The sequence below is a fragment of the Athene noctua genome, chromosome 16 (genome assembly GCF_965140245.1).
Source record: "Athene noctua chromosome 16, bAthNoc1.hap1.1, whole genome shotgun sequence".
NCBI lineage: Eukaryota > Metazoa > Chordata > Aves > Strigiformes > Strigidae > Athene > Athene noctua.
This window is the reverse complement of record NC_134052.1, coordinates 14039172-14176956: the sequence shown is the minus strand read 5'-3', so window position 1 is coordinate 14176956 and position 137785 is coordinate 14039172. Positions and strand designations below refer to the sequence as shown.

The window sequence follows — 137785 nt, the reverse complement described above, 5'->3', positions numbered from 1 at the left end:
TTTAAAAATAATTCATAATAATTACAAATTCATGATAACAGACTAATAGAGGAGCTTCAAAGACTTCACAGATAAGAACATCCCAGTCTTTCACAAATGAACTAATAGAAGAAAACCCATAACTACCTTTTTTAGTACCACACTAAATATCCAATTGGGGCAGGATACAGGTATTCCCACAACTCCAATTTCATTATCTCTCCTCCATTCCTCTGCTTCTGTTTCAGTTACAAAGCCCTCCTAGACACTGATTTTGCATCCTCTGTTCCTATAACAAACTACACACGAGTGTTCCTGTGAATCAGACGGACACACAGCACAAACAATTTAGGATACAGAGGGAAATGACAAAGTGCTGTGTGTGTTTGTGAGAATAACAGGCCTTCAAGAGAGCAGCTTTGCACTGGAATTGACTTCCTAGGCAAATCCGAATCCCTGGCATGGCAACAGCCGTTCTGCCTTTGCTTTACCATGGCTGGCTGGTACTGAGTGTCATCAGCAGCATTGATATAGTAGCTAGATTTACAGCACACATGGGGATAATCATAAGATTGGTCAGGTGAGACACTGAAATTTATAAATAGGCTTTGTTCTCCATAACATAGAAAATAACTAGAATGTCCTGGACCATAAAAACGATGTATAGATTTGTGTTGAGGATGAATTATTTGACAGCTTGACGAAGTGACTATTCGTTTACTTAACTTAGCAATGAAACTAACTTTTGAGTGTCCTGAAAGTGAACTACCTTCATTATAATCCTAAAAACCACACCCACAGGTCAAGAAGGCCCCTGCCCGGGTTAAGACCCTTCCCCTGAGCATAGGTTGTAGTAGAAGTATTAGGTAAGCTGTATTATAATTGTATGTTAATCACTAACCAATCAGTATCTAATAGGTGTGCTATGGAAAAGTACTAATCTCTGATTTTTGTGTATAAAAGGAGCATGAAAACCTGCTGTTGGTGTGCTTGATTTGTGGAAAAAGTCCACCAAGCACCCAGGCCTGAATAAATACAATATTTTAGGATTAGTTTATTGCACGCTGGGCATGAATCTGCTTTTTGGGTAACAACACGAGTGCCATGAGATGGCACACAGTGATGGCATGGTGGCATCAGTGACAGCAGCTCTGTGATGCCTGTGGTGTGTTTGTGATCCTGCTGGGCAGCAAGAAGGGGAACAGGGGAAATATTTCTAGTTTAGATACCTGGAGATGAAAACAAGAAGACTTTGCTCAGGTCTGGCACCTGAGCTGTGATAGTAACAATTGAAATCATCAAATCCAAATATACTTCATTATTCCCTTAATCGGGAAGGTAAGTACCACTCATCAGGTTTAATGGGCAGTAGGCATCACTTGTTTTTATTGTGTAGTCTGAGACTGCTGGTTGTTATCTGCATTTACTCTGCCCTCAGGGCTGGTGCAGAAGTGCTGGTGATGCTTTGTGACCATGGGTATGAGCTCAACATGCCAAGTTCCAGAAGGAGCCACATCCAAGCTTGGGATGTAGTGAAGTTGATGAGGACTTTCCATAGGCGTTTGTAGACTGTTGATCGGGCTACTTAGAAGGAACGTGTCTGCAGATGAGGTGATTTCATTTCCAGCCAGAGGGCATTAGGTGTTTTTGCATATCTTTCTGTAAAGCAGGCCCAGAATGATCCCTGCTAAGTCATCAACCAGAGAGCCACAAATAACAGGGGGCATTACTTGGTAAGTGACAAAGCAAAGGGAGAAGGGGAATTTGAGCTTTGGAGCCTCCCACCTGAGCAAAAAAATGGACCCCTTCTCCGTTCCATCAATGGCCTGGGTGTTTCCCTCCAGAAAATCCTGCTAGTTCTGTCCCTGAGGGTTCCTGTGATGGGTGGGAGATGTGGCACCGAGCAGGAGAAACCCAAACAAATCTAGGCAGTGGGCAGGGGAATTTGATTCTTGGTCATTTCCTTCTTTTTTCAGGCCCTGTAGATAGAGGGAAAACCTATGTTTTGTGGATATTTTCAGTACACAGCTCCCTTGAGGCCAGATGGTTTCAAAATAAACCAAAAGTTATCTATTACCTGGCTGGTACTTCACTGAGCAGGCCAGGGGCCTGCAGACAGAAAACATTAGATGGGAAGACTTTCTGTTTTTCAAAAGAAAATCAAAGCCTGTAAACATGGCAGTAATCTCCATTATGTATTCTGGGGTTGTATTAAATAATTTATCCTTCAAGTCCAGATGTTTTGCAAAGCAACTGTTTATTAGGGTATTAGAGGCATAGGTGTGTAATTTTTTAGGTAGTAAAACTTGGCTAGAACTTTAATTTCAAAAGAAAAAATCCAAGCAAAAGTTGTCAATCACTGTTCCATTCTGCCTCTACAGTGAGTCTAATCTTGTGTTTCATTACATATTCATATGGGTGCTTGAATCATTGTATAGAGTATCTGAACAAGAATTTAATCACACTGCCAATTAATTTGCAAATAAAGTTATTGAAAAATGCTGCTAAGTGCAAGAAGTTTTGGAAATGTAGTATAGAAGCTCACCGAGTGTTCATTTTTTATAATCTGAAGGACTCTAATGTAATCTGATAAATTGACTCTGTAACGGTGCCGTGCTGAATTTCAAGGCCTTCGGCAATGAAGAAAGCTATAATCTTTGGTTTCATTAGACCACTGAGGTAGGATATATTTGCAAAACTGAATTAAACAGACTGAAAAGCTCTAGTCAAATGCTCTGGCAGGAACTAGAAAATTGGGTATTAGGATACATATATATATATCTATAGCTCTGCTTCCCCAACAGCAGTATGGTGACTCACATCTGCCTTGCACACAGCAGACAGGGCTTCCTGAGTGGATTTAACACTGTCAGCTCTCCTAAAGCTTGCCTTATTGCTATTTGTCCTGGGTCCTTCTAACTGTGCTCAACTACCTTGCAAGCTGTGGTTCTGGGATTCTGCTCTGGATTACCAGCATCGTTTTCCCACCTGGTGTCATAACCCTGGAAATACTTGTTCTGTCTGCTAGTGACGAGATTTATCCTGCCCTGAGTCCCAGCAAATGCAGTCAGCTTTAGGAAACAACATTTCTATTCAATAAATCCCTTTAGATCAAGCAATATTAAATGAAGAAGAAATAGTAGCATCTAAAATAAAAAATAAAACCGCCATCAAAGCTGAGGTTTTACTCCAACGTGCAAGAAATGCAAAGAATTAACCGAAGTTTACATTTACTCTCAGTTTTTACGTGGGAAGTGTTCAGATACTCTGCTGCTGAGGGGTGACACAAAACGGTTATATAATATCAGAGAGCTTAAAGAAAAGAGTGTACAAAGCCAGTACAAAGATTCATGACTTTTGAGGGAATTTAGAGTTATAATCTATCTAGGTAACACTGCAGAAGGATCTTGTATGAAGTCTAGTCGCTAGGAATTGAGACTTTCAGCAAAACTTTTCTTTCTCTTCAAAAAACACCTTTGAGAAGACCATGATCTTAAATACTGTGAGCATCCACACAGTTAACTTTTGTAGGGATGATCACCGAGGAGGAAGAAAATTAGAAAAATACTCTAATTGCATTTGCTATTTAACTTCAGTAGTTTATCAGGATAGACAGATGAAAATTTCTGTGTTTCTGGGCAGGCGATAAACCTTTGTCCTTGTCCTTTCTGTTGCTGAGAGAGCTGCTAAATGTTGTTTTAAGTAGAAAGTTGTGTGAGACAAGAACTGAGATGTCTCTGAGTGAGGAGCAGCTGATGCAACTGATCTGAAGCTGTCATTCAGTGGAAAACTCAGGAACCCTGTATTTTTGCTGAAGGAGTGAAATAACTCCTAGAAACATTCTAACAGTCATGGAAAACACATTTATATTAGGGCAGAAAACCAGTTGGAAGGCTAGGAAAAGGCAGATAAGGCAGATGAGGGCGTTGCCCAGGCCTCCCAGATCTGAGGCCGTTTCCCAGCTTGCAGTACTCAAGGGATTTTTTTTACTTTCTTCTCAAACATCTGGTGGTGCCACCGTCAGAGGCATCCAGTGGAGTAAACAGACCTTGGGGGTGATCCAACCTGGCAATTTCCACCTTGCTGAGAGATACAACTACAAAGTCAGTGCTCAGGTGTCAGGGAAAGGGCTGTGTTGCTGTATCCATGTCTTTAACATGGACACACACTTGGCAGGGTTTCCTACATCCAGAAGGCCAGGCTGGGTACCACACAGGACCAACAAAACTGCAGATGATGTGTGGTGTGAACTCCATGGAAACCTGTCATCCTTGGGAAAAAACGACAGCTGCATCCTCTATGTCACTGTCATCTCCAGCTTTTGAGGCTTTAGACTATGTCCCTCTACTTCCCCCTCCTCTACAGGAGACAGAAAAGATGCTGCTTTTGCATTTATTGCCTCACTGTGCCAAGATCCTAAAGTGTCTGGTGTGCTAAAAACACTTAATAGCACAGAGCGGAGCCGGCTGCTTTCCATTCTTTCAATGTGCTGACAGCTCACTTCTGAAAGTCTTATCTGTAGAGAGGAAGCAATTTGTCTGCAATTTCTGATTTTTATTTTTCTTATTTGGCCTTAAAGGGGGATTCATGGTAAAATGAGGTTTCGATTTAGAGGCTCAGGAGGAAGCAGGTATTTTCTGTGAATGTATAAAAGCATGTATGTCTGTTGAGTTGATATCATCGCTCTGTTGAGCCCACTTGGATGGTCGCAGGGGACAGTGTGATGGTACGACAGCAGTCTGCTGGTACTCCTTGCCACAGGGCCAGCAATGAATTCACAGTCAGCAGCGATAACACTGGGCAAATTGCAAACAGCACATACCAGGGCAGAGAGAAATTGCAGGCAGAGACTCCCAGGTCCCCTCTGTTGAATCAGAGACACCCAAGATGCTGCTTGGCAGCATCTTCTCTTTCTCAGAAGCTGCATCTCCCTGTTTTCACCTGAGATTCCAGCAACACATTTAAATTTGAATTTGCAAAAGAGAACACTCTGGTGGATAAACTACCCTTGAAAATGGCCAGTACGCATGGTGCTGCCAACCAGCGTGAAACAAGTATGGGTTTAAATCTGGGGATTTTTTTTTTCAGATTGGTAGCTGCCCATTTTGCTATGGTGATGTGGGTTGAAATATCTGCCACCTCTCCTTCCCAGAGTCCCTCCTGCAGGACTATGAAGACACATTATGTTACGATTCACTAGGAAAGATTCGGAGATCAGTGTGGAAGGTTTAGCTTTAGGTTTAGGGAGCATGGGACTAGGGAGAATGGGGTAATCTGGGCACGGTCTTCAGTGAATGTCTTGTCCTTCCCAGTCTGGGGAGAACCGTGGCCTGGTCAGAGATGACCCTATAGATAAACTCTTGTTGCCTTCTAATTCAGACCTGGAGCTCCTAATTACTGCAGAACATTTGAATATCAAGTCTCCAAGAGCAGATGGATTGGTGCTGTAGCATCGTTCGGGATGTGCAGAGGGAGGTTGCTATTCCAGAGCTCTTCCCACAGCAGCTGCTGCAGGCTGGAGTACAGAAAGATGGATTTTTTTGGGTGCTTTGAGCCACCTATCCCTCCTGCTCCCACCCACCTTCCCACACAGTTGTCAAATGGTTAATTTGTACATAGAGAAGTTTTTGTTCCTGCAGTTCAATTTGTCACAACAGTCCTGTCAGGAGGAGATTGTTTGCTTTTTTTCCTTTTTTTTTTTTTAATTTTTTTTTTTTTTCCCTTTAACCAGACACATTTCAAGTGTAATTTTCAGGGAATCAGCCCAGGGAATAGCATCTGCAAAATGAATGATGTTCAGATGACTGGGAGCCCTTCCTGTGGTGGTGGTAGCCTCTGAGTGTTTTGCTCCTAATCAGAGTCTATGAGCCATCTGACTCTTGGATACAAATTCGGGTGCTACAGAGTTTGTTTGTGAACTGGCCCAAGCCCCTGTCTGTCTGTAAACGGACCCATCTTTGGTCTTTACTTTGTTATTTCATGTGATTTGCAGCCTAGCGATAATCTGCCCCTCTCTTTGCTATGTATCCTAGCAAAACCACAGGGCAGTCCGCAGCAGCAGTAACTCAGAGTATCGCGGAGCGGTGTGGGTGATGCTCACCCAGCTGGAGTAGCAGTTACGAGAGGGGATGGAAACACTTGGGAGGGGAAGTGTGGTGGCTGCCCCATCCCCTGAGAGCTCAGGTTAAGATAAAATAACCTGGCACACCTCTACGTGGTTCAGTAGAGGCTGAACAGCCCCCTATGGGGGCTGACCCTTGGCAACAACCCTTTCTCATAGTAAGAGCCTGTAAAATGACAAGATTAGCAAAAAACCATGGCTAAACCCATGACTTTGAACTCACCTCATGGATTTCCGCATGAGCTTGGGGACTGTGCTCATGGCTGGAGCTGAATCACAACTTGAGCTAACCTGTCAGTGCATTCCTGGTTTCTCAGGTCCTTTCTCAGGGTCTGGACCCTCCTTTGTGTGATTTAAACTACTAAAAACTACAGATTTCGTGGTTTTCTTTTCCTGGGGAGACAAAAGATTCTCCTTTAGCTCAGTGTCTGATCCCTGGGCTTGTGTGAGACCTTTCATACTGTGTGACAAATTGGATCAATATGATGTTCTTTCCACCTACTGCATTTCTGTTTTCCCTACCTCTGCTGTAGTGCCATTGATATTTGGGGCAGATTTTGCGGAGAGCTGAAAATACCCTCTTTCCCATATATTTGTCATCCTTCTGCTTTCACCAACCCCACAAAATACCCTGATGATGTTGCTGCCTTCTCTTTTGCCATTAACAACTATGTTTTGTGACAAGAGCTATAGTTGCAGTCAGCATGCAAAATTTGCTGTTATTTTAAATAACCATCTGCTCTCCCCACAGTCTGCTACCTCATCCTTAATTTCTTTATTTTTTGGATGTTTATTTTGATTAGCCTTGTCACATGGTGCTATAAGGAAATCTTGCTTCACTTCACACGCTGCTGCCATGTTGATACAGAAAACTGGCTTACAACCAAAAAGATGTTAATTTTTTCCATTTCTCCCTCCTTTTTTTTTTTTTTTCTTTTTTTTTTTTTTCTCCCCAGAAAAAGTTTTATGTAACAAAGTGTTGTGTAAGGAGGAGAACAGCAGGGAGTGCATCAGGACTCATGGATTTTCTTTTCAACTCTGTCACAAATCCACTATGACACATTCAGCAAATCAGTACAGTCCAGCTCTTCTTATTGGGATCAATGCGATAGCTGCTGAAGTCGCTTAAATAGACCCATAGTCACACCTGTGTAATGAAGATTAAACTCTAACCTAGAGCAAAAAGAAAGTCTTGGAAGAACCATCTATATCAGGGAAGAGCTGGTGCTCTGAAGTAGGACACCTTTGTTTGTTTATATTAAAATTACTGGTACACAGATCCTGAATTTCAGACTGACATTCATATTTGCATGCCAGGTTTGCAGGTTTAATATTGATATTATATATATTGTTTCTGCATTATGTGAGTAACTGGCCTGTGTGCACAAGGTTGTAACTAAATGGTCACAGTTCTGGGTGGGGAATATGATGGAAAAGTGACATACCATAAAAAAAATCTCTCTTTGAGGAGCAAAAAATCATGAAGAAATCGGTACTCATTTTGCACATGCAAATTTAACTAGTTTGGGTTGAATAAAGAAATGTAATTTGGCTTCCTTTGAGAAACATTTTCAGAGGAAATATGGTCCCACTGAGTGCTTTGCATAAATTACAATTCTTGCATATCCGTGGGGAACAAACTGAAGTGTGGTGGTATTAAAACTACTGCTGTGCTGCATTTCAGTTATACTGTACTTTTCCTTAGGGCTGATCTTAATTTTGGCTTTGGGTGTATAAAACAAACTCAGCTGACCCTGGCTATGCTGGTGTAGAGGCAAGGAGGTGAGACTGGAATCAGGCCTCTGTGAACAAGCCACAATTAGCTTAATGAGTCTTTGGAAAGTGTTAGTACACAACCTGGGTTTATTTGTTCTCATCTCCTTTATCAGTATAAACTGTGAGTAATTCTACTAGTAAAAATAAAAGGAGGATAAGGACTTTTGTTTCCATCAGGGATTTCAGTAGTTCACTGAAGGTGTAATTTTTATGTTACAAAACACAAGGGATTTCTCCTGAAGCTTTAAAAAGATATCTTGGACTGTTTTAACACCACACATGGCTTTCAGTGGTGTGTGACAAGAGCAACTCTGCTGAAAAAAACCCCCAGTTCTTAAGTTTCTTCCTGAATTAATGATACACCGATCTCTTGTAGTAGTTTGTAGATAAATTTGAATACATTTATCTTGCCTTTTCTGGGGCTAGGCTAACTCATATTATTATATAATTTCTGGAAACTGAATACCAGCATGGGTAGTTAGCAAGTCTATTCCGTGTGTGTCTGAGCCCAAAATTGTTTTGTGAGCAGTGAAAATGGGAGCAGGAGTGTCCTCAGGACAGATTTTCCTTTATCCTTCCCTTTACTTGTCCTAAACTCCATTCCATATTGGCTTCTGCCAGTATTTATTCTACCTGCCCACTCTGTTAACAAACAAACCCAACCAACAACAAACCTCAAAAAAACCCCAAACCAGAAAAAAACCCAAACCAGAGTTGCTGCAGTGATGCGCTAACACTTACTGATATTGGCCTGCAGAAAAGAAAATCTTCGTTACTCTTGACAGCTAAATGAGCAAAACTTACGCTATCTACGCAGTACAGCCATGGATCCAACACAAGAAAAGTCCTTTTCCATACTTTAGCCCTTTCTCTAGGCTGCTGTTGGCTACCCTTGAGTCCCTATGGGAATTTGTTGAGTTTATCTGGTGAATTAGGATCCTGAAGGACTAGAAAGCACATTATTTCTTACAGCACAAGGATACACACTGCTGCTGGTCATGTTACTCAATGAAAAGCAGTGATGGATAATCAAAGGAGATTCCCCTGTTCAACACAAGGGAAAGCCACATAAATCTTGTTAATGCAGGGCCGCAGAGAGGGAAGCTGAAAACACTGGTCTGCAAAGGGTGGATTGAGAGATGTCCTGGGGAAAGTTTCCTGAGCTCATTTGCAGAATGCTCTGTTCTGATTATTGTCAACCTGAGGCGATACCAGGCAATTCTCAAACAACCAGAAAAAAGATAAACTTTCCAAAATCTTTAAGTGCTTCCTTACTTCATTTTTTTTTTTTTTAAGGGGGAGCAGCTAAGAAAGTGGTTATTAATTTAAAAAATAAAAAGGTCATAAATACTAATTCTGTTTTGCCCCAGCTACACTCAGAATGATCTTTTGCCTTAGGCTGTGACTGAAAAGACATGGATTTTTGTTCAATGTCCAGGTGTTTTTCTTCTTCATATGACTGTGATGCTAGCTTGAAAATCCAGGAAGAATCCCTTTGCATCAGGCATTTGTAGATGTGTCTTACAGAAACAGACTCTGTTCCCAAGTCCTTATAGTCTATAACTACTGAAAGAGAAAGGGTAGATAAAGCCAGGTATTACAGCAAGCCACGGCTGCCCGACTAGACTGCAAATCCTTAGGTCTCCCAAAAAGTAAGAAAGAAAGGCTGACTTGCAGTGGATCAGAGATATTTCATATCTTTCAGCTTTTAACTCCTTTTCCATAGACATTCTTGTGTAAACAGACTCTGAGATTGTGTTCCAAATGGTCGGTTTGGGTTTCATTTCGTATCATAGGAAGAGTTCCCGAAGAAATAAATGTTTGAAAAGCCTCCTAGCAGAATGTAGCCTGGCAAGAAGAATGGGCTTTGTTAGTGTTCTTATTGAGGGAATGGTTGCACAGCCCGAAGTAGATTCCAGAGAAGACACACAAGAAAGAGTCATTATGAATATTGCAAGCTTTGGGGAAGAATTTAGACAAAAAAAGCGCTGCCTTTGCTCACAGAACAGTGTGCTTATGAATATCCTGGGAGCATCCAGTTTTCTTCTCCCCAGCTGTTATCCCATGCTTTGTCCAGTCAGTGCTTTGATTTTACAAATGAGTTCCTCAGGGCAGAGACATCAGAAGCAGAAAGCGGGCACAGTTAGACAAGCTTTCTGTCCAAATACAGGCTTCCCAGCTGACCTTGGAAGGCAAACAGTGCCCTTCTGCTTCTTTATAGACTGCTATAAAATCCACTGTGAAATATTTGTTGCTGTGAAAATCTTTTGTTATGAAGCAGGTGAACATGGGAACACAGCACATCTTAGTCATCTGCGTCCTGCTGGCTGTGATTATTCTGCCTGATGAAGAGCAAAAGAAACTTCCCTTTTCTCCCTGCTCCTCTAGGATCTGCCGCAGGGCTCTGGAACCTGGGAACGTCCCCCAGCTATAATCCATGGCCCTGGTTTCAAATCTTTTCCCAAGAACTGACATATTTCAGGCTTGGGATGGCTGGGCAGAGCCACGTTACGAACCTCTCAGCATTGCTCCCGAGTCAGCCAAGGGCAAGGCTGTTAAATGAGGTGAATTAACTCCTTTATTTAGGTCTGGGCACGTGTCCCTGAATCTCCTACCCCAGAGAGCAGAGCACAAGAGCCATCAATCAGGGCAAAGCACAAGAGCAGTGCTGGCAACTCTTCAAAGACAGTGCATGGCAATTACAAGAAGGCTACAGCAAATTGCAAAGGTTGGGGCAATGCTGGTTAGTTTAGTGCTTCATCTTCTTTTCTATGCTGAGACGGCACCTACCAACCAGGATTCATCTCCAGGACAGGAATACACTAAGCACAGCCCCAAGAACCTGTGAATTTAGTTAGCTAAACTACAACTGGCAAGACTTGAAAGGTAAACACTGGATGAACTGGAGTATGAGATTTCAGCGCACTGCAGAAATTAATGTGGAACAGAGAGCAAACAGCAACTGTGGAGAGATTGGAGAGCTGACTGATACGAACTGCCCTCTTATACAGAATGGGTTTAACTGATACCTGTGTTTAAATCATATCTACCAGCTGGCATCTTTTCCTAATTATGCCTAATTATATTTAGACTACAAAAATTGTCAGGTCACACAGTTCTACCCAGATTACTTTTTAACTAGCTAAATCAGGAGTAATTGGAGGCATTGCCCAATATATAATTTACTTGACAGCTGCAATGTGTGCTTAATTTCCACAGGGGGTTTCCCAGCCCCCATTGAGTTCTATAATGCTCATGGTACTTGAGTGGTTTAAAGCCACATCAAGCCTATTTACAGTCACAGCCACAAATGGGACCTATCCTTAGCGATCCGTCCATCCATCCATCCATCCATCCATCCATCCGCAGAGTGATCCGCCTCTTCTCCGTCTCCTGTGTTTGAAGACTGTCAGTCAGAATATTGCTTGGGGAACAAGGGATTCTGATTGAGAAATCCTGTAATTCTGATTAACGCGAATACCTGCAGGTGACTGAGTGCTACTTGGGGCTGCAGCGAGATTTTTGGTGGTAGTGCTCATCACTTCCACTGACAGTTTAATCAAACTCCTACCAAGCTTACAACATCCTAACACCTTCAGAACATTGGCAGCACTAGATTTTGCTAGAACAATAGCATGCAATTCGTACAGTGTCTAATCAGTGATTGTATTTGCTTATTCATGAGGTTTCAATGTAGGCACCTGTGATACAAGGGAATCTGAGAAATCTTTTTAGAGGCAAAAAGGCGTTTCCATGGGAAATCCCCCGCCCACTGAGATACTGGTAAAGGGTCGTCGAACCTTCTGCTCTAGTGATCACACAGCAAAAGGTGCAAGGGGCTGAGTCATGAGACGGATGTGACATGTCTCTGAGAACCAAGACCCCTAGCCCTGGTTTGCAGTCACAGGGTGATGACAGCTCTGGAGGGCCCCTGTTCCCTTCTGTGATGAGCTTGGTTGCGTTGTCTGTGTTGCTGACAGACATCCTCCTACAGCCCACGGACCTGGGACTGTATGTCACCCACCAGCACCTAGTAGTGGGTTACTCACGGACAGAAAGATGAGCGAGTTTCTAGCTAGAATTGCAATCCATATGGGCAATAAAAGCTGCTAAAAGCTCTTTGGGAGATCTGCTGGTCTGGCTGAGCTACTGTCCACACAGGGTCCGGGGCTGGAGAAGGGTAGGCAGCCTTAATGCTGCTGGAAAATGTTTCCAGAGGTTGCTTTGCCCATGGCCTTACAGATGTTCTGGCACTGGGTGTCATTGGGTGTCACGGAGTCGTCCCTGGCTCTGGGTGAATAGTCTCACATACAGAAGATGAGACACATTTGCTGGTGTTTTACTCCGTGCAGAGCAGCATTCTGCTAAGTCATACTTGAAGATTCAGTCTATGATTTTTTATTAGCAGCTTCAATTTTTGGTTGTTGTTCTCCTATTCAAAGATGTTTCAGTTCTCTTTGGAGAATATTTAAAATAAAAGCCCATCTGATTTAGCTGGAACAGCCCTGTTTCCTTAACAACTCAATAAACTGTTTCCGTCACTTCTGATTACATAATTTTAGCATTTCATAACCTTAATCCTGAACTGGGACTGAACTTGATCACAACATAAGAAGTTTATATGCACTCTGGTTTGAGATCTGCCTCAAATCTGCGCTGGTTTCCAGTCGCATGCTTCTCTGGGGTAACTGAAATTTTTTGAGGTAAAAATTTCACTCAGCACAGAATTTGTTCCCAGGTTTAAAAGACTTTTGATTTCTGCTGAAACAGTAATGATTTTTTGTACAAGTAAAGAACGAGGCTGTAAGGTCCAATAGAATAAATTATTACCACCGTTTTTATGTTTCAACCATTTTCCATTTCATCTATAATTTGCTCTTCTTTTGCAGTAACAGATCCACACTTCTCAGTGCTTGGTTATCCCATATGGCTACTGTTCTTCATGATAAAGAATGGAATAATATTTTCAAATAATTAAATGCAAGAGTGAAAATGTATAACTGAAGTCTATGGAAACCAACACCTGATGCTTCTGAAAATTTTTCCTAATACTTTATCCTTACATGTATATAAAGTGTGTGTATATATATATATATAAAAATATATACTTTATTATTTCTTCAAATAATATTTTCCCAGTAACATTCAGGAAAACAGCAGCACATTAATAATTTAATAAGGCAGTGCCACTCTGATGGCAGCATTATGTCTCTTCATCTGCATGTCAGTCCTTGATGCTGCTGAAGGAGATCAGAAACCCGGGCGATGTGGCCTGAGCACAGCGTGGGCAGGATGACTGTGCTTTGCCTTTTACAGGCTGCGGATACTGGGGATACAGTCACTTCAGGCATCTGCAAACAGCTCTTCAGTTAGAAGGTGAAACTTATGTCTCCGTATACTCAGCTGAGAGAAATGGAGAGGTTTATCCGTAGGGTAACTTAGGTTAGACTTCTCCTTTGACTTGTCCTCTGGAGAGGATTACTTCTTCACTCGTGGGCCGTCAGCCCTACCCCATCTCCACATCTTCGGAGTGGGTAGTACACTGCAGTGATGGAGTCTCTACAGAGTTGTTACAGTATATTGCACACAAGGAACATAAATTACAGTACTTCAGGGAATATTATTTAGAGCAAAATTTTGAGCTCATTTCCTGATGGTCTTTAATGACCTATTTTAAAAAAATGCAACCCTAAACAGGCTTTGCACGCTAGGAATGTGAAGGTACACGGCAAAATTAAAGAAGACTCAGAGCTCTTGCCCTGTATTACCTACCGGTGAACTATTTTGTTGTTACCTCATTTGTTTTGTGCTGTTTAGAGGGATGCTGACCAAGCTGCACAGGGAAACTGTCATTAATTATTAAGAAATTGTCTAATCCATCAGGACATCAGTACTGCTGTAATGTTTCCCCTGAGGAGGCAAAGAGAGCCTTGAGTAAGGAGTTGGAGGTCTTCCAGTGAGAACACACAGCCCTAAAAAACAGTCTTATTTCTTAAGTTTGTTAAATGTTATTTCCAGATGTTTCCTTCCTTTGCAGCATTGCACACCAAAAAGCTACAGCAGTTAGTTTTTAGAATATGAAATTTGTTTTCCAGAAAGGAAATATTGCTGAAGGGACTAAAAGGCAGGATCCTGAGGGACTGAAGTCCTCTGTCAAGACAAATTCCTCATGTCCTTTGGGCACCACCATGATACTACATGAAATAATATAAAATCTCTGACCAAGGACTACTTTATTACTGCAGTACAACCCTACTGAGCTTAAAGCCAGAAGGGACGTCAAACCCTATAGTTTTACTTCAAACATGTCACAGACACGAAATTTCACCCATTTTCCTTGCATTTGACCTACTTATGTTTGACTGATAGGTGGCTAGGAAGACACCCAGTGATGATATCTGAAGATAACAAGATCTTATTTACCCTACTGCAGTGTCTGGCTTCAGCTTTTAGGTGCTGAGTCTTGTGGCTCTGGGACAGCAACCCAGAACCAAGTATGCATCAGGTACCAGAGATGGCTCAGATGGCCCATCATGGTCCCCTCAAAGAGGGTTTTGGGCAATTCCACTTTTCCTGTGCCACTAATTCCCTATTGTGCGGTAAAAGAAGACAAAAGAAGTGCAGCACAGGGGTTCTGTAGCCAGATATGAACAAGTACTAAGTCTGTGTATCCCAGTTCTCAGCCCTTACACTGGGAGAAAGAAACTATCTTCTGTCTGATGCTACCCACTGGCATTTTACTTGACAGGTGGAAGCAGGAAATTCCTCAATAGAATGTGATCTATTAATCACTTGAATTTAAGAAAGGATTTTCTTTTTATCTCCCGTTTCCAACCCTTCTTCTCCCCTCTTCTATTAAAGTTCTGAATTAGGAGTGAAAGGCTCATGAGCTTCTCTCTGGAGTAATAAACTCATCTTCTGGCAGCTGATAAAAAGGTTTCTCTTCTAACCACGAGAGCAAGGATGCAAGCCTGAGGCAGGGCTCTTCATGCTTAAATCTGGTAGTTTCACTCTCCCTCTTTGCCAGCTGCAGGTGGCCATGATTCATCTTTAAACTCTTGAATAGCAAGGGGCATTTCAGGGTGCTCTGCATCTGCCCGGCACATACAGCTGCAGATGTCTCTTTGTCTTGTGGCCAATACTTTACAACCCCTCCCTTCTTTAAATATGTTTGGGACATGACTGAAAGCAGGAGCTGATCAGAACATTTTTAGTGGAAAAAACAGGTTCTTTGGAAAGCAATCCTTGCACAGGAGCAGAAATAAACAGTTTGTATAAAGCTTTTCTTAGAGATTGGTTCTAGTGTTCTGAAAAATTAAATTTCTGGGTGAAATCAAAGAGCATCTAAATAAGCCTCACTGTCCCTTCATGATCTTCAGAACAGCCTGGAATGATATTAGGGTCCCTCAGGGTTTATTTTATATCCCAGACTTTCAGAAAAATACTGCTTCTATTCATCATGGCATCAGCACTCGTTGAATATGTTTGCAAATAATGCAGTAATCCTTGTCTACATTAAAGACTCTACTAATCCAGGGTGAGAAGTTTGAACATGGCAAATATTATCCTGCCACAAGAAAAGAGCTTTCCAAGGGAAAAAAGATTTCTGAAGGGGTTTTGACTGCTCTGTGCTACAGTTTCTGGTAAGTTTACCAATAATTAAATACACTGCAATTTAACTAATTGTTTGATTAGGGACAATTCTTTAGACATTATGTCAGTTTTTCAATGACAGGGCTGACAGATTAGTCTCATATTTTTCTTTTTGATACAAATCACAGAGTATAACTTGCTAGCAAGCCAGAAGTATGGAAATGAGACACAATGAAATGCACAACCGTGCAGGGACTGTGGTGTTTACATTTTATTCTAAGCAGTAAAGCAAAGGAAAATAGCTATGGCACAGAGAGTCTTCCCTAGCAAATGGATCCCTTACAAGCAAAATCAAGCCTCGAACAATTATGTTGAGGCACAATTATGTGGAATAAACATAGAAATTTACTTTTTTTGGTATATGTTCAGCCAAAACACAGTTTACTTCATCAAGAGTTCATAGTGAGGAAGTGAGAGCAAAAGGAATGAAGGTAAAAGGGGTTATTATGAGGGTGAAGGAAATGGATGTGAACAGAACAGCTATAACATACCAGAGGGAATGGGCCTGAATTTCATGTATTCCTAGCATGAGAATGTCCTCAAGGATCTCTCATGCAGAAAAGAGGTTCATACAAACAGAAGTGGCTACTACTATTTTATTAAGTCATTTATTATCGAGCCATAAGCCGTGTCAGTGGAAACTGATGGTCACCATGTTATTTTCTATGGTACCATTCAACTTCGCTCGAGTCTGAGACACAGCCTGGGAATTGTTTGGTTTTTTTTTTTTTTTTTAAACTAGCAAAAAATATTTTCAAAAATGTTAATCTGAACTTTTCCATCAAAGGAATCAATAGCCAATGGAGACAACCCCAGCCTGCCTCTGTGAGATCTTCAGAGAGGATATGAGTGATTTCTTGGCAGAGTTTTAAGCAAATCCTTCCATGCCACATGCATGGGCTGAAGCACAGCCCTCCTGCCAGATCTCAGCAGAGCCCTGCCATCTGATTAATGCCTGCCTGATGCACGAAGCTGGGCTTATTTAACTAACTGTGTGATTTAAACATGCCTTGGTGAAAGTGGAGCATGCATGGACATCCATACAAACCTTTCTGTGGGTGTTGTTCGTGCCTCTAATTTTCTGGGGAGAGCAAAAATCACTACAAACTAGATTAAAGATGGTATATGGGCATCTGCATTCTGAACTTGTGTAGTGAAACTATTTTTGATAGTGACTGAGATCAGTTCAGCTCTACTTCTGTGCATGGACGGGCCCCATTGCACATACGGTCCCCATACTCCAGGCCATGCCATCACAGCCTGTAATCAGATTTTGCTCTTGGCTTCCACCCTGAAATGTTGGCTGTGGAGGATGGATGGCTCTTGGGTAAAGAAAACAACACTTGCTCAGTGCTCCTTGCTCCCTCCTTAGCAAACCCTAAAGCAACACAGAGCCTTCAGCAAGGGGCACGAGAAAGGTGGTGGGGGAATTCATTGCTCACCCATGTCAGGGTAAGGGTGATCGACTGTGGATATAAAGGACATAAGGGAGTTCCCTATTAGGAGACAGGAAAGAAGGGTTGTGTCTTTCAGTCCTTTTGTCAGGAGATTGCTCCGTGGTAAGATTTTGGGTCTTCTGTTTCGGGAGTCTCTTGTCTCTGCTTTTCTGAGCAGTGCTATATAATCTGGTTTAAAAAATGCAAAGGTCTTTGCTAGTAAAAAAAAAAAAGTTTCTTTCAGGAACTGTTCCCATTTTCTACAGGAAATCTGACACTGTCTTTGTCTAAGACCCTGGCCTTTTTTTTTTTTTTTTTTTGTGTTTCCATCAATCAGCCCTCTTTCTCCATGAAAGCCTGCCCTGTAGCTCCAGATCCATTTCTTTTCATGGATGTCAATGCATTTGCCAGTGTCTTGATGGCTTTCAGTTCCTGGAATTTCACTGTTTCCTTTGTCCTTGCATCTGAAGCAGTTTAGATGCAGATCTGCTCTTGAAAGAGAACTGAAGCATCAGTCAAGTGGATTACAGCAAAGCTGGCAGGTTCCAAAAGCTGTGTGAAAAATACACTCCTTTTTGGCAGGCAAATTGTCCCTTGAAAAAGGAGTTCCATCAAAGCCAAACTTGTCTGGATCTGAGTTTCAGATAATTTGTGGAAAACATACATGTTTCATTTTGCCCGCAACATGGATACCTGTGATGAAAAGAAATTATTTCTCTTTACCATTCTTCTAATGTCCTGTAAATTAGGAAAAAGCACCAAATAAAACAAGAGTCCATTATCACTTATTATTCCATAACCTTTCCACTCAGACACAGTCTTTGAAAAACTAATTAAGGAACTAGCGGTGGCTAATGCACACACTCAAAATAATGCACATTCATACTCTATTTTCAGCAAGAGCAGCCGAGGTTCATTAACATTATACACTAACAAATGAATTCAGTTTGGGATAATGCCATTCGATTAAACTTTCCACAGCCCACTTAACTGGAGCTTTGGTGTGTGTTTGACAGACACTTTAAACTCCCTAGAGATCCTCTGCGTTCCCATTTTCATTCCATCCCCTTCTAAAGGCCAGATTCTGTCTGCTCTCGGGTTGATTAGTGACTTGCTCTTTCCATAGAGTTCCCGGGTTTAAGTGAGACGAATTGCAGAGCTAAATGTTGTCCCGTGTAGGGAAAGGTAACAGAACGGGATCCACAGTGATGAAGTTAACAAAAAGGTAGTTTTACAGTTAGCCCTTCACAACCACAGCTCAGAAAATGGGTTTCGGGTAAGACCCTGGGCTAGGATTCAAGGAATGGGCTGGCATTAAGCTGAATTCCTAAACTTGAGTGATATCGTAGACCCTGTTTCCCTACCTCGGTTGTCCACTCACAAAATTAAGATAATGGTTCTTTCCAGCTACCACCTCCCTTAGCTTGCAGTGTGTTTTCAGCAGGTCCTGCCTCTCAGCAGAAGTTTGTGCAGTGACTGTTACTATGGGACTCACATGGGGAACGCAAGAAAGATGCAGATTGACAGAGTTGCACAAATTTGTGCTGTGAGAAGCAGAAGAATGGACAGCCGAGTCTTGGAGCCTCAGACAGATGGGATAGCAGGATGGGACCATCCTCATCTCACAGGGATGACAAGTTACAAAAACCCAGTCAAACAGCCAGCCAAGAATCCTGCAGATGAAGCTGTTGCAATCACCAGCAGGTGTTCAGAAGTGGAACCAGCTTCAGTGGCTGCCAGACACCCGCATTCAGCAAGATGGGTGTCCCTCTGCACATCGTGTGGGTTTTATGGAAATGAGATTCCAACATGGACTTTATTTCTTATAGGTGGTGACTCCATGCAAATGAAAAAGTGTCAATACACTCTTGGGGATTGCCTTTATCATGCATTTTGATTTTGTGCAAAGCATTTGACATTGTCCCGCATGACATCCTTGTTTCTAAATTGGGCAGATGGACCACTGATGGATGGACCAACTGATGGATGCACCCCTTGGTGGGTAAGGAGTTGGCCGGGTGGTTGTTCTCAAAGAGTTGTGGACAATGTCTCGATGTCCCAGTGGAGAGCAGCGACAAGTGACGTTCCTCAGGGGTCGGGGTTGGGACCGGCGCTGGTTAACATCTTTGTTGGTGACGTGGACAGTGGGATCGAGGCACCCTCAGCAAGTTCACTGATGACACCGAGCTGTGTGGGGCGGTGACACGCTGAGGGAAGGGATGGGCCATCCAGAGGGACCTGGACAGGCTGGAGAGGTGGGACAGGCAAACCTCATGGAGTTCAGCAAGGCCAAGGGCAAGGTCCTGCCCATGGGTCGGAGCAATCCCCAGCACAAACCCAGGCTGGGCGAGGAGTGGATGGAGAGCAGCCCTGAGGAGAAGGACTTGGGGGTGTCAGTGGATGGAAAACTGCCTGTGAGCCAGCAACGTGTGCTTGCAGCCCAGAAAGCCGACTATATCCAGGTTGAGGGGGGGAATTCTCCCCCTCTACTCCACTCTCTTGAGACCCCCCTTGCAGTGCTGTGTCCACCTCTGGGGTCCCCAATGTAAGAAGGACACGGACCTGCTTGAGTGGATCCAGAAGAGGCCACGAAGATGCTCAGGGGGCTGGAGCACCCCCCTGTGAGGACAGGCTGAGAGAGTTGGGGGGTTCAGCTGGAGAAGAGAAAAGCTCTGGGGAGACCTTAGAGCGGCCCCCCAGGGCTGAAAGGGGCTGCAGGAAAGGGGGGAGGGACTCGTCATCAGGGAATGTAGGGATAGGATGAGGGGTAATGGTTTTAAACTGGAAGAGGGGAGATTTAGATTAGGTATAAGGAAGAAATTCCTCCCTGCGACAGGGGTGAGGCCCTGGCACAGGCTGCCCAGAGAAGTTGTGGCTGCCCCCTCCTTGGAAGGGTTCAAGGCAGGTTTGACGGGGCTTTGGGCAACCTGGGCTAGTGGAAGGTGGCCCTGCCCGGGCTAGGGGGGTGGCAACTAGGTAATCTTTAAGGTTCCTTCCAACCCAAAGCAATCTGTGATTCTATTATTTTTATCTTAGTGTTTTGCTGCATTTCCTTAGAAAAGTGAAGAAACAAACAGTGTGTTAATAATTAATGGATTGGCTAATTGAATTGTTGCCCTTTTCACTTGTGTGATTAGCCAATATTCACAGCTTTTTAAAGCTCTTTCCATTAGGATGAGAAGTGGTTGACATCTGACTTGTATCTTCTTTGACATGAATTGATGAAGAATATACACAAATTTCTAGTGAACAATGCAGAAGCACAGCAGGCAGTTCCCTTGATGAGAAAATCCTTGTCTGGACCTCCTGTGTGTGCTCCCTCTGGTGAGATCTGCCTTTCTGCCTACGATTGAGGAATCGCAGAAACCCAAGGAGTCTGAGGATTCATACAATGACCCTGTGCAATATGGAAATGAGGTGTGAAGTGGCAGTAACAAGAGGTTTTTGGAGATACACTTTGTTAAACTGTGCTTCACAACAAGGACAGGGTGCTACTTCTGGCAAAAGATTATCATGTTTAAAAGTAGAGGAAGTCCTTAAGCCCCTCAGACTCTCTGAATTGCCATTACCCTTGGTAACTGGTTTGTTATCTGTAGCCATCTGAGGTATCTGAAAGGTCTTGGTTGCACCGTTTATGAAGGTCCATGGTACAGGAGCACAGAGTCCATCCGTAGTCTTCATTGTCATGCAGAAAATCATTAGCCATCATCAACAATTCCAAATATAATATAAAAGAGTCTTTTGAATAAAGGGAAAGGAGTTTGGGGAGGTGGGATCTGTTGGGCAAACGCTTTCGATTATTTTTTTTTTTTTCTTTCAGATGCATGTGCTGTCAAGTGTTTCCTTATAAACCAATCCTCTTTCATGTAGAGCTCTGTCTTTTGCTTAGGGGGTTTGGATGGATGTACTCCAACACGCACACACACAAACACACACACACACAAACACACACACAAGCACCTGTATGTGTGCACGTGTGTGCTGGAGTGTAATTTTACACGGATGCGTATGTGCATAACCAAAATTGAATAAAATTCTTTAATTTTTCACTCCCCACAGCTGGACAGGACTGGAACCACACTGTGACTCTGGAGGTGTGTAACAGGGTCACCTTGGTTCTGAGATGTCCTCTTTTACCCATCAGTTAGCATGTGCTTCCTGGCACCGAGATAATGTGCCCAGTGTCCTAAGCTGGGCATGCATGTATGTGGCAGTGAATTAATTTGTCCTGAGACAGCTCAGATGGCAAAAATCCTTGACTTATGTGCCAAGAAGACTGAAAATGTGCTTCAGCTGATCTGTCAACATGAGAGGAGCAGAGGGTTGCCCAGTCAGCCAGAAGATGAATTTGTGCTTGGTCTGTAAACTACTGGAGATTGGAATGTCAATACAGAGCCTAATAAACTTCTCGTTTCTAAAGCATTAGCTGCTCTGGGATCATGTTTAATAACAATCTGGTCTACCTGAGGTCATGCAGCCATCTGCAGCATTGTGTCCAGGCTGGTAGTGTTGCCAATACACTGGCTTATCAGGTCTGTTTAGGTGCGTGATCTACCCAAATTAAATTCTGGCCCCTGGCGGCTTAGCTTCTCAAGCCTTCTATGTGTAACGCAGAAGAAGATAATTAAAAATAGAAACTAAGGAGTAGAGACTGAGAGGTTGATGTATTTCATTCCATTGCTTCAGAGAAACTGAGGCAGAGACAGGGTGCACAAGCAAGTATCATGAGAAGGGAACAGCACCCCAAATTCCATGGAGGTTGGCCATGATAAAATTTTTGTGACTAATCAGGCTCTCAAAAGACTAGAGCCTAAAAGTGTGAGATCCCTGAAAGGGCACGAATACACCTTTTTTTGGTGCAGACAACTGTTTCCCATCTCAGCCTAGCTTGCAGGGCAGTTGGAAGGGAAGTGCAGGGAGTGCAGATGGATGTCTGGGTACAGAAATGCCCTATTACGCTGCCTTCCCCGAAGTTTATTTTTGTGGGACATACAAAGTGCAAAGAAAATATTGAATGCAAGGATTTCTTTCCTTTGTTTTTGTCTTGGCTGGATTAATTAAAGATGTCATTGATTCTGACAGGACTGCCTTGGGGTAATATGGCTGATGCTGTGCTTGCTACAGATAACTGGTGATAAGGGTAGGCGCAGTGATCTTTTTGTGCTCTATTATTCCATTCAAGTCCACTTGAGATCATTTTGAACAACATTCCTCTCTAGAATTATTACATTCTCCCTCTATTTGTTGATAATGTATGGTAACCTATTCCATGACACTGGAAATGAAATTGGTTGTTGCTGACTGAATGGTTTTCATTTGAATATTCTTTAAATGCAAAGCAATAATTTAGACAGAGTTAAAGGCAAGATGGGAGACACTTCCCACCCTGCTACACTGATAATCTGAGCACTGCTGAATTAGAATTAGTGCTCGTCTTGCAGCTATCACAAAGCAGTTCCCTAAATATTTCTCATCAAAGCTGAGATTCAGTTGTCAAATGCTGGCAGGTGGGAGCTTGCGAAGATGGGGAAGGATGGAGTAAATGCATTTGTGGGCAGAGGGCAGGTGATGGGGTCAGCAGCGCATGACAGATCCATTTCTCCCACAGCCCTGCAATTTGTCGTGTGACTGTCACTTCCATTTATAGGATATGGATTGACTTCGTGACCCCAGGTGAGTGATGGGCCAAAGCATGAAGCATCTGTCTTGGTTCTAATAAGGCTGTAGTCGTGGCGTTGCTCGGGTGCCTTAGAGGCACGAATGCATTTATCACTGTAGTACCCTTCAGCGATTGGGCAGCAATATTAAGATTTTTCTTATTTTATTTATTCTGGAGGCAGCAGAAGAATAAATGAGATGTTAAAGGTCACAGGGAGCATTTCTTGCAGAGCCAGGAACCAAAGCATATGCTTCTAACTCACAGTCTAATATTTTGACCGCAAGACTCACTTGTCAGGTAGCATCCTAAAAACCTGTTCTGTTTAACCTGTTTCTTCAGGGTCTTCTGAGTATATATGTTGAAAATATATCTACAGAAGATAGAGTTTAACAAGTTTTTCACTGTTTGTCCAAGAGTGAGATCCTTTTAAAATCAGCTGTGTCCTGTTTTTGGTATTCTAAATTATTATCTCTGACAGAAAAATATCAGTTGTACGTTGGCTTTTACTCCGTGTCCATTTATGCTTGATGTCTCTCTAAATCAGTGATGGCTAAATTACAGGCAACTTATAGACAGTGATCCAGTGCTAAATCAAGCTTTATTCCTTTGATGAGAAGCCTGGAAGACAGAAATAAGGTGGCTGAAATTTTAGATCTTACCCAAGAAACACCTTGTTCTTCCAATAAACCCAATAAATGCTTGTCTGTTATCAGGGACAGAACTTCTAAATGAGGCTATTTCTGAAAAGCGTCTCCATGAATAGGTATTTGCTCGGTGGCATGTAGTTTCAGACGAAAATGTAGGATCCTTCCTAATTTAAAAAGAAGAGGAATTGTTCATCCGGCCTCAACTTCTGTGAGAATACTTTTTTCCCCCATTCTGAATTCCTTTAATTGCTTCTTTCCTGCCATGTTCAGGCTGTGCATGCCACTCCCTGAGCCCCAGTAGACCTCTAACAAGAACTAGGAAATGTAATTATTCCCACTCTCTCTGTTTTCATTATGTCTGTATTAATAGTCTTCCTTTTTCCAACAACCTTGGCTGACAGCAAACCATTATCATATGATGCACATACACTGAGTACAAATTCAGGTTAATACACCACGATGCTGTGTAATACACTGTCCTGCTCCTGAGCTTAATCTAATACAACGTGATGTAGGAGGCACCATGACACAACTCAGTATTTTATACCAGGTTACATTATCTTGCAAAATTTTGCAGCAGGCTTACTTAAAAGCTTTCATTCTCCACCAAAATCTCCTGAGCCAATGTATAGAGGCAGTTTGCTGCCTGCAGATCTGATAGAGGCACCTGCTGGTATCAGCTGGGGGGCTGCTTGCTTCTGGGCCACCCTGTCCTCTCCTGACCAGCTATGAGAAGATCAGCAAGGGAAGACGGGCTGTCAGAGGGGAAGCTTCAAAATGCAGCCCCTTACCAGTGAGCTCGATCACCTTTACTCTTTACAGAGTGAAATATTTTACATATGAAAATGGGCTGGCTGGGTCAGAGGGAGTGGAGGGCACGGAGGATGTCAGCAGAGGATCAGAAGAAAGGGAGATCCTGTGGTCATATGCAACCACCCAAAAAAGATTAAATTAGAGGTGCGAACACAGTGCCTTCATGGATCCTACCAAGAAGTTTAATTAAAGTCACTTGCTGTAGCAGAGTGACCCACTTTCACTCCCAGCTATCACATCAGATGTGATGTTTTATGAGATGGGCTATGACAGCAGAACAGCACTTCTATCTTTCTGTCTTTTTTTTTTTTTTTTTTCCTAAGCAGAGGAAATGACAAACTCACATTGCAGGCAAGGAGAGGAAGATGAACTTTTTATGTTGCGGTTGTGGTAGAAAACACTGACACGCTGCATGTCTCTTCTGGATCTAAGACCTGTCAATAGCTCTTTCAATTCCATATTCCCTTTTCCTCTAGAGATAAAGTTTAAGGTGGAGATACAACTCTACCTGGAAAATTTGAGTGCTTTGACCCTGCCTCTGTCTTCTGTCCTCACATGTCCCACTGAATTTAGAATTGCAAAGTCTGGAGTGCTCATCAGTGCACATTCCCCACAGCATATCTCTGTCTGGGACAGACTCTGCATTACCCCGGTCTCCCCAGGGTGCTCACAGTAAAATATTCCTAAGTTTTGGCCACTTTCTGCTCCCTATCTTGCAGGTCACTTCGATACTGCAATAGCATCATTACATCCCTCTATGATGGGGGAATTTCCCCCATCTGCCTTGGATCTACTGAGAGAGAAACCAATGCAAAATGATGCGCTATGTCTGGGAAATGGTTCCAAACATTCTCCGAGACTCATAGAGACTGTTGTCTTTCATCCTGTTATTTTTCCTAGGAATAAGGCCATACCATGAGCCAGAAGAAACAGCAAGGTGGAAATAATTTGAGGCTGGTTATTTTATCTTTTTTTAAAAATTGTAATAGAGGATTTTTATCCTCTCGCCAATGCAGTTACAGCTGTTTCATTTATTGGACCTCAGTGTAACTCCGTCTGGCATACTGTACACTGGTCTGAGACCCAGATCTACCATCTGAAAATCAGCAGCAAACTTCACTTTTCTTTCCACGGAGAGACAGATTTATGACAGCTGCTGCCATCTCTTCATTTTTATAGCAGACTGTTAATTTAGGCTTTTCATTCAATTCAAATCCAGAGAAAATACCAGTCCACAGCAGCACTGACAATCATTCCTCTTCTAGAAACAATAACACCGACTAAACAATAGAGTCTTTATTGTGAAGTTATGCTGATACATGAGGGAAAAAAAAAATGACTTGTCTTCAAACCATTGAATGAGTAAACTCAGCAGCCTGTCACAGTAATGAGTCCAAAAATGGAACTTTTGATCCAGTGCTCCTGGATCTCTACATCTTGGGGACAATGAAAACCAAATGTAGGCAAGGGACTGTCCAAGTTAGAGCAACATCAAACCCAGAGGTACTCTGGCTTTGCTGTTGTCTCTAGGTGCTATAATAAATAAATAACACTTGTGAAGAATAGCTTCTACCAGCAGGCGCATGTCTATAGCATCAATATATTTCCAGCTTTTCTATTAACTGGGTGTGCCAGAGTAGAATCATCATATGTCCATGGCTCACACACATTTCATGTCTCTGCTCCCCAAAGGCACCAGTAGTGCTTCCACCCCCAAGGCCAACACCAGTTTTACACTGAACAGAGCCAATACAAACCCCAGAAAACAGCCCACTACTAGAGGAAACACCCTCTCCAGGAGCAGGGAAAGAGAAACGGTGCCAGGAGACGTGGCCATTTAGCTAAAAGATTCAAGAAAAGAAAGATGCTGAGAAAACATACGACTCGGAGAGATTTCATTTCTTCCAAAAAATGCTTTGGCTCGACCTCCTTTCCCATTTATATCATTTCACACATTTCTACCCTTGCTGCACATCGTGCATCCTGTCATCAGTGAAGAGAGAGGCTGATGAAACAGAACAACAAAAAACCCCCAGAAATATCCCAATTCGCCCTTACAGTCCAGTCCTCCTCCCACAAGAGAGCACTAAGGAGCCTCATTTCAGAAAATGCCCCTTCCAGCTGCCTCCAGCAGCTGCTTGAGATTAAATGGTTTCATCCTTGCAGTGGGTTGATTGCTAATTGCTTCCCTGCCCTCCCCCAGGATTGCCCAACACATCCAACTCACGTCAGAAGAAGCAAGTGAACGGCAGAAAGCTCAAGGGTTCAGCAGCTCTTGCCGTGGATGTCACTGCAAATCCGGGAGAGACGAGAACGTGGGGAGACAAGCCCATTGCCAAGAGCAGCCCGTTGCCCTAACACAGTCTGGGCACTACGGACCAACCTGCATCGTTGTGATTACGTCTAGGGAACTTAGGGAGATGAAGGAAGAGCCTTGCGCTGTGCTCAGAGATCGATTAACTCCTTTTGCTTTGCACCTGTGTTGTTTAATCAATATAATTAAAGCTGAGGTAGTTAGGGTGTCTTTGATATAATAATAGTTGTTAATCATACACCTAACATTAGTATATATAATTTGCAGTGAGTCCTTATGCATATTAACATGAACTTGATGTTTTGCTCTTGTGTTTGAAGCCTCATCTGTGTAACAGGGGAATTGTTTTCAAAGACTCCCGAAACAGGCTTTGGTAAGTCTGAGGGCTCTGCTCACATGGTTCCGCATGAGAGATTAATAACACTAAGAGAGGTTTTATCACAGTCAGATTATCAACAAGACACGACAGAAACTATTTGGGTTATTGAGAATGAAGAGGCTGTGAAAGCCAAAGATATGCATGAAACGGAATAAATATTAGGGACTACCTTTTCTAACTAGGATCCAGAGAATTTAACACATGAAATTCCTTGCACGATATTCTTGGCCAAAGCAGATCCTCTACGTATTGAGTGCCAGGGGGTTTACACATACATTTATTTCTATGCATGATCATTCCAGTATAAAAAAGTGTAAATGCAGATTAGTGATACACAAACTAAGATGAGAGCCTCTTGGCAGTAGGGGGCTTGATCCCTCCCGTACCAAAGCTGGGCTTTATTATTCCTACTAAAACAGGAGTAGTTGAGGAACTGTTTGACTGTCCAATGTGCAGAAGAACCGAAATAACCGACCCCTGAAGCTGGCATGGCATGATGGAAGAGCAGTGTCAGGAGGGTCTTGTCAAGATCCTTTCAACATGTAGGAGTGTCTGATTACCAAGTCAGCCAAGACCACGTATAGTGCAGCACAGCTGACAACCTTCTCTGCCAAGACGGACATCTCATCTGTGCCAGTCAGGTCATGCAAATGCTTGGTCAGTTTTCCAAGGGTTGAGCACAAACCAGATTTCAACTGAACAAACAAATCTCTGACAGGACACTTCTGTAAATAAAACAAGGGCTAGTTTGATGCTGTGGTGATCTGTTCCCACCTACCTGAACTCGCTTTAGGACAGGTTTTATCTCTTCCTTCACCGGATAATTACTCTAACATACTACAAGTTTATGTAATTTTCTGTTATGTCCTGCTTCTTTTTCCTTAAATAAGTGAACTTATTTTGTCCTTTTCATTTAAAAATAAGGCTTTTGATATATATATAAATCAATACACTTAACAGAAAATATGCTTCCTGAAGGAGTTAAAAGGAGTAGAAAGACCCATCATGAAACATGCACAGAGTATCTATAATAGAATTACATCATGTGAGTCTATTTGAAAACAATTTGTCATCTTGGGACAAAGCTATAACCAGAAAGGAATATTACATGAGAGCTTTTCTTTGCACAACATATTGCTGTTAGCCTGTCTGGAAACCCACAAACTAAGAAAACTTTTAGTTTATTTAAGTGCCAGATGCCTGATTTAAGGCAAATTGGGCCTGATCCCAAAGCCTATCAGAGATGATAGGAAATCATCCGCTGAATTCAGTTGGCTCTGTCCCAAAATTACAAGCTGGTCTCTTACAGTAACGTTCATACCACATTCAGTGTCACTGACCAAGAGTATTTATGTATTACAAATGCTCTCTTTACATTCTGGATTCGAGGTTTAGGCTGTGCTTACTAACACTTACTGGAAGTCGTAAGTAAAGACTCCTTGTGTATTTGACCTCAGTTGTCAGTACAAACGTGTGGCAGCAGTACTATTTTGAGGCTTCCACTTCTGAATTAATATGCTTGAAATGGTGAAGGAAAAGGAGCTCGTTATGAAATCTTGTGTTACAAAATCACATTGTCAGTATTGTTTGGTCCCAGTCTGTGATTGGAAATTCAGAAGGAGGGTCATAAGGGCACAGAGAGAGGAAAACCCCCAAACAATTGGATAGTGCATAGGCAGCAAGACTAAGGAAATACATAATGGAGCTGAGTGAAAGATAAGCAAAGAAAAAGCAGATCTGTAGGCAAAACTGGGTGAACAAAATAGATGATAATTTCCCCGGGCTGACTTTTCAGTAACAGATCCTTTCCTCATGTTTTTAAGTCCTCACTGTACTACACCCTGGTGTTAGGACACGCTCTTCGTCCAGCCACATCAACATTTATTTAATGTGGCTATAACGTGGCAGTTTTTTAACCGGCTAGATGTTTTGGCCCAGCTTCATTTAAGCTGCCCTCTGGCATCCCAGGAGCCACTGATGCTGCCCTGAAAGCTGGTGCTTCAGTATTTCAGGGACAGCTGAAATAGCAGTGGAAAACTAATGTGTGTTCTTACGTGTGCATCTGGAGTCTGATGAAGAGAATGAACAGAGCTGATAAAGGATGCTCACAATTAAATCCAGGCCACATAATAAAATCGGGTGAAGAACAGACCTTTGCCCTGAAGCTTTAATTCTTGTTGGCAAAGAAAAGAGAGCATTAATGCAATTTCATGTACTGCTACCTTGACTCACTTCTCTTCATCAACTGCTACACTTGTGTATTTGTGTGCATCAGAGTTAAGATTCTGGCAAAATTAATTCAGAATACCTGTTCCCTTTCTGCATAAATTCTAACTTTGGAAGCCTGGCTTTACATCTGTGCTCACTGAGGGTCACTTCAGCTGGTTGTTCTGGTAGATCTGCATCACAAAGATATTCTAGCAAAACTGAGAGAAGGGAGAAACAGGCAAGATCCCATCAAAGTTCATTTTTCAAAGAGTGAGAGCTGGGAGGGGGGCAGACATCTGTTCTGCTGTGGATGCAAAATAAAGCCGCACAGGTTTTGTTGCCACCAGTTCATTAGACAGTATATTACTGTCTATCTTCAAGGTCACCATCATCCAACAGTCCTGGTTGCACATTGGGCTGCTTCTAGGGGTATAATAATAGACACTGGGATATGCTTGCTAACCAGTATTTGCCTGTGATGGTAGAAGTTAACGTGTCCTTGACTGCATAGCACGCATCATCGCATCAGCCTCCTTCCTGGAGCTTGTTCACCCAAACCCCTCGACTGGTGAGTGCTCGTTGGATTATTCCTCCTCTGGTCCTTCTGCTACCAATAGTTTCTGCATCAGTTTGTGGATGTGGTATATTCATATTCGTGTTAATGCCATCGCTTCTTCTGTTTCTGTTCCTGCTTCTGCCAAGGTATCTTTCTGTCTGGTGAAAGACATCACGTCACAGCTGAAAAATGAGAATAGTAATCACTCCAGCACAGGAATATGAACTTCTACTAATCCAAACAAGGATGCGGTGCCCAAGCAGTTGGATTAACACAGATCCACTGCGTAGGGGATTTAGCTGAAAATTAATCAGACATATTCTCTATCCAAAGGTGTGGACTTTGATGTACTTATGTTACTTTAATGGAAGGCCACTGACATCCACTCCCCTCGATCTCAAAATGCTGCCAAGGAGGTAGGATTTGCACAGATCTAAGCTAGGCTGCAGCCCTGCTTCATACAGTGCAGCCAGGGGTCATTTTAGCTGTTTGGGGTCTACAGGGGGATGCAGAAAGAGTCTGTGTCTGGTGACTGCCACTAGAAATGCATATTGTAGCACAGAAAGGTTTTTTTCCTGTACAAATTGCCTCAGTTCCAGTTCCCTAGGTAAACAACCAGCTACAGAATTAGCTCCAGTGCTAACTGAAAAAAAGAAGTTGAAAGAGAATAGTGTGGGATAATTGAATGGGAAGAAAGGAAATACGCGTGTAGCAGACCTGAAAAAGAGACAGAGAGCTAATTAAATGTAGTACAATTAATTTCACACAATGTCCTTCACATGCAGCATCATAAAATGTTTTGCTGAATGAGTGCACGTAGAATGAGCTGTGCTTTCAGGAACTTTTCACACCTCTTTTGTTCTGGCTTATTGTTGTCAACCTGATGAGGAGAGCTGTCATGAGGAGAAAAAATCATAGCTCACCGGTCCCTTCTGAGATCAAGGTGAAATTCCACCGTGGTAAGCAAAGAACGGTAAAGTGGGAAGTGCAAGGAGAGCGAAGCTCTGGCGTGGGTGACAAGTCAGAAAGCCAAGCTACCACATGCCTTAGCAAGAATCCATGCGTATTTTTTGAAGTGTGCATGTCACCCTTACCATGATCTCACACAGTGTATGCCTGTACAACCTGGGGCATGTTCCAGCGTGTACACATATGGAGATGTCTGATGATCTTTTTGGAGCTTGGTGTCACAGGTTGTAGGGGTGATTTTTCTGTTCCCTTTTCCAAATGTAATCCTTCTGTTGTTACATTTGGGCTGTGCTAAGCCAAGGAGTGGATCTGAGGGCTGGCTGTAGGCCCCTGATTCATTTCTTGTTTTGAAATGATAGCAGCGCACTCCCTGTATGAGTTTTCAGGAGTGCTATTTAGTATGTGCAGCAAATCGAAGGATAATGAAAATAGCATAAATTTCATTATTGTTGGAGGAAAAATATTACAAGTGGAGCAAACTTGAGAGTCACTAGAGAATAATGGGGCTGAAAGAAAGAAATGAAGTATGTGAGCATTCTTTTAGGATACCAATATCTCTGCACCAGTGGTTTTGTGCTAAAAGCAGAACTCAGGAGTAATACTGCTCCCTGCTCTTGCTCTAATCTTCACCAAACTGCCTGATTTTCTTCTTCTAAAAAAAAAAAAATGTGCAGCCATTCTTTTCTGTGCTTGTAGCATGAATTGCAGACACTCCTGGAAGTCACTGTGCAGCCAAGTGCCTGAGCAACACATGCAACTGGACACACAGCTCAAGCACACGGGGAGCTGGTTCCTCTGCTCTCAAGCCTTCCATGTTCCAACCCGTTACACCTCCCGTCCTTTTGATACGTGGTAAGTGATGCCCATCTCAGAGAGGTGGATGTTGCAGGCAGAAGTCTTCTCTTTGGCCTTGGATAATTTTTCAGCAACTGATTCCTTAGAGTCTCACAAATGAAGGCAGACTTTTTCTTGGCCATGGGAGAAGACTCCTTTGTTGGCCTTATCCAATAGTTAACTGCCCATCTCCAGGAATAAAATAGAATAACAAGGTAAAGCAAGCCATTTCATTAATTCCTTCTCTTAGCAGGTTGTCCTTCAGAAGGGAGATGCACTCCGGTGTGTTTCTATTCCTATCTTAATTTCTCCTTTGTTGTTCATAAGGGGACTCACTGAATCATAAGATGCTCTGGACATCAGTGCTAACCTCCTGGGTCATCTTCTTTATGTGGGATATAATGAAAGTAAGTAGAGATCAAGCTGCTTACATTATAGCCTGCTACTTAGGAAGGCATCACTTTTCTCATCAGTGAGCTTGAGGTTGCTATGTTATATAGTTTTCATGATGGAAAAAAAAAAAGCAAGTATTGTAAGGCACTGGTATCTCCTGTTACATTCAATAAAATCAGTTTGGCTCTCTGAAAGTCCTATGAGGAAGGCAACGGGATGAAAATTCATGATGCAGACTGAGAGACATTGGTGAATAGGACCTTCTGTCAGTCGTTACTCACAAGATCCTTTTTTAGGAAGGGAATGAGTAAGCTAGGGTTAGGGGACCTGGCTCTGTGATTTGCCAAGCGTTTCAAAATGTCAACCCTACATGTAACGACCAGTGATGAATGCAAGTTGTATTAATGAGCTTTGCTCTGCACCAAGTTGGGTTACAACAACAACACAGCTCTGTCTGATGATGAATGTTGACTGATCACCAGACCACAATGGCTCCTTGCAAAGAAGTGGCTCATTAAGAGAGAAACCTTTTGAAAGGTTTCACAGCGTAAGGATCTCTCATGGATTCACGTGTGAGCGAGGATGCGTGGGCAGCATCCTCAGGGGTGAGCATCCTTGAACAAGCACTAACTAAAAAAGGGCTTCTGAAAAGGCCATTGGGTGGATAGAAAGGGCCTCCTTCGCTTTGTTGTGACTTCTTCACTGAGGTGAGATCTCTCTTGTGGGCCAAGGAAAGCCTCTTTTGTTGCTATTAGCAGGGTCTCCACAGCTAATATTAATATTTTCCTAAGGAGGAGCAACTCAAAATGTTGCTGCTGCCACACCCAGAAGAACTATTGTCCTTCTTGTCCTAAAGTTAAGAGAAATTAAAACGGTGACTTGATTTCTCCTGACATCAAAGGATTTCAGTCCATCATTTTAAGTACTGAGAAACCAAGCCTTTTGTCCTCACTGTGGCCAGCTGGCCGTGTTTGCTGATGTTACCCAGCTGTTTGTTATCAAACTGTTTGTGAGAAAACTCCCTGGGAAAGGGGTGAACGGTTGTTGCATTTCAGTGCGTAGCCTGTCTTGGGGGCAGCTTGGAAATGCAGCATAAGCAGAGAGTCAGAGGTGACACATTGCCTCAAGCTGCAGAGGAGCCCATCCTCTTGCTGTCTGATCTGTACAGGGAACATTAAACCCAGACTGCTTCTACCTGGACCTGCAGGGTTCAGATCTCATGGTTTTTGTTTTATTTTTTTTTTGAAATGCAAGTGACAAAGAGGAAGTTTTTTTCTGGAAAGCTTTCCTGTCCCAGAAAACGCTTTATGCTACAAAGCCTCGGCAGCTCGCCACCCTTACTGACTTCAGGGTGCAGGGGGAAACTTGCTTAGTATCTTGCGGAGCAGAGCTCATCAGGGAATTTTAAAACATGAAGGTGCCTGTAATTCATAGATGCTGCAGCAGTAATTTAATGCAGATTTATTTTGCATGGGGATTTTGTAAATACAGCTGAATAATACAACAAATAAAAATAAATATATATAAATAATAAAATAACATTGTTTGCCCATCTTGCTCTTTCTGTTATAAGCTGCTTAGGATCTTTGATGCAGATTCCCAGGAATATGTGTGTTTAAATTCAAACTTGACCTTGGGAGGGGAAGAATTTGTGCTTCTGCTTTTGTGTCAGGCCTGTCTGATGATGAATTGGCAGGACCTGCCTTTCTGACACAGATATTTTCACTTAGATCTTTTTTAGTATGTGACAGAAAATGAAAATTTGAAGCCAAATGACCCACCTTAATGGGCTAGTCCTTGCCCTTGCTTTGCTAAGCATCAAACTGAAATAGCTGCTGTCTTTCTGAGATGTTTCATTAACATCTCATGGGAAAATGGGAGCAAAAGACCGCAACCAACCTTTCTGCAGCGTTGTTGCACGCAGGGTGGTCAGCAGAGTTGATGCATGGTCCCACCAAGAGTGCAGGCAGAGGGACTGTGGCTGCGTTGCCCTGTTCTCTCTACCCAGACCTCAGCACAGTCCCTGTTTAAGCCGGAGGGCTGTGACACCAGAGAGGCAGGGCTGCTTTGTCTCAGTCGCCCTGTGTCAGCACCCAGAAGTTACTACAAAGGGGTGGGGAGAACTGAGGAACTTTTCCAAAGAAACTGGGCACCTGTGAGTAGGATTTTTTTTTTTTTTTAATTGGTTTCCACCTGTCAGACTTGTCAGTGGTGAAATTGGATGTTTGCAAAGAGAAAGAAATCCTTCCCCCTCATCCGCCCCCACGCCTCCTCCCTTCCCACTGGCCTGTCTCCAGGCTCCAATGTGACATCTGAGCAAGTTTATTTCAGCATCCGCTGTCAGCAGGAGTGGAGGAGTTTGTGAGAAGAGACATCCCACGGCTCTGGTTCCTAGCGGATATTTTGTGTCTGATCTGTGTTTGGGAATCATTTCCTTCGGATGCTGTTGAGAATCTGTTGTGATCCATGCCCTAGACTTCAGGCTCAAGTAGTTTCTGAGATGTGCCAGTGCTTTAACAACAGCTTTGGAGGTCTGCACAGGCAGGGTGAGAGGATCAGGATCATCTGTCCATCTTCAGAAAGCCCCAGGTACCACGATACTGGTCTGTGGGGGATAGTCATCAGCAGGAAAAGAGAATCACCCAAGGTGCTTACCACAATAACGAATACCCACTGCATGTGTATGGATTTTTTGCTTTTTATTCATTTCTTCCAGTGACACAATAATGACTTCAGATGGGGGCAACAAGGGGAAATGGGGAACCTGATGTAATAACCAAAGGTGTTCCCAGCAGTGAAGATCATGAGGCAACAGCCATAGCACACAGAGGTTTTGCCCTTTCCTTGATAACTTCAGAAGCAAGTGTACACTCATCTCAGCTGGTGAGGAGGATTACCAAGAAAAGGTTTCAAGACAGAGGTCTGAAAGTAGAGTCTCTCTTCCCTGTTTTCCTTCATTTAAAAAAATACTTATTTAAATAAAGGCTCCTAGTGCTAAATGGAGCGATTGAGCCCAAGAAGAAAAAGATGATACTGAGATGAATAAGGCAAAGGACTTGTTTTCTGAAGACACCCAGCAACTGATAACACCCAACATTTGTTACCTCCAGCCTCCTCTCAGAGACCCATCACAGCTTGTATGTGGCCCCTGCAGCAGTTCTGTGTTTCTGGAGGAGGTTGAAGACGCATATCTCAGCGCGTTCAGCACTGCATCCTGCAGCAGCTGTGCTAACAATCATCTCTCTTCACTGCGGGTCTCTCTGGTGGAAGGATATAGCAGACAACTGGGAAACTTCTCATGGAAGGGTAAAATCATATCAAATCACAGGAGGACACAGGAAAGGAAGAGCTGAACCTCCCTCTCCCCGAGGGATCATATCTTCAAGGTCATGAAAGCTTGGAGTCTTGCTCAGGCTCCTGGAAAATTCATTTGGTTTCTGGACCACAGAAACACGGAGCACAGGTGGCTGTGGCTGTGGCTGGACGTCACCTTATGTACAAGGGGACCTCCTGACAGGGGCTGTGTGGGAGTATTTGGGAACTTCGGCTGAGACTGCTCGAAGAGGAGAGTCCCTGCTTCTTCTCAGGGGAAGGCGCAAATGGAAAACATGTGTGAGTGGGGATTTTGCCATTTGAGTGTCAGGGATAATTGGGGGAGAAAGGAAACCATTCCCTTCTGCTGACAGTAGAAGGCAGAGGAGTGAACAACCCAGCCACAGCCATGTTGCTAACTGTACTCCAAAGTCTGCTCTCCCTGCTCATATCTCTGCCTTTACTGGAGCTGTAATAGAGCAAAGGCTTGGGTGGTGAAACCAAAGTGAAAGAAGACCACAACTTTAAGTTATGGGGAAAATGATTTTGTTAAAAAAAAAAAAGAAAAAAGTGGGGGGGGCGAGAAGGAGAGAAATTCCCCTTGTATGCAGTTGTCACCCGAGAGATCTCCGCTTTCACAAAATTCACAGAGTTGCCTGAACTAGTGAGACAGAACGGATCAGTCCAGCTTTGTGCCAACAGACAACTGAGATGACAACATTATTAGTGTTCTCAGGTCAAACCTGTCATGTTGAATCAACAGTTCATAGGCACGAGAAGTACTGTTCCTCCATGTGAATCAGAACGAGACATCACCTGCACAAATAATTGCATTAGTTTTGAATCAACAATGAAAACAAAGGATAAACAATTATCTACTTAAGTTCTTCATCCTTTTTGGTAACATCATTGTGCAGAGTAATTGAATTACCTTTGTCTTCCCATTTGTCGTGGGGTTTATAAGACACCCTTTCTTCCTTTCCCCCATCCCTGTGCAGTTGTGTGCACGAACACTCGTAGCAGATAGTCTAATGTGCCTCTGTCTCTGCATCTAAGGATGGGAGTGTTGGTTCAAGATGTCTCAGTCCCCAACTACCTGCTTCCTGGGGATGTCAAACTGCAAACTCCTGGTGTGGTCTGAGAGGGATGGAGACCTGCCAGCCAAGGGGATGGGAGCAGAGAGGAGAAAATATAAGGTTTGTGCACCAGGATCCTAGATCACTTACTGAAGTTTGACAGGACTGAGATACCAAGCTAGATGTGGCCTTTTCTAGTTATTTTTCCATCACTTGGGCTCCACACAGACAGGGTTTGCTCTCCTGCTTGGCCCCACATCTCCCCACAGTCAGAGAGCATGAAGAGAGCAAAGCACCTCTGGGCTGCTCACATACCCGTGTGTGAACATTAATTTTCAACTTCTCTTCTGTTTATCAGAAATCTCTGGTGCATCTACCCCGGTTTTCTATGACCATTGTATTCTCTCGTAAAGCTACTTTGGAGGAGGAGGTTGTGACACTTGTGAAACTGAAGAGTGTCTGCCAGAGTCAGGTCTTGGATGGGAACCCAGGATTAGAGGCTGTTAGAGAAGGCAACCTTTTCACCTGAAAAGTGAGCTCCTTGTCCAAAATAATGCTTAAAATGAAGTTGATCTCTGCTTACAGGAGTGCTATCCTTCAGATTATGATCCCCACGATGGGGCTGGAATATCTGTCTACGCTATCTCAGTGTTTTCACCTAATCCTGGTTGTGCAATCCCAGTTCTGCATGTCTCAGATTTGCTTTCTAGGTGTCTGTGCAAATTTCATGCATTAACTCTCAGTATATAGCATTGCTCCCACCACAGTTCACGCTTTATTTGAGATGAAATCCACTTTTCTGCATCACATTTTTTCTGGGTACATCTGGTTATGATGAGGTCGCAGTGTTTTGACTTTTGAAACATTCAATTTTCTGGTAGCACAGAACAGTTTAAGGGAAAGTAAGGGAAATGAATATTTATGGCTAGAACTGAATTGTATTTTAGATTGCAATTCATTATTGCTGGTAGAACAGTAGATAGAAGCTAACATTCAATTTAATTGCAATATTTTCTATTTTGTGCATTGACCAGTGAACAAATTTATCTGAAATCTGTACACTGTGAGTCTCAGTATTTAAATCTTATTCAAGTTACAGTCTTATTAAAGAAAACAAAGCTAGGAATAAATCTGTCCACAATGCCAATAAGCAGAAGTATTTCTGCTGACAAACAGTAAAAATGTAGAATTGACTCAAGCCATTTTATAGAGCAGATACTTTGATATGAACAGAAACACAAATTATCCTTAATTTAAACATTCATGAGGCATAACCACAGCTGCTCAAGTGAAACTTCTACTTGTTAATCTTAAATAAAAGGAACTGGTTGGAAAGACGGGAATATTTGCAGTGGAGATGAAATCAATCAAACCAAACACACACTCATTTTAAGGGTCTGGGGCTGACCATTTTTTTCCAGATTTAACTTTTGGAGAATATGGATGACTGTGAAAACATCTGGGATTGAAAAGATGGATGTGGGAAGGGCGTACTGGTAAAGACGCAACTTGACATGCTCTGGAACTGTATTTGGCAGCAGATAATTCTAAAAATTTCACCCAAATCTGAGTTTTTAGCTGCTTCCTTGCTATCCCACTTGTCTCTTTCTCCTGTAAGTCAGGTGTCTCCCATTCCTCAGCCTCTGCAGCGTTAGCTCAGATCTTTCTCCCCTTCTGCTTTCTTCTCCCATTGACTTTCCAAATGTCTCAGCAGCTCTCCCTGTAGCTGGGTATGAACAGATTAGAAACAAAAGAAACGTGATGCTTTTACGTGGTCCACGGAGCTGCCACCAAACTGAATAGAAGCAAATTTTATCTGAGCAGAAGGGAAAATGTCCTCAGTTGCACTTTGTAATAATTGCTCTAAGAGAGAGTTAAGAACAGTTAAAAAATACAGAACTCTGGCCAAAAAGAGACAGCAATTGTGGGAACAGGCATTTGCTGGGAGACGTGAGCAAACTTAACTCTTTGTTTCTCTGCTTTGCTGTGATGCTCGGTGAGGGGGTGTTTACTGGGCAGGTTAATGCAATTGTACCCGTGCCCGCCCTTCATCCCACTGCCTCGGGTGCATTGTCTGACCATCCATTGTCTTTCCTCGCCAGTTCATTTTGATCACGGTCCTATTCTGTATTTCTCTCTCTGTGCACAATTAAACAGCTTCTTGAGAAACTCCATTTTGTGCCTTACAAGAAGTAGACTCAACTTCAAATAAACCTGCACTATCCTCAGCTTTATCGATTGTTGCCCCAATAAAACATCTTTCCCATCCTATCATCTGATTCAGTATTTCCTTTCAGTCCTACAGCTCCTAATTCTCCAGTAGTCTGGAGCCAACAGCTAAGGAGGTCTATTGGGTTCATCAAAGTCTTGCTGCGACTCACAACCCCTTCTTACATAAAACAGCCTTTTTGTGTTGATCAGGACAACCAATCTTCAAACCCTATGGTGCTTTCTGGAGAGATGGATATAAAAAATAGGCAGACCCTGAGCCCCGGAGGCAATCTGCAAGGAAAATGAATAGCACAGGGGGATGAATTGTCATAAACAAGTGGAAGTGAGATTTTGGTTGAAGAGAAAAGCTTTTGACTGATCTGTGAAGATGTGAAAACCAGACAGGAGCAGATTTTTTTTATTTTTTATTTTTTCTTTTCCATTTTCCGGTGTTTTTTGTTACATGCTGGTGTTGCCAACACAACTATCTCCTCTCTGGAAAAAGTCTGCAAAGCCTTTTGATGACATGATGTATATAGAAGCAGAGAAAGCAAATAGAATTATCATCGTGCACTTATTTTTCCCACACTTTCTGAAGACATTTGGAGTCCTTTGTACCTTTTATCCTACATCTTAAGCTGATATGGCACAATCTTCCTCAAAACTGAGCGTTGAAAAGTCAGTAGCTTTTGCGTTGGCATGCATTTCAATGGGGGGCCAAACAAAGTGAGGTCTTCTCTCTGCAGAAACCTTTTCTACTTCTGTCTCCCTGTAAGAGGTTCATTGATATTGCATTTGCCTTCCAGACTGATGAGTGGAGCAGAGATAGCCCTCCACAATTTCTATTTTAGCGCTTGTCTATGGGTGGCTTTGACTTTCCTGTTCACCACAGGTATGAAGCTGCCCCTCACACTTACACCTATTCTTTCCCAAGCTTACTGATGAAATGTTCACCCAGCAGAAGACAACAAACACTTCTGCCCCAGGAATCAGCATATAACGACGTGGCTGATCTCACAGAGATCATATCACCCTAGGGCAAGGGGGAGAGGGAGTTCTATCAGTTAGCTACACTAAGCCGAGGATGTTGCTCTTTGATGAGATGCTGGTTTTAATGGTGTATAAATGGAGTGAGACCGTCAACATGGGAGCATGTGTTTTTCTGTCTCGCAAAGTCCATGAAAACTTATTAAGATACAAAGTGAAGTCTGCAAGGGTGTTCGGTGAATGCCAGTGAGCTCTATATGATAAACAGTATATTAAAAAGCACCGAGGCATGCTGTGATAAACACTCTCCCTCCTCACTGTTGTAATATATACAATAAGCAAGAGATATTGTCCTGTATTCAATCAAAATCAGGACTGGAGTCTTTGTTCCTTCCAGACACGAGCCACGAACTGTGATTTCTGTTTTAATCTGATCAGCGCCTCTGGCATTTAAGATTGGCTGTGGAGCTGCGAACATAATGAACTGCTTCATTTTTCCCCTGCTAAATGATACTTCTAAAAAAAAAAAAAAAAAAGCCTCAGAAAAGAGAAACAAACAAAGCTAGACTAGGTCACTTCAAAACACAAACTGGGTTTCTCTGCGGATGCAAACTGATTTATACCAGCTGTGCTTGTGGGCCTTCATCTAGGCTCACAAATGCCCCCAAAATTTGTATTTTCTTTCATTTCTAAAGCCTATGGGCTTCTGTTTACATGTCTTGCTAGATCAGCCTCCTCAGAAGGGAAGCTCACTTCTGTGGGCAAGAAAATTAACGAGTCAGGCTGCCATGGTGTCGTGTCAGTGGTGACCAGTTTTAAAATCCCTGTACCTTTTGCTCGCCCCAAGCCCAGAGGCAGGAGGGGGGTAAGTCTCAAGTTCTGAGTCAGGAAACACCATTGGCTACAGAAGGCATTTTTCTAGGATGGTCACGAAAAATGTAATTTCATGCTTGTGATGATGGTAAAGAGAAATTAATCTTATCTCGATTGCCAGTCAGAAGGAAGACAAAAAAATGATTTATTGCAGTAATGTGGAACGTTGTAAGAGTGCATGCTTTGTGTGGGAGCTGTACTAAAAATGCTGTTGACAGTCGTAGCTGCTTTTCAAGCGGACAGAAGAACTAGAACATTGAAAATGTCAGGTGTCACAGATTTCATTATAGTTCTCCACGGCACCACTAAGGTCATTCCCATTTAATGGAGTTTGTTCCTGTTTGGGTATTCTTTAAATTCAGAACACAATGCTTTACCTCCTGCAATCTGTATGTTTTCTATACGGAAGCAGGCAAGGATAACAGCACCATCAAGAACACTTTGAAAGCTGCCGAGTGCTGTGCCAAGGTTGTTGTTGTTGTTGACAACCAGAGAGAAGTTGCTTTGAAATGGTTGAACATTGGCATGTTTTGCTAATATGTGTCCTGGAAGGGAGGCTTAAAATAGCTCATGGACTACCTGTTTATGCTGAATGAAGGGGAAGATGAATGAGTCCACTGTCAGAAATAATTGGGGTTGAATCTCCAGTCTACAAGCAGATTTCATTAGTCCTTGAGTGAATCCCTTAAGTTCTCTGTGTGTGAAATTCATATCACAAAACCAGAGCCCCCTTGCAGCCATGAAGGTACGGTGTCTGCTGGGTTGTTAGCAGTGTGCCGGCACTATTAAATCTTGATAACGATTGCAATTACATCTTGATGATGTTCATGAGATGTTGGGGTGCTGGAGAGTCCAGGAGTGTCTGTATACAGCATGGAGGTACAGGATGGCAGAAGTGGCCAAGTGTTTGCTCTCCAGATGAGCCCAGAGGGTCTATTCCACAGCAAATGTGATTTCAGAAGAGTGAGTATCACGTTGTACAACCCACACTCCAGTTATTCAGAGCTCTGGCCCTGGGACTCTTCCCTTGCATGTTGGTCTTTGTTAGGGAGATGAACCACAGACCTATGTGACCCAGTGTTGGTATCTGCTCAGCCCTGAGACATTTATAAAGAAAAAAATGATATGCGAATATTTTCATTGGAGATAGTTAAGGAGTAGTGGTGAGATACAGAGCAATCAGACATCCTGATTAATTATGATGTGTTTTAGTGGTGCCTGAGGCTGAAAGCTGTATGGCAGAAGTGTTGAACGTACCTACTGAACAGCTTCCAAGGATGGGCGAAAAGAGAAGCAGAAGAAAGGAACAAAGAAATCCCAGGCTGACTGGTTCAGCCCTTAATGCGACTGAAGCTAATGCAGTGGCAAAATATGGGGTGTCTGTCCTTTCATCTTCATGCTGCAGTTCACCAAGATGAAGGATGATGAAATGGTCCATCCAAGATACGAATGTTACTTGCAAGAGAGGAGTTCTTTTTTCTCTCTGTACCTTTGCAGATCTTGAAGCAGATCTTCGAGGCTATGCATTCAGAGTAATTCCTTTATGTAATTTCAATTTACAACAAAGTTGAGGCATCTCAGCAGTGCACAGCGGAGCCGCAGCAGTGTGAAAGCAGAGTGGACTCTTCCTGCTCTACAAGATGGTTTTACACTTTTTGCATTAAATTGGTGAAGGATATTGCTTCTCATTCCTTCAGGATTTCATAGAGAAACAGCCAAGTGTAATTAAAGGTCATGTCACTGGTGATACAAACCAGCCAAGCCCACCAGTACTTTCAAGCAAGAGGAAAAGGTCCCGTCTGGAAAGAGCAAAAATTTATAGGGAGTGTATGCACAGGTGAGTGTGTGGCTGTTGCACTCACACAGGTGACGATACTCTGGCAACCTCTGAGATGTTTAAGTGTCAGTTAAGATTTTTTGACTCTTCCCACTTATTCTGCTTTCAGTAAGTCTTTCTTCAAGAATAAAACAACTATGTTTTCTCTCTCTTTAGTAGCTACAGTCCCTGGTAGGCTCAGCTGGCTTGTACTAAGCTTTCTGCCACCGTCCTTTCCCCCCGTAATTTGGCTGAGTGAGCCCAGGACTGGTCAGATTGCCGTGGAACCAACCCCAGCACTCTGGTTCAGCCACCCCGCAGCACTCGGGGTTCTTCTGGAGGGGTTTTGCACTTGAGTGCCCAAAGTCACGTCACGCTCTGCTCCACACTGCACAGCCCACAGGAGACCTGTAACAATAACCAGGATGCACTGCCTTATTGCTTAAATACCCTCCTGAATATACTCCAACCTGATCTACAGTTCAAACAAATTCAATAAGGCAGAGGAGGATTTAAAGACATTTTAAATAAATTAACTTCTGGATGGATGTTTATTAAGTTTTATGAAGCCATTTACTAAAATGTAACATTTGTTTCAAAAGGCGCCTGAAATTTTCCTCTTGTGAACTATGGAAATTACTTTTATAATTGAAATGAGAAATACGGGGCAAATTGAAAGCATTCCTCATTGCATGAGGCACAGTCCTTATGCCTTTCTAACAGAAAAAAAAATAAAAATTCACCGATTCTCTGCAGCCTTTTGTCTTCCTTCGCATTGATGGGGCGTGATGTGATGCCCAGTTGCATGACATCGGGTGGGAGGGTTGCATGGGAGGAGCGAGGAGCTCTGGTTCCGGGGAATTTTGCTTTTTCAAGGAGTCAACCCTTGACATAGAGAAGTCACAAGCAAGAGGGCAACATTTTTCACTCCAGCTTGAAACGTGGTCTGGATTTCTGCATAATCAATGGAGGTTCCACCGGGAGCATTCAAAAAAAAAATCTCCTGCAGCCAGAAAACAAGGACTTTGGCGTGTGTTGTGGATTTTCACTGCTGAAGACACGAACTGCAGGTCGTTAGGCAGCAGACTGAAAATACACCTTTTAATAGAGCATGGATGAATACCAAATAAAAGTATCCATAAAATAAAGGATTTGATTCGTTAATAATAAATAGTGTAGGGACAATAGAAGCTCCTGCTCTTCTCATCTGGAAGCAGCACCAAAATGCTTTCGCAGAGGTGGTGCATTTCAGCTAGGTTTTGGAAGATGAATTTTCCAGGCACAAATGATTCCAAATATTTATATTTTCTTTGGTTGCTGCTTTCCAAGCAACCTTTCTCTTTGCCAGAAATCAAAACAACACAGTTGAATGGCTAAAAACTGTGAAGATTTTGTGGATTTTCCTAGTGCTCAGCTGTGCTATTTCGCAACAGGACCTTAACTGGGAGCTGCAGGGAGCACAGTGGTGACTGATTTTTGCTCATTAAATGTAAAGACACTTTAATATTGTGGGAGATACCTAAGTATTCTGTTCCCACAAAATTATATGTGTTAGAAAAATGAATGCCAGGGAGGATGTGGGTCAGGCAAAGAGGGGAAGATAGGAAGGGAAATCTCACCGTTAAGGCACCGTAAACCTGCTTTATTTTTCAGCAACAAATTCTCTGGGGTGAGACCTGTCTCCTTCACTGTGTACCTACAGGTCCTAGTGCAATAAAGCCCTGATCTGATCAGTTTTCTGAGCAGAGCTGCTGCAGAAATAATGATCAAGATACAACGTCATTAACATTTGCCCTGCAACAGGGGAAAGCAAGCAGGCAAGACAAGCAAGGCAGGAGTTCAGCAAACGGACTCCTGCAGTGCCACCACCAAGAGCAGATGCCCTTGAAAAAGGCTCCTCCTTGAAGCACAGGTCTTTCTTGAAGCCCAGAAGATCTCCACTTCCATACTTCAGGCTTGTGCATGCCACATGCTCAAAGCCCAGGGATTCAACCGAAGGGAGCACTCGGGGCCCTTCTGCAGAGAAGATGCAAAGGTCAGTTCAAGGTCGATGGGATTTCACTGGTTTAGACCACAGCCACACAGCCTATGCTGGAAAGCAGGCTGCATGATAAAGGCACAGCTGCCATTTCAAGCATAACCAGCCCAAGCCTTGAATTTGGATATTTATTTCTTAGGATCAATAAATGACAAAATAAAATAAAATAAAATACCGTACAGTACAAAGGCTATATCAGGACATAACCATTTCATTACAGTTTGATCAGTAAATACAGTATCAATAATAGCACGTTACATGGAAAGAGTGCTTCCCATTGCTACACAAAAGGATTTCACACCCTCTTCCTTCCCTTTGTCACAGAAAATATTACAAAGGAGATGCTGACACACTGGTAACATTCATTTATTTTTTTTTCCCATTGCGCAACAGGCCACAGAAAGTAAAGCACATCAACGTTTTGTATTTCAGAAAAAAAACAAAGGTGCGCTTTAAAAAATATTTGCCATAAATACAATATGTGCAGGACTATCAGGTGGCACGGCTGGGGAAGGACTCTTGATCACAAAGCCAGGACACAGCATCATGAATTTTTTGGATTAGCACTTTCTGGTTTTGTACTAAACGACTCCAGACTGAGAACAGAAGAACTTGTTGAGCTGTAATGGTAAGAACCAGGCAGAGCTCTAGCAGATACAGCTTTGTTTAAACAGCTACCAGACAACACAACCGGGAAGATATCAGACTGACACTCAAGGCGTCGTGTGGGAAACCTCTGCGCTCTCACGCTGAGTGGACGCCTGTCCCCCCGCCCCGAGGGCAGGTGCTGATGGCAGCTGCACAGACGATGGATTCAAACCTGCAACACGAGCCGTCTGCAGCAACAGAACACCTTGTTTTTCATTTCAATAAATGTTTGATGCTATAAACGCAAAGGTCCCGCTATCATCGTGTTTAGAGCACGTGTCCTGCTGACCCTCCTCACCGACTTTTCCATTTAGTTTTTCTCCTTTACGGACGCTGTCGCCGAAGCGAGGTCTCATGTACTTTATAAAAAGACAAGCTCAGCCGAGTATTCAAACACTCATGTGTACTGGGCCTTTGGTGAGAAAGTCCTGTCTGGGGGAAATTCCAATGACTTTGTAAATTTGATTTCACACGCTGCCAAATGGATGGCCCTGTCAAGAACACTGTGAAGAGGAACGAAACCTCAAAATAGTATTTGAAGAGGTCACTCGATAGACTTTCTTCAGATGGGAATTTCTCAGAATCCATCTGGCAGCACTTCACATCTGTGGGTTCAACAGATTTTTTTTTTTTTTTTTTTTTCAGTCGAAACAAACCATTCAAAACACTTGTAGGAAATTTGCATAGATTAACAGCATGCTGCACCAACGCTCACCTCTCTGCCTCAGCGGAGAGTTCAGACAAGACAGGAATACCGAGGATGGGACTAGGTGTTTTTGTCTAATGGCAAAAGATACTGATACTCGATTAGGTTTAAAGTTAAACCTTGTTGGGTTAGTAGTTCAACCTTTATTAAAAGGTATGGAAAGAACCATTTTTCTGGTATATACTGGGCAGTTTGTACCTTTTTCTTCTCTACGCTATCATGCTTTCATTTACAAAACTGTGAGGTCTTGCAGTGAGTTATCCTCACTTCTTTGAGCTCAAGGGAACTAAATCTCTAGGTTGAATATAGTAAAACTACATGAGGAGGGGAGAGAGGATGAAATCAGCTGTAATTTACACTTCTCAGCTCAAGATAGTCAGATTTGGCCAGTGGTAGAGGTAGCTTTGAGCCGCAATCTCAGATTAAGGCCATAGACTCAGGTTGTCTCCCATGTTAAACTGCAGGGACAGACCTGTAGAAGCCAGCAAACCACTTGGATAAATCTTCTCAAACAGCCAGATCTTCAGGACTCCAGTGGCCCAACAAACATTGCAGAAAGAGTTTATGATAAATTCATTTTTACTCCAGCTTGTTCCCGTTTTCATGTCAAACCAAAAATAAACCTACCAGGTTTTCTGAGCTGTGATCAAATATTCTGTAAACTGCCAGTGTATCTCAGTAATGAAAATCTAAGCCAAGCGTTTTATGTGAAACAACAATTTTTTTTGTACAGTGTTTCTAAGGTAATTAAGCACATTTCAGCAGGTTGGTGTTGAACAAGTGTATTAATAATGTTTAACATTTCAAAAGCAACTGAGACACGCAGGATGAAAGTCAAAGCATGGCACAGTTACAGCTTCTGTGGGAGAAACCACCTCCCAGCTGTTGACTCTATTTAGAGGTGAAGTTAAAAAATTTAGATCCTCTCCAGAAACATTTAAAGTGTCTTGCTTGGAATGTTGTGTGACATTAAGACTCCTCTTCTTCTGCTCATCATACCTGGACTTTCCTACAAGGCATTATTACAAGTCGTCTTCTTCCAACATGCCCAAGCCATTTCTATCACACAGAGATAACTTTTGCTGGTTTCTCACCACTTTCCTTCCAAAGAGACCAGTCTCTCTTATCGTGTGTGTGTGTGTGTGTGTGTGTGTGCGTGCCATTACCTGTTTTGCTTGCCAAAGAGAATCAAGAGTCAACTGTGCATGAACAACAGAAGCGCTTTGGCAAATATATCTCTGCCCTCTGGTACAACCAGGGCAAGAAATTAAAAGGTGTGTCAGAACAAAACTTGCAGTTTGTCTGGATCAGGGGAAACTAAAGCCCCACTGATTTCTATTTTGAGCCCTTTCTTTCGCAGTGGTTCTGTATTACACATTAAAATAAACCCTGGTAGGTGTGGTTGGAGGTCATGGCTGATGGTAGCCAGGTCTACCGTGGTAGTTAGCTCTGTACAACAGCCAGGTTACAAACGCCTTGGAAGGAGTTACCATCACCCACAACTCGCAGTAAATGCCCCACAGGTGTTTTCTCTGTGTCCTGAGCCCAACAGGACCTAACGCATGGGTTGCCACATCTGTAGCAGGAGAAGTCACTGGTACCCAGTGGATCAGTAACTGGTCTCCATCGCTGTATGGCAGTTCACTGGGGCCAGATCCACATCTCCAGCATCGAGACTTCTGTTACGTACCAAGGGTGCCCGTTAGTTGAAGAGTGACAGGGTATGGGCAAAGCCCAGAAAGCTGAATTGAGACAAGTGAGTCTTCTAGTTTGTCATCATAAACAGGCAACTTCTGCTCTCTTAATGAAGTGTGGTGTGAAAGGGGACGCAAGGTCACCACCACCAAAATCACAGCAGAGGCTGCACAGGATACTCGGTTGGTTCCAGGTTCATGCAGGTCACCATATGGGGACGTGACAGCAGGGGAAGTCCTTTAGATTGTCCCAGAGGCCTGTGATTTCTGGTGCTGAAGGCTCTGAAGCAATTTACTGCATCACATAGTGGGCTGTTAAAGGTGGAACCACATGGGAGAAAAGCTCACGCTACCTATCATGGCCAGCTGAGAAACTTTAAAGAGACTTTTCAGGTCTTGTTTCTGTTCCTCTGGCTTGTTAAAAGAAAGTTGTTTTAGAGCTACGACTCCCCAGTTTAGAGCTTCCTGTGTTCTTCATTTGCACTGTCTGAAGATTTGTGTGTGCAGATCAGTGTGCCAAAAGGTCTGGTAACAAAAAGAAATAAAAGAAAATGTAGAGCTAGAGGCCCTGCTGCCTACAACTGATATAACCTATGTCAGCCTCGTGAAAATGGTGAGGAAAAACTGAAACTGGAATAAGAATTGGGAAAATCTGAAGGTCCCACAGAATTGGGGCAGGTTGTTCTTATCTCAGCAGCCTGGAGCCCTCATGAGCCTGGAGTTTTCTCACCTCTTAATGCAGGCCAGATAACTGTTCTCCTCAGTAAAAAATAGGATTTGGCTGTATGGCAACAGTAAGGTCTTCCACTTATGTTTGCTTTCAGCACTCCAGCTGGGCACAGTTTCTGCATTTTTGACTTTGCCAGAGACTTTGTTATCTATGGGTGTGGCAGTACCAAACCAGCGAGAGAGGGGGTTCACTGTGCCAGGCACTATATATGCCCTAAAGTGAAAGATGTCCCCCCACCCCACCCCCAGGCACAGCCACCCCAATCTAGGTAAGGCATCATCTATCATTTAATTTCAAGAAGCCAGAGTGGCTCTCTTGAGCACCTAGGTCATATTAATCATAATTTAGATATATTTCTAAGATGACCACCTGGCTCCCTGAGTTTTCACTCTTCGTTCATAGAACATCCCATAGATGAGCATGTCCATTCTCCAGAAAACATCCCTTTCTGTTCAAAAATTATTTCTCTTCATCAGACTCTCTGCTTGGTGCTACTAAGAGACGTAATCTCAGACCCTTGGATGTGGACACGGCATCTCTGCATTGAGAAAAGGATGAAATGCAGTATGATTTTGCCTAAGTTTAACATATTTTGGCTTCCCAATTAACACTGCAACTGGATTTATGCCAGATTGAAGTTACAAAACGTGTAGACATTACTCACAAGAGGCAAAGCCACTGCTTTAAAATAACCTCAAAGTTACCAGCAGAATGAAGCCTATTTTTCCAACAAAAACGACTTTGCTAAACACATTTGTGTTATGTGAATTTGGAGACCATGCATGAAAGTCACAGAGGCCTCTCCCAAGATTTGACTCCACGATGAAATGCATTTCCCTTCCTCCTTTGGCTTCAGTATGTAGTTTCCCTTGTGACCTGGCTGGAAAATGTGTGGTTGCTGGAGATGCTGTTGGATTTCCTGGTGAAGGCCAGTCGTTTCTTCTTCTTCCTCCACGGCAGGCACAGGAGTGTGAGTGTAGAGAGGAAGATCTGTCGGAAGTTTGCAGACACCAGGTTGTAGAGGATGGGGTTGATTGCCGAACTGACGTAGAAGAGGACGTTTGTCAACATGTAGAAGTAGTGGTAGAAGTTGAAAAGGAAACTGGAAGAACGGATGAAAGAAAAAAAAAATCTAAGTAGAGTGTGGAGAACTGATAGAATTCAAAGTCACAAGGGGGTAAGAAAATATGAGCTGTTTTTTCAGCTAACCTTTCTTGGCTGGGGATGTGAACTTACTCTTGGGAGTCAGAGCATGAGCCACCACAGAAACATCTACGTTTTCAACTGAGACTGGCCAAACATAGGTCGAATACCTCGACAAAGGTCTTGCCCCAACCACTAGCAGTTAGAAATGTATGTATGCCCCGGGTCTGGACGTGATATTTACCATGTGCATTCATTTCGTCTTCAAAAATAGACATGCGTGAAACTGAGAAGCCAGATGGAAATTTGTTTCTGTGTCATGCATATACATTAGCTTGGCTTTCTGGCTGCAGTTCTGGTCTACAGAGCCTGCAAAAGAGCCAAGATCCAGTAACAGATGCAGCTCTCTCCTCCCCACGGCAGTGAGAGCTGCATCAGCTCGTTCAATGTGTCCCTGGGTTGGGATTTGTCTGTAATCTGGGATAGCAGTCTCTATTCTGGGGGCAAGGTGATGCTTTTGAAACATATCCTGACCATCGCAATATAATATTTTCAACTAGAATTGGTTGAAAATACTTAGGTTGTTATTTATATTTTTTTTTTTCTTTTGGAAATATGTTTCCTTTGGACAACTGAGATCAACAGTTCTGGTCTGGTAAAGGGTTTATAAACAATGTAGGTCGCATTTTCAGGAAGATGTTCCTCAGGATCATTTATCTCAGTGGAAATTGCAGACCTTTTTGTTAGTCTGAGCACTGTCTAACAAAAGATAAATAGACGTGCTCTGGAGTACATCACCAGTCCCTCCACACCCCCTCAGCACTGCCAAGGACTGCACGGCCCATCCAGCTCTTGCAAGCAGAATTTCTCTATATAGTTGTGAAGAATTAATATAGCAAAAAAATTTCTCTTCTTCAGGGGCAGGCACACGCATTAATAAATGAACTCATCAAGCTGCTGCAAGCTCTTGATTAGCTACCATACTGATAGTTCACCATTCATAATATGCCTGTAAATTCAACGTTTTCCTAAAATCCCTCATGGCTTTTAAAAGAAGAAAAAAATATGTGAATGCAACCACAATGCATAAATTCACACTAACTGCAGACAGACTTCTCTACCCCTCTTGCTCAAAGCAAATGCAGTCGTTACATAACTGATTGCTGCTTTAAGTGCTTTTCATATAGGAAAGCAAACAAGAAACAACAGTTTGTCCCAGTGTGTGCCTACAGCTCTGTTTTTATGACTGAAGATAGGTTTTGGTTTTTACTATGGGTGGATGTACAGTTCCATTCAGTAGACTGCTATATTGTAAATGACAATTTTTTTGTGCTTGCGAATGAAATTTTAATGTCTCATAGTTGCTCTGCGTTTTGGTATTGTAGATATTTTTTTTTTTTTCCTGTTCATCGCAGGAAACAGACCTGATCCCAGAGAGAAGAGGGATGTAACACTGTGGGAGAATAGACACATTTTCACTGAGCGCATCTCATGGTGTCTTGGGCTACCTGCGTGTATATCCTGAGATGGCATTAATGCTTAATTGTGTATTTAAAATGGATGATCAGTTAGTTCTGTGGCTGCTTTGCTGAGGAACCTGCCCTGACATGACAGAAAAGCTGCATGGAGCTGTCTGTGTGCCCTTGCACATCTGTGAACCACAAGCATTCTGTGTAGGGGTACAATTATCCCTAATTTCTCCGAGAAGCTGGACATTTTCTAATCAGTGGCAACTGCTAGTATTTAATTTTGATCCGCTCCCTGCAAAACCCAGTAATTACCCTGCCCCAGACTCAATGAGCAGCACAGTTATTTCCCTACCTGTGCAATCTCTCCTGTCATTAAGGAAACGTGGCATCGTGGAGCTAAATGGTGTGTTAACAGGAGCTGCTCCATCTTGGAGAGGGTGATCGATATCTCTGCCACAGAGACAGCAAATGTCTACGGATGTGTAAAACCCCCCTGTCCAAATCTCATTTCATCAGGGGCTGTCAGAGGTGGATATCCATCGCTGTTGTTAACGGGGGCGATTCTGTGGCCACAGCCAGAGAAGGAGGAAGGGCACGATGATGCATTTTGGTTCAAGCTAATGCTTCCTTCACCCACGCCCGGGGGATTTAGATGATAAAACTAGGGCTCTCAATTTTGCTGGCAAACTCAGTAAGAAATACAAAAGAAAAAAACCCAAACAAGTAGGAGGTTGAGGCTTTAGTTCCCTGCGTGGAGAATGCCTTTTCTCCCAGATCCCCACCTCCACCCCGCAGTGTGCTGGTGCCCCAGCAGCCCCAGCTCCAGCCTGACCCCACACCCCGTCCTGGCATGGGGGAGAGTTTGTCCCCCGTGTCGTGACTCACTCTGTCCAGTGACTGGAGGGAACATAGCAAAACATGAGACGCCGTATGTGATAAGGGAGCCAACAGACCACGAACGCAATCACCACAGCACCTGCAAGGGATGAAAAAAGCCCATTACTTTTGTGAGCGATTCTTCATTGGGGGTGAAAAAGAGACCTGCCTGTGTCGGGTTTATCGCTGTAAACTGTTTTCCTACATCCCCGCTTTGTTCCTCTGTTGCTGTCATGCAAAGAATTAATAACTCTGAGGGACAACTAGCCTGCAAATGTCTGTAAAAACAAGCATAACAGAAATAATAGAAAATAGCATGGGGGCAGTGACATGAGCAAAAGGTGTGATACAGATAAAGGACTGCTGATGCCTAGTTCAGACACTGGCTTAAATTAAATTGTATTTGCATCCGTCCTTGTGTTTCGTGCCCTTGTGGCACTGGGTATGTTGTCCAAAGTACTCACAGAGACAGTCAGTGTATGTTTTTCATCCAGGTACACAGGGAACCAGGGACACTATAATGCCGTTCGTTTGTTTGCGGAGCCGCTGCCCGCAGTCCCCGTGGTGCTGGGGATTGTTAAACAGCCTCAGGAGCTGCTTTCTGGTGCCAGGGCTCGTGCTTTTGCTCGACATTTGTGCAATACCTGTGACAGCCATTACAAGACGTTTGGGTCTGGATATTAGCATAATAAAAATGATTAATTAAAGGCTAAGCAGAGAAAGACAATGTTTTTTCCTTTCCAGATTCCTACCGAGGGAGATCAAACAATGGAAAATAAAATGCAACAACTCCGAAGGATAAAAGTGCCGTTGGTACAGTGGGTTTGTCAATCTAGATTAAAAAGTAGATATATCAGGCAATCAAGGGAAAAATTTGTTTCCTTTTGTAATATGCATTTCAACCTCTGTATGAAATGACAGGATTCTGGCAGAATCCTAGCAGGAAATAAAGAAATCTCAGTTAAAACATAACACAATAAAAGACAAGAAGAAAATCGAGGCTAAATAAAATAATTATGTTAATTTTTTATCCCAAATTTGTTCTACAGAGAATAAGGGCTGCATCACTCTTGTCCTTTATGTGACCTGTAAAGGGCTAGGAAGCAGCAAAGCTCTCCTAGAGCTACGCACCACCTGTGAAATGCAGATTTGGCACGTGGAGGCAAAGGCTGCTTTTCCTTCTGCCTTGGGATTGAAAATATTTCTGTGGATATGTCCCAAACCCAGATGCTGTCATCCCGCAGAGACCATGCCATAGCTCATAGAGGAGAGATGCGGAAGATGTGTTTCCCTGGAAAAACGTGGTCCAGGAGGAGCAAGTCTGGCTGCGGTGGCATCTCCCTGTCACTGTTACTCAGCCAAGAGGCACGGAGGAGACTTCAGTGACATCATGGGGAGGGAAGTGTCTGTGCCCTGTTTTTGTAGATGTCATCACTAGCAGAGTCACTGCCTAATTTGTACAGATATTAAATAATTCCTGGTGCCCAGTTCTGTACTCACGGCCTTACTTCAACTCCATGGGTTATCTCTTTTATTGAACACACAACTAACAATGGAGATGGTTATATTCTTTTAGCATCAGCCTGCATGGTGTATGAGAGCATCTTCCAGGAATGCTGAAAAAAACATTTATTCAATAAAGTTTGAGGCAACTGAAGGGACATGTTTTTGGAAAGAAGGCTAGAGAGTCTGTTTTTATTCTCTTGTCCAAGTGAATTCACTATTTCAATCTGGATATTTTTGGCTGCTACCTGGTCATTGTGATCACAGATGTAACTCGTCACTAGACGGCCTGCAGCTCTTCAGACACCATCAAGTGAATGAATTTGACCTGTGGCTGACCCCGTTCCGAGGAGCTTTGATGAAACTTTGATGGGGACAGCCCCTACGTGACACATGGCACAGGAGAAGTGGGGAGGTCCCCCAGGAAGCTCGGAGGAGGTGCTGGAGGCCTGCCTTGCTCTTTCACATTTCGGAACACCTGCTTTTGGCCACCTCCGGGAATGAATTTCTGTTGGATGGACCTTTGGTTTGCCCTGGAGGAAGCCATCCACCCGTGACTCTGCAGGAGATCCCTCCCAGGGGCCACAGGAGAAGCGATGCTCTCCAGCCTCTCCCCCTCCATCCATCAGCATTGGGCCAACAGGAATGAGCCAACATCACAGTCCATCTGCTTTCCCAGTGCCTGTACAGGATTAGCTGGATTTTCTGGCTGTGAAAGCAGCTTCCCAAATGGCTCCCAACACAAGTTCATTTGTGAACATCATCATTTTTGCAGAAACCTTCATGCATTGGCACTTCCCAGCTGCTTACCCCTGCATGCAGCTCTTTGAGAATGGCAGGATCTGGATTATTTTTACAGCCAATTTTAAGAGTCTCACACATACGGCTCTTAAATTTAGCAACAGGTTAAATGAAAGTGGTTTTCTCCTGGTAAAGAATATCTGCTTCTGTGGCTCAGACAGTGCTGTGTCAAATAATATGGAGGCAAGGATCTATAGCAGCAAAAACTCATATTGAGAGAAATATGTGCTTAACCTCAGCAAACGAATAGTCAATTAAGTAATCTGTGGTAATTCTGTAATATCACATGCAATCACTCTGCAATTAAAACTCTATTAAACACATAGCTAAGTGCATTGGAGACACTTATGGTCTGATTTGGAAAACCCAGCTGGGTAGCACGCTGTGCAGCTCTGTGCTGCCAGCCTCTGCCACGCAGATTAGGAGACCCCGACCTGTATTTGTCACCCTTAATCCGTATGTTCCAATTTTATCATACAAGAGATCAAGCAGATTTAGGGTGGCAATCCCGTCCCATTGGGTCATGGACAAAATTTAACATAATCCTGCATTCCAGGGATGAATACGAAATGCAGGAATATGTTAAATTTTGTCTAATACAGAATACAAGTGTTCTTTTTTCCCAGATACCTGGTGTCTTTTGCTGCTGTCTTGTGCCTCTGTGAGCAGATGCTTATCAGAATGGATAAATTATAAAATAAATGCTGGTCAAAGTGGCTGACAAAATTAAATTTTGTTGTTATTATTATCAGCATCGAGGACATGTTCTACATCATCAAAGGCTTCACACAGGGGTTTCTTTGGGGTGGGAAGATAGAACAGGTCAGCCCGGAGCTGAGCACTGCAGGGGAAGGATTTGACCCAACCCGTGATGGGGGTGACTGTCCAGGATGGTGTTTGTGAGGTTGGAGATTTCCTGCCTCCATTTGTTGAACTAAAAATAAACCAGACCCATCCCTCACTTCTAATTAATTCAATGCAGATTTAATAGGAGCGGAGCTGCTCCATGAATTTCTGATATTTCCCACATTTGAACAGATTGAAACCTGCAGATCATCCCAGGGCTGAGGAGAGGGGACGCGAGCAAGCCCACCCCGGTGTGCCAGGGATGCCGGGGAATGATCCTTCCACGAAGCCGTGTCTCCATTTCCCTTCTAAATCAAACTCTTAATTTAAACATGTATTAAAACCTGAATTCTTACACCCTGTGCCTTTCTATTTTGTCTTACAAGGGCTGCATTCTCTGCCTGTTTGAGCTGCATCCCAAGGAAGAAGGGGAGAGAGGGAGGAGGAGTGGCAGAGGACGAGCACTTGTTTGTTTATCGCGCAGGAAGTCCTGCAGAGGGAAACATAAATTTTGAGTGACATCTTTTTCATTGTGCAAAAGAAGATTTAAAGTGTGCCAGTCTTGATTTTCAGACTAAACTGGATGTGGAAGCAATCCTGGAAGTTAAATTATATTAGATGTCACTGAGTATTTTATTTTACCTTGTGTGTATCCTGTGCCTGAGGCTGGGAGACAGCCCTTCTCCAGGGCCAACGTCTCGAAAAACTCACGTTGGGTTAGCATGGGCACGAAGCAATATATCATGTGTAAAAAGACCACAGCGAGTGCTCAGTGGCTGGTTTCACTGAGCACAAGAACCATGCTCGGGAGGGATTTACAGCCCCCCCTGTCCCTCTTCTGAGGCTTGGAGTGACTCAGGGCACTGGGACAGTGATGGGTAACGTGCCACTGCTGCCAGCTCAGAGGGGACCCCAGGGATCTGCTGCAGTACAAGCATTTTCCTCCTCATTTTATCTTTTCTATCCTCTCTGGGGTCACACTAAGTCACAGTCCTGTGGCTCTGGGGTGGCCCTTGGCGAGGGTATCCCTCCATCCTTTCCTTTCTCTTCAGGAGAGGGAGAAAAGAATCACAGAATCATCTAGGTTGGAAAGGACCCTGGAGATCATCTAGTCCAACCGTTCTCCTAGCGCAGTTCCCACCTACAGCATATCCTTAAGCTCCAAATCGATCCGACTCTTGAACACCCCCAGGGATGGGGACTCCACCACCTCCCTGGGCAGCCCATTCCAACGCCCAACAACCCGTTCTGGAAAGAAATGCTTCCTAATATCTAGTCTAAACTTTCCCTGGCACAACTTGAGGCCATTCCCTCTTGTCCTGTCGCTTTCTACCAGGCTAGAGAGGCTCAAACCCAGCTCTCTGCACCCTCCTGTCAGGGAGCTGTAGAGGGTGGTAAGGTCTCCCCTCAGCCTCCTCTTCCCCAGACTAAACACCCCCAGTTCCCTCAGCCGCTCCTCACAGGACATGTGTTCCAGACCCTGCACCAGCTTCGTAGCCCTTCTCTGGACATGCTCGAGTAACTCTACGTCCTTTTTGTAGTGAGGGGCCAAAACTGAACACAGTAATCAAGGTGCAGCCTCACCAGCGCCAAGTACAGGGGCAAGATCCCTTCCCTGTCCCTGCTGGCCACGCTATTGCTGACACAAGCCAGGATGCCATTGGCCTTCGTGGCCACCTGAGCACACTGCTGGCTCATATTCAGCCGGCTGTCAATCAACACCCCCAGGTTCCTCTCTGACTCCCTCTTCAAACCACCTTGGCTGCTGCTCACACTTCCAGAGAAGCTCGGATCCATCCTTCCTTGACAGTTTTGTTCAGATTATTTTGGCCAATTTATTTCTTTTCCTCTGCATTTCAAGGGAAACTGAAACACAGCTGGGGAGCAACATGTTATAATTTCTGAGCAAAGGCAAGAGCCGTTTGGGTATGTACTGACCCATCTGAACAACATCTCTCAGCCTTTTCTGTTTCAGCTCATCAGCAGCCAGGTGTCTCCAATGATGCCCAAGGAACGCACCCTCCAGTTGCTAACAATAACATATATGACAGTGTTATGGGGCTTACGTCAGGGATTTGCATTAATGCCGATTTCTGGAGAAACAGTTTTTGTGTATTCAAAGCTCCTGGGTTTTATACACTTATTTGGTTGATGCCATTTACAAGAGATTCTCTCACAAAGGGGAGCAAGTGTCACCATGCCATTATTTGATATGAGAGATGGTAAAAGCTGGGCCAAGTGTAGCTGTAGCTGGCACTCATTAAACCTCGAGGCACTGTTTCTATTAACATGATGCACTACCTGACAGGTTGTAGGCAATATTTATACCAGCGGGTCCCAAACTAGGGTTTACGGGAGCTGCAAGGGTGCGTATGAGCCTAGTAAAATTAAAACTGCTTCTGCTGGTATTTGGGTCACAAGGCTGCAGGATTTCCATAAAAGTCAATAACAGCCAGTGGAGATTGGGGACCACCACTATGCACCAGTAGCACTCAGGAGAGCAAAGGAAGAGAAACTGGGAATAGCAATGGACTTAGGGAGCCCCGAGCTCCTTTAGACTGAAAACACACAGGGGTTGGGATACAATCCCCATGTGCTCTTGCACATATTACTGAGCAGTGTAAACATTAGATTTGATTCCTTAATTTCCATTCCTAGCAGCCAGAAATCTGCTTTTTATCTTTCTGTATAATTTTCCTTCTTTTTTTTACTACTGTGGGAGGATTGTCTCTTTTTTTGGATTAAGGGGTAGGAGATGATATCTTGCTTGAAAGGAGCCATGTTCTCCTAAATACTTCTTTGTTAATGGCAGTGAGACAGTAGAGTGAATAGAAAAACCTTTTGGCATGCAAAACCAATGTATTTTTACTCAGACTATATTCTCCAGTTCTGATTTTCAATGGCTTCAGCTGACAGATATGAAAATGGATGTGAATTCCTGCCCCTACTCATGCTGGTGATTAAATCACCCATTGGCATTGGTTTCATCCAGAAGGAGCAAGGCAGAAAATGAGGGTTGAAGCTAGCCCGTGAACAGGCTCCAACAAGCAGCACGTCACTGCTGACTCAGTGCAAACGGGGGTTTCTTCCCCAGTTTCCTTCTAAGGTAATTATTTTTTTGAAAATTAAAGAAAAAGTTGCTTGATTCCATTTAAACTTCATTCGTGCCATTCCCTCTAGGGAGTCCAGGTGTTTGGAGGAGGAGGAAGAAAGAAAGAAAATTTTCCCTTTAAAGGATAAATAAAGGCTCCCATCTTCTCGTCACCAGGTTCAAGGCTTTTTCTATTTGGTAAAATCAGGTATCACCCAAACTGGCATCCTCTGCAGCCCCTTTCTTTCCCCTCCAACTTTGAATTTCACGTGTCCTTTGTTCCTCCTGGAACAGTTTCTGCTTGCCTGGGCCTGTATTTACCACATGCTTCTGCAGTGACTAAATCCCTGGCCAGACTTTATGTTTGAAAACCCATCAGTTAGCTTTTTTAAACACTCACACTGACAGGGTTTAACACCTGGAAAATCTGCTTGCTGGGCATGACCAACCCTTGAGTTGTCTTCAGAGATGCAGTCATGAGCCTGAATCCCAGCAGAAAGGCTTCGCCAGCCCGAGCTGCAGTGACAGCAGAGTGACAGCATCTTGAGAGACAAGAAAAAAGAGTCTCCCTGTCCCAAGAGGTGCAGCCATCATCCCTTTCTGCTCCTCTGAGGGTGTTTATAGAGCGCTCTGATACTGCTCTCTTTATGTCACTTGGCAGGCTGTAAAGTAAACCTACACGTATAAACAACTCTGGGAAATATATACAACTGTTATATAGCTAATTTATCCTCCTGAATTTCAGTGTGACACTTCAGCTGTTAAACTCGGCTTCCACTCACACTTAATGTCACGGGGGTTTTGCTGAACTCCACTTGGAGCTGCTCAGACTTTTTATTAGGAATACCAACTGCCATGGATTTAGTCCCTTTCTTGCAAAAGAAACGATTCACAGACAAATCTGATTTCCTTAGAATACAGGAATTATGAAATGTGACTGTTTAAGGAGCAGATTTTCAGACTGGTGATCTACTGTGTATTGTGGTTGCAAAGTATTATCTTATTAGCTATTTGTTATTCCTGTTTGTGGGGTGGTTACACTAAATCTCATAGCAATATTCTCCTCCTGAAACGGAAAGCTCAGACTTGGAACACTGATGGGGAGAAATGAATGAACTCTTCAGAAGTTATTAGTGCACAAATTAATGAAATGCAGGCCACGTGGATACTTCATTAATACTTGGCCTTTGTCTAGTATTACTTGAAGAAATGCAGAGATCCCAAAATAATAATTTAAAAATTCTTAGATGTTCAGTAAAAAACATAGGAGACTTCATCTCCTAAAGAGCAACTTCTCAAGGCATCATCCAGGCAGCTGTGGGACACTGGAGGATATTCTTTTAATTAGTTAAACCTCTCTAAGTGCTTTATAATTGCTTTCACTAAGAAACTTCTGTAACGGAGCAAATGCTACCTGGAACTGATTATGTTTTAACAGGCTTAGCCAAAGTCCACCCAGGGACACAAAAGGCCTCCCCTTGATGTTCATCGATTTGTCTCAACATTGTTATCAGAGCTCAGATGTGTCATTCAATAACTCCTTACTCCCATCCATGGTGGGAACTCATCCTGACAGGCAGTCGGGGACGTGTTGAGGGCTGCTCAGAGGGCTGGTGTCACAAAACTGTCCCCTTTCTAGAAGACATTTTGGCCAAACAGTGCTTTCAGCCTGAGCCAAGCTCAAATATCCCCTGATTTTTGAGCAGCTGTTTGGAAACGTGAGACTGAGGTGGAGGAGATTTCTCCTGCCTATGTCTGGATACAGTATGTAATGGTCTGGGTGCTGTATGTGAGGTTTTACCTGCTGAAGGCTGCTTATTCTGAAGGGGGGGTGTGTGTATGTGCATGTTTAAGATCTATTTAGGATGTTATCAAATGATTGGCATATCAGGCTATGCATTCGGAGAAGCTTCACCCTTCTGTGAAGCATCACACAGCGCCCAAGAGACTCAGCTTCCAGAATAGCGCCCAAGAGATTCAGCCAAAGAATAATAACAAAAAAAAAAAAAAAAAAGAGGTGGCTTATAACTGGGGAAATGGATGGAATATTGGATGGATGAAGGAGGGTATGAAATCTCTTGGCAGGAGGTATTTTTAACAGCAGCACTGATGCAGATGTGGCCCTGTTATCCTCGCAAAAAAGCTGGGAAGATGCCAGTGCCTCGAGCACTCTGAATTTGGATCCTCACACCTGGTGAACGCTGGCAGCAGAGAGGGAATTACAATCAGAAATCACATGCTTAATGAATTAATAAGGTGACTCCCAGGCAGCAGGGCTGACACATTCCTTGATCCCGATCTCCCTGATTATTTTGTACATGACCGAAGTCAGACAGAGCCAAGAAAAATACATAAATGCTACCAAAGAGGAGGAAAATGATGTGGATTTTTTGAATGAAGCTGTTAGCCTGACCACTTTTAGCTCCTATTTCAGTGTAAATAAATACATAAGCTCAGTAGATCTGCGGGAAGGAAGGGAGGTGTTGGCTGCTCTGATCTCATCCAGCAGCTCTGCACACCATGAACTGCAAAAATTTATTTTCTGAGCATTAGCTTTACAAGTTCTGAAACATTTCACTGTTAAACCAAAATCAAGCTCTCTGTACTTCAGGCCAAAGTTCACTTTTGGAAATGGAAAATACTCTGACCCCCACGAAGCTCTGATTTTTTGCCAACAGTTTTATTAGTGTGGGCAAGTATCATTTTTGTTTTCCCATCCTCTTCCATAAACCAGCCTAGACTGTGTACATGGTTTTGGCTGCCATGGATCCCAGGAAAAAATCATGTGCATCCTTGCTTATTTTTTGATACTTTTCAGACAGCTCAGAGGCCTGGTTTATTTAAAAAAAAAAAAAAAAAAAAAAAAAAAAAAGTTGTGAGGAACAGGTGACAAAAGTAAATGTGAATCAAGCACCTCCAGTAATCAAGTGCATCCGAAAAATGAAACGAAGCAGATTTCACTCAGACTTGCTAGATAAAAAAGCCTTTCTGCACGATGTGGTGAATCACAGACAAAACTGATGATGGATTTCTTATTTCCTGGATCTTCCCCAGTCCAGAAAAGGAGCAAGCGGCTGCTCTCTCATTGCCTTCCCAGCAGGGCAAGGAGCTCAGTCCTGCTGTGGGGTGGTGCTGCAGAGCTACACGTAGTATCTGTGCGCTGCTGCCCATTCTGTGCCATTTCTGACCCACTTTTGCACCGTTTCGGGCTCCCTCACTTTTGTTAACTTTTCTCAGCTTTTGCAGTGCATTGCAAAAGCAAAAAAAACAAAAAAAAACAAAAAAAAAATTGCCTGTAGAAGAAGAAAATTAAGCTTATTGTTCAGAGAAAGAAGGGCTGTTTTTTAGTGCCTCCGAGCAGATGTCGGTGCGGGGTGCTCTTCCACCACCACCAAGCAATGCCCGGGGAATGGCAAGTGTAAATTTAGGTCTCTCTCTTATTATTCATGAAGAACTCTTCTCTTCCTGATGTTACTAAAGAGTATACAATACTAAAAGGAGAGAGAGAGGTGTGAGATGTTGTAGTGCAAGTGAGAAAAGGCGGCTTCTCACTTAATGGCAGTGGGCAGAAGCGTTAGGAAACAGAAAAAGATAGCAGGGAACCAAGGGACATGCATGGCCCCATCCTTGCAGGCTCAGTGCTGAAGCAAGGCTCACTCCTTACCCCCCCGTGGAGTCCCAACAAGGTGATTATGGGGAATTTAATATCTTCCAGATTTTTCTCTCCTTTTTCTCAGCTGGGATTTCCCCGCGTGGTGTTTGAAGCTGGGATGCAGGTGGTGGCTTGCCTAGGGCATGGGCACGCTGAGGGACACATCCCTGGCTAAAAAAACAGCTGGAAAAATCCCATGTAGGTTCTTGGTGCCTCCTCTAGGGATTTCTTGTTGAAAATGGGGCCTTGGCCAAAGCACTTCAGCGACCAAAAGCTTTGCCATGAAAAGTCAGAAAGCTTGCTGCTAACAAACTCTCCCTAACGTGCAGGAGGACTCTCACAGTTTAAAACCAGTATCGCCATATTTGTTAGATTTTTTTTTAGGTACTGTTTTTGAACAGCTTTTGCTTTATCATCTGTCAGTTTAAGCTACCAGATTCTTTAGTCTTTTCCTCAGTTTATTTAATTAAGCCATCCAGTATTTTGCAGTACGGCTCAATTGCTGGGTGCAGTATCTTTTATTTAACCTTTGCCTGAACCAAAGCTCTGCAGAAAAAGAAAAGGAATAGAGCGATATACACAAGGCTTAAGTTGTTGTTGAAACATCATTAAGATGCTGGGCTAGTTTTGCTTTTTCAGAGAGTCTCTGTGTGTGAGCAGGTCTGTTCTTTAGCTTTACATATCAACAAGCAAAGGAAAAAAAAAAAAAAAAAAAAGGATTATTTGCGATTACCCTAAATGTGGTAGTTTGGGACAATAAAACCGGAATTGAATCTCTTTCTGTCTTCATCCATGGAGATCACAGTTCTGTCTTGTTTCTCTGTGAAGGTATGAATACCCCCCTGAGCAGGTCATAAATAGCCACTTGTCCTCCCAGCTACCAGTATTGTTTGAGACATGCAAACGTAAACCCTTTATTGAGTGTGAAATATAGACAAAGATATTTTCCATAACAGGGCTTGAGAATTTGTCTGAAATATGCTTAGATACGCAGCCCTCAAAGGGCCGCAAAATTTAGTTGTTGGGTTTTGGTGGTTGTTTTTTTTTTGTTTTTTTTTTTTTTAAATTTCTGCTACATACTAAATTGTCTTGGGGAAAAAAATGTCTTTTTTTAAAATATTGTGATTAGCTGGGTCAAAACAAGCAGGGAAGCTTGATGTTATCGAGTTGTTTCTGTTTTGCTGAATAGGAAATATATTTAAATGTGAATTTTTTTTTCCTCAACTTCTCTCCCATTGTGCACAATTAATTAAATAATACTTAAATCTCTCTCTAGTTTCCTTTCCCTATAAGATTTTTTAAAAAAAAAATCCCTTAAGGGAAGCTTAGGACTCAGAAAAGTGGGAGAAAAAGATGATGGTGGGAAATAGAGGATAAAATTCCCTACAAAACTGTTAGTGACTCAGCAAGAAATAGATCAAGAAGAAGAGAGACCAAGAGAACAAACAAATTTATTTTCCAAAGTCTGGAGCTTTGAGACAAGAACTGGACAATTTTGGCAAATGTCAAAGTGTTTGAAGTCAATTTGCATTTCGAAAAAAGAGATAATTTTAATTTAAAGTATGTTTTGAGTGAAAAACGTTTACCAATTTCAACCTATTACTCTTCAGATTGTATTTACTTAGACACCTCTAGGCAGTTCCATGCCAAAACACGGGAATACTTACGTAGGACCCTCACGCCGTGCTTCAGGGCTTGCACGCGGCTGGGCTCCATGGACATGCTGAGCATCGTCTGCTGCCCGCCGATGGTGCAGACCTGGTTTTCCTGGGCAGCCTGCCTGAACATGACCATGAGCTGGTTGGCGATGATGGTGTTGAGCACAGAAATGACGACCATGGGGAACACGAAGGAGATGAAAGTGTTGACCTGCGGAGGGGAGAGATGTGTCACGGTCAAGGGATGAGATGGATCGGCGGAGCAGGAGATTGTGTTTTATTTCTCAAAGCAACAGAGAAACAGCCTGCAGTGGAAATCTTTTCCCTCTTTTTACAGTGCTGGCTTGGGCTTTTGAAGGCTTATTGCACGGAGGGAAAACTCAACCACCACTGACATACATTCATTCACATGGGTCAACACTCAAAAAAGGCAAATTCATTCGCATCCAATTATGTTGTTTTCAGTGCAGTTCATTGCCAGAAATGTCTTGACCGAAACATACCATTGATCTTTTCATCTCGTGAACAGCAGGATGCTTCTTACCTTTCATTGTCCGTAGCGTGACTTCTAAATACCAGTATGTTATTGTATTTTTTCTTTATTATGAGCACTCCTTGAGATCTTTTTAACTTTATTTTTTGTGTTCTGCCCTTTCCTTGTCGATTTAATGACAGCATTTTGTTATCTCATAACCAAATTATCCAATAAACCTTGTGCCTTAAAGGATTAAAATTGATCAGAATAAACAAGTGGAAGTTGTAATGGTTTTAGTACAAATTATTTGATTACTACAGTTTTGATAAAATTAAATGGAGGATCAAATTAAGCAGTGATTGAATCAAGTGGAAGTCACTGTTTGTGTCAAATAAATGCAGGAAGGCTTTGTGAGGGCCTTGTGGGCTGTCTAGAAACCCCGCTGGAGCTGAGCTTACCAAAGAGCAGCCTAGGGAAATAGAGGCATGCGTAGGATTTGCTTGCATGTCTTGGCCATGGTGGGGTGGCAAGCTGCCATGAGAGCAGCATGGAGGGGCTGGGTGCCCCTGGGGCTTGTCCTCTCCACTGTACAGCTCAGGAGGAGGGTCAGCACATCACCGAGATGAATGTGGGACAAACCAGAAGCCCCTTAAATTTTAAAAATTTCAAAACTTTAACAAGAATTTAATTGTGTGCTGCAAATCACCGTGGAAGCAATTTTATTAAAAGTGCTAAAACAACAAAAAGATAAAACTACTAAAACCAGTAGGGATCTTTGCCCTGTGGTAGAGTTACAAGACATGCTAACTTTGTCCTCAGATAGCCACATATCTTACACCCCAGTGCCCTAAAACGCAGAAGTAACCCAGCAGCCCAATCCAACCTCACATCCCTCTGCAGACTGCCAAACCAGGGAAGCCTCATCTCCAAAGGGGTGCTGGGATGGAGACCTCCCCTCCCACCCACCCACCCACCCGGGACCATCACCTCAGCGTACAAGTATTTGCTGTACACCCAGTATCTAGCGCAGATGTGTGGCCTCTTTGCTCTGGCGGGATTCAGAGCTGCCAGAGATGAATGGAAAGATGGAGACAGAATCCAACCACACCCACAAGATGCTACAGAGGATCCATAAAAGAAAGAAAGAAGAAGCTCATAAAGCATATGGGGAACAGGTGCACTGGCAATCAGAAGCACTTAAGTTTCTTTGTTCAATAAATCTGAGAAAGATGCAACTCCTCTTTTGGTGAAGACAGGCAGCGTTGTTGTTGCCAAAGTTTTCTTTAGATGGATCAAGTCTCTGTACAGCTTTGCGCTCCAGAGCTCAATGTGTTTAGCAAAAGTACCAGCTGGGTTTCGTCTCTCGCAACCCACATGGTGAGAACATCTCTCGTTTATGCTGGTAATAATAATAGAGCTCCTCTGCGGACTGAAAAAAATTCCTAGATATACCCCACCGTTGCAAGCTGTTAATGGCCTCTTTTGTTAAATCTATAGCAGTTTTCTAAGCTTCTAAAAGATCCCACCGGCTACTGCATATAAAGAAGAGTTATCTTTTGGAGACGTCTTGAGATGCTAAGAAAGATCATTAAGCAGTAGGGTCCAAGTTCTCAGCTGGTGCAGAACAACACAGTTTCACTGAGAGAGTAATTTGTGCCTGTAATGAACCTACTTCATTTATTTAACCTTCATGATGCAGCTGGCACATACAGGGGTGAAACGACCTGCTCAGATTTACTGGGTCAGATTAAGAAATGAGCCCCGTTGTTCCCCCACTCTCATTTCCATGGCTTTAGCTGCTGAATGCCCTTGTTGCCTGCTGCTGAACAACGTTTGCACATCAGCAAAAGGAAACACTTGACTCTGGAACTGCTTCACTCTGTCACCTGAGCTTCAGAGTTTATTGGCTTTCATTCAAAAACTTCACTCTAGCTATAAATTAGTCTTGCCTAATATAATTGCGCAGAACTCAAAAAGTCTTCTCTGAGCTTTCTTTAAAGCCTCGATTCATTCCATAATTGTATTGCAAAGTCTTTAAAGAACTTGGGAAATTGTCTAGAATAGCACTGACTTTCCCTTTTATGAATTGTTATGGTAAAAGTGTGAAAATTGCATGCTTTCTATGAAAGGCTATATTTAAAGATTTATTTTTTTTTTCCCCCGTGTCTTGATTTATCCCAGAATTCTCATATACTTAAAAAATATAAAGTCAATATTTTCCCCAGAAGCAGAAGGTTTTAATTTGTGGAAAGAATTATTTGCAAACACGAACTCTCGAGGACCGTCGAGGCTAGGAAAGCTAATCCCCCTCCCGCAAACTCTCTGTATTCGGTGTTCTTTCTGGCCAGCTGCTTTCTGGGTTGTGCGAGTCCAGACCCCAGCACACTGTGCATGTCGGTGCAGTGGCACTTTATTTACAGGTGACTTCGCACACTGCTGGAGCTGGTGCCACAAACACCTCTTCAAAGCCAGTGGAAAGTTTCCCACCTGCTTCAAGAGGAGCTGGTCTGGGCTCCCAGGTCTATATATTCAAAGATCTTAGAGAGCAGGAAGACTGGTAGAGGTGTTTAATGGGATTTTTTACAGCCCTGAAACTCCTAATATCACCGGGTCTAAAGTGGCTACGGCTGTCAGGGCACACCTATGGGAGCCTTTAGGTCCTTAGATATCTTTACAGATCGCTCTGTCCTGGGGAAGGAGGATTTAGACAGTCTCCATGTTAATTTTTGACATGAAGTCTTGGGCTTTATTTTGGCTTAGCGTGGAAAGGACAGCTTGTGTGATACTGGATCTAAACTAATTCAGGGTTGTTTGGATGCACAAGCAAAGAGGTCTGGCCTCATCTCTGCTATCACCAAGCATGGTTCAGTCTGATCCTCCTCTTGTTAAAACTGATGTGTTTTTATCAGTGTAAACCCATCACGATGGACATTGACGTGCAGCATGAGCCGGGTGCGGAAGCACAAAGCTGTGCATGGAAAGGCTTAGCCCTGGCTGCTCTCTAGTGTAAAAAAACCCCAGCACCATAGACCCTGTGACTGCATCTTAAATCCTCATGAAGAAAAGAAAAGAAAAGAAAAGAAAAGAAAAGAAAAGAAAAGAAAAGAAAAGAAAAGAAAAGAAAAGAAAAGAAAAGAAAAGAAAAGAAAAGAAAAGAAAAGAAAAGAAAAGAAAAGAAAAGAAAAGAAAAGAAAAGAAAAGAAAAGAAAAGAAAAGAAAAGAAAAGAAAAGAAAAGAAAAGAAAAGACCACAATGTTTGCCACTGGCAGGAGAGAATGAAACACTAACCCACTTCCACGCTGCTGATGCTCCTGTAATCAGTGCTGTCCTAAAAGCCATTCAAGCACCAGACTGGCAGCATCTGTGGGATGGGATTAGTCCTCAGGGCCAAATCATCTCTTGTACAGAATAACAACCTTCCCGTCCAGTACCACCTGAGCAGTAACACTCAGAGACCCGAATCGCTCTTCTCTGGCTGTGCTGCGCAGGACGGTGACAATGTGGGTGCTGTCTGAGGGTGAGCTCCCAGCAGAAATCTCTGCCTGGACCCCATCGCCATGAGGGCATCCCTGAGATATCTCTCATCGGATGGATGGGAAGATGGGGCAGAGACTCCCGCTCTGAGTCACCCAGTCCTCAGAGGTACCACACCTTCACAGTCCCCCAAGGGGGTGACGCTGACCTTCCCAGCCCCATCTTGGTGGCTATGGGGGTCCTGCCCTGCCCAGGCACCAAACCTTCCTGGCTCGCTAATGATGATGCACTTTTCACCCCAGCTTTCTCTTATCCCTCTATTGCCAAAGGTGATTTTAATTCCAGCCAGAACATGAAGCATTAAAAATCACACAGGGTTTTTGCAGGACACAGAAGACACAGCAAATGCAGGGACGGGGCTTCACAAGCTCATGAGAGACAAATGGAAATTTATGTAAATGAAGTCACACTTCTGGAAGGGAAAAAAAAAGCAGCTATCAGCCTCTCTCAGTCAGCTCAACAGAAATCAGACTTTGCGTGAGACTAGAGAATTCAGCATGATGTGAGTTTTCTTCTTCCTTCCAAACAGGAGCGTGGGAGAGACATGGGGGGGAGGGACCAGAAAAATCAAGTGACACAAAAGCAGAAGCCAGTTCTTGGGCTTGCGACGCTTCCTAAATCTTCTGTATGGAAAACTGCTCCCCCAGCTCTGCTGAGCTTCATGATGATGTGATTTGCTTTTGCCAGTTCGTGCCTCCAATTATTGGGCTGCCGTGGTTTCCCTGGGTTACCACTAAAAGCAGACATCAGCTCGCTCGCAACGGTGATGGAGAAGATGAGCATAAAACTTCACCTTGGGTTTCCCCAGAGGGCTTAAATGTGTCCTGTAAATCAGAAGTTTGAGAAGGTTTATTCTTTTGTGCTCCAAGGTGACTTCTGGACGAACAGACTCAAAGGCCACTTTGGAAGAAGATGGTTTTTCAATCCCTCCTACAAGCCCAGACTTTTATCTTCTATGTATCTGAAGGGGAGGAGGGGAAATACTGCATCTGTTACAGGCGTTTTCAGGTCACCTTTGCTGCCAGCAAAACCTACAGCTGACTGTTCCCATGGTCAGTGCGTGGCTTTGAAGGGGTACAGAGCTGTTATTGAGTGTTTGAGGATGCTTTATGAGGTCTTGAAGCACTCAAGGGGTTAAAAGTAAAAAATTAGGCTAAAGGCTCTTCCTGGAGGTACAGTAGCAAGTTGAACACCTCCACTGGAAGTATTTATAATAAAAAAAAAAAAAGCAACCAAGAACCAGAACTACTCATAATATTTTCATTGAAAGAGTTTTGATGAGAAAATGTTCCTTTACTGCGATTGTAAAAGATTTCTGAACATGCTGATTCTGTTTTTCCTCAGGCCGTTTTTTTCTAAATAAGTAGAAAAATCCCACAAAGCAAATGAAGCATGAGACGCCGGTCACAGTCTCACGGCGTGTGCTGCATCACACCGGCGTGTCCCACAAAGTGGCAGCTGGAATCCCCTGGCAGCAGGAATAAGACCCTCAGAGTGGATGTGGGGAGCAGCTAAGATATAGGGATAATTTTAGCCCTGGGTTATGACACACTGTGGAGATGTTCCCTGATAATTGAGGTGACAGCAGAGTCAAACTCCTGGTGTCTGTCAGTGCCACGTCTCCAGAGACACAGCCCCTTCCAGCAGTGAGCTGGGATGCTCGAGAGTAATTTTTCCACCTTCCTCTTCAGGATTGTGAGAAGGATGGTTAAAGCAGAGAGAAGTGTGGACGATGGTGAGCTGGCAAAACCTCACCTGGACCAACTAAGCTTTTCTTGTACTTCATTTCTCCGTGGCAGGCCTGTCTGCGGGCTGGGAAATGCGATGAAATGGCTGTCAGCCTTTTAGTTTTCTGCTGCACGGAGGATTCTCAGTGCAGAGACTCTCCTCCAGTCCAGCCACCCCTTGAGGACACGCCTGGGGAAATGGTTGAGAGACTCAAAAACTATCTCAGGAGGAGATTAGTCTTTGCTGGTTTCCTGGAAGTGATGACGGAAAGGACTGAGGATGCAGGGTATCGTTTGATTTGTGGTTTTGAACAAATCAATTAAACCACATAGCTGGGATTTAACAATCTACCACATTCTGGTTCACCTCATTTCCAATGGAAATGAAAAGTAAATTATCCTCCCCCTGACTGTGGAGGCAGTATTGTTAGCATATGTCAATCAGAAAAGCACATTCTGCTACATCAACATTCGGCTGCCAAAAAATCTTATTTGACTAAATGTACTTTACAAAATTACCAGTTATCTCGCTCAGTAGCTGGAATTAGCATTTTTTTTAACCACCCAGTGGATAATTTCAGCCTTTAATAAGCATGATGCTGCATTCCTGGGTATGGCAACCTGTGGAAGACAAAGCAGGACAGGGCAAGGCACATGTCAGCGGCAGGCCAAAAGGAGCACTTGGCAATGGCACTCATGTTTGATGTTCACAGGATGTATCTGATGAAAATCCAAAGGTTTTTTTCCCCCCAGAAAATAAATTAGCATCTAATTAAACCTCGTTTTGCATAGCTTTCTAAATTTCCGTGCTAAGTATCTCGTGGTTATCAGCTAAATGCCATTCCTTAGATACAACAGGGCAGGAGAGAGGTCTGTGTTTGTGAGTGATGGAAGAAGGCAACAACTGGTTTTGTTAGCCAGTACCTGGTACAGTGAGGAATGTGGAAACTGAAAAACTGAAGCCTAGGAAGGGAATTCTGGATATTTTTTAGGACTTCTATTAATTTATTAATAATTTAATTTAATTATTAATCTAAGAGTGTATTGGCATTAGATTTTAATAGTAAAACTTTCCTCCCTCAGATTAATTTAATAAATATTTAGATTAAATATGCAGGAGGAAATTTAAAAGTGTACGGAAGTGGGAGAATAAACTAGAATCTGAAATGCTCGCGTGGGTATCCAGCACTAGTGGGGGCCTGGTCTGCAGGATATGGATGCTTGTTCTTTTTCAGGTAAGGGCATCCTGGTGTGGGAACACAAATCCTGGATAAATAGGAACAGGGCCAAGTGCGTAAGCCTGTGTGTGAATTTGGGGCTGTAACGGTGTACTTGAGCCGGAGCTCAAACTTTACACATTGCCAGTTTTAACTCGGGCAGCTTTGCCTGTTATGTTTTATTTCTGGTGGCTGCTATCTTAGGCAGGCCTGACAGCGTGACGTGGTGTGACACAGCCGTCACCCTCGGACGAAGGCTGCAGTGACGTGGATGGGCAGCACTCACTGCGCAGCTGCATGCGGGTATGGTGGGATCCTGCATCCCCGCAGGGTCCCCTTGCACCACCACACAGCACGACACAAAACATGCTGCCTTGGGACTCCACCCAGCTGATGGACCCAAACGACCCTCGCCTTGCCTTGTAACCAGGAACAGTATCACAGAATCACAGAATCATCTAGGTTGGAAAGGACCCTGGAGATCATCTAATCCAACCGTTCTCCTAGCACTGACAGTTCCCACCTACAGCATATCCTTAAGCTTTAAATAGACCCAACTCTTAAACCCCTTCAGGGATGGGGACTCCACCACCCCCCTGGGCAGCCCATTCCAACACCCAACAACCCGTTCTGGAAAGAAATGCTTCCTGACATCTAGTCTAAACTTTCCCTGGCGCAACTTGAGGCCATTCCCTCTTGTCCTGTCGCTTTCTACCAGGCTAAAGAGGCTCAAACCCAGGGAGCTGTAGAGGGTGGTAAGGTCTCCCCTCAGCCTCCTCTTCCCCAGACTAAACACCCCCAGTTCCCTCAGCTGCTCCCCGTATACGACATGTGTGTAAATATCTGATGGAGAACCAGGTGATGGGACATTGTATCTCATAATTAACTAGATGAATAACCAGAGAAAAGATACCAAAACCCAACTAGTGTTTTTTGCTTTAAAGTATTCTGAGAAATAACCACAAAACCCTCTGGTTGTTATCACACTATAAGCCCTGTACCTCTTCCATCCAGCTACAGGTGAGTACGGATTCCATACATCTTATCCAAGGTAACAGAGTGTGGTGGTGGGAATTGCTCTCTCCCAAACAGCCTCCCCGTTCCCCTCTAGGAGCCATAAGGGTAGACCAGAGAGTCTGAGAAGCCCCTTCACTCTGCCCAGCGAGGCCTTTTCAGTCTTAAATATCAAACCCAGACATTTCAATTAAAGGTTACAGTGATGTGAAACATTGCTCACAGGCACAGGTATCTGATGTCAAAATGTTGCGATCAGTTAGGAATTAGAGAGGCAAACTGTGAACCTGCGTGGGGCCGGGGAGGATGGACGGCAGTCACAACAGCTAAACCTCTGCGAATCAGGGCAGTGATGTGGGTGTGAGACTCATCTAAACACGGAGACAAGCAGGACATCAAATGTGTGTCATTCAGGGGAAAAGAAAACAAAGAAAAGCCTCAAACGCCGGCGCATCCTGCCCAATCCATCTCTGATTAAATAACTCAGCAGGTTTTGCTGATCTCAGCTGGCATTAGTCACAGGAGCTCGAATTGGCCAAACCTGTGTCTTTTAGACCTCTGCAGGGGTCCTAGTTTTCTTGTTTTGGACAGGGTCTGGGAATAGGGGACTGCAGGTATTGTTGCTTAGGTGAAGAAAGAGAGCACACAGGTCTGAAGACAAACTATCAGATGGAGATGATGAATGCTCCCAAGTGACCGGACTAGGTGCTGTCCCCATGATGCTACTGCCCTGCAGCCATTAATGCCAGTGAGACTGGAACTCAATTAATTGCACGGCATGTGAGCAGCTGTTACTGACACATCCATTTACTGGCCTTATTCACTGAAGGAAAACCCCTCAAAAGGCAACTCAGAGGACAATTGAAAAGACTTGTGCATGAGCTCCGGCTGCTTGCTGCCATTACAGTGTTTGTATTGGTAGATATTTCTGTCAGAAGAAAACGCGTGTTGCTACAGGGCTACATGTCTACGCTGTACTTGGACATCCGCAAGGTGCAAGCACCTGCAACCTACAGCAAACCTGGACTGGTTCAGTACAGCCTGGTAATGCACGGGGACCACTCACGGGCTAGTGGTCCTCCCCTCTCTCTGTGCTGGCTGGGTGCCTCCAATGTCGTTTCCAACTGGCTAACACCAGACATGAACTCTTCCAAAAGGCTTAATTTAGCTCCAGCACTGAGATCAGAAGGAAGATCTGCTTAAACTCTGTTTTCATTAGCATTTTGTGTTTGCTCCAATGTAGTGATGCTTTCCTGGTAACTTGCTTCTCTCTTTAGCTCCGTGACCATCATGAAAGAACGAGTGGTCAGTGTGGATTAGTGTATTAAGAATAACCAATGTGTAACATTTTCAAGCCTGTGTGTGGTCCCACATTGATGAACTATAACGCAGAGGAGCTAATGATCTTGAGAAGTTAAGTTAATCACATACTCTGCAGGACTTAATCAGATACAGAACAGATGGAAATAAATCGCATAGTGACAAAAAAATCCATCATATCTCTATAACAAAAACATTCCACCAGCCTTCCCATTCATAAATCTCCCTCCACGGAGAAAACATTTGTTCATAAAAAACAACATCTGATGCAGAACAACTGAAATAGGTCCCTTGCTCATGATGGGTTGGCAAAGATGTCAGAGCACTGAATAATGGTGGCTTGACTGGGTACTTGAAGAGATCATTTAACCTCATTTCTATGCATAATTACAATCCTGTGGCCTGACGTATTTTCAGATTTATCATAAGTAATAGCAAAAAGGTATGATTCATACATAAGAGTTTGATATAAAGCTTATGATTCGTAACTGTACGTAAGGGTAACACCTATGTATCAAACCCCCTGGGGACCTCAGAGCTCTTCATTACCCTGCTAAATGCCAGAGAACCTTCTTCATTATAAGTATTCGTAAGAAAAAATTTCCTCCTTTCCTGATCTTTGGACACCAGTCTCAAACCTGAATGGTTCACCTGATTCCAAATCCCAAAGAGAGAGAAAAGCTGTGAAATTCAGGAAATCCTGGAAATAATGGACTGAAGAATGGGCAAATGGGAATATTTTAAGGTTTGCCACCTTAAACTGTGTTGCAGAATGCCTTGTTGTACATCATGGATATTCAGCTTTATCACTCAATAAAACTGAAGGATAAAAGAATGTTTATTTAGAAAAATGAATGAGTAAACCTGTTACCAAAAACCCCCTAACTCCAAACAAAAAAACACCCAAATCCTCATGGGGATAACACTTGATGATGATGGATTTTGGGGTCTTGTACATCTCACTTCACTTAATCTAGAGCCTCCTGCTACTGATTTAAGAAGGAAATATGGAAGCTAAAATGGAAGGGTTTTGGCCCTGGATGGTTGTTGCCTCCCTGTACCTGGTGAGGGAGGAAGGAAGAAGTCACAGAGAAACAGTGGTGATCCTCCATCATGTCATCATTAAACCAAAGCATCAAATCTTACCCCATTTTTCCTTCAGGAAATCTTCCATCTTAGTTTTCTGCAATTGGGTACACTGAGCTACAAGGTAAATTAGTTAAATTTACCCGGTTTTGCTTGCAAACGAGAATAAAGTCAATTTGTATGCTGCCACTTTACTGGCCTCAGCTTTGCTCCTCAGATCTAGTTATCATAGCACTATTTAGGGCAATATTTTTGGTTGAACAAGAACTCAGTGAATAATGTTTTGATTTTCCCTTTGAACGTGCAGGTTTTTGTTACTATTTCCCCCTCACCCTCTCCAGCAGCTATATTCTACTGAAGGGGAAATAATACTTCAGCTTCAAATGACAGGTTGGAAATATGCGTTAAATAATTCACCAGTGCAGATAGTTCTCACTATCTACTGGTATTTTGGTTCATACATGTTTTTGCCAAAGGGATATTGCCCATTGCCTATCACAATATATTTAGTTTTCTCCAGTTCTGCTGCTTGTCAGCTCTCTAAATAATTTAATAAATGTTTATACAGTGCCTAATGCTCCTGACATTTGAGTAACCCTAATCCAGATTTTGATGGTTTTTTGTGTCTCTCCTCTCGCCTATCTTCTCTTCCATGGGCATTGAACAAGCTGTGGGGGCTCACGTGGTGGACATTCATCCAAAGAAAGTGCCTTTATGGCTTGGTGCTTTCCCTGGCACAGCCTGATGCTCTCCGCTGAGGATACATAATGACATCCTTGTCAAAACCAAGAAAATCAACCTCTTTCCTATGCTGTTATCCACGACTGCAAGCACTCAGCATATCCTATGCTCCTGCTCCCGCTGTGTGGGTTTTGCAGCCTGGAACAAGTGCAGGAGTGGCAGCTATCACAGCCTTAATGAGAGCACAGACTACACGCGTATCTTAGGGGTGTATCGCCATGCAAATAAATCACAGCAGCTGATTTTGTGAGCCAGTACCCAGATCCTTGCTTCTCTAACATCTGCTTGTTATTCCATACATGTTTGGGTCATGCTTGGGATAGTTGTCATGAATGAGAGTGTTATACTTGGATATTCTCTCACAGATGATGTCAAAAAAAAGAATCAAACCATGGTGACAGTCAATTATCCCCCAACTTTTCTTGTTCTGGTGATATGGAATCGTTTCATCCCTGATAATCGCAATGGATGGCTTTTGCCTACTTGGGTATGAAGTCACCTGCAGGGAGCACACCAGCGTGAGGATTTCTAGTCAGTGTTTTAGGAGTAAAATAAAGCAAAAAGCACAAGCATGGGAGTATAATAATCAAAGATTTCTAACTGCGAAGAGCAGTAAACAGTTAAACAAGTGGCACTTGCTTTCTTTCTTCCCACACTCTCTTGGTAGATGGATCATGACAGAGAAAAATGTGGGCCTGCTCTGCTCACGTGGTGATCATCAAACTGCAGTTTTACCCTCGGCACGTGGCCACACGGCAGCCAAGCCCGGCTGTGCGGGAGTGGGGTGCTGGGCTCCCCTCTGCTGCCGGCGTCCTGCCTGGGTCTGGGCAGGGGGACTCCCACGCTGGGGCCAGAGCGTGGCTGTGCAAAGCTGCAGTGACCCCCCTCTCCTGCTCCTCGTGGGGAAAAAAATGGGGATGCAACCACCAGCTGGATGACAGATGAGCACACACTCATTAGAGTGCAGGGTAATTAATAGATCAGCTCCATCCCCCAGGACAATACTGAAGATTTAAGATAGAGACTTTGCTATAAACCAAGCCGGCTACTAAAGCCTTCAGCCTGATGCATGAGGCATGAACGCTACAGAAGGATTCAAAGGAGAGTTAATTTAAAAAAAAACAAAAAACAAAAAACAAACAAAACAACAAATGGAAAGAACAAGTCATTCTCCTGTTGAAAACCACATTCTGGTTTCGCACGTTCTGGCGGGTGAAGTGGAGGTAAATGAGGGTAAGAGGTGCTATAGGTGTCCGAGAGACACGTGAGATCATGCAAAGAATGATTTGTCCATTGAATTATGTTTCACAATCAGATTTTTCTGAAGCTATTTGTAATATCTCACATATGCTGAAAAGTCACATTAATACAGCCTGTAAAATAACAGCTTGTCTGCTTAAAATAATTAGTAGTTGACAAATGGATTGAATTTTAAATCTATGAGGAGCTTTGGTTAGCACTAATAAATGTTGATTAAGGTAGCAATTAAAATCTAACAATCTCTCTGGGGGTCTGAACTTTAAAGCTGAAGTTTGGAACATTCCTTAATTTACAGAGAAAATGCTACAGTTCCTCCCCAAGTTGCATTATGAAGCAGTGGCAGTGAGGATCTTCTGTCCTTAATTTTTCCCCATTTACACAAATTAATTGCAGCCTAAAGCAGTGCCCCACAGCCAGGGGCAGCAACCAGCACCTATCGTAGACTGACATAAAAACCTTGGGACAGCAGTGGTATTTAGCAGTGCGAGGTTTTAGCTTTCTCTCGAGTAAGTTAATGCTCTAAGACCCTCTTGAAGTCCTTATTTCCATGGCAGTCCTGCCCAGGAGGCAGTACCTGTCCCTCTTCTCATCAGGCTTTGAAGTGGGCTGGAGAGATCTCCATCTCTTCTTCAAGATGTTCTGCTTCGGAAATGTAGCTGACCCCTTGAAAACAAGCCAGGTCAAGTAGCCCTGAGTGTGCGCTCATCTCCCCTGAATCTCTCTCCTGCTGCTCTGAGAGACCTGACTACACATCTCTTAATCAGGGTGATTGGATGAGCCACCAAGAAAACATGTTGACTAGGTAGTGTCTTAAGGAAGACTAAAATTATCTCACTCTGCTGTGCTTGAGCAGTGGGACCAAGGCAAATCATGAAGCGTATTTTTGTTTATAGACTTGCTTTACTGATTTATCATCACGCGACTATTCATGAAGGTCTCAGGTTCTCTATGATCTTACTAAACCTGAGAAAATTTCAGTCGCTTCCCCGCAGTTTTCGATTTTTGAAGGAGGAAAGCGCATTTCTATTTCAAAGAGCACCTCTCTCATGCTGGCCAAATCCTGTTGTTTTTTTCACTCTTGCTGTGGGCAAGACATAAATCGAACGCAAAACCAGATTTGTCTTTCTTCCTTTATCACACGCTAACTGTGTGCCCCCCATTAATTACATTTCATTGCCCAGTTCATAAGCTGAATGCCAGCAGGACAAAAATAGGAATGCAGTGTGAATTGGAAGCACCTTGGTCCTCTCACATTCCCAGTGTGGATGGGAGTGCATTTTGTACATCCACCCTTCTGGGGTAGCTTTAATTACTAGATGTGTCATTATATCGTTATATTACAGTCTATTTTTCTTCAGGTCTGTACCCGCTGACTTTGGGAGCAGCTGAAATAAGGTCTTTTTTCCTGTAGGCTACTTGCAGTGGCTGTTACTAAATAAATAGACCAGCAGAAAATTTGTTTGTGCACATCGTAGTCACTGTGTTCAAATCCAAGGGGCTGGTCCTGGGAAAAATCAGGGAGTTCAGGAGGAAGCTGTGTCCTCTTCACCTCCCAGACCTCCTGCTCAGGAAGGTGGCTGATTCTTGGTCCTCCCCCCTGCCTCAGCATCCTCTGCTGCGAAGGAGATCTTGGACAGCTTCTCATTCTGGGAGGGACCTTTAACAATCTGCACAGTTTTTAGGTGTTGTCTCAGCCCAGGCTGTGCAATCTGAGCGTAGCTGTGGGTTTCTCTGCAGCACTCTCTGTTCCTCAGTACATATGCAGAGACCATGCATTGCTAAGGATATTTACAGCAAGAAGGGAAGAAATCTGTCCAGAGGGTGGGAAAAAAAAGCCCATTCACTCTCAGTCAATGTGTGTATCACTTTTTTTTTTTTTTTTTTTCTGTGTTGTAAGGATGAAATACAAATGGCTCAGATAAACGCAGAAAGGGACAAAAAAGAAAGCATGATAGCTGGGGATGCTTGGAGCTATTTTTTTTCAAAGAAGCCTTGAGAACTGGATGCAATTGTGCATTTACGTTTGAGTGAGCCATTTCAATGCCTGAAGCTTTGAGCCAGGTCACTCTCCACGCAAGATGGACACAGGGGTTGAACCAGGCAGGAGCTGGAGCCACAGTGGGCACAAGACCTGCAACGAGCATTGTCTTGGCTAGTTTGGCACTGCAGTTGTGGGGCTTTCAGGGAAAAGAGCAGCTGCTGCGAGAGGTTCTGAGGTGGACACAGTCATTCTGGACATCTCCATCCACAGCCAATACCACCTTCCACAAGCAGGGGTATTAAAGCTGGCTGAGATGGGTCTACCTCTGCTGCAAGAGGCACTCAGGGCTGCTGTGCAGACATCACCTACAGTCTCAAAACATTATTGGATGGGAAACCATGAGCTCCCTAAGAGAAACTGGGGTGATTATTCATGCACAGACTTCCAGACTACTTAAAAGGGCCTATTTAATATTTTTTACAGTAATACTATGCACTCTGCTGCTCTTACTGTAGAATTACAGGTGTCAACCTGAGGAGGGAGGGCGTGTTTTCGGAGAAAAGCCATTTTGCCAGGGAGATGAGACCAACAGAGGGGCTTGGCAGAGAATTTGCATCTCCAAGGAGCTCGGAGGATATACTGGTTTCAGGCTGCTGACCTGCTGCCTCACAAAACCCTCAAGGTAAACCAGCATGTCAATACACCTAGAGTAGGGACAGTATGAAAGTACAATTTGTCGGAAGTGATGAGCAAGGGAAGGTGACAGCAGAGAGAGAAGTCCCAAATTCAGTCTAGATAGAGCGGGAAGCAGCTATGAGAGCCATCCTTCCCTGGTGACAGTGTCTCTGTTGGCTAATTAAAAGCCACTGCACTGAACAGGTCAGGTCTCAGTGAGCTGCAGGTCCAAAGCTGAACTGAACAGCTGGAAAGTCACTATAACCCCAAATCTGCAGTCCTTCAGAAAATGATCCCAAGGCAAAACATATCAAGAAGGTCACGGCTCTCTACTGCAAACCATAGCAAAGGCAAGTCGTGATCTCATTTCCATTTCTCAAAATTGATTTTTTTTTTTATTTAAACTAAAGTGCAAAGTGAACATGTAGGACCAAACACTATCGGATAAGACTGCAAATGAGACTAAGAGGCCAAATGTCAGGCCAAATTGTTCCTGGTGTAGCTGCTGAGGAGACATTACAGAATACAATCATTATGTAACCTACTTTGCTTTAAGGCACAGTCCAGCTACCAGATGACTGGCATGAGGAAGATGTTTTGTCTGTGGGGTGGTTTCTTTCCTCTTATAAATTTCTTTGGACCTTACCCCAAAGCATCTGGCTGTAGCCAGCATTTGAGATTGGCTAAAAGTTTGATGGATGAGGCAAGTCTGAGGTGCTGGGTTAATTAACTCCCTGGATTCTGTATGGAGCTGTGGCTGCCCGCAAAGATATAAATTGCTATTCCTTAAATTAAGATTCTGATTGCAGGTTTAGAAAAATCTCCATTTCCCCATGGCACTTCAAACTCCTGCATAGCAATTTGCAGCCTGTTAAGAGTAGGGTTGTTTTTCAGATTTACCTTTCTCAAAACCACAAGCGTCCATGGAGGAATGGCTGAAAACTTGGACCAAGAAGCTGAAGCAGAAATCATCTTCCAATGCCCTGACTTCTGCAACGCAAGAATCAGGAGCTAATCCCTGCAGGTCCCCAGTAATTCATGGTCCTGTTCAAGGGCCTGAGTGGGGCTGCTGGTAACATCCCCCTCTGCTCACAGAGACATTGCAGCTGATGTTGCTGGTGCTTGCTTATGCTGGCCTTTGCTATGTCTTAAACTAAAATAATTTCCTTCTTTAAGCACAAGAATTTCAGTGCAAAAATTGCTGCTTTTATCCCTCAGGCAGGCTTCCCAGACAAAAGACTGAGTCTCAGGTAAAAACCATTCCTCTCCAAACAGTAATGGAGGCAGAGTCCTTACAGAAGAGGAGGTGATTTAGCAAGATTAAATAATCACAGTGTCATGAGTGCAACCAGGATTTCCCTGTTAATTACCTAACTGGTTAATTAAGGGGCTATTTTTTTATTAAAATTAATTCTCATCTTTGTAAAATACATGACTTAAAAAGGGGATGTACAGGAATGTTTATCACTGATGCCCTAAGATGCTAATTCCCAATGTTATGACTTGTAATCAAGATTAATTTTCTCTGACTTATCCTCCAAAGGAAAGACTTTACACCAGTTTTGACATTTAAATTACCTTAGATTTGCAAGTCCAATATTGTCATAAATATTCATAGCCAAGAATTGAGTATTTAGTCTTTACTTTTTTTTTTTTAAATTTTTAGTTCACTTCTAAAAACTGGTTCCAGAACAAGCACAGAGGAATTAAGCCCCTTTTATGTGGAGCACAGAGAGCATCTGGCTTTGCTACCCCAACAGGGAACTGACACATAACGTTTCTGTTTGGTGCTGCTCTGGATCAAAATTTGTTGGCGAAATCATTCTCTGATTCTTTTCCTTACATCTATGTGCAAAAAGCTACTTTTACGTAGAAGTTATTGGACGGCACTGCCATTGTTTTAGCATGTGTCGTGTCCTTTACTGCATGAAATGAGTAAAGGTCAGCACAAGCCATGAAAGCAGCTCTCCAGGCAGCTGGCACAAACCGCTGCTCTGTGCCATAGCGGCACCGTTGTGTCTGCTCTCTCCTCTCGGGCAGGCAGAGCATTTAGGCTTTCCCAGTTTTACAAACAGAAGATGCTTGACTCCCCCTGAATGCCGTCCCTGTGAGCGCAGACCCCAGCTTGGCACGGGTGAGATCCCTGCTAAAAAGAGAAGCCCGAGGATTTGCAAAAAAGCATCTTTTTGGTACATCCTGGCCTTTACCCTGTGAGTTCACTTGTATGTATTGACCCTTCCCTGGCTCCAAGCTTGTGCCCAGGGTGATGGTGTGTCTGCCTAAGCAAATACCACGATTTGCTGCCCACAAATTCCCCAGTTAAACCCAGCAGGCTCCGGGTGAAGGAAGGATCCCCGTGCCTTCTGGCAGTCACAGCAAGGTGTGCGCTTGTTGCTCTTCTTCAGCCACCCCATTCATTCAGTCTCTTTGGCACCATTTCAGTGACGAAGGAGAAAGCTGCGTTGCTTCATGTGGGGACTGGCAGCCTCTCAAGGGTGATGTGCCAAACCCCGTTCATCTTCCCTGTGCAGAGGTTCAGCCGCTGGCAGAAACCCAGGTGAGAAACAGGAGAGGTGAGATGCTCCAGCCCCTGCTGTTGCTGGTGTGGGTCTTTCTGGTGGCCAATTTCTGTCTCAAAATGTTGCAGAGATACTCCATTTTTCTCTGAGGAATTTCCTGAGAATATGAGTCAGCGTGGGATGGGAAGAGGGACAGGCTCAGCCCATACATCGAGGAGAGGGCTGGCTCTGCTCAGAGCCTCACAGCCAAAAGCTGACAGGTACTGCCAGGCAAGTCCCTGCACATGTCAGTCTCAATAAAGGGCAAATTGACTTCCTAATGAAACATTCTCCTCAACTCAGTGACTGATGACTTCTTCAGGTTTTTTTTTTTTATATCTGATACCTTTAAAATGCAATTAATTCCTCTAGTCTTTTTTGTTCCTCCAACAATAAGGCAGGGATGGAGAACCAGCACTATTACTATTCACTTCTCAAAAACATTTCTGTTTGCAAAAAGGCTAATAAAACCCAAGATTCACAGTGACCCCTCCTACCCTCAAACCAAGGAATTAATGTTAAGCATAAACACCTGCTTCTGAGACAAGCCACTGCTAGTGCTTTAACTAACACAAGATGGAACATGACACATTCTGCTTTTATGGCACACCAGGGTACCCCCCAGATGTGCCTCTGCTGCCAGGCACCCACGGGTGTTAGTGTCCTTACCTTGTGTCAGCACCTTAGCACCACAGGGACCAAACTGCCTCCCATTTGCTGGCCTCTTAACAGGCAAGTTACACTCTGATTTTCTGATATGTAACTGAGGTGTCTGCTCCTGAGATCAAAAAAGGATCTGCTTGCCCTGGAACTCACCAAGATCTTTTGTTTGCTTTCTTGTTTTTCAGTTCAGTTCAGTTCAGTTCAATTTTAATAAAAGATATTTTCTCTGCCTCCAAAATCATGCCTCACAATGGATGACAGACTCACTTCTAATATTATTTACCTCTTGCAGTTGAAATGAAACTCCTTGCAGTGAAGCCCCAAAGTGTTAGAGGAGTGACCTATTCAGCTGGGATCTGATTGTGACCTTAGAAAATGAGCCCTCCCAATGCTGAAGATGTGAGGAGGGGCATAAAGGATCTGGGATGCCAAGTTAATGTCTCTCTCTGCCAAAAATACTGAAAAATGTAATCATTTGGTGGGGTGACGTTCCCTATGGTCAACAACTAAGACTAAATTGAATGCAAGGACAATGAATTAAAGTCCTTCCAGATTCACTTTCCACGAAGGACCAGTCATGAAAAGGATAAGCATCAAAACTGGTGATGATTAAGCTCTTCAGCTCTGAGTTGTTTTGAGAAACTCCACTTGAACCACAGTGTTTAGAGAAGACATGTAAGAAATCTTGGACTCTGTTCTCCCAAATAACTCACTGCAACGTAGCAAAAGATGTTCCTGTGTCACTCCGGTAGAAAAAAAAAATTATGACAACAGCCTGAAACATCTTGATTTCTGATTCAGTAAAAACTGAGAGTCTTTTAAGTGACAAGTTCTCATATTAAATAATTCCATCTAATGGAAGATACTTCGGTAATTGCGATATTTTAGTTTCAGCCCTTTAAGTGCAGAGAATTCTCATTAGCGCTCAGTATCAGGTAGTGCAATGAATTTTTGTGGAGAGACAATAGCAGACATGCGCTGAAACGGTGGAAGTACATTTAATATATTCTGTGTTTTATGGACAAAGACATTAAGTGATTCATGAAGCAAAATTGTCCATTCCCTTCTGGTCACAAGAAAGTTTTTATTATTCTTGCTTTTCAGGTAAATAAATGGAGGAAGAAAATAACTAGATCTGATCTAAACCTCTTCTTCACAAGAATTTTCACAATGACTTTTTCTGTTTTCTAGCAAGGTTTATTTTAAATGAAGCATTCATGTGACCCCGGGAAGTCTGACTTTCCATACCTCAATCTAACTCCTGTGTGATACTGCTTTGACTAAAGGCAATAAAAACATCCACAGGGGAGCTGAAATGTCAGGCTGGCAGACTGAGTCCACAGATATTATAAATGAATAAAGCAAAATTGAGATTTCAGGAAAAAAAGCATGCCTCTTCACCAACGCAGACAGAATTTGGCCCACTGACAATGCTCATGGTTGTTTAAAGGAATTTGTGGTACCTTGGAGAAGTGGCTTTTCTAATTGCTGTACGTTGCTAACTCTGAAACCAAGTCATGGAAATTAAAACAACCGTGCCCTCAACCATTCCACTGGTACTCAAAGTGCTGAGTAGGGAGTAGGGATATCAAAACAGGGTGTGCAAGAACAAGAGTGCTTGTTTTACACCGAACTCTGATCTCTTTTGTGAAGCAACGGGTCGTAATGTCTTGGGCAAGCGAGGCCCAGCAAGGGTGAAATCCTGGGCAAAGCAAGATGAGTGGTAGCACATTTTCCTTCTGATTGCCTCCTATTTTTTAAGGGGTTTCAAAAATAGGTGTAAGCAAGGATGCAAATGCTCCTTCCTCCATGTCTGATGGAGTTAAATGGAGCTGGTAAAGGTAAAGTTGGTGGGAATGGGAAGCACCAATGTGAGTCATTCCCTCCATTTAGCTTGTATTGAATTACCAGCTCAGGGAGGCATCACTTGATTTTGTTTAAGCTAGAAATTAAATGTTCTCAAGCTTCAACTCCCTGCCGGGCTGTTGTTTACAATCAACATGTGAGTGACAGAGAAGAGGCCAATCGCCAAAGCCAGATCTCAGCCAGCCCCGAGGATTTGCTGCGCATCGCTTTGTCTCTGCTGCAGACGTTTTCCTTTGGGGATGTTTTAGACATGCTGTTTCTCCTTGCTTACACAGACAAGGCGCCGCAGCTGGGTTGCCCAGATCCGGATATCTCCAACACCAAAACACATTTCTCCTGCCTTGTCTCATTGTCTTCCTTGACCACCTGAATCTTACAGGGTTTGCTGCTCGTGACCTTCACTTCTCTTTCACCAGATCCAGCTCTATTTGATATTGTCTTTTTTATTTGTTCGTATAGCAACTTTCCAACCCCAGCCCAAATCACACTGCAATCCCCCTCTGAGGGTATCCAGCCTGTTTTCGAAAATACCTCTCTTCTCCATTCCTTACAGCTCTTATCCATTTTACCTTTATTTCCTGCACTGCTTAATTTGGAAAAACATAGCTACAATGACAGGGCTATGCCGACTTTGACCACTTTATCAGGTCCACAGCTTATACGAGGGAGCTAAGAAGTGTAGGTCACTCCTCACCCACCCCAGACCTGTGGGCAGTAAATCCAGGTCTCTGTAGCTGGAGCTGCTACAAGCACCAAGGCTGTTGGCTGTGCGAAAGCTCTTGCAGGGTAACTGTGAAACCACCTTCTCTGATCTTTTCTCCTTTTGCATGAAGAAATGGCTTTTTGTATAAACGTGTGCATGTGATATCAGGACCAGCTTTAATTCTAAAGCTAGAGTTCAAACCTAATTCGAGTGCATCAAAATGTTTCACAGGTGACGACCTGTCTGGGGTTTGTCAAAAAGGCATTCAGAAGTTCTGCTCTGCTGCACAGCTGTTGGTAAAGCAGAGATCATATAGATGAAAAAAAGAGATTTGTCTGATCTTTAATGATACAGTCAGTCTCATAACCTGAGAACAAAAATTAAAAGCCTGAACCAAACATAAAGAGGGAGAGGCACCAGCCATTTGAGTGCTATTTGGATTATTATATTTAGAGCCTATTAGAGACCTTATTAAACACTCTTCCTCCAGGATCTCCCTGGCATATACCTGGCACAGAGAAGGAAAAAACATTTGATCTTTAGCAGTGAAGGAGCAAGAGCAAAGTAAAGAAAAAAGACACGCTGTAAGACAGAGAATTTAACCAAAGTGAATCAAGAGAGAATGCCAAGAAAACTGTGCCTAACTTTTAGGGGACAATTTATGCATTAATTAAAATGCTTAGAAGAAGTGGAACCTGGCTCAGGGCTTGACGAAGCCAAATCAGACATGCTTTGACTCATCGCAGTGAGACGGTGAAAATTGTACAAAAAAAAAAAAAATTTTTAAAAAAATCCAATCCAGAAAGATCTATTTGGCAGATTTAAAAGCTATGTTTGTTTAAGGATACATTACATGCCGTCGCCAGGTAATGAAAAGCACAGGGATTGAGTAGATGCAAGAATACAAGTTATATAAACAACTGAAAAATGTCTTTATCCTGGAAGGAGTTTCTAATAATTGAAGCAGTCCTGACTGACATGATTAAGTGAAAGAGCAAATCTTGTGCCCCTTGAAGCCTGTTGTTACACCTGTGTTGTCACCTGTGAGTAGCTGCTATATGCACCCTTGCTACGAAAGCTGACTTTTAGGACCCCCTCCTACAAAATGAAGCCTCTAAAGCAAGTGATAACTGCTGGAGGTCACTGGTTCAAGCTTCAGAAACTCTGGTAGGTCACCCAGGTGAAGACTGCTGCAAAGGGATGGGGGGTTAAAGCCTGCAGGTAACAGGATTCTGCCCTTGCTTCAGTATACAGCAGTTATAGGCAAGTAATCTTCTTCTGAGCATGGTGAGTTTGATGAAAAATGAATTTTTGGAAGGAAACCAAAAGTTACTTGAGGATTTATGTTATAATTCAATAAACTATTGACAAAAAAAAAAAGGAGGGGGGGAAATGTTGAGCTATTTCAGTATTTTCAAATAAACACTTGTTTTCTCTCTGAAAACACTAACGTGTTTCATTACAAAATATTAAGTAAAAAAAAAACAAACAACATGCTGAACTTCTGTTTTATTTCAAAAAAGAAAGAAGAAAACGATGGGTTATAAGCCAAATATGAAGCAAGGTGATTCACCTCAGTTCAAACTAGATGTTTTATTTGCACAGTGCTGTAGGTCAAACCCAAATTAATTGCTTTGTTTATCTCATCCCTGATACATTTCTCAATTCATTCTACTTGGTTTGACTCAAACATATTTTTTCCTTTGAAAATGAATTATTTCACTACGAAACCACAAACCCCATTGTCCTCCCAAATGCAGGAGGAACGTCTCCAGCGGAGAGGATGAAGGAGAAATAGTGTCTCCAGCCCATGAGTGCTGGAAGCAGGAACGCGGCTCTTGCCAAGGGAAGATGCATCTCTGCGATCTTCGACTCCAGTTTTCCTGTGACAAGCACCGAGGAATGAGTAAGAACAGTAGGGAGGATCAGTTTCTCCTGTGGCTGCAGCCTGGAGAGACCACACCAGCATCTGGGAAAAGCCAGGGCAGAGATGTATCGCCCTCCTCTGCGCCCCAGGGCTATCTCTGCATTCTGCAGCAAAGCTCTGCTGGGCAATTTCTTTAGAATTAGGCAGAAACATCTCCAGAAGCACATCTATGCAAGTGACAGCTGACTCCTTGGTAATGACAGCTTTAGAGACAATTATGACAGGCTATTGTTTAATAAGAACTGGCATTTTTCATGAAAATTATTATATTGATGAAGCACAAGGACATTTTAGCTTAGAGTCTCCAGCTTTTCAGCCAAGTCTGTCTTGATGGTTGACAGTCCGAACTACCGTACTCTGACTAATCTGCTCTGGACTCTGCATACTCATGGCAAGAGCATTGTCTGATGTACCATCAAAATCTAATCAATGAAATCAGGCTGGACACAACTAGTGCCCACTTCAGGCAGGAAACCCACCACCAGACTTCAGAACTCCATCAGACATTGCGGATGAATGTCACAGGTCTTCACGGCCTTCTTTCTATGCAACAAGCCATTGAGGGTCCTCCACTGCTCTGATCTCATTCTGAAGCCTGTTTATCCAACACCTCTCCAGGCTCCTAACATCATACAGAAGGTCAAGATTTCTCCCAAACCATCAGTGCTTTTATGAGGCTCAGCACAGGTTGTGACAAGAAAACAACCTCGTTTTCAAATGTGAACCAACGGTGTCTTCAGAATATTTTGGCCACCGAAAAAAGAATAAGAATCTTGTATTGGAAGGAAGAAAGTTCCTCTGGACTGAAACAAAAGAGGAGGAAACTGTCTGTCTTAGTGAAGGGCCCTGAGGAGCCTGGACTATATTTTAGCCTCATGGTTTATACAGAATAAAACTGAGGATCATTATGCTGCCACGTAATTTGTGTGCTACTTTAAAAGATCTCATATCATGTTACTTTAGCATTTTATGGTGACTTATTAACAGTTTATGCTCATTACAAAGTGTTTTCTACATTATAATTTATTGGGGAATTTCACCTAATGGTGCACATGAGAAATGGGTGGGTGAGAGCGGGACACCTACACCCAACTAGGTTCAAACCAGCTTTGGGGACTGGTCAGTGCCGTAGCTGGATGGGGAGTCCCTGTAGCTCCAAACATGCTCGTTCACTGCCCTTTCCACTTAGTCCCTTCATCTAACACAAAGTGTTCATAAATCGTAATTAATGACAAAACCAGGCTGTTCTGTTTGCAGGCTCTGTCAGTCAATGAATGATAGAAGCACAGAGAACCCTCAAATTCTAAGCGAAGTAGATCATGAAATAAAGAGCAGACAGACCTATTTAAGCGAGGACACAGTAAGTTCATCAAACCAGAGGTGATTACGTCTCATCTTTATGTCAGAAAGCAGCAACAGAGCTTCACTCAAGTATTTTTATTTTTTCTTGAGTTACTGACGCTCACTAGCAGACCAAAAAAAATAAAGGCTCTTGGAAGATTGGTGTGCAAATGGGATATCTTTCTATCCAGCTGCTGGAAATGCACCAGTTACCTCTGGCAGACAACTGCTTGACTTCCAGAGTTCAGAAAATAGCCTCAGTGTGTTTAAAATGCAGCGGATGAACAAGAAAAGCTGTCATAAGGAAAGCCACAAGACAAGTCACAAGCCTGTGGTACATGGAAAGGGTGGGCTGGTCTGGGCTCGCGCTGCCATGAGCAAGGAACAGCCTCAAGCAAATGCCTCCAACTATGTGGACCAGCTCCGTGCCTGTAAGGCAGGGAAGGATGTGATACATGCCTGAAGGATTCATTATTTCTGAGCTGAGGAGCGTTTCGAATAGATCCCCAACATGTACAAACTGTGCGGCACCACAGGCATATGAACTGACCTCAGCAGAGAAATACTATTTTTTCCAGGCTGATAATCCATCTTGCAGTGAGCCTCGAGGACGTTAAACACTGTACCAGCCACTTGCAGGACTGGGACCAGGCCACGGTGCCTAAAATTTCAACACACTTGTAATGCTTAGAGATGGGAAGAGGCACCAACCCAACCTTCTGCTTCAGTCCTCTTTTCTTAGCATCTCTCCAGCCACAGCCACTTGCCACCCAGCTCAGGGAAGACTTCTTAGGAAATTAATAACGTTATTAGAAATAGTTTATGAAGGCTTGGTCACTAGAATCTCTGATGCTTATTGTTTTATGACCTCACTCTCCTGCAGAGATTAGAGTGTCCTCCCTCTGGGGGAAGGCAAGGCTCACATCAGCCATGGCACAGAGTCTCTGATTTACATCATGCAACAACCAACCCTTCTGGCTGCTGAAGATGTGTGGATATTGGCCTGAAGAGTATTGGAGGGATATTGGTCTTGTCTTGAAAAAAACCTCTGATAGCCAAAACTCATCAAGGATGGCCAGGAGAAAAGGTAAAAATTAGGAGGGGGTATGGGACTCAAAGAGATCCTGGGGAATCCTCATTCCCTGACTATGCAAGGGCACACTGAGGTCTAGTCAGACTTAGGAACTGCTCAGGGCAGAGCTTAGCACCAGGCAGGAGTCACCCAGTCCCAGCGGTTGCAGCCTGCAGCAGCAGCACGTGCCTACGCAGGGACAGGTAGGCACAGCACGGGCAGCCCTCATTTCTGCTCTCCTTAGCTTGTTTTTCAGCCTCCCCTCCCTATTGCTTCAGATTTTCCATCCTTGGCCACACAAGCTCTGTTTTGGGCCTGAAATCAAATATTTGGAGCTGCTACAATCACAGCTCCAGGGAAGGTCCTGTGGGGTTGGAGGATGCAGGTGGGAGCTTGTGATGCGCCCAGGGCAGCCTGGCCAGGGACACTTCTCCTCGTGTCCCCTCCCAGATGTCTCCCAGTAGCATCAACACATAATGACATAAATAAGCCAGACAGTGCTGACACATCTTGTACTCTCCCTCTTCATGCTTGTTGAGCAAGTCCTGCCATCTTGATGGATCTTTCTCCACAGGCAGCATCAAATATCTTAATTTTCCAGGTATCATCTGGGCTCAGATTAGTCATTCTTGACACGGGCATTTTCCAGCTAACAGATTAAGCTTCTCCTACTGGGCACAAAATATTTGAATGTTATCTTGCAAGATTTAATGAATTGCTTGAAGTTTGCTGTGCACTCAGGGTCCTTTACTCCTGCAAGGAAGGGCTGTTGGTGCAGCTCAGAAGAGGTGGAACAAAAGCTAATTGTGAATTGCTCTGTGTTGGTGAGATGCTGCCAGTCCCTCTCCAAAGGTGGAAGATGGAGCTAGATCCAAACCAGGAGAAAATCAACAAATGTGAGCATGGCATTAACACCTAAAGGCTTGCACAGCTACTGGGAATTACTGGGGCTAAGGGTTCATCCAGCAGTCTTCAAGCTTTAAAATAATTTCCTCCCCCTCCTTTTGGCCAGAGCAGTGATTGCTGTTCATTAGTTCAGACAGTGAAAGAGTGGGACATTTTGGAAATAATAATAATAAAAAAAAAATTATCCGGGAACATTTCCATTTCTCTCAGATCTTGCTTAACTTGCTTTAAGGTTTTATTAAGGACACAATTGTTGACAATAAAATTATTTCTCAGTGCTGGAAGAGGTAAAGCGAATCGTTACACATGGAGAGGAGGGAGATGCCTGCTCTCATAAATAAGTCAATGTGTTACTCCTGCTAGACTGGAAGCAGGATGACAGCTCTTCCAGAGGCTGGTGCTCTACTTCTCTGTGAACTTCGGTAAACTGAAGTTTGCTAAAAATACCTTACAAAACCACACGTGCTTCAGGGCTACAGAAACACTTGGAGCAAGGGAGATTTAAAATGATCAGATTCCAGCTCCCCACCTCAAAATCTAGCAGTGTGGAGTATTGCACCTCTGCTCCCGTTTAACGTGCCTGATTCTCCATCGCTCGTCTCCGCCGTGGCTGCTGTGCCTTGTGTCCAGGGAGCGGGGAGGTTGGTGGAGCCTGAGGCTGCTGAGCCTCCCGAGGTGGTGTCAAGGTGGTGTGGACACATGCCTGCTGCACGACGGCTGTTTGGGGAGCAAACCATGGCTCTGAGGGGCTGCTGAGCCACCCCACATTATTTATTTCCAATTCTATTTCTAATAGGGATGGTTGCATACACGCCCAGTCTCACTCTTCTCCCTTTCCTGCCTACTGAAGGGACAGGCACGTGGCAGTGATAAAACATGTAATGAAAATTAAAGGCAACAGGAGATGGAAGCCATTAAATTCCAAAGGAGAGCTTTGTTTTGGGATGAACGTTCCCTCGTTCCTCAAAATGCAGCTCATATGCAGCCAGCAACTACCCCAGCAGCCCGCAAGGGCACATCCCTGTCCCTCCCTGGGACACAACAGAGAAAGCAAATCGAGAGTCATTGAGATCCAAGCTCCTTCTCCCCTTTATTTGCAATTTGATGTCTGAGATGCATAAGGAAAGAGAGAGCATGAGTATGACAGGGTGATTAATGCTTATCTTTACCCACGCAGAGAATAAGTTACCAATCAGCCACTCCGTCCCTATCTCCTTATTTAAAATGCAAACTAACATGAATGAAACAATAACTTTTTAATTAGATGGAAATAGAAAAGCTACAGGAGAATGATATTGTTGCAGCAGTCTGAGGTTCCTGAGCCACATGTAATTACTTTGATAGATAACACACTAAAGGGAGAACTAAACAGCACAGTTTCCACAACACTTTTTGCACCACTCCGTCTCTTCTCACTTACAGTGATAGAAACCAGGGAGAGCTAGAGTGGGAAATGACTTTCCTTCCAGTGCAGCAAGGACAGCCTTCTGTGGAGCAGATGCAGCCCACACTCCAACCCTTCCTGCCACATTACCTGTCTGGCATTAAAAAAGAAATAAAAAAAAGCCCCACAGCTCCAAATTAGAGGATGCCCATAAAGCATTAAACAAGGGGGACAGCATGTAAACCATGATGCAGATCTGGGTGGATAGGAACATGGCCTGACATGAAGCCACGGTGATGGAAAGAGGAACTGGGTCATATTGCCAGTGTAGCTCGAGCTGCTGGCCAGGGAATGGGGAGGAAGAGGGAGAGCAGCTGCAGGCACCCACAGCTCGGAGATGGTCACCCTCATCACTACCCGGGGCTAGAAATGCAGTTACCGCATGTATCAAGCAAGCAAAAAAAAAGAAAAAAAAAGAAAAAAAGAAAGAAAAAACTGGACTTGACCCATGAAACCTTTCACAAAAGGATATACTCTAACTACAAAAGCTCATGAAAGAGTGCCCTAGTCAGTTCTGATGCTAATCTGCACTCTGGTGTGGTCCAGGGATCAATCCCTCTGTAGCTGGTTCCCCCAAGGTCACTGCAGCTGCAAGCCCAAATTTTGGAGAGGCAAAGCCTGGACCACACTTTGTATCAAGGCTTTCGAGACGAGGCCCGTTGCCAACACAAAATGTGTCACCGTGAATCATCTGCGCACCGGTTTCAAAGTACAAAACTGCTCCCTGAATCGTGGTAAAAAGCACAAATGCTCTGCTCTGAAAAAGGAAATTCACTGACTCCTTCTTGAGCCAAAAATAGGGAAAAAGGTTATGTAATTCATTTACTTTGAATAATAAGCATTTCAAAGTTATCTAAACAGCACTAAAACCAGGGAAATCTCTGTTTATTTAATCAGTCCATTTTTGCTGTGGATTGATGCTGGTGCTCCAGGCAAGCTTGTCTCATTCACCTTAAAACTATTTAATCCTAAAACTGTACCCAACAGCTGGAGAAGCTGGTAGGGCAGCAGCCTCATTTCATATCTACGTTACTGCCTTAACCATGTGTTCCTAAAAACCATCCCATTTTCATTGAACGCTATGTTGCGAGCAGAAGGAGAAGCTGGAAGTGTTTTCTGAGTAAATCTTGGAACAAGATGGTTTCTTAGCGGTGACCAATGCATATTTCATCGTTGAATTGCCCCATTTCCAGCCCAATCAGTTTGGCTGGTGCCAGATTTCTGACAAATTGCAGCTAGAATTATAAATTTAAAAGTCATGCTTATTTTCACAGAATCATAGAATCGTAGAATGGTTTGGGTTGGATGGGACCTTAACGATCATCCAGTTGCAACCCCCCTGCCATGGGCAGGGCCACCTTCCACTAGATCAGGTTGCTCGAAGCCCCATCCAACCTGGCCTTGAACACTGCCAGGGAGGGGGCAGCCACAATTCAGCTGAATTTCTTGTCTCCTTGGATAATAACTCTACTTTCCTCAGCAATCTTTGCAATTCATTCTTTGTGACTGGACAGAAAAGCCCTGTTTTCTATGAGAATGCTTCTCTATCTCCTGCAAAGCTTCAATGGAATATCGAATTAAGGTATGAAAACTGTCAAAATAACCACAGTCCCACCTTGGAAAGTAAATTTTCATGGCTTATTCCTTGATGTTTGCTGGTAATAATTTTCATCAGGTTCATTCCCAGAAAGGGTGGGGGATTTTCTCCCATCAGACTCCTGGGACACTGGGCACAGCCCTTCACCACCCATGAAGGGGTCTTTGATTGCCAACCCCATTCCTAGGGGATTCCCAGGAATCTCCCTGTTGATTTACCACGGGGCCATGATTTATGCCAATATATATGCTGGTGTAACACACATGCAGAATAAAAGCAGCCTCACGAAGCTCATAGAGGCTTGATGCTGAAAACATCGGGCTCACCCAGCTTCAAGGAAGGAAACCAGCTTCGCCCCGCTGCAACACCAACCCTGCATTTGGGACCAGTGTCTGTTTATAAATAAAAGCAGCCAGGCAGAAGGACCCATTCTCCACCTGAGTGGTTTCCCTGCTGTCGAAATGCTGACCTGAAAGGCTCCAGACACGGGCTAGCTCTTGGCAGAAGAGCAGCACCACTCCCAAGGGGATGCTGGGTCTGGAGAGGAGTAGCCAGACAATGGATGCAATGGCTCCACGTGGCACAATAAAGTTTTGCAAATATGCTCGTGTGAGATTTGTAGGACAGAAATAGAGGGAAATCTGCTAACTATCAAGGTTTTCCTTTAGTGTAAGGCGCTGGGGTGCGGACCAACCTCCCAGAGAGGAAAGAAGCCCGTTGCTGAAAAAGAATTAATGCCCAGGGGATTTTCACTGCGCTTTAATTTTGTATCAACAGTACCTACAGGCCACAAGTCAAAATAATCTCTACAGTCAAATCGATAGGCATGGCCTTAAAAACAAGCTGCTCTCTGTTATGAGAGTGGCTCAGGAAAGGCATTAGTGCAAATCCGCCTGGAAAATCATGGATTGCACCCTGCCAGACACAGCCCCCAGCAAAAGCCACCCGTCACAGCCACGCGGGTCCACCCCCGTAAAATGGGAAATAGGAAAAGTCGGGGGAATCACCAAACCAACTCCTTCTCCTGAAAAATCACCTGATTTTTATTTTTTTTTTTTTCCTGAATTTGGAGGCACGGCTCTGATTTACAGCACCAAGGGAGAGCGGTCCCTGTCTCTTCTGCAAAGAGCTGAGTTCAGCTCGGAGGCAGGGGCACCGGCTGAGTGGGGGTGAGCAGATGCGAGGAAGTCGGTCTGTTTGTAGGCATATGGCTTCTGTGCAAAGCCACAGCTGCAGTTGTCGAGTTTGAGTCAATAGTTGCTTTAAGAGAAGACCAGTTTTGTTTTGCAGGCACAAAGGCCTCTTCTATCACTGCCCAGCAGGAGGTATATAAAACTGTCATTTCTTGCCCTGTTTCTTCCCTTGTCTCTTTGCTTCCACTTTTTACAGGCTGCCGGTGGTTTTTTTATTGCTTTACTTTTTTTTTTGTTTGTTTGTTTTAATTGAAACAGAGTAAATTTCATTTTTCCCTAAATACTTGATGAGTTTAACACAGTTTTCCACTATTTCACGGGGAAGAAACCAGCAACCTTCAGAGCAGAAAACAAACATTTGAACTTGTTTTGTGCAAGAGCAAGGAGACATAACCTCACAATGAGGGAGGAAGCCCCTGAGAGCCCTTAAAAGCAATTTATTTTTTTCCTGGACAATATTTAAAGGATGGAATTTAGCACAGCACTACACAATAGGAGAAAACCTCTAGAGTATGCCCTGCAATTTTCCCTTTCCCAAACATACTTGTTTCAAGGTAATGAAGACACAAACCAGCTTTATTTCTGGCTATAACATCACTATGTATGTGTTAGTCTTTCCTGAACTGTCTCCATGGATAAGAGGGGAGGGGGGAAGAGGGAAAAGAGAAGTATTCATGAAAGTGGAAGACCCGCATCGTCTCCCTGTGATACAGCCATTCCCTGCAGATCACATCTCTCTAACTCTTTTTAGAGGAACTCAGGCTAGGCAGGGAGAGACAGGGATGGAAGATCTCATTTGCTAGAAGAGACAGAGCTGGCAAGCAGTAATGCACCTGGCATCTCTTTCTTGAAATAAATAGCTCCTGCCATCCTTCATCTTCCTTCTCTTTTCCTAGAGGACCCCTAGCATTAATATCACTCGTGAACTAGATGTCTGTTCTTTCTTATAAAGGAGCAGCGTGGCTCCTTCTGATACAGCTCTGCTACTCTATCCTAAAGCCCTATCAGTGCTTGTAACCTGAAATACTCCTTTTGCTTCCAGCATCTCCTTCAGTCCCAGCCTTCCCCTAATACACTGGGGAGCCACCCTAGAGAGGGGGAGTTTAAAGAGCAGGTTGCTATGGGATTGCACCAAGCTGAAACCCCGGTGAAATGGGGCAAGACTGTGGGAAGCACAGACAGGACCCAATGGGATTTGACAGGAGCAGGCAGATGGGGTGGGTTTGTGGTTGGGAGCTGAGCTTGGGCAGCTGGGGGCTGGGAGCCACGGCCTCTTTGTGTTTTATTACCACCTCTCTGTCCCGGCCCCTTGCAAAAGTCCATTTATTCGGATAACAGTGGTTTTGTTTTCACTGCCCTGAGATATGTTGTCAGTGAGACCCTCATAGTCTGGTTTGGTGATGAATCAAAGGAAAATACATCCATAATGGAGCTCTTATTGGAAATTCTCTGAGCTTTTTGCTGCTCCCAACCAAAGCACGCCTAGCAGTGAGCTAGAAGGTCTAATAGCCTTCTGCCATTTTCTTTGACTTTCAGAAAAAATGGCTATTGTAGCTGCTAGTGCTCTATCTTCAAATGAAACCCCTTTCTCACTAGACGCTAAAGAATAAGTTACATTTGCTTGGCTCCAGGATGCTCCTGGAAAACAACCAGCAGATCAGGGAGTGTTTCTGGCCACGCTGCTACAGCATTGACTTGTCTCCAGTTAAAGCTGGGCTGGTTATTCCCTTCTGATACCCCTTAGAAGGTCTCACCACTGCATGACTACCTCTTAGAGAAAAGGGAGGAGAGGTTTCCCTTCCCCTTTGCTACAAGAGGCAATCTCTTAGCTAGCAACAGGTACACTAGTGACAGAATTATCTGTGCAATGCCACAGGGAATGAGTGGCATCACTCCGGTGATTATTTAGACTGTAAAGCTCTTTGGCACATAGAATGATAGAATTATTTAGGTTGGAAAAGACCCTTAAGATCATCGAGTCCAACCACTAACCTAGCACTGCCAAGTCCACCACTGAACCATATCCCTAAGCACCACATCTACACGTCTTTTAAATACCTCCACGCATCATCCTTTAATGTTGTTTGTGCAAGACTGAGTGTACAGGGGCTGGGGGCTCAGTTCCCAGTATAAACGGCCATGGCTGTTTAACTGCAATAGCCAAGGAGCAGGTTAGATCCTGAGTTTTGTGTCTTTCCTTTACGTGTCTCAGAACCTCACCTTGACCGCAACGTGCAGAGCAGAAGCCAAAACAAGTCTCAACACAAGTTGCAGAACCAACGTCTTGCAAATGGCCTTTTGAATTATTCAGTGTGGTGCAGCCCGAGTCTCTGCAGAGCTGGAGTCTGAGCCTGATCCGTGGTGAAAAGCAAAACAAAACTGATTCCTGTCCTGGCAACGGGGTTTGGCCACATTTCACAACGTGACGTTGGTCACATTTCTCCTCCATGAGAAGTGAATTTGGGCAGTGCCTTGGGTAAGGCGTTCAGTTCTTTAGAGGGTGGGAGGGACAGAGAAGGACTCAGACAGAAGATCAGACCCAAACCTATTAATAAAGTCCATAATGAGGTGCTGAGCCCATGGCATTACACCTGACAAATTCATCGCATGAAGACACAAAGGAATAAAACAGCTCCAGATAATTGCAGAGCATGAGAATATGTTTAGTGTCATCTTAAACTCGGTGAGATTAATTTTCCTGACAGCTTGTTTAAAAGGAAAGTGGGCTATATAATTAAAAGAAATAAAACCCTCACAGATGGTCTATTGCGTGACCAGCAGAGATTACCTTTCGAGGTTCTCGCCTACCTGGATGTCAGCATTTCCCCAAGGTTTTTATTCCTCCAGCCTTTTTCTTTAGTCGTGGAGCCACAAGCAGTCTTTCAGGCACAGATTTTTGCAAAATGGCAGTCTTAGATACAGATTTCTCGATTCAAACATTCTTAACACTTGCCTATAAAGCATCAAGCACAAATCAGCACCGTATAAACTGGAGTAATAGAAAAGCCAGGCTGTTAATCTTCATAATGTGCCTCTCAGTGGGGATTTCACTTGAATATTATGTGCATTAAATATGATACTGAGTGCTGGATATGCAGTTATAAATAAATTAAAGGCCATATTTAAGTCAAACACTGTCCCACTGTTGACTGCAGACTGTCAGAGCTGTTAACAGTGGACTGCACAGATTTGGTTGGCTGCCTGACTTGCTGGAGGAAACCATAGTGGCAAGTTCCATTGCTGGTGCCCTGAAAAATTCATTTGGAGGGGACAATTAACTCCCTTGGTGGGGTTTGTAGTGTCAGCCCAAACTCTGGTAGTGCTGGCTGTACTGTGGACACTTTGCCTCGGGCAGAATAATGTATATGTTTGCTGGAGCTGATGTTCAGCAAAAAATCCCAAGTGCATTGGTCTTTTAATTTGATATATAAACATCTTAATTATAGCAACATAGTCTGCCTTGCTCTTCTAGCAATAAGGAAAAAAGTTTGTGGTAAACTGCCCTGAGATTAATTCATGACGTATTTTAGACAAATAACTGAAGAAAACTGCTCCTGGCCTCAGAGTGTATGAAGTGATAGATGGCTTCAACTGCACAAAAGTCAAAGAGCTGAAGCTTTTGATGATGAAAATTAAAATCCCTGGAGTAAGCACAGGGTGTTCCAGCAGCAGGACCGTGACTCCTGCGGCACAAGCCCTTTGGGGAAGATCTCAGGGGCTGAGCTCTTCTCCCTCTCCCTGGCGTGTTCTGCCCGTGACTGAGCTCAGAGCAGTGAGGACACGAGCATGGCCAGGGGCATGAGTGCAACACAAATGACACCTGCTTTCCACCTGACCCCTCGGCGGTCAGCAGCCCAAATTCAGGAGATTTTGGGCAATGGGATCCGTGGCTTTTCTCCTGGGAAACACATATCCATCACCCTAAGAAATATTGTGCTCCCTGAAAACTTTGCCACAGCAGCACAGCTGCCAGGACTGTGATTTTTACAGTCAAGTGGTTTGAAAACTATTAAGAAATGGGAGCTGTGCTGGCCCCCGTGACCTGTGGCTCAGGAGGATGTCACCTGGTTTGGACCCTGAGCTGGAGGAGGGCAAGGTGGCAATGACCATTTTATGCTGAGCACAGGTGAGAAGGGTTTGGGGTTGTTCTGGTTTGCCTCAGACTTGGGACTAGCCCCTGGGAATAGCCACAGCACCTGTGGCAGAGAAGAGCATGGCAGCAGGGATGTGAAACATCCCTCCACCCCAGGACACGAATTAGACCGCAGTTATTTGGAGGAGGGTACATGAACAGTGCAGCATCACATCACACCACATTTCTGTGCCTTCCTGACTGCCCTGTGCTGCCCAGCCCACTGATCCATCTCTAGCCCAACCTGCTACAAAAAAAAAAAAAAAAAAAAACCAAACCAAAAACCACCCCCTTGCTTTCCTCTCCCTCTCCCCACCCTCTGTTTATGGATTTTCTTCACCATGACTGTGCAGGCATGAGGCTGTGCCTGTACCTCCTCTTGTACTGCTGAGGATGGAGGCAAAGAAAATTCAATTAGACTTTCAGGGGAGAAAAAAAAGCATATCCCAAAGGGGTAGCGAACTTATCAGTTACTTTATTGCTGCTTTTCCTCGGTGTCTTTCTCCACCGCAGCTCCTCTCTGCCTCTCGGAGGCTCAGGTGTTACAGGGTTTGTTTCCTGGGATGGCTTGGGCTGGACCAGGACTGCCAAGGCTGGCCGTGTGCCCTGCTCCACTTGGGCTGCTGCACTGTGTTATGCTTTCTGAACAAATTTTTGCACTTTTTTTTTTTTCCCTTTCAAGGGATTTTTCCATCCTGCAGCTCTCTTGTGCTGGTCAGGAATCACCTGCGAGCTGCCAAAGCCGTGTGAAGGAGACAAAGTCTGGGGTGGAGTTTGTCCCTTGGGTTGGTGACTGATGTCTATTAAGTGTTTAGGGCATACACACCACCCCATCACTGTATCTTCAGGGAAAATATCTATTTATTAGTCTGAATCTGTATTTCCCCTTCCTCCTCCAGTGCTTTATCACATTTCACACACCTGCAGTTAAAGAACAAGTAAGTTTGACAGTGTCATAAGCCCATGACTGACAGCAATAAAGAAAAAGGAAAGTGGGCTTTGGGGAGGGAAACTCATTCCTGTGAGTTTCTCTTTTGAATAAAACCAGTATATTAAAATGTATGAATTGTCCCTGTGAGTATAAAATGTAAGGTCTTTGTAGGAGGAATCAATAGTGACGTGAGCAATGAGCTAAACTTTCCCAGTGGCTGTGTGAGTTGCATTTTTATAAGATGGTTTAGAAAAAAATATAGAGTAAGAAGGAAAAGCAGGTTAATTTGGTATTGAAGATACTCAAATAGTTACGGACTTATTGAACAAGTTCTCTGAGGGAACAAGATGATACGACAGTCCTACCAAGTACTGAGACCACATTTATTCCGTTCAGCACTGCAGACCTGCATTGCTCTTGATTATGTTACAATTAATAGGATGTGGCATTGCAATGACTGTATTAATTAGCTCCTTGGAGTTCTGATCAAAAATAAGGGTCTGTTGAGCTAAATGCCATCCTGCATCAAAGCGTTCATGGCTGATACGCAGCAGGTCTTTGCTCTGCAGGTCTGGGTGAAGCTGTTGAGTTGGTAGACCCCTTTCTTCAAGGTTAAAGGAGGGAGAAAATGAGATGATGGTTAAGGGATAAGGTTGCTCCTCCTGCTGCTAGACATCACGCAAAGCCTTGAGCAGCATCGCTGAGGCAGTGGGTGAGCTTCCATCAGGCTGAGCCTGCAAGGAAGGGCAGGAGAGGAGCCACCAGCAGACCGGAGTTGCCCAGGCAACCAGCACATCCATTTCATGGCAGAAACCTGAGCAAATGGACCGTCACTTTCTCCTGGAGTCCTACTCAGAAAATAGAGGTCTGTGCATTGGCTCTGTAAGCCAGTGTCTGCCAGAGATTAGACCTTTCTCTTGCAATGGAAATCATCCTGCAGACTCCATGCAAGGGGACAGCGGGTTTTCATTGGCCCCGAAGGAACAGTACCAGGACAACTTATGCTGTTTCAACATAGGGCAGTTCCAAACACAACTGGTGTTGGCAGGAGGGAGGCCTTGTTGGCGCATCCGAAGTGTTGTACTGAAGCGTGATCTCGCAGCAAGTGGGGAGGCATGGAAAGATTGAACCAGATCCACCCTCAGACCCTGAACAGCAGGTCCTCAGACAGCTTCCAGGATCCCAGGAGCCTCTTGCTGGGCATACCATGTCCTAAGGGAATGTTTGCTGACCTCCTTCATCTCCTCTAGAGGAGGAACAGATCTCTTGAAGCAAGGTAAACCATTTACTTCAGGAGTGCAAGTTGGCTCTAATAGCAGTGGCCCAAAATTTAGTCTTTGTTATTTAGAGGGAGTAACAATTGGCAGAAAAGTACCAGAGGGTATTTGCAAGGAGAAGGGGAAATGTTGCTGAAGTCAGGCTACATACCCAGTCTTGTTTAGGCTGCCTGTTCTTCTTTTAAATATTTAGGAATTCACTTGACAAAGAGACATCTGGAAGGTTTTATAAAGGGAGATTTACTGCACAGGATTCAACATCTGGGGTGATGTATATCCACAGGATGGGTGTAAATCGTGGAGGGAGCTGGCAGGCGGGGAGGCTGCCCATGAGGATGGCAAGGGGCTGCTCTGCCAGAGCCAGCAACACAGGCAGGAGCAATGCCACCAAACCCAGAGCATGTCCTCTGGCTTAACTGTCACACTGATGCCTCTCTGATTTACTGATACTGAATATGCTTTTTGCTCTGTGTGTGGCTTTATAGTTTAGAGGTACTCGCAGCTTTTTCATGAGTACTTTGCATAAAGCAGATGCTTTTTCCCCCCCTTCAGATACCAAAGACATTGTGAAAGTTTATATTTTTTTTCCTTCCCATTTCCACTAGGCAAATCTCACCTTTGATTTCTGTCTTCAACTGACAATTGTCTTTAGTCCCTGTGAACTTAAAAGCTCCAAAGAAGCCTCACTGAACTTTCTCTCTCAAAAAAAGAGTTCAGTTAAAAAGATCCTGTTCATTCTATGTTTTTTTTCCTTTGGTAAAAAAAGCCCCCATGAAGCCGTGCCCGACAGCGCACTCCGCACTGAGAATTATTGACGTGAAAAAGCCACAGCAAACAAGAGGCAAATCTCACATGTTCGAACCACCTGCGGGTGACTGGCTCCTCCAGCCTGCCAGATGCATCTTCTCCGAAGGCCAGGGATGAGAGCAACATTCCCTGGCAAGGTACTGCCCTGTCCCACAGCATCCTCTGTCCTGGTAGGAGCAGGGGTGATGACAGATTTCTGGGCTCAGGTCCCTTCCCATGGCAGGGCTCATGCGAGCACAGTTGTCCTGTCCCTCATCCTCCAAGGCACATCCTGCCACCCTCCAGGCTGCAGCCTTACAGTATTCACCCTTAATTCACCGCCAAAGAGCAGCCCCTGTGCTTGGTGCCACCTGCACCCCAGGAAGCGAGATGGAAGTGATGCCCAGCCATGCTCAAGGAGCCCCACTCTCCCTCGCGTGGTGTTCTACTAGTTACCAGGCCTAGCATAAAGGACACAGCCAGCATAATGAACCAATAACCAAATTGTATTTGACACAGAAGGGTCAGTACATGGGCGAGCGCTGGGGGTACAAACAAGTCATTCAGATTATACATAATCGACATCAATCCCACTGACCCCAACAACGACACCGCACGACCAACAATGGGTGCAATAAATGGTGACATGCAGTCTCCCATAGAAGGGACGGGAGACAACCGAGTCAACAAGCCAAACACATCAGACCAGGGAAGCCACAGACTGAATCTCTACACAGCCCGCGTTTACAAAGGCCAGACCTGACTGGACCCAGTCCCAGGGAGGCGGGAGGTCCTTCCCCAGCAGGGAACTCTGCACAGGGCATCCACCTCACACACAGACACTGCCCCTCCTGCCAGGGGTCCCAGCTGTTATCCCTCGGGGGACACCTGACCTTGGGTTACTCAGTGTGGGACCCCTGGGGCTCCTTTACCCAATGGCTCTGTCTGCCAGGCCGGCACCACCCTGGGGGGAAGCCTAAAGGGAAATTCACCCCCCCTTTGTGAAGGGCTGTGGGAATCACCCATATGTCAACCTGAATTTGGGGCTTGGGGTTGAAACCCCAGCATTTCACGTGTGAAGGGGAGCTGCTGGACCACCGGTTTCGTGATGCTAGACCAGCATTAGTGATGATGTAAAGTGCTCTTGGCTTGCAGTTCAAGGAAGTCTGGGGCTAGCGAGGACACTTAAAAATTTGTAAGGGATTTTTTAAAATATCAACTCAAATGCCATAACAAAGGCAGCAACATTTATCACTCGGAGAAAGGCAGCTCTTCATGAAACCAGGAGATGGGCTTGGCCAGGTGCCCTGCTCAGACGTGTCCTTACAGAGGGTGACGGGGGCCAGCAGCCAAGACTGGACTGGTCTCAGATGGTCACACAAAACCACCAACTGCAGGGTGCTCATATGTGTACAGAAGTTAGGGAAAAGGCCAAGAAAGCTCAGAATTTATAATCAACTTTTCTCTACCATGCCAGATTGAAGGTCCTGACCGCTGTGAGAGGGACGTGGGGTATGGAGCTATGGGGGAGATGGGTATTGGAAGCATCTCCAGCTTCACATTGGAGCAAGTGGCTTATACCAGCGAGCAACCAGACAGATTGGGAATGTGATAACTCGGCTTCATCTGCTTAATGCGAGAGAAAGGAAGGGTGTCAGCACTGGGACTGTTGGTTTAGGCATCTAATGTTATCTGCTTTAGGGCTAGATGGCCACAACAATCAGACTTTCCCACCTCATCAGCCCTGGACCCCACCACGCTCCCCAGATACCTTTGCTCACCCGCTGTCCTGTGCCCCTCAGCAAGGCGTAATTTCACAGTAGAGAAAACACGATGGCGACACCATCAAAGTCCAAAGGCCACTCTGTCCTCTGCCCAGGCACCCACGTATCCCATGGTGGGATGCTGCCCATCACGCGCGCCTCGGGCAGGACACAGAAGTGATTCTCAACGTCAGGAAGCAAAAGTGCAATCTGTGAGTCTCATGCAGATGCTGTACAGAGACAACAGCAAAACCCTTTAAGGAAAGGAGGGGGGAAACAGGGAGATGACAATCAAATAGCTGTTTGAAATGATCTGGAAGAAGATTAAAGGCAGCTGAAGGTTTTGTTGTTTGGTTGTTTTTTTTTTTTCTCTGGGAAGAGGAACCACTAGATTACCTTCGTCTCTTCTGCCTTTACAAACTGATAAGAGGAAAACTGAAGAGCTAAATTGATTGGCCACATTTCCTCCTTCTTTTATTACCCCTCCAGCTGACATCTCAGGATGGGGGAGGGAAAAACAAATCAAGTGAATTAAAATCAATTGGGAAAAAAAAAAAGAAAAGAAAAGAAGAAATTATGTAAGAACTGGCAAAACACAGCAGGCCAAGTGGTTATGTAAAGCAATGAACAGAAGAGCTTATTTAATTTAGATCTAGCTGCAAGACGGACCACAGTGTAAATGGGCTGGGATTAGGCAGGCTAGGCTGTTGTGCATATGCTGAATTAAAGCCCTGGGTTCCCTGTGGAAAAAAGGCAGCTTTTTAGGGATGCTCACACCACCAGAGATGGGCATCACCACTGGGGCAGGTGTCCCTCTCCATCACTGTGGGGACAGATCCAGGCACATTTAAACACCAACATCTTCATTTTCTTGTCTAATCAAGGGGCTGGCAGCATCGGACCTCCCAGGACACCTTTTGTGGGGCAAGTCCTGCCACAGAAGTGCCGAACTGTCGTGCTGCTGGAGGGGTTAGAGGCCCCCGGGTGTGGGATTCTCTGACGGGCAGAGATCCTGTGTGTGTAGCCAAGACACTTATCAGCCAGGCCCAATGGATGGGATTATCACTGCATGGAGCTGTAGTGAATGATTTAAAACAGCGCTGTTATTAAAAGCCATAGTAGGAATTTGGCTGTGCCCTAAGGAAAATAAACCAGCTTCAATTCCTTTAGTCAACATCACTATAAATGCAGGATTCCTGAACTGAAGCCATTGACTAATCCTGGATATGATTTGCCAGCAAACCTGGAGAGAATTCAGCCATTTGGTTTTATGGGTTGCTATTTTCATGTACTACAGAGAGATGCTTGTCATGTTTATTGACATGGCAGCACCAATCTGCCAGTGGGCAGAGCCCTGCCATCCACAGCACCAACCGTGTGCCACCGCGGCAGATAGCTCATTGCACCGCCCTGCCGAGGTGCTCCTCACCAAAGGAAGGTGTGAGGGAGTGTTGGCAACATCGTGCATGGAATTAATAACTTTGTGGGCTCCTCAGACAAATGAGAACTGAATAGATGTTCTTGGAGGAGTGTGCAGAGAGCGTGGTAATGGATGCTGAAGGGCCAGGCTGCACCGTGTGTCTCCACCATGTGCCTGGTCCTTCCTTCCCATCCCCTTCAGACCTAAAGCTCTTTGGCACCTTCTGCCAAAGGCCTTGCAAGAAGAAATGTTGGAAGAAATAAAGCAGAGGACCTCCTTGGGCAAGCGGTTGTTTCACGTGCAGAGTTATTTACTCTACAAATCATCCGAACTATGAGCAGAGTTCATAAAACATAATAAACAAGGGATGTGGAGGGCTGGGCGAGCTGCAGCCACCCAAGGGTGGGCTGATGCAGAGCAGAACCACGGCGAAGAGCTGCCACCCGACCCTGTGAGGAGGGCCAGAGAAGATCCCAGTGTGCTTCCCAAAAAGTTGCCCCATCAAATGAGCAACTTGGAGCTGATGGAGCTGTGACAGTTTATGGAGGCGCAGGGCCTGCTGCCATGTGTTTTAATAAATGGGTTCACACCAGCTGTCCGTGCAAATAAAACATTAGCATGTGTCAGACACTATCTACCCAGGCACTTGCCATAACTTAGGGGACATTTTTCAGCAGAGCCATCCAAGCCAGACTGCCATGCCAGCAGGAAAACACGTTTCTTTCTCTCCCGTGAATTACGGGGTGCCAGAGAGCTGCCCACACCCAGGCTCCACTCACACGTGTGCCCAATCTAGGCTCAGATATAATCCTGGTATTTTAGGTCGAGGAGTTGCCTGACTCTGCGTGCTGGGGCTGATGGTGCACCAGGACTGTAGGTATTTCTTTCAACTTTCCCTCTTACCCCAGGTCTACTAAGGACCTCTCCATAAAAAAGGTAGGAAGGTAAGAAAGTAAGAAGCAATAAAGAAAAATCGATTTGCACAGCCCTCTGGCCATTAAAATTCAGAGCTCTTTGGAAAACAGGGCTGAGAATGTATGATGCTAAGGGCACACAGGGCTGCAGGCGGTGGGATGGGGCACTCGGCCAGCTGCTGTTTCAGGGGAGCTGGCCCCAGAGCCAACAGCAAGGTGTGAAGGAGCCAAACCCACTGGTACTGACCCTCAAGTGAACAGGGGAAACATCTCATTCTGCTTCGGTGCTCTCTTACCTGTTGCTGCCACAATGAGCGGCTTTTAAAACCTCCTCCAGCTCAAGTGGCACGAAAACGTGAATTCACTTGTATGAGGACGGCTTTAAGAGCTGTTTAATTTATGTGGAAGGAAACCTTAAAATAGGCTGCGGTGTGTTTTAGAGGATGTCTGCCAGTTAAAGTGTTAACTAGACCTAAATAATGTGGCTATAATGGACTTATTCCTGCTACCAGATCCCATGCTGATGCCAGTATTCAAACCAGACGTCCCTGACTGACAGAAGTAACAGGCAGAGCTTGGCAATGAAGAATATGTGATAAACCAGATTCACAGTCCGATTTAAGCGGCTGAAAGGATAGTGATAAAGTAGTACTGTTCAAAGAATTAAGTATCAGAATCTTACATCTTCATGGCACGGAGCAAGATGTGTGGTGTCCGGCCATAATGATTGTGGTGACACACAGTGACACCCTGCAAAACATCTCAGTTATTGCTTGTCCTGCTTATCATTGTGTGCTGCGCTGAGCAATCTCCAATTACTAGAATAATACTAATAATTACATCTTACAGTTGTTGTGGAGCTTAAGTGGTTCAAGTTAAGTAATATGAGCAAGAATCAAATACGCCGAGTGTTGTTTGAGTAGTTACTCATTTTCTTCTTATAAGAAAACCTGACTGTTCACACGGAGTCTAGTTTCACTTGGAAATGTCCATTAAAACTTCAATATTCAAAGCAAATAGTGAGGCACTTTGGCACGGAGAGAGATGTTAAATTAATATGCTTAAATATTCAACCCGCAAAGCTTGTTCCTGTCCAGGGAGGAGCGTTCTCCTGCAGCGATCCCAGCAGAACCGTGGCTCACACTGGGCTCCGAGTCTATAAATGGTTACAATTGCTCTGTTCTGGGACTGGCTTTCAATCAGTCAACAAATAAAACCTCTTGAAGAACTAATGGCTTCCAAAAAAAAAAAATAAAAAAAAAATCCCGATATGCTTTAGACACTTTGCCAAACAGGAAGAGGAGTGAAATATGTTGAGTGATTTATTACAAGTGATTTGCCAGCTCAAGCAAGCGCATCATTGCTCTGCTTAATTTAAAGACAGAAAATGAATGCAGAGATGCAAAGACCTGCTCTAAAGCAGCTTGAATCCCCTGCGAAAGACCAGGGCTCCAAATTTCCGACCGGCAAGACCTCTGCGTGTCACTCACCACATTACCGCTGCCCTTTCTTTCACAGGTCTTCCATGATTTGTCTTTTTTTTTTTTTTTTTTAAACCTCTGCACAGCTTACAACATGAGAATGCCCACTCGGATGCTGTGCAAAGGTTTCCATTAACACACATAAAACCTGACTTGCAGCTGCTTTGCTTATTCACTCTGGAGCCTTCCCCGGTGCCGGGCTCTGCATCACGTTGTGTGCCGCTTCCCTCTGCTCCGAGGAATGAAGCAAAGCCATTAAACAACCTTCCTATCTTAGCAAATCTACTTTTGTAGCCAGATCCCCTGAGAAGGAACAGTATGGTAGGGTTGGATTTTTTCGTGTTTTTTTGTTTTATTTCGCCTCCCAACAGCTGCCTCTTTACTTTTAAATTAATTAGCAAGTGAAATAGAAAAAAAAAAAAAAAAAGGGAAAAAAAAACCACTAACATGAGGAAAAGCCCACAGGTGAGCTTCCCATACTGTGCATTCATGTCTGTCTACTTCTTACTTAGTTAACAGGATAAGGAATAGTCTGAATAATAGCAAGACTGTAAAATATGTTGAGAATTGTTTAAACTGTAATCTCCAAAGACACGGATAGGAAATAATCCTCTGGGTTTAGACCTATTGTGGTAACAATGAGCATCAGTTTAATCCTAAAAGGAAGATGACTGGAAATAATGCATTTCAGCCACATTGTTCTCAAATCAGATGGCTCACGTCTCCTTAGAGAGTAGAAAATTTGGGTTAAGTACACTGGGCTGCCACTGACAAAAATCTACAAAGCACCTACAGGAGAAATACAGCCTCCCCCCCCCCCCCATCTCAAGGGGAAAGTTAGGTATTAAGACAAAACGCAGAGGGAACCCAGGGCTTCTGTGGGGCTGGATTTTGGTTTACTGGATCAGTACGGGGGAAACTTGGTGAGACGTGTCTAAACATCTCCAAGCTCTGGGCTTAAATCTAACTGCATGTACGCTCGCCTGCTTTTAGTGGGAGAAATGGTTCTGATTTGTTTCCATTTAAGTTCCCTCCCTTTAACCGTGGGAACACTTCAAAGGCTTCAGTACACCATGCAGTTTTAAATTCTAATTGGTCGCTGATTAAACCCACTGAAACTCGTGTTCAAAATAAAAGATTGAGAAGCTACCACACGCGAGCCTGGCAGCAAAGGGATGATGGAGATTGGTGCCTTGCTCTTTCTGTCTTTCCTTCCATGTCTCTTACATTTTTCAAGCCTAATGCTCCAGTAAACAAATGCCTCAACTCCTCAGAGCACTGGAGCGCTGCAAGTGTGATGCTGAAATCCTTTCCACGCATGGGCGTGTGAGATTAAGCAGCGTGTGGAGACCAGCCAAACCCTTCTGAAGTCAGGAGGGGTCTGCTAGTTAAGCCAGCTATGGATTTCCCCAAAACAGCAAAAATACCCGCCTCTGGCTTTGAAGATGCAATTCTTTTTTTGGATGTCTATGCTACACCTTGTCCCCCAAACTTTCTGAAATTAGGATTTGTCGCTACGCAGAGGAAACGGGCTCCGGATCAAACCCAAGAAACTGGGAGAGAGGGAGATGGGTTTATTTCCCTGGATCTTGCTGGCCGCTTTCCAGCAGAAGGAAAGGAGATGCAGAAGATACACAGAAAGGGGGGAGATTTGTGGGATTTCTGGCCATGAACTGCCACATTCGGGAGGACCCGAGCATCCCCGGTCCGAGACGGCGGCGGCACGGCAGAGCCCGGGGGTCTGCGGACACGGGGCACCCGGTCCGGGCTGGACGGGGCTGCGGGCACCGGTCGCTCTGGGAGACGAGTTTCGGGGGGGTGGTGGTGGTGGTGGTGGGGTGGTGGTTTACACCGGCCCAGATTAACCTCGGTGCAGGATTTACCCCGGTGCAGGGTCTCAGCCCGGCGCTGTGGGGCTGGGGAGGGGGGGCGCGGGGGGGCTCAGCAAGCGGAGACGAGACACCCCCCCACCCCCCCCAATCCCGCCTACCCGCACCCCGGGTCGGTCCGCCCCGTCAGGGCTGCCCGGGACACCCCCCCATCCCGAGCCGGTCCCCCCGCTCCTGCCCCGCCCGTCGCCGCAAAGTTTGGCCACCGGAGGCCGGGGAAGGAGGCGACTGCCTGGGGAGTCCCGGCCACCGGGATCCTCACCTGGATGACCGTCTTCAGCGTGGAGGCGTCCACGATGGTGGTGCAGATGAGGGAGTCGGGATCCTGGTCCTTGCCGTAGATCTCCCCCATGGTGAAGATCATGGGGATGGCGAGGAGGAAGGAGGCGATCCAGATGCAGCTGATGAACTTCTTGGTGCGGCTGCGGGACATGATGCTCTTGGCTTTGAAGGGGTGGCAGATGGCCATGTAGCGCTCCACGCTGAGGCTGGCGATGTTGAGCGCCGTGGCGTAGGTGCAGGCGTCCCGGAGGAAGTAGTAGCCCTTGCAGACGGCCCCCCCGAAAGCCCAGGGGTGGTGGACCCAGATGAAGTTGTAGAGCTCGATGGGCATACAGAGGAGGAAGATGAGGAGGTCGGAGAAGGCGAGGCTGGCCAGGTGGTAGTGCACGGTGCTCTGCAGGTTCTGCAGCGACTTCTTGCGCACCAGCGTGTACGCCGTGATGGAGTTGCCCACGGTGCCCACCAAGAAAAGAGCCAAGTAGATGACGGTCACCATCACTTTGGAGTAGATGTCGGTGTTGACGTCCAGGTCCTCCTCGTCGGGCCCTTTGGGGAGCAGGTCGGAGCGGTTGGAGGCGTTGGCATAGCCGCCGGGGTGCAGGTGGAGGGGCCCCCCCGGCACGGCCGGGGCCGTGGCGTTCAGGTGCATCCCCGGGACCCCCGGGCTGGGACCCGCCGCCGCCGCGCCCCGACGTGCCGCTGCCCCCGGCGTGGAAACTTGGCTCGTTTTAATGCAGCGGGGAGGAGGCGCCTGCCGCTCCCGGGCTGCCGTGCGTGTGCGTGTGCGTGTGTGAGACACACACACACATACACCCCCCCCGCACCCCCCTCCCACCTCCGCCCGGAGCAGCCTCGGCTCGGAGCAGCCCGCAGCTCCGGCTCTCTCCTCCCTGCAGCTCCCCGGAGCCCAGATGTGCCCTGGCAGGGCAGGAGCCTCCCCGCACACACCCGCACGCCCCCCCACACCCGCACCCCCGCCCGCCTCCCACAGCCGCGCAGGGAGACGCCGCTCCGCTTGCGACCGCGCAGCCCCCGCCGGCGCTGGCCCTGCCTTCCCCCGGCCCCGGGGGGGCGGCCCCTCGGCTCGGCCCCCTCCCCACTCCCCGCCGCCCAGGTGGGGTTTATAACGCCAGCTCGGTCCCCAAACCGGGACCCGGGGAGGGGAGGGGAGGGGAGGAGGGAGGAGGCGCGTCCCGGGCTGGGCTGCAGAGCCCCTCCCCATTGGGGGACACCCAACCCCCCCCCCCCCCCCCCCCCCCTCCATCCCTCGCAAAGTCGGACACAGGGACATGGCTGCAAGCTGGGTAAGGGGCTGGTAGGGGGGTCCGGGCACTAACACCCCCACCCCCCCCTCCCTCCCCCGGGGAGAAGAGAGGCACCAGGGATGCTGCTTCATCCCTCTTGGACATCCATATGTCCCTCTGGTCCCCAAATACCCACTCACCTGCAGAAATGCATCTGAAGGAGGGGAAAAAACCACCTAAAAATATCTACCTGTGCCCTGATCTGCCTGGGACACCCTCAGTGCCATGGCACAGCAGCGACAGCAGCGAGTTGCTTTGTTTTGGTCCCTGCCAGTGACTTTTCTCTTATCCCTGTATCCTCAGATTTGGGGATGTGGAATCCTCTCTGAGCTGCCCTGTGGCAGGGGCTGTGGGTTTGCCACAGTGATGCTGAGAGTGACAAGGGGATCCCCCAGATGAAAGGTCCCCCCGAGGATGAGTGGTCTGTGGTGGGGTTACCCTCCAGGGTATGGAGCCAGCCGGCCACCCTGTAAAACTCCAGTGAGCTGTTTGTCCACCCATTCGTCTTCATGATAAATTTTTTGCAAAGGCATAGAGGAGATTTAAGGACAATCCCACTCAGGGAGTCACTAATTTACCAAAGACGGCCATAATTTGTCCTATTCATTAGCAGATGTCGGGTACCTGGTTCCCAACAGCCAGTGGTCTCTGTGTTCACCGAGGTGCTGCAGACTGCTTGTCTATCTGATGCAAGACATCTAATCCTGCAGTCAATCAAATCATCTCTGCATGCAAATAGTGAACTTTCTACAGCCATCCGCTAAGAGTCCATACTCACCCAAAATTTCCTCCTCCTAAATCCATACGATAGGGTCATCACGGAAGACTAAGCAGAATCAGATTTATTTAGTCATATTATTCATACAAATTTGGAGAAAAATGTTTTGTGGCACTCATCCCACACTAGTTTAAAGAATGACTAATAATCTCTTTAACACCAATGTTCCTTTCATTTGAAAGCTTCTGTTATGAAATTTCTGTTAGCCTAGAGGGGGTTGTCAGGGTTGGTCTTCCCAGCTGCTCCCACCCATTGTTCCAGAGCCTTGGATGGGTTCTTGGGATGGATCAAGGGTATTTTATCCCAAAGAAGGAAAGTGGGACATGAAATAAGTGATGGGTTGTGCTGGTGTCTGAAGGAGAGCAGCAGCTGGGATGCAGGCCTTCTCCTGGGTACCGGGGTACCTATTGCTCAACCCCCGAGTTGGGGGGAGCTTATGGACCCGTGGTCCAAGCACAGAGCCAAGCTCCTGGACTAAAGCACTTCCCCCACAGAGGCAGCAAGTGAATTCCTTTGGGATCTTTGTCTATAATGAAGTTATTGTCCCTTCCTGGTCCTATAAATTCATTTTGGCCTTGTGCAAAGCAATTTTTATCCTCACGGGCAAGATACCTATCTACTGGTCTAATTTTACAGTGTGGATGTGCATGTTTATATCAATAACTGTCTCTAGAAATGCTCTGGTTTGGGTTCTGTTGCCTCATGTTTCTGCACCCAGGCGATGCACAAGCACGCTGCTAGCAAGGAGAGTATTGCATCTCTCTGCTCTGTCCCAGCAGAGCGCTCCATGTGCTGCTTTTCCTAAGTGCTCCATGTGCTGCCTCCTCCACTTTCCCTCCATGCCAAGTACTGGCAGGGAATATCAAGAGATATAGTTTAAAAAAAAATAAAATTTAATTACACACTGAAATATCAGCTACCTGGAATCAATGTGGCTGTTGATTTACAGGCTGGTGCAATTTGTACCAGCCAAATCTCTTCTTCCATAAAAGTGCCTTAGAAGGGTACCAGCCACCCAAAAAATGGGCTGGGTGCTCCCATCCATAAATGCCTCGGCAGTATATTCCTATGAGCTAACTAAACAAATTCCATTAATTTGTTGGCAAGTCTGTCTCAGCCACATGTGAAGCACACTCACTGTTACAGGCAGATAGCTCTGCTGGGTTCTGTTTCTCATAGACCTGGGTTTGAGCAAAGAGCTCATCTTCTGCGATGCAGCCTTGCCATTCCCCATGCAGAAGTGCAGGTCACTTCTTGTGAAGGAGAAATTAAAAGAAATTCTTGTCTTACTCCATAAGGAAAGGGGTCAACCTCTCCTGTCTTTTTTTAGAAAGCTTTTTGTCCGGGCAGGTTCTACCTTCTGTCTTCACATCACTTTTACAGAGCTGGACACGGACTGCTGGTCCACGCCAGACCCCCTGCAAACCCTGGCCTTGGAGCAGGCAGAGGTTTATCCCTGCCAAAGGAAAACATTCTATCTATCATCACACCTCTGCCCTCCCTACTGTTAGTGCGAGGCCTGAAGGATGTGTGAAGTTCCTTTCCTGGTGTGGGATAATGTAATGAATGGCAAAAGTATCTCTTCTTGCCTTCAATTCTGCTCCCTGCAAGGTTTTAATCCATATTTCCCTTCAAGCAAAAGCAGAGCTGGGGATGCACTGCTCTCTTCTTGTGCACCAAAGGCTCCAACTTAAATCCCTGCTGTTTGTTTCTGAACTAGTCGACCTTTTGGCTAAGCTGGGCTCGTTTTAATATATTTTGTATGTGTGTGTCTGTGGCTTAAAAAGGAGAAGAATCATGGAAGTCAAGAGCCGCCTGATCTCAAATGTTACAGCAAGGCATTTACTTAAAATCTTGCAGGAAAATGTCACCCAAAGACCTCATCTATTAGAACTGCCTGGACTTTGAGCTGAGGGTCCCACAGTGACCAAGATGTGAGGCCCATAGGTTGCCTCACTCCCTTTTATGTTGACCAAAGTGTTTTTCATCTTTGCTTTTTCCAGTCGCAATTGGGGACCACTAGGAATTTTTCATATTAATCCTATTCCTGTCTGACTTCTCTGGGTGGGATATTTCTGAAGGGCAACGGAAAGCAGCAGAGAGAAAGCTCTGCAAGGTCTAAGAGACAGCATCGACCTTTTTCCCATTGAAGTCTGAGCAGCCAGCCCCAAATACATGTTAGAGCAGGTTCCCAAGTCAGGTAACGCTGGATTGATTCAAGCCTTTAAAATCAGTTCGCAGCAGACTCACTATAGACAGGCTCTCCCTAAAAGTCAGGAGTGTCTGTGGTGGGTTAGGAAGGCAAAATCCTGAGGTGTACAGGGCTTTTTCAAGGATGCTGTGCTTGAAAAACAAGGAAGTGAGGGAGAAAGGGGTGATAGAAAAAGGGATATATATCAGCTTTGCTAATGGCAGTATTGAGTGTATCATTACTTACAGGCAAGGAAATGCATCCCTTCCTATGCTCAGCATATTGCAAAATAAACTACTGCTAGTTTGGATGAGTAATAAAAGATTCCCAACAGCTAGATGTTATTTACTGCCTTTGGCTGAACTGATTTCAGGAGAGTACTTTAAATCAAAACAGTTGATACATGGGATATTTATTGCTACTGATTTTCATAGCAGAGGAACCTGCTGAGACTCCGCAATGTGAGCACGTTGGTGTGTGGGTTGGCAAAGCAGACAGACCATACCCAGAGCAGAGTAATGATCACATACCCCAGTGTTTGTGTCCCTGGGCTGATTTAAAAAAAAAAAAAAAAAAAAAAAAAAAAAAGGCCAACCCAAAAAGCAGAACAGACTGGGATGTGTATGAAGATATTGGTAAGAGAAGTGCCCTGAAGGAGGATTGATCTCTGGGATGAGACAGCTGGGAAATCCGGTGTCCAGACACCTTTTACAGGTCCTATCTTCTGCGTGCTGCATGTCAAATTCAGTCTTTTCCTTTGGCAAAACTCCTTTAAAGTTAACGGGTGTACTGGCTGATAGACCCTGTAATATTTGCCTCCGACAGAGCCTGGTGCATCGTCTGGACACTCGCAGGAGATATCAAACTGCTTTAGTTTAGGGATAAAGTAGTTTTGGGGTCCCCTGAGTTGTTACTGCAACAAGTCCAAATCAGATTTCTCATGGCAATAAATGCACTTTATCTTCATATATGCAATATAACTGTTCAACACATGGGCAGCTGTGCTCACACGCTGCACACAGGGTTTCCCTTCGGAAATCCTCTTATTCCAGGAATAAATATAAAGAGAAGGGACAGAGGAGTCCAAAGGCAGGCAGCGTCTGCACTTGCTGCAGCTGGGACCCCTCACCACAGCCTCCAGCAGGGTGCCAGCACCCTCAGTGAACATGCAGACGGACAGTTTCTCTGGTATTTCTAAAGGATTTAATCTGCTTTCGCAGCCCTGGCTCTCCGGAGCCGCAGTGGCTCTGCCAGTGGTGCTTCCAACAGCTCCGCGCAGCGGTGCCGGCTCGGAGCACAGCCCTCGCTGCTGGGGAATGCTCCAGCTCCCAGCTCAGCACCATCCCTCATCCCCACACCCAGCGCCAACATTTTTCAGGAAACCACAGGAGGCACAGATGAACCTCCTTTTCTCACCGCACACCCCCAAATAATTCCTGTTGTTTTAAAAAATTTCAGCGTGCCTGGCGATTTGGAAATGCAAATGAAAAAGCAGCAGAGTAAAAAACCCTGGCAGCCAAACACTCTTTACTGCCCTTTCCCAATGACCTTCTCGTACATTTGAAATGCTCCCAAATTATTAAACACCTCAGATTTCAGGAAACACACAAAGCACCGGGCATGCTTTGTGTTCTTTCCTATTGTGAGTCTTTTTATTAAATGCTGGAAATGCCAGGGCTGGTAGGGCTTTCTCCTTGGCCACATGTCACCAAACAACATGACATTTGTTCAGACACCCCTCTCTGTCTTGGTCCTTTACACCCAGATAGGTCCTTCCCTTACACGGGGGAGCCCAGGGCTGCAGGAGGTAGCAGGATCGGTCCCAGAGAGGTTCCCAGTGGAAATTTTCCTGGGACATACTCCGCTGGCTTCAAGTCACTCTATGCTGCTTCAGCAGTCTTGAAAATTTGGCACTTTGTGTCTTCCAAAGCACACCATGACCTGCTGTAAATACATATTCTTTGTACTCTGCAAATTGGCTCGTTCCTGCTATTCTTCCCTTTAAGAGCCCACATCCTCCCATTTTTCACAGCACCAGCGCCCTGGATTTGCTTGAGCCTGGGCTCCTCTGCTCCTTGCTGTGCAAGGAGAGGATGCTAACACTGGCCTGCAGCCTCTGTAAGTGATGAGAAGGTTCCTCCAGATTATTCCCAGGAGGAGGAATGAGAGGCTGCAGAGGCTGCTGAGCTCCATCCCTGCCATCACAGGCCAGGACATCGTGCAGCCGCCTGGGCACAGCCTGACCTCAGCCCAGAAAAGCCCCATTTCTGTCCTGCTGCTCCATCCCTAACGCTGCTGCAGGACCTGCTGCTTCGATGGCGAATGTGAGCCCAGAAGGGAGGGTTTATTCACACCTCTGTGGCCAGGGAGCTGTCGGGAACACTCCTCTGTGGGCTCATCTGGGGACATTTCTTTCCTAAGGCACTTGTCGAGCTGTCCCGCCGAGCCTGGCGTGGCTCACAGCCCCGCGCACGCTGGCCCAGCCTAACATCCCCAAATCAGAGTCTCACACCTCAAGCTTTGCTGATATTCCTCCTCAGCCGGACTTACCTGGATGATTTCTCAGTTAGAGCATCTTGGCCCAGAGATGACAAGTAGAGTTTTAACGCTGTTAGAGTGGGTAGAGAGTCCTTGGAGAAGAATTTTCTTTTCCTTCTTCTGTTATGACTCAGTGGTCGTTGCGGCAACCTCAAGGGAAAGGGCTCCCCCGCTTAGGTAACATCCCCTGCTCCAGGCTATAACATAGAGCAGCCCTGGGACTGCTCTACATTCAATTATAAGAAAACAGCCAAAAGAAGTAGGAGATGAAAAAAGAAAAAAAACTCTACAAAAAATGGTCAGGGGAGGAAATTCGGTTCAGCCTGCATCAGAGAGGGACCTCATTCAGTGCCTTTCAGCATGATACTGGGGCTTGATTGTAGTTGCATTCAGTGCCTGAGATTTTTTGTAAATCTGATCAGAGCTGTTTGGGGAACTGCAGGTACTAAAGAAATTTTAGAAAAAGAAATTTTTACTAAAGAAAAAAAAAAATCAGCCCAGCTTATGCGGAATAAATCTTTGGTTGATTTAGTGGAAAGATGTTTACCAAGAAGGGGAACTCTCTGAACAATAGATATCTTTGTAAACTTTCTCATAAATCACAAACTGTTCTGACTCCAAGGACAAATATTTCCAACCATTTCATTGTTAAAAACTAAAGGATTTTTTGCATCTTACAGGAGAACAATGTCTGCCCTTGCAGCATGTTCTCTTTTTCACTTCTACAGAGTTGCCCCCTCTGCTTCTTGTCCTGTCTAAACTGTGAATACCTTTTCAAAACTTCATGTCAAAGCAAAGGGGTGATTCTATGGTATCTGCTAGAATAGATAATTTGCTCCTCATGGCATCCTGCTGTAGCTGTGAGACGAGGGAAGGCTTCTCTTGTGGAAGACGGTGGCAGATGGTGCAAAGAAAATACGGTACAAGATTTTTCTTAGGTTCTTCTAGAATACCTTCTAAAGAAGACAATCCACCTCTTGTCTTGAAATAGTCCTTCGCTGGTGCAAAGGCCATTTAAAAGAACAGCTTGTTTTAAGCTCAGACTTCACAGCATGTAAAGAGTCTTCACGAGGATCCTTACTCAACCTGTGCTCTTGCCTAGTCTAATGCTACTGAAAAGCCACAGAGATGGATTAGGTTTAACGCAGCGCACAGGTTTACCTGGGGATGAAGGGAAGGAAAATATGTGAACATCATGCGTCCCCAAATGTATTCTGTTAACAGTAATTAATTACTGCGTTTATATTTCTCCAAACACACGGAAATATGGAGATCTCATGCATATTGGGAGAGATTTTAAAGGGGGGCACAGCAGAGCAGTAGGGTTATAACTGAGGGAACCTTGAGTGCGTATTACAGTGAGACACCCAACTGATGTATATACAAGGCATAACCCCAGCTTATGTATCAATGCAGGAATACAGGCAGCAGTTTTTCTCTTTTTCTCATAAAGCCCATGTATGGATTTTGGCACCAAAATTGGTTCTCTTTTAGTGCGGTACATGACTTTACAGCAAAACAGAAAAAGCTGCTCACTCAGCCTTGATTCCATGGCTGAATGCTGGAGGAAAAAGTCTAGAAAATTATTTGGGTAGAAGGGTACATTCCTGTAAGAAATTGCTGAACATCAGCAAAGCCACACTGATGACAAGGATGTGAAACAGATTAGAAAAATCAGATGGAGTTATTTCTCAGTAATGATCATTTCATCAAAGAAAGTCATATTTCACTACGTGGTAAATACAGAAGTCATAATGACAATAACTGCCACAAAAGCAGCTGTGAGATGAACTGGCATACAGCTGAACAGAGTTCAATTAACAAAAAGAGTTCTTTTGCCAGAATTTGCTCTGATCCATCAGCCAATCCTTCAGCAAATTTTGTAGCCACCGGTCAGCTTGGCACGGGTGTTGTGTAAGGCGATGGTGCAGTGAGACACCTAAAGTCTTTGCCTTTCCTGGAGCTGTGCCGACAAGATGAGCAGCTTGACCTCAGTGCAAGGATAAATGTTCCTCTGCCAGTCAGGAACAAGGAGAAACAGGACCTATGAAATTCAAGAATTAAAATCCAAAAGCCAAGATGAGCTCAAGAGCAGCAGAATCGGTCACCATTTTGGTTGTACAAGTTATAATTTTAGAGGGCAGAAGTACACGTGCAGCACATTTTTCCCACCTCTACAGTTTAATTGGTAAACCATGGCCAATGCTTGGAAATGCTTCTCCGATGTTTGGGGCATATAATAATATGTGGCATATAACAAAACGTTGGGGGGGTTGAGCATAAATGTCAGGGGCTATTTTAAAAGTTTTTTTAGGAGTTCTTTGTCTGTTGTCTCCAAACAGCTTGTCTTGAGGGCTGTGTCTTTTGGGTGTCTTGCTAGAGAAATAGAGGCACCTGAGATATTTAACTGGGAGAATAACAAACTAACAACATTTGGTGAACTTCTGCAGCAATTGGCAAATAAATGAGTTGAGCAAGCAGCAAGTCACAGAATCCCAGAATCATTCAGATTGGAGAAGACCCTCGGGATCATCGAGTCCAACCCTTGGCCCAACTCTACAAAGTTCTCCCCTACCCCACATCCCCCAACATCTCATCCAATCGGCCCTGAAACACACCCAGGGATGGGGACTCCCCCCTCCCTGGGCAGCCCATTCCACTCTCTCACCACTCTTTCTGTGAAAACTTTTCTCCTAATGTCCAGTCTAAACCCTCTCTGTTGCAGTTTAAAGTCCTAAATGCATCTTTGCGAGGGCTTACCCCCGGATGCATGAGGAAGCTCTGTAGTTCCCACTTGCTGGTATCTCTACCTTAATGGAGAATTTCACTTTCCAGAAGCTGCTCCAAGAAGCTTACAAGTATGCCCCAGCCCTCTGCTAGGCTGTCTGCTTTCCGTGATGAGAATGCAAACCCATTTTACTACGAGTCTAATATACCAGACAGAATAAGAAATTGATAGTTTGCCGTATAAAGAGATTTGAGAATATGCTTGAAAAAGGGCAGATTTATGAGAAATAAAATACACATTCTGTCGCAATATGAGACCACTTTATCTGTTCATCTTTTATTGGAATAAAAGGGCATTTGTAGGTATTGAGTTAGCTGCATGACATGTCTCAGGTTGAACTCTGAGTAGTATAAAAAGAAACATTTTGATCCAATGTAAGTTTACTTCAAGATTTAAAAGGGATTATGTTAAAAGGCACTTTTGCATATTTAAGCAGAACTGGTTTAGAGCAGATTTTGGACAGGAGATAGAGACAGCAGGTGTGCAAATCCCATCCTCACTAACCAAGCAACTCACCACAAAACCCAACTGCGGTGTCCTGTCACAGTTGGTCCCTTCCTTTCTGCTGCCCATGGTGAGAACTGACCCGGGACATTTAGCACATAACTCTGCTTTAGCTCCTGCAAAGGCAGCTCACAGCTTTTCCTTGGCTTTGTCCAACCTCAAAGAACGATGGAAGAAGAGAGCTGAAGATGGGGAGTCAAAGTGGGTACTTTTGCTTGAGGGTTGCATCCTAATCCTGTTCTGGCTTCTGAATTTGATCACAGAATATCTGGGAGAAAGTGATGCTCCTAATCCAGGCGAGGTGCAATAGTCTCATGTTCAGTTTCTGATGGGTTGAGTTTCTTCTTCTAGTGTTAAAAGCCAACTAGAGAAGTTGAAGGAAGATTTCTCTATACATTCTTAATTTGCCTAATTGCTGACTTCCTCACAAATGTGATGCTCATGGAGATTTCAAGAGGCAAGAAGCTATTTTCACTCTTCATTTAACTCTTCTAAGCCATTAGCAACTGAGAAGTTGTGATTAGTGCTGTGAGTTCTCCTGTAAAACAGTTATCCAGTGAATCACTCTTCACTGACAAGCCTCTGCCCACCTTCCCACCAGCCTCACCATGTGATAGCCTACTATTATAACTCCTCCAGGGACCGCTCATTTTACAGAGACAATCCTTTTCTTCCTCTCCTACCTGCTCTGCTCAGCTCCATGGCAAACAGCAGCTGCTTATGGACATGTCCATTACAGACCTCGGTGCAGTCAGGATATCCTCACGGATGGGACTTCAACCACTCCCACATCAGAGAGCCATGGGGAATGGTCCTGCTGGCTCCAAGGAGTTGATAAAACTGGAAACAAAGAAATGTGCTCCCACATTCCTGGAAATCCACTCTCCAGGACATACAGGGGGATCTGAACTGGTAGTTCTGGGTTATGAAGTTTTCCCCATGAGCAGAAGTGTCCCCTGGGGAGGGGGGTTGTATCCAGCTGGATCAGGGAGGCATTCCTCCAAAATCAGGACTTCCCTCCAGTGCCTGGTGAATACAACACTTCTGTCCTCTGCTCTCTGCCAAAATCAATGCACAGCAATGCAAAATCAATGCACAACAATGTACAGTATTTCACCCTTATTGCGTTTCTTCAGGAGGAGAAAGAAGGAGCAGATCCAGACCTGCTGCAGTGCCCCGTCCTTCTGTCTCACTGAATGGGCTGGCCTGAGCTCACCAGGAGCACAGTTGTCCAGAAACACTGGTATTGATCATCATTCGATTGTGCTGGAGAGGAGCTGCTAATGCTGACACCAGTCATCATCATAATTCTCATTATTTTACGCGAACATGCAGACAGACCCCCAGGATGCGCCGATAATAACAGGAACCCCCTGAAAGCATCTTTGATTTTCTCTTTGGGAAATCATAAGTTTTGCTGTCGTTCTTGAAAGACATTATATGAAACTCATTACGAGGCGTATTAGGTTCAAATATTGTCACTTCATGGGGAGGGGATGGAGACAGCCCCATTGAGTGACTGGTCTCCGCTGGATCTGGGATCAGTGGCCAGGCTCCACAGGTGAGCCCCATGCTGCCTCCTTGACTGCCCAGACTTGCTCCAGAAATCAGGAATTTCTACTTTTACCACCTCCCAGCTGACTCCAGGAGCTAACTAACAGACTGGACACCACCACCGATGTGTTTCAACCTTCCCATGCTACGACCTAAATCAAAACAAGCAGAGAAATAGCAGGGCCAAAATCCATCCCCTTCCTCTAACTCAGTGTACATGTATCTTACTATCTTGAGCTAATTATTACAGCTTGTGTTTATGTGTTTTTTGCCAACCTAGAAAATAGCAGCGAATCCTCATGCTTGGTTTTGGCTTTGAGCAAATACCTCAGACATAACCTCCCTTGCAAGAGTCTGGTTCCTGCAGCCCTTGGTTTTGCCGACATCACACCAGGGATGTTTGGTCCTATATGGTTTAAACGGTGTAAAGTGATTTTATGATGGCTTTGTGGTGGCTCCAACAGCTACCGCCATTCTGTTTTGCAATTTCTACCCTGGCACAGATGAGTGAAGTAAATTTTGTGTGATGATTTGCAAAGAAATTCGCTTGCTTTGGAATAAAGGAAGGAGAGCGCTAGCGGCTCGGTTTGCAATAAACCTGCAGGTAACCTGCTGTTACTGCTCAGAGCTGCCGTTACCAGTGTCAGGCTCAGCACCAGCAGTGCAATAAGGCATATAATTATGGATGGTATGCATAATATATGTAAATACTATGCATAATACGGTTTGGCCAGCACGTGTGAATTTGGGTCCACGAGAGGAACAGTTGCCTTTACTTTCCTTTCTCACTTCTGCCCACTGAAGATTTTCTTCCGCAGAAAGAAGACATAAATCCCTACAATTAACATCAGTTCTGAGCGTGGGGTGAGAGGATGTTAAATGTTAAATGTTTAAATTAAACACAGTAGCTTCTGCTATTCAGACGGAAACCCACTCCCTTGAGATGCTCTTTCGTAGGTGTATTTAATGGGACCATCTTTGCAGCAGCCGAAAGCAACGCTGAGTCTGCTATGGCATGACCATGGAGCTGGAGCTGAAGCGTGTTAACTCGCGGGTTTTGTTTTGGGGTTCAGCCTGTGGTGAGGTGATGTATATCCCTTCCCAGAAACTCCAAGGCAACTTCATAGTACAGGGATTAAATTTTTCTGGAGTACTTTGCTATAATTACATGCTTCTTTTTAAATTAAATGCTTGAATAATTCTAAAAATTGGCTTGAACTAGAAAATACTTTACCTATAACTACAATTTGCTAGAAAACAGGGAAAAAGGGAAGACCTCAAGCAAGAGCAACTGGTCTGAGCATGAAGAGGGTTGGGAGAGAGGAATTAAGTGTGAATATTTACCACCAAAAACTTATGTTACCCTCAGAGAAGGGAGAATCCTGAAAACAAAATCCGTGAACAAACTGGAATAGAAATTAAACTTGCATTTATGACCACTTTCACTTTGACACTGCAAATACTTAAGCATATTAAAAATAGATTTAGATTTTGTAGATATTTAAAGGTTTTGTAGGCACGGCCAAATTCGATTGAAGTCATTGAACAAGTTTGAATATTATGTATACATATGCATCTTAGTAAGCCTTGTGTCCAACTTAAAAAGCAGAACTTTTTCAAGCAGCAGAACAGAAATGGGACCCATACGATCTTCTCATGTTTGTTCTGGAAATTTGAACAAAAAAGATGTTCCCCAGGAACCTCAGGGAGGATTTGACTTGACGTGCCTGACCAGGGAAGGAGCTGATGGCTGGAACAACTCTATCCCCATGCTTGTGGGATAGGGGCTTTGCTCTGAGCATAAAACCAGCCTCAAAATCTTCAGACAGAAGCAGAATAGACTTACAATGAGGAGATACAGCCTCAACCACTGATGTACAGATCCGGTGTAAATTAAAATCAGAGGTGGATACCCGCTGTGTTATTTTTTAAGCTGGAACCATAACCTCTAACATCACCGTTTCTCTGCCTGTTTGTGTTTGTTGATTTACCCTTGTTGTCTCCCCAGTGACATCTGAACCATTGAAATAAACTCTCCTTTTGTGCATCTCGGATACGTAACCACAAAGTTGAGAAGAACATGCTGTGTCCAGACCCACAGATCACAAAACCTCACAGTTAACAGCTCAGGAAGATGCAAATAATGCAGTAGAGGGCCCCTGCTTAAATGCTTCTAATGTTATTAGGGCTTTTTATAAAATTAATGGACAATAGCAAGACAGACCTTTTGGACTGTCCGTGCTGCTAGCACAGAAACAATTGGTAGGAAGGGAAAAAAAAAAATAAAATCTGCATAACAGATGGTGTCCCTCTGCTTGCCATTCATAAATGAATAAAAATACCCCCAGGCTCACAAAATCTCCTGCTTTGCTGCTGTGTCTGCTGACTGACACTTATTTGAAGCTAACATGAAGATTTTATAATCAGCCTTGAAGATGAGAACAGAGAGAATGGCTGATCAAGCGAAAGGGTCAGCTTGATGAATACCTGCAAAACACCTCCCCATGCTCCTTCCTACTCTGGTCAGGACCTGACACGCAGCCAGAGCCAGACCCAGCACCCAGGAAAACGGCACTGGGTTATCTTTTTTGCTGCTGCAGATCCCGGTGGCTGATGGAGGCTCTTGGGATGCTTCAGCCCATCTTCACGGGAGCCCAGAGGGCTGGGAACAGTGTGGTCGGACACTGGTGGGAATGCAGCTACTGCAGCTTTGTGTTCGGGATCTCTCCAGCTCATTTCCAGCATCTGGCCAGGCTTTCCCAGCAATCCACTGCCATCCCAGCTGCCCTTTGCTACTGGGCATTGCCTCCTGCACGTAGTGAAGGGCAGGAGAAAAACAGGCAGTTTCTGAAGCAGAGGATGAGTTTGCTGCACGATGATGAGAAGCTACATGGGAATATGTGCTTTGGTGAAGCAGAGGTGGGACAACACAGCCATCCCCAGCAGATGAGGCACATTTTCCTTGCAGGAGTCTGGAGAAAAGGAACCCAGGACCAGCCAGGCTCTTTCTCTTTAACCAAAGGCCTCACTCCAGTCTGACACGTTTCTGTGTTGTTTCTATGATTTCTGTGTGAGAATTCAAGTGTGACCTGGGGCTGGCGGCGCAGCAGCTGCTAAAAGGCTTGTGATGTTGTGACTGCTGAGCTGGGGGGTGTTGAGAGCCCATGGGGGTCTCTTGACACGTAGGCTGCAGCCCCCAGGAGCTTCTTGGCTTTCTCTCTGCCCTTCCCATGGCTGAGAGGAGATGAAACCGCAGGGGCAGACAGCCGGGGCAGGAGCAGGTACCATCCCCAGCACGGGGTAGATGTGTACCGTACCTCTGAGCAAGCAGAAGTGCGTTTGTGCTCTGATCTCAGTGACTCGGGCTCCCCACCGCTGGCTGTCCCCAGGCCATGGTGGTGGCAGTGCCATCACCTTGCTCAGGGACCTGGTCCACCTCCACAAAGGATGAGCGGATCAGCTAGACCCAGTGAGGGGCAGCAAGGACTGTTTGGAGCCCTGAACCGCTTTTTATTTGAGAATTAGATGCATTTAACCCATCCAAGACATTGCAGCATAAAAGGTGCCCTGGGGTGGCTGCTCGGTGCTGTGTGCTGGGGCAGACACAGCACAGACACGTGTCCACCAAGGCTTTGTCCACTGTTTCTGGAGGCAGGAAGATGCGACAACATCAGGATTGACCAAGATGTTGATGCTATTTAATTTTCAGACTTGCAAAAGCGGTTACAAACTCGAAACTTTGTTTGACTCACGCCTAAAAGCAACATATGATCATTACAACATTTGGATCAAAGTATCAGTAAAAAAGAAAAGCAGCATATGAGGCAACATATGGTAAATATGTATTTAGAAGCACAGAAAGTAGACAAACTCATTTGGGTCAAGATTTAATCAGATAATGTTTGGTTTAGACTCAGCACTAATGCTACTTAGGAAGCACGTTACATTGGAATCAGTATTTAAAACTCTGTTAAAGGCAGATGAAAATGAAAAGCAGGAGAAAAGAGAAAGAAAGCGTGGCAAATTTATGGCATGGCAAATTTACATTTCTTTGGCAACCAGAAGATCAAGCCTAATTAATCTGTACACATCAGCTTTCTCCACATGGCTTTCGGAAAGGGCTTAGCCTGGGGGGTGTGTGTATGTAATGCAGTTAATAACTACTTTCCTCTGGGTTTCTTCTTCTCTAATCATTATTTTCCAGGTTCCATCTAGACCTACAAATATCATCGTAAACTCTGAAGAAGCTCCTGAAGGTAAGAAGGGAGGCTATGACAGTACTGGAACCCCTTCATTTGTTAATGAAAGTTCTTGTGGATCCAGAGGTCGTGCAATTTTTTAAACAATATTTTCCCCAAAAGCCAATGAATCACAAAGCACAATCAGTACTGTCATGGCTTGGGGTAGTGCTATAAGAGTCCCGTGGCCCTAGAGACATGATATCATCTAATGGTTCTGCAGCACCCACCTAATTTCCCAGTTCCATCACTACGTGTCCTTTGACAGTCTCCATAAGCATACGCATATTGTTGTTCCAGCGTGCAAAACGCATTGGCCACGTTCAGATCTCTTTTACCCAGGTGAAGACAACAGAGCAGCACCGCTATCCGTAAAGTGTGAACCAAATCAGGATCCATCCACAGGCTTTTTCCTCAGCCAGATAGCTGCAGCTTCAAGCCCTGTAAAAACGTGTGGGATAAAAACAGGAGCGTTCATGAGACTCGTGGTACGTATCAACCGCCTCTGTGTCCCGATGGATGGGGTGATTCAGCTCTGTTCTCCACCACTTCTTCTTTCCCTCCCAAGACTGTTGCATTGCTGATGGCCCGTTGTGGTACCCAGAGCTGCAGCACTCCCTTGCCACAACACAAGTCCAGCCACCTGCTTTCCATCACCTCCTGCTTGAAATAGTATATCCTTTGTGATTTTTCTTATTCCTCTGATGGACCTCAGCCAGGATGTGATGAAATATTCACAAAATCTTTCCCCCATTTGTTACAGGGTGTCCCACCCAGCTTGCATTAACAGGTACGATTTCATTCATTTAGAGAGAACTCAAGAGAGAACTTAAGTTCACAGTAAGGATCGCAGGAGAGGGCATGGACTGCACAAGAGTTAAGGTCCAGGACAAGTGATTTCTGAGCAGATGTGTCTCTCTTTGAGGATCAGGTTTAAGTTAGGATCAGGCATCTGATGAGGTCTCTGAATTTGGTACATATTCATGATTCTACACATGAGAAAAGTTGTCAATTTTCATCCTTACAAATGAAATGAGAACAGTTTGAGGTTTATTCCTCTTTTAACAAAGGCACCAGGTGGCTGGCAAAGAAGCTGTATTACTTAATTAGCACAAGCAGGGCAGAAGTCTGTCTGTGAGCAAGCGGTAGCACAGTGGAGCTCTCGCTGAAGGAAGCCAAGCTGATGAAGCTGCAGGATGGAGCCCCTCCAAGTGCTGATAGGAGAAAGGAAGAGGAGCCAAGCCGGTGAGAAAACCCTGGCACCTCTTCCAGGCAGTCACAGAGATCTTAAACACTCTTTTCTTACAACTGTGAAACCATCTCCTGTCAAGACACATGCTTTGCCTCAGTCTCTACATTATCTCACCTAACGAGGGCTGCTGTCCACAGGACAGCGATTGCAGTAACCCCCCCGGGAACCGTAACCCATTAAAACATATGGCTCTGCTCCTATACATCTGCTCAGAATCGGTAGCAGCAGTTCTCACAGAAGATCCTCAGCAAAGATGGAGATGTGCAGTAGCAGTTCATGGGTACCTATGGCTCTGGAGGAAAAAGATTCCACTCTCCTGGTTTTTGGACCATCTCTCCTAATTCCATCAGATTATGGTTTTAGTGAGGGTAGGGGAGGCAATAAGATAATGCATTAGCTTTTCAGGCTCGGGGAGATTTACTACCCTCTTTTTCCTTATATCACAGAGATGCAATGTGGCTTGACATGGCTATTGAGAGCCAACCCTGAGACTGTGTGCAGGAAGCTTCTCCTGAGTCTTGGGAGTAATTAATGTGTCTCTCATTATGAAAATAACAGAATTCTGGGGGGCTTGGAATTTCTGTAATTACCAACAGGTATTTAAAAGTATATGGCTTTGCTTATCTACCCAGGAGATCAGCCAAATGAGAAAGGAATATCTCCAATTTTAACTGAAGAGAGGACTCAGATAAAGGATCACAAAGCTCTCAGACACCGCATGTTGCCTCAGAGAGTGCTGTGAATAGCCACAAGCCGGTAAAAGCAATTATTAGAACATTTTCTCTTTCTTTCTTGATGGGGATTCAGATGAGTCCCAGCAGTACCAGTGATGACTTCTATTTGCATTAATAGCACAGAAAGTTCAAACACAGTTCTCAGAGCTTCGTTTTTGATGAACATGTCAGAAAGAACAACTTTTTCCCAAGCAATTGCAACCCCCATGAAGTCCACAGGAGATCAAGAAGCTGAGTTTATCCCGTCATTTCTCCTAGTAAGGATTGCAGCAAGCAATGTCTGCCTGCAAAGCTTTCCTCTGCTGAGCAGGTTGGGTGTTTCCCTCCCTGCAGACCCCTCGGTGCTCTCTGCTCTCTGCTGCCAGCTTAGCAGCAATCTTCTGTTTATCCCCCTGCCTGTACATCTGCTGCGCTCGGCCTTCAGAGCTGGCATCTCAGATGGGGTAATCCTCTTTTGGTACCTTTAACTTTAATTAAAAGGTCACCTTCCAAATGCAAGTGAGAGGAGCCCGCTGATCCTTTCTCCTGTTCTCACAAAACAAGTTAGCCAAGAAGTCATGACTGGGAAATTCAGCATCTCTCAGCAACAATGGTCATTAATCACCCTTTCACTTTAAAGGACACTCTCGTTCACCCATGACAGCAGCAGTGAGGAAACAGAAAAAAAAAAACAACCCAAACAACAACCGAGGAACTGTGAATGACAACTCTAATACAGCAATGTTATTGTCAAGTCAATGAAGCCTTGAGAACAAGTTAACAGGCTTGAAACATAAATAGGAAAAAAAATGAAAAAGAGGAAAGCTACATCTTCTTCATGGCAGTTGGGTTCTATTGCCAGTTTGAACTGGCTTGATGAAAAGGAGGAAGGACCAGAATATAATTACATTATGATCCATGTAACGGTGTTTTTTGGGCAGGTCACTATGAAAGCCACTCTCTTTAAATGTTCAAGGACCAGGTGAGCTGGCTTTGCAGGTGAACACAATGTAATCCATACATCCTTCATCAAAAAGTCTCGGTTACTCTCCTCCTCCCTATGTGCCACCAACCATGAGGTCTCCTCCATGAAATCCTGGCCAGAGGCACAGCAGGTCAGCAAGGAATCCTTCCTGCTGCAACGGGGGGATGATGGGGAAGAGTGATGCTTACAGCCTCTCCTTAGCAGAAATAAAACAGGCAGGGCAGGACTGTTAACGAATATGGCAAAATGAGTAGTTAAAGCCACAGGGACAATTTCATAACGTCTCTGGTAATTTGTTGCTGCTTGCTAGAGTTTTCCCTCACTGCTATTTCACAATGCCGGCTGATTAAATTTTGCTGTCTGGTATTGAGTCTAAATAATAATTAATAACTTATGAGGAGGTCTTCTAATGAAGCACGCTCTGTTCCTGTGATTCACTCGGTGCAAAGCATTGGGATTATTGCCCACCAGACCCGGGGGAGTCAGCCAGGTCCGCTGCCCGTTTTCCATAAATTCAGATGCTGGTTGGTGAGTGTCTGCAGCTGCCACTCTAGAGCCATTTAGCTGGCTTCGAGCTACCTGGGGCTGCAGGTGCAGGGACCCCGACCATACCCCGGCTCCTGCAGTGCTGAGCATCGCAGCCAGCTCAGGAGATGAGGTGACCAATGGATTCCCCAAGGGGAATATAAAAATGAAAGGCACCAGCCACCCTGGAAGCATTCGGTCTGTTCTACCAGCTCTTTCCTCTTACTCAGATTTTATTAGGTTTCCCTTTTCTTCTTAAGGCAAGTCTCCACCTGAATGAAGCAAGATGATTTGAAACGGGCAAGATAATTTGAAATATTTTGAGTCCTACAGTGGGGTTTAGCTCTTCCAGCTCCCATGCTTGTTGGAGGAAGACATCAAATCTGCCCAGAAATGGTGCAAAAATGTCCATTGGCTTTGCCTGGCTGACCCAGTGGGAACTCTACCACACCTCGCTCCCCTTACACCCCGGGCAGGGGCATGTGTGAGCCCAGCGAGTGTGGGACGCTTAAACCGATTCGTTTTGATACAAACTGCGTAGCCAGTTCACAAAGGCAGCTCTGAATTCCCCAGACTGAAATGCACTTAAGGAGCTTTTGTGCAACTTCAGCTCTGATGATCCACGATCAGACGGGTAATGCAAAATGCCTGTTTCTCCTCCAGACTGGAAGGCAGCTATTTTCTCAGTTGAAGTGCTGTGTGTGTATCCAATATGCATGAAGAGCTGTTTAAGTATCAGTTGCCAGAGCCTGCCAAACAAGAAATAGATTTGCCTTCTACATTCAAGTGAATTTTTATTTTTGTCAATCTTGCCTCTCTTATAACATGTCCCCCCTGTGAAATGTGTTGAACGGAGATAACCAGGCATAATGTGTCCTCAGGGATTTGCAGTGGCACAAAAACAGTCTTGATATTCACAATGAAAAATGTCAAGTAGTTTTATGCCACTTATAGTATCAAACGATGGTGGTTTTATATTCTGTCTGTGAGGAGTATGCTTTGGAAAAAGCTAGATCGTGCGAATTTATGTACATGTGTGTTTATTTACTGCAACCACTGATCAGATCAAGAAAGCAATGAGAAATCATAAACAAGCCTCATAATTTTCCCTGCACACCCCAGGACTTCTTTTCTCTCTGTGGTTTTTTGTTTGTTTTTTTTTTTTTTTTCCCTTTCTAATTACGGTGATTATATTAGCAGCTGAGAACAAAGCTCACAGCACCGCAGGCAAACACACGGGAAAACCTTTGCAGGATCAGGTGTGATGGCAGCCAGAGAAGTGCCACCAAGAACTGGTAAGGTGCTGTCACAGCCAGGAGGACAAAACACGTGGGATCTGGGGAATCTCCTCTGTTCCCTGCAGATGTGGGATCCCCAAAATACGTTTTTCTTAGTTGCTTTATTCTTTGTGGACCGTAATCTAACTGCATCTTAGAATTCAGAGCACCTCTGAAGAGCCCACGCACAGGGAAGATAGTGGCAGACAGGTTTAGTGACCAAAGGGGATTAACTAGGAGAAAAGCCGCTGATGAACATTGGATTAATAAGAATTTAAGGGTATGAATGAATAAGAGTGAGACAAGAGCGTTTCTCTCTACTACTGCCGGTTTCACCATGTGTTTTCTGGTTTCTGGCATCTTCCTTAGCAGGAATAATGCTTAAAAAATCCAGGTTAGTAAAATGAAGCCCATTTTCCAAATACATGTTGTTGGCCTAGAGGAATGACTTCTGTTAACTCTGTCTCTCTCGGGTTAACTTTTTAAGAAGCAAGGAAAACTTTTGAGTTCCCAGGAGATTTGTGCAGACACTGCAATTTAGGAGGGGGTTAGAGATGAACCTGAGACTCAGGCCCATGTGCAGAGCCCATGTGCACGGGCGGGATTGAGCTCAGCTCAGGCACCGAGCAATGAGGTGTAAGATCTACCCTTCCTCATGTTTTAAAGCAGACCTAATGTTCTGAGAATTAAGAAAATGCATGAATGTTTGTATTATTTAATTTAAATCCAAAACTGAACCTGTCGAGGTTTGGCAGCATTTGGATCTGATACGGAGTTTTAACTTAATCTACCTGGTCTTCAGGTCATATTGAGTCAAAATTTAGCTTTGCTCTCACTTTGATCTTTTCCAAGGTGGCCTTCAGTCTGGATCCATTTAATATCAGGTTTTTAATACCTAATTAGCCAGTGGGACAGCAAGAGGATGCAGTTTTATGCTCTTCATATTGCCCGTGGCTCTGCTAAGATGGGGCTGCACCAGACGCCCACAGATACCCGTGAGTGCACCCTGAGCTTCACACCTTTATGTGTGTAAAAACAAGCTTCAGGCAGTGAGAAGGGGAATGCTGCAGAGCAGGGAAAGGTAAGGAAACCCAGTAACGTTACTGTTGTCAGCACAGCGCACAGAGAAAAGGTTAACATGAATGATCTCTCTCTGGTGTGTTAGTAATTGCCTGCCTTCAATTATACCCTGCGATCGGCTGCAGGTAGGAAAGGATGTATTTTCACCACTTCTAACAGCTGTTTGGGAGTTTTAATTACATCTGATATATTAAGAGAAGCCTAAATCAAAACGCTTGGCATGAGGGAGGTTAAATGTTGCTTTTTTGAAACTACATATTGTGCTTTGGTTTATCTCTACAGAGAGGATATCACGGAAGCAAATGTGTCAATGCTTAGTGAGCACTTCCTCTTTCATCCATTTCGGCGTTTGCATGCTCTCAGTTGGTTTCTACAGTATTTACGTTTCCTTTATCTTTAATTCATAACTTGATCTTTCATTTAAAGTGATTTTCTTTCTTCCTCTATACGTGTGTATGCACATTCCTGGTCACGGTTCTTGCAATGCACAATACAAAGCAAAAACCTAATGCCAGAGGGAAATTTTTGCAGCATGAAATTTCCAAAAAAGGCTGACATTTGAGGAAGGATTCAGGTGCCTGGACGTACGACGTGTGCTGCTTTGGACCTCCCATGATATCAGAGACATCCCCAGAAAGGGCTGGAAGACGTGACAGAAAACCTTTGGGACACCTGAGTCCTCGTGGGGACCGTGGCCCCCAAGGTTGGCTTAATAGAGCACACAGAAAATCACGTTGTCATGGCAATTATTCCTGATGTTGAGCAAATCCAGGGGATGATGAAAACCTTCTGCCTGTTTCATTTCTGTCAGGGATTTTTGGGAAGGTGAAGGCAAGAGCTAGTGGCCTCCTTTGTGGTGTGAGAGGGGCAGATGCTGGGAGAGGGTTGTCCCCCACCTCAGGCTACTCAGGGGATGCTCTGTATCCAGGGACCAGGGGTGCTGGCCCCATGGCCCTGGGGGGTATAAGATGCTCAGACATGATTTTAATCTACTGACAGGATTTGTGTAAGAATTCCATGAAAGCTGGTAACTAAAGCTCTGAAGAGGTAGCGGATTTGCTGTGATCCTGTGTGGGGTAAACTAAGATGGTGTTTCTTTAAAAACCAAACCTGGCATAGGTGGAGGCAGGAACCCCCAAAACCACAGAAGCTCTGTTTTAGGCTGAAAACACCCCCCAAAAAATGTGTTTGAAAAGAACTGAGCCTTCAAGTCTGCGATGTTATGTTTATTCTTGAGTTGCAGAGACACAAAGTCTGTTTGAATATGGCACCGGGGTTTCCTCTGTCACAGGCTGAGCCTCACGGTATGGAGAGGTGACAGGAGGGGACAGGGATGGGAGAGACCCCCAGGGCAGCTACTTGGAAGAGGAGGATAAATAAAACACCTCCCAAAGCTGCTGCTTGAAACCCATCTGTCCCTATCTCCTAATGCACTAACTACATTCCTTATCCGGGTAGGAAAAACATTTTCCCAGCTCTGGGTTTCACTGCAGTGAGCTCCATCACTTTGGAGCCAGAAAAAAAAAACCCAAAGAATAAACTTCAGTAACACGCAGCTGCCTCCTGGCACGGGGCAGTGTTTGCAAGGCGGGATCTTTCTTTAACCAGTTGAGCCTTTGCTTTCTCTCTCCCGCTGAAATGAAAAGCACGGGCGATGCCAGGAAGACGGGCGTTGAAGAGGAAATGTGCAAAAGGAAAGGAAAAAAAAAATAAATAAACAAATGCCAAACTAAAATAGCAGCAGTCTGGGAAGTGGATCCATTGAGCAATTTATCTGTGAGTCAGATCACAATGTGCCCAGTTCTGGTGCCTTTCCCACTGCTTCCCCAGAATGCCCATGAATGCAAAAATAATTCTGTAAATACAATTATTAGCCAGTGATTCTTGGAAGGAAATTTTTTTTCCCCCTCAGAGAAACAGAAACAAATTTCAACAATTACATAGGAAGTGAGCATAAAACCCAATTGGTTGCATCAATCCGTTTTGCAATTTTTTAAAAATGTACATTCCTGAAGGATAAAAGCATTTTCACAACTGGAAGAGGGGCTTGCTGTGAGTAAAAGCTGAAACACACACAGTCTGTGCTGCTTGTTTTTCACTGTCCCTGCATGACCCAGTTTCACACGGGAATTGTCACCGTTCCCAAGGATGAGACCAAACATGACCAGGGAAGGCAATGCCTGTGCCACGGTTACGGAGCTTTTCATACTGCTGGCCTTGTCCTGGGCTTTTATTTGCCCTGACGTGGTTCAGATGAGCTACGTGTAACTTGTAGACTGCTTTCTGCTGCTGGGGAAAACTGGGCCAGGTAGATAGAGCTGCATTCCTCTGGGTAACGGGGCAAAGCAGTCAGACAAAACAGCCTCTCAAGCTGCCCACCTGCAAGTATAGACCCATCTCATATTAAAATTATTTGTAGGTAAGTTCCCTGAGAAAGTCTGGAGCTCTTAATATTTTTATAACCTCTTTCATCCTGATGGTAGGACTAAGAAAAGGGAAAATGCATCCGGAATTTGCATTTTGTTGCTTGCCAAATTTAATAGCTAAGTTAAATAAATGTTTGCAAAATTTAATATATATATATTAAAATAATAAAATAATGTAATGATCTAAGTTTTATTATATTCCTGCACTAAGAGCAGCTGCTGAAGCCTGTGAAACTGCTCTGGGCGGTGTGTGTCAGACCCTGCAAGGGGCACCTGGGCTGCAGCAAAGGCTTCACGGGATAACCCAGCCCTGGGACAGGCAACACCGGCGGCACCAAGGAGATTTCAGGAAACCTGCTGCAAATTCCCCCACTGCCTGTGCATTTGGCATCCATGAAAATGATGGCAAAAAAGACATCAAGGAAGAAAAACTGGGGTTATTATCAGAGAGCAGTGGTATCAGTCTGCCCGGCTAGAGGGGCTCAGCTGTGGTCGAGGACAAGGAGATTTGCAAAACAGGGATGCTGTGGCTGCTGCTTCTGCTGGCACACACTCCAAATAAACCATGGGATGGGATGGGATAGCATCAGTGCTCTCCCTTCCAAGGTAGAAAAGGCACCCCATGCCACTGAAGTGGTTGGGGTTATTTCACATCAAAATTAGACCTCTGCAATGTAGAAATCTGCATGTGAACCAATTAACTCCATAATCAGTTGGGAAAAAAAAAAAAAAAAAAAAAAGAAAAGGTATTCCTGGGATGCTGCTCATCTCATCCTATAGCACAAATGAATTTTGATGCCGGGCTTTGCCCGAGATGCGTCATGCCCCAGGAATACTCACTGCTCTGCCAGCACGGAGGAGGGCAGGCTGGTGCTGCAGGCACCTGTTTTAGGCTTCAGCAAGAGGCATCAATCTTCTCACATTTATCCTTTCATGAACTGCAAATTCCTGGTCTAGGCGCAAAATAAATTTTAATTTAGATATTTATGAAACTGAGGAAAAAAAAAATAAAAGGCAAAATGAAAATGTAGAAATCTGATTCATTTTGATGAAGATAAGTTGTGCAGTTCCAGGTTTTCAGTTCCCTGAAGCTCCAAAGATTAATATTTTTTCCCATGCGGAATGGAGAATCATTACAATTGCTATGGGATAGGAAAAAAAAAAAAAATCTTGTTCTTTTATACTGCTAATGAAGCACAAAAAATAAAAATAACAAACCCTCACTTTCCAAGACCCTCTCTCTGCATATTCTGTACTTAGAGCTTTTCTCCTACCTCATCATTAATGGTCATATAAAAATGCTGACTATTTTGCAGACAGAAATGAGATGTGCCTTCTAGAGACGCAACAAATTTGCAACTTCAGGCAAAGAGGCATTCGCAGCTACAGAGCTCTGCTAATGAGAGCAACCTTGTGCTTAGTGGGAATGTTAATCAATTAGACATACAGAGCATTAATGATGTTTCTTTTGCCTAATTAGATTAGCAAAACATGAGTACCGCCACTTTTTTTTTTTTTTTTTTCCCAGCTCTCCAGCTTGTGCCTCCCGAACAGCAGCACCCATCTGGCTCCGGGGTGCTCCGGAGGGAGGTATTTCCCCAGGCACCCCCCTGGTCTGAGAACAGCTGGATCTTAGCCCCCTGTGCCCACCCTGGAGATGGACAGGAGAGCACTGTGGGAAGATGTCTAGCTCTCTCTACAGTTCAGTTTTTGAGGCTGAAGGCAGAGGTTTAGCAGCTCTGGGCTGCAGCGGGGACTCCCCCCGAGCCCCAGCACCCACCGAGCTGGAGCACATCGGTTGGGTGGATCTCAGGGAGGACCAGATGCTCCTCCTGCCTCTTGAGCGTTCACAGGATTCACAAGGAATGTAAAAGCCAACTGGGCATTCCCATGAGCCATCCCACACGGAGCTACTGAGATCCCAACGATAACAACAGGGCTATGAAAAAGTGAGATGAGGCTTATCTCTAAGAAAAGAGGAGGCCCATTTGATTCAGGGCAAGACAAGAAGCAGATAAGATGCCAGAAACACTTACAAGTTCAGAATAATACTGATATACGAAGTGTGGGATCCCTGAAAAACACTGATAAACTGTCCCAAGGCTTCATCAGTTTTCTTCCTGGTTATCTGATTTATGCAGATGCAGGTAACAAACTGCTTAGTGCCCAGCTCCTCAGAGCAGAGACAAAATGAAAGAAATACACCGCAACGTTTTAGCAAGAGAATATTCTCAGAGCAGATGCAAATGAAATGTTTTAAGGATTGCACAAAACCAAATAATCTTCCCACCTCAACGGTTAGGAATTGTGGATTATCTAGGGAAAAAAAAAAAAAAAAAAAGGGAAAAACTAAGTTTTAACATGTTGTTAAAGAAAAATTAACTGTGTGTGAGAATGTCCCACCCTGGGTTTCTTTGGCAACTTGGGCTGTTTCTCAGGAGAAGCTGCACAGGGAGCAGCAAGTCTTTAAAAAGTGAGATGGACAACGCCTCATTGATCCTGACTAATGTAAAAAAGCACAAACGTAACAGAACCCAACGACCTCTTGCTCCGAGTCTAAATGTTTCAGTGTCATTCATGGCATTTCCACGCCGTGCCAGCTCTCCACTAGCAATGCCAAAGGGGCAGGATTTAACCTGTCTCATTCGACTGCTGCCTTCAGCACAGTGAGTGCCACGACCCGCACTGGAGCTGCTACAGACTCAGTGAAGGAAGTTAACTGCCCACCCTAGTTAAGTTTTTTTTGTGCATCGAGCTCGACCCTATCACTTTTTTCTTCCCAAAGTAAAAAAAAATTAGTGTCTGCATCTCCCAAGGCAAATCCACCACCAATCCATCCTCCCTACAGCTATGGGGCAGATTTTATCTGGAATGCCACAGAGGCTTGGATAGCTCATGATTTTTAATTCTTACCTCTGCTGAGGTAGAAGGCTTTATCTGTCATTTCACTAGTTTTCAAAGCATTGCTCCACTTGGAACAGACTTTGTATTTTTAAACCAGATAGCTAGTGTAGTAAGAGATCACATATTTCTTATTAGTTTGAACCAGGGCATAACAATATCTTGAACATTCATGTCTTGAGTTACAATTTCTGTAGCTACTAGTGCATTAGTGTTTACTGAACTACCACAATATTAATTTTATAGTAGCGCTGCTTCCCCCTTACTAGAAGAGTAAGTTTTTAACGAGGGTTTTTGATGGACTCATCCCATTGTATATATTTTAGGAGGCTTCTCAGGACCCTCTATTAACTGACAGAGTGTTACTTGGTGATGAAGTGGAGAAGCAAACTGAAAATTTGAATTTAATGTGAGATTTAGTCTTCTATGTGTGTCTTGGAAATTGGACGGAGGGTCTCTGACTGGAGAAGAAATGCAGCACCTCATTAGAAGGAGCAGAATGGTCTCGGTTTCATCTCCTACAATTACTGCTTGCAGGTCAAGATGAAAACCTGAGGCAAGACAAGAAAATTCTGGCATTTATTCCGTTCCAGAGGAAATCATTTTGGTCACAGAAAAAGCCAGCACATTCTGTTCCCTCAAATCCCCTCAACAGCTCAACAGAAATCCAGTGCCATTCCCACAGCAGAGCCACAGCCATCACCATGCTTGCTGCGTTGGTCTGCCCATGCTGGTTAAACACACCTTCCCTTTCATCTGCCACTTTTCTTTATTGCTGTTTTGTTTTAAAGCAAGCCAGAAAAGTTATTAATTATGAGCCTGATTCAGAACTCACTGGGCTCAGTAAAAGGTTTGCCACCGAGTTCAGCTGGCCCAGAGCACCCTGGGGTTATCTCTGTGCTCCAAAACGAGCGTCTGTCATAACCTCAGGAAAAAGCAGGTAGGCTTTTCTGCACAACAAAAACAAACAAGGATCTCCCATAGGGATGTAAAGATTTCATCCTCCTGGAGCTTAATTATTTTTCCACTTCCATTCCTCGTTCTGTGTCGCTGAGTTGACTTCAGACAATTTCCTTTCTGTCTTAAGCAAGAGGAGCCAGACCTGAGAAGTCTGATACTGCACGGGCAGAAATAACAGCATGTGGTCTTGGCTAGCCAAGGAAAAAAAAATTGCTGTGGGGTGAAGCAGCTAGGAAATTACCTGTGGATCCCTCTTCGCGTGGTCCAGATTGCTCTGGTGCTGCCACACAGCCCTCTGCCAGCTCGTGGCAAGGCAGAGACAGCTTCCCTGTGGCAGCCTTTACTCCAAATCGTGGTCAGTTATTAGTTCTTTGCAAGGTGTGTTTTCCAAAAAGCCCAGCAGCTCCACTGCTCAGAGCTTTACCAGTGAAGGGGAAGAGCTGCCCAGCTCCAGCCTCTGAGCCAGGGCACCCTCCAGTGCTGGGGGGGGGCAGCTGGCATACCTAGCTAGCCCTGCACCCCCAAAACTCTGCTTGCTTCTGATTTCCAGCTTAGTGACCATACAGCAACAACATGCATGAGGGTGAAGGGGGATGAGCACGGCTCACCCACCGAACAGAGGTCAAATGGAAGATGAGTCCGGATGGCACTGCAGAGAAGGGACAGTGCTGTTCTGGGAAGTGGAGTTGGGGGTTTTGTCTTCACCTCAGCGGGCGGTGAGAGGCTCAGGCTGATAGCAAATCTCAGTGATCACATTTGGGGGAAGAAGAAAAATCAAGAAGGGAAAATATAAAGAGAGAAACTGCCTTTTGACTGAGAGCTGAGCTCTCTGTCCCTTCTTGGGGAGGCTTCCAATCGGAATTTATCAACTTCTGTAAAAATAACACAGCTGATCTGTTCAGACCCTCACCTGCTGCGAGACTTTCTGATGACAAACGAGATCTATTCTCCCTGGAAAGATCTGTTTGGAGATGCTAAAAGCTTTACCTTGGACCTTATCTGGAGCTTAGAAAAACACATTAGCTTTTTTGTTGGTGCAAATCTAGAATCCAGTGCACCGGTCTGCCCCGGTTCCTTCTTATAAAGCAACAAGAACTGCCCCCCCCGGCAGCGCCCGGAGCCACCGGGACGAGCCACCGTCTCCATCTAGTGGCACCGCCAGCAGCCAGGAAAAGGGTCTGAGGCTCCCTGAAAAAAAAAAAGAAAAAAAAAAGAAAAAAAAAAAAAAAAAAGAGGGAGATGTCTTTCTTTTGATGCAGTCAAAATATACCAATCTGTTGGTTTTTTTTTTTTCCTTCCTGAATTCTAATTGTGGATTATCTAAGCACAGTAAGTATAGAAAGTGAATTATCAGTCTTTACTCCCATTCCCATCTATGGCAAGAACTAAGCCGGGGCTCTGTAGGACAAGGGAGCCCAGGAAAGGGCATCTAAGGCTCTTCTGCACACACAGGTGAAGAGGAGAGGCCACGTTAGCAGGAAAAGGGGAGGCAGCTCTGCAAAACCATCCCTGTATCGCATTCAGAGCTTTCATCTGCTGTCATTTTAAGAACTCCAGGAAGCTTCCAAACAAACTCCTCACTAGAGAAAAACGGCTCATTGACTGCCTGGGTCTGTGTCTACAATAAATAACATTCAGTTCTTCCTGCTTGGACTCCCTTCTGGGTGCTCATTTGTTTTAGTTCCCTGTGGCTTTTCCTCAATACCAACCACTGTTTGTTTGCGTTTAA

At 44.5% G+C, this 137785-nt stretch overlaps 1 protein-coding gene across 1 annotated transcript; it reads right to left on the bottom strand.

The window, feature by feature from the left end:
• Window positions 1–48042: 48042 nt before the first annotated feature.
• NTSR1 (neurotensin receptor 1) lies at window positions 48043–108714 on the bottom strand. The gene is made up of 4 exons (XM_074920085.1): window positions 108023–108714; window positions 62877–63078; window positions 51326–51416; window positions 48043–48930 (listed from the first exon to the last, which is right to left on the bottom strand). Exons 1-4 carry the CDS (start codon window positions 108689–108691, stop codon window positions 48681–48683), a joined length of 1212 nt encoding a protein of 403 aa, XP_074776186.1. The 5' UTR covers window positions 108692–108714; the 3' UTR covers window positions 48043–48680.
• Window positions 108715–137785: the final 29071 nt, after the last annotated feature.

Coding starts and splice junctions, on each gene's coding strand:
- NTSR1 (XM_074920085.1), bottom strand. CDS start 108,691: ATGCACCTGAACGCCACGGCCCCGGCCGTGCCGGGGGGGCCCCTCCAC. Junction 63,079..108,022: donor CGCTGAAGACGGTCATCCAG/GTGAGGATCCCG, acceptor TCCCCTCCGCAG/GTCAACACTTTCATCTCCTT. Junction 48,931..51,325: donor CCCTCCAGTCACTGGACAGA/GTGAGTCACGAC, acceptor CCGTTCTTCCAG/TTTCCTTTTCAACTTCTACC.